General features: G+C 32.1%; 1 protein-coding gene and 1 pseudogene across 2 annotated transcripts; both read left to right on the top strand.

Annotated features, from left to right (window-relative positions):
* Positions 1-70,545: 70,545 nt before the first annotated feature.
* On the top strand, positions 70,546-135,583 carry LOC139488885 (RYamide receptor-like). Of its 2 annotated transcripts, none has more exons than XM_071274843.1 (3): positions 70,546-70,827; positions 114,646-115,606; positions 135,110-135,583. In XM_071274843.1, exons 2-3 carry the CDS (start codon positions 114,842-114,844, stop codon positions 135,530-135,532), a joined length of 1,188 nt encoding a protein of 395 aa, XP_071130944.1. In that variant the 5' UTR covers positions 70,546-70,827; positions 114,646-114,841; the 3' UTR covers positions 135,533-135,583. The 2 variants fall into 2 exon arrangements, with proteins under 2 accessions (XP_071130944.1, XP_071130943.1); XM_071274842.1 differs by lacking the exon at positions 70,546-70,827 and adding an exon at positions 106,459-106,738.
* On the top strand, positions 82,053-83,124 carry LOC139488888 (arginine kinase-like; annotated as a pseudogene).
* Positions 135,584-141,404: the final 5,821 nt, after the last annotated feature.

The raw sequence follows: 141,404 nt of genomic DNA, 5'->3' as shown, positions 1-141,404 counted from the left end.
TTCAAGTCACAATGAAAGTGTATAAATGAAGACTTTCATGACTTTAGAAATGAAGTTAAGTCATCAAAATAAAACCATGTCTTCACAGAAATGCCTTCCATCTCAAATTGTTAGCGACAAGCATAGTTTTTAATTAACGCAAACGTTTTGGAAATTGATTTTGGAGTTACTTCCCCTGATTTAGCTTATTACAAATTTGTCCCCTCAAAATATTATCTAGTATCAAAAAATTAAATAAATAACCAATTGAATATATGATAACATAATAATGTTACCTAAGGATATAAACTGTCTTTGAACAAATAAAAAAAAAAATATTGCAATTTCTTTTTGATAATTATACTTTTACCAATCCATATTCTAAACATTGATAAATTAGTTATACACATGAAAGAATGAGACATTCCAGGTCGTTAAAAAGTTCCATTTGTAAGTTGGGACATGATGAATTAAAAAAAAAACCACAACATATACAGTAAAAAAAAATATTCATAACTCGTGATACACACAGAAACGGAGACAAAAAAATTAGCAGTGCCTTTTCTTATCATAAAAAGTGCCCTGCCCTCCACTGGCACCCTGCCCCTTTTGAATTCTAGCTAGAGCACTGGACTCATTTTCCAATATCCTGATCTCTGACTCCAACACCTCAGTCTCTTCTTTAATCTGAAGGATACTTAATTCTGCCTCTAGGGCAGCCTTTTGTCTTATAAGACTAGCCTGTTTTGCACTGTATTTAACCTTCGTCTCAATTGTGCTTTTTTTCTTGATATATCAGATTTACTTGATAAGTGACTGTGATTTGAAACTGAACGACTCGGTTTTATCTGAGTGAAGTCTATCTGTTCATGCTGTTTTAGTTCTCGGTAGGTTGCCATTGTCACAACTGGTCGAAGCTTTTTCACTGTTATGGATCACAAGAAAGACTAATAAGACTTCAAATTCTTTACTTGATAAACAAACCTCCGGAGAGGGTGAAAAACTGAAAAATACAAAATAAGCAATTCTTACTAACAATTAGCATTACAAAAATTTAGCATAACAGTACACAATAAGTATCAATGCTAAAAACACAATATTTGGTTTTAAATCATCTTTTTTTCTTTTTGTCAAATGAAATGTTCAATATTCAACTTGTGTTATACAATGATTGTCATTTATAGTCTAAGCAAATTCACAGTTCATAATAGATGTAATAAAATAATTCAGTTACAGTAAAAAACAGTAGCACATGTGCTTGTGGTTTACAGTAGAAAATAGTCGCCTTTTTTCACGAATCGAAGTGAGTAGTTTACAATAACAAAAATCGCAAATTAAATACTTCTCAAGAGAAAACATATTAATCAAAGCAATGGAAATACAAATCAGCACACTGGATTTAAGAATTAATGTAAACAAAAGGTATGATAAACAGTTCATGTAAAATGACAAAAAAGAATGTTTGTCAACTGTTTAAGACGACTTGAAATAATATACTTGTCAGAAAAGGTTTATACATATGTAAAGAAAAATATGCTACATTTTAACTTACGCTTTGGTGTCGTGAAGTTACAAATTTCATGAGAAATTGTACGAAATTTTGCGTGAACACATTTTCCAAACGTGCCGGATATAAAAATAAGTGTATATAACAAGAAGATAAAAAACAAAGACGTGAACTCCGTTTCATTTCCGGAAACACGACAATATTCTGCGTTTCCGTCCAGATTCTCGTGTATACCATGACGGTCCGGATTGGGGATATTGTTTATGTCTGTATTCTTTAAATTTTTATGTCATTTTTTTCTACATTTTATTTATCTTACTCATTATTCTTTCTTTATTTTTCATATTTTGTCATCCCAATATATTTTACTTGCTGATGTTTAGTTACATTACGACGTTTATCTCTGATTTATATACTGATTACCAATGTAGATGACTTTGTGTCATTCATATTCATGACAATTAAACAGAATCAACATGATATATGCCATCATTCTTGGATGAAATTAATATTACTTTAATATTACACTTTTTGAAACCATTTTTATCAATTTTCAATTTCATGTGTTGTTTCCGTATATGTTATATTATGTTTCATTGCTCATGTGTTGTTTTCGTATATTTTAGCCGCTCGTCGTGAGCCTGCTAATTTGATCCAATAACACCCCATATAGCAATAAAATTATACTTTTATTGCCATTCATAACTCTTAACAGACCAATTAACAGACTGGGTTTTATACATCCGACCCATTAACAGACCAGGTTTTAAATAAAGATTGATTTATGTCACCAAAATACAGATTTTCGTGTAGATTTTTCACACAATGATATCAATATGGTTAACAAACATAATGCCTTTCTTTTTTCGATGTTCAAAATATTGAATGCAAGTAAATTTAACCAATGCGTCTTTTTGTGTAGATTTTATGTGTGTAAAATGTGTATAAATTTATTGATGAGTAACCCGCCTTTTCATTTTATAGATTGTTCATCGAAGCTAGAAAAATAATAATTACACCACTGAAATCAGTACATTGAATTGTTTTTTTAGACATGAATACTTTTTATGATGAAAATATCTTTTGACATCAGACTCGGACTTCTCTTGAACTGAATTTTAATGTGCGTATTGTTATTCTTTTACTTTTCTACATTGGCTAGAGGTATAGGGGGAGGGTTGAGATCTCATAAACATGTTTAACCCCGCCGCAATTTTGCGCCTGTCCCAAGTCAGGAGCCTCTGGCCTTTGTTAGTCTTGTATGATTTTAAATTTTAGTTTCTTGTGTATAATTCGGAGTTTAGTATGACGTCCATTATCACTGTACTATTATGCATATTTTAGGGGCCAGCTGAAGGACACCTACGGGTGCGGGAATTCTCGCTACATTGAAGACCCATTGGTTGCCTTCGGCTGTTGTTTGCTCTATGGTCGGGTGGTTGTCGCTTTGACATATTCACCATTTCCTTTCTCAATTTCATTAGAAAGTTATGCAATGAAACATGCTGAACTTTCAATGATTTTCTCGATAACACCTGATTAACAGACTTTAGCCAACCCGATTAACAGACCAACCGCCGATATAGCCGCATACTCAATATAGATTAACCGACCAATCTCTCGGTTAGCCGAGTGTCGGCCGTGTAATAGTACTGTATTTACGTGTGTGCACGGGCATTTCGTTAAGCGGGTACTCGATGTACCGAATTTAAAAAGTATTCACAGTTAAATAACAATGCATGTATGATGATACACGAAAGCGAAGTTCAAGATTAATCATATATTACAAACTAAATTTAAACAAATTATCAACTCATATTTCAATTCCTTTTTGTATAAAATTTCAGGTTCACTATAATGAAAAAAATAAAATATTCGTAAATATTAAGAATAGTAATAATTAATATGTTCATACTTTTCATTTTCATTCTTATATTTTATACTTTTTAAACATTATTTAAAATAATATAAAAATAATGTTTACTTATGACAGTCATAAGAGCATCATAGCTATGACTCTCTTAAGACAGCTTTGATTTACATCCTATGACATATCATATGATAGTCATAAAATGATCATAAAATATGTCCTAAGATATATCTTATGACATATCTTATGATACTTTCGAAAACCAGGCCCTTGTATCCTAAGTTTGTTGATAGTTGAACCATCTGTCCACCGAGATCAATCATGACTCTTCTAATAAAAAACGATACTGTACATTTCTCAAGGTTATTTATTTTGTCTTCAAATATTTTCTATATTGTATTTTATTATGCTTATTATAGATTTAAATAGATGCTATCCTAACAAAGAAAAGAACGATGTTTAAAACTCGCACCTCATTTCATTTCTCATTTATCACAACTAAGAGTAATTGTAATGGCTTCCTATAATAAATCAGTTTTCTACACTACCACTGAGTTTCATTTGGTCAATACTTACCGTAATAGAAGACATTTGAAATAAGATATTTTTTTTAATAGGAAAGTGGAATCACATTGATATCACGTGGTTTGAAATTAGTGATATTCGTAAAAATCTTAATGGCTTCTAGAATTGAACCTTCTAGAAAAAAAAGTGGAACTGACTTTCAAAGAACACCAACAAAGTTATATTATAAAAGATGACTTTTTTTTTTATCTTGATCAAAGCCGATTTCTTCAATAATTACCCATTTGTTGGAAATCATAATTCTTGCAGAGTGAAGAGCATTAGGTTCTCTGCAAGGGTTAACTTATCCTTTAGACGTAAACGATCTATCTCATAGCTTTTACTAGTTAATAACGAATTTCATTAATCATCAGACATATCCCGGACAGGTAAGAACTCAAAATTAGACAATGTCTCATCGGTCAACTTGGCGAAATGGCGATACTTGGAAATACCAGTGGGTTATACTTTTGCACGACAAAGCGTGCTAACTTGTTTAAAATTGTTCTTCGAATTCAAATCTATTATTTAATTAAATTCAAAGCTCTGATTTTTTTATCTGTGATATGCTAATTTTGTCTCGTGGGACTCGAAGGGCCCTATGTGAGCTTATGTCATCACTTGGCGTCCGTCGTCGTCCGTCGTCTGTCGTTGGCGTCGTCAACAAACATGGCCGCCATGTCTGAAAATAAAACAGAGGGGTCAAAGGTGGGAGGGCAGTATATGCTTTTCTTTTTTAGGATTGTCTAATGGTTTTCAGCGGTTGCAATAATTTAATTACCAATACACCATTCTGTGATGCCGAATCAGATTGATACAATTATCAATGTATTGCATAGGAGTACCACGACTGGTGTTGCATATTGAGCAGGATCTGCTCGCCCTTTCGGAGCACATCAAATCAGCCGTGATGTTTGGTAGGGTTCGTGTTGCTCAGTCTTTAGTTATCAATGTTGTGTTTTGTATTCTGTTGTTTGTCTATAGATCATCCAAAGAAGTCAAATTTTTAAATGCCAGAAACAGTGAAACCACAATTACAGATATACTATTGAAATCTTGAGGTAGATAGTTTTGGGAAAGGATATAAACTTTCTCCAAACTGCTATACGAGGATATGCGAAACATTTCAGTATACTTTCTAGGAAAATGAAGAAAAATCAAAAGGCAAGTATTCATAAAATGTTGCAATTGACTATAGATATTAGGGACTGTAGACTGAAGGGTTAGGAGGATACTAAGGTCACACATTCACGATTTTTACTGCCGTCCTTGACAGGACCATTCCCGATTAAATTTTTTCAAAAGTCTGATCAAGATCCTGTGAATCGTGGATAGAAATTCAAACTTTAATTAAAATTTGTAAAACAAATAATTTAATCCCGACAACAATCAGATATTGTTCAGGAAGCGTCGATATTCAACCGTTTCCATGCGAATTTATCCCGATAATCCCGTTCTCAATCCGCTTATAATCCAATTTGTATCTTTTGCCTGGTAAAATTCGACCGAGTCTGTCACGACTGCGTCCCGATTCTACCGAATGTAATCCGACAGATATATATCAGACAGTAACCAGACAGTGAACCGACGCTGACGGAAGTTATCCGTTCGAAAACTGTCGGCAAACTCGGGATGATCAGGTACTGTCAGAACATAATCCTATCACGGTCCGCTCTATCGCATTGCAAACGGCTTAGTCTGGTCTCAGTCGTATTGTATTCTGTAATTGTCGCGAGACTGACGTGGTTATAATCATTGACCAATTTCGTATTAATTACGGGACTGTTCCGGTACGGTTTCGGAAAGAAACGGTTCGTAATCGACAAGATCTGGATGCAATCTGGACTCAATGGGCAGAAAAACAGCAATGAAAAAATTTCTCCAGATCATTCCCGTTCCACAGGACACCGTCCAGAATACACAGAAAATTGTTGGGATTTTGATCCGATACAGCAGAATCTGTCACGACATAGGCACGACTAGACAAAATCGGCTGAGTTTTCCCGAATTTTACGGGACGTACCTAATGCTTAACTGTCGGGGTGCTTCGCCTAACTATTCGGACCCTTCCCGACCCGTAGGAATCCGTCACGAACTTAAGCGACTGCGTTCAGACAATGATAGGACATTCCAGATAATTTAGGATAGTAATCCGACTTTTTCACTTTTCGTGTCGTATCGATGTATGATCTCAAACGGGAGCAATAATCGTCAATGTGTGAACCCCGCATTATCTATGTGTATATTGTGTTTAGATATAAAAACAAGTTGATTAGAAAAAAAAATGTATGCAATCTAATATTCTATGTTCAGGTATTAAACAAAGCATAGGCAGTGGAATAAAACATTCATTTCCCTAGACTTCGGGAGATATGAAGATTTGCTCACACTCGAAAAATCATATTTCCCTCGTGAAATATGAATATTCTTGGGTGAACAAATCTTCATATCTCCCTAAGACACGGGAAATAAATGTTTACTATGTTATTGTTCATTTAGTGTCGTATGAAGCCTTAAGGAAATCCGATTCTTGCCTTTTTTGCAATATCATTAATAAAAGTGAAATAGTGAAATAACGATATTCGCTTTTAGCCTCCAATATGGTTAACTTTTGTCTAAATGAGCTAAGAAACATCGATAATGAATTATTCACTTGCAAGTTAATAATTCGACCTCATTATAATGATTAAGTCCGTATTCATGTGACAGTCAATTTAACTCATAAGCTAGATATATGTGTTACGCATAAATAATGCATGTTAGTTATTAATGTCAGTTATTAAAAGGAAAAGAATGTCAACATTAAAAGTAAAACAACGATAAATCATTTGATTGACTGATTCGATTCACAAAAAGTCAATGTTGTACAGGTCAAAAAAATTGATTAACATATATCGTAAACCTATCCTATGATACTAAACAAACCTAGAAAAAGTCAATTGCACGAGTTCTTTATCTATTTATATCTATATTCACTTGTTATATCTAGGTATATTACCGTCGGCGATCTTCGGACACCAACTTGATAGTTAATTAGATAGGGTCTACACGAAAATACGCACGAAACGATGATACATATTAACTAGCATATGACATGAGTCATCTTGTGGACTTCTGTCTGGGCCTTCATTAAAGCTGCTAACTTGACAAAAGAATAATGGAAAATCTTCCAAATGTGCGTCATATGGCCCTCCATTTCCTTAATATACTGTAAATCTGCACACGTATCAATACATGCCAAAGCAAGACGGTGACAAATACAATGGATGGCAACAAGGGCAGGGTTGTCATCTTTCAATTTTTTAACAAGCCCTTCCTTTTTGCCAACCATTACTGATGCACCGTCTGTGCTAACACCAGATAACTTACTCATATCAAGGCCTAACGACTCAAGTTTAGATTTTACAACTGTGTACAAGTTTTCTGCATTTGCAAAAGATGCATTTTTTTAGAACATTTTCAATGAAAAGAAAGTTAATGTCACAAGCGTTTCCATTCCAAAAGTTAACATAACAAATCATCTGCTCTATGGTTGATACATCTGAAGAGTCATCTAGCAAGACAGAAAAACAATCTGCAGCCTTGACCTTTTCTACTAAATCATTTTCTGTTTGTAGGCCTAATGTAGTGAAGATGTCACGCAGAGAAGCTCTTGATCTATGCTGAAAGTATTTAATTTCAGACAAACCTATGTTTTCCAAAAGTTTAAGCAAAGTTGAAATTTTCTCGTTGGCAATGCCTTCTTTGGCCAACCAGTACATAGCAGAAAAGGCCATAAATAGGACATCGTTTTCTACCTTACTTTTGTCCGTCAATTCTTTCTGAAATATTGACACTCTACTAAGCATTTCAGCCTCAATGGCACCTTGGTGTTTTTTAAAAGCAAGGTGATCTATCAGTTCTGACTTCTTCATTCTTACCGATGGATTGTCTCCAAATGAGGTAGCTTTGTTTTGAGTATTAATGGTGTGGTGTTTTTTGCACAGGAGACAGTACATTCCACAACCTTCAAAATAAACTAACCACCAGTATGTGGTTTTTGTCCAGAATGAAATAGCTTTGTCTTGCAACCAATTATGCTGGAACTTGTCCTTCTGACCAGACACACATTTAATTTCATCATTAGAAAGTGATGTACAGATTTCCTGACAAAGTCTGTATGACCGTTCGTTTGATATACGACAAGCATACCTTCTGAAACTTTTCGCTTTTTATACTTAATGACCCCATCCGCCTACATGTTCGAGATCGGAAGTATGATAAATGTAGCGTAGACTTGATGATCTTTCATTTGATTTACAACAACACCATGTTCTCGAAAGTTTGATTTTTGCACTTAATAACCCCATTTGCATCCAGCTCATATTTTGAGGACAGGAATTTGATATTTGAAATGCACACGTTGTGACCTTTCATTTGATATACAACAACCTTAACTTAAAAGAAAATTTATTTTTTGCACTCAATGACCTTACCCAACCCATTTTTTGGGGACGTCAATTTGATATTTAAAATATACGCTTCATGGCCTTTCATTTGATATGCGACAACCTAACCAAAGTTTAATTTTTTTGCACTAAATGAACCCACCCTTCCCAGTTGGATGAAAAAGGGGTTTGAAATTTTCATTTTTGAGTAGAGCTCATAAGAACCTTCAATTTGATATATCAAATGACCCCATTCGGCAAAGAGCCCAAAATGACGCAATATCAATTATATAAATAGAACTTATGAAACTTACAAAGTCAATGCAAAACATGAAAATTTCAATGTAATTTTTTGGTGTTTTTTTTCATTAATGTTTTTGTTATTTGGTCAAACATATAACCATGATAAACTCTTCAATTTCAGAGAATATTATAGTGGTAACCTGTTGTTGCTTCAAAAATACATGCCTCCGCTCGCAAAACTTGAAACTAAATTATCTCTGAAACTACAGCAGATATCTCAAATCTGTTAAGTTATAAACTATCTGCAGTTGAAGGACAACATTGTAGAAAATTTGGACAATTCCGAAGTTCATCAAGGTCACAATGAATCATCAAATATATGATGCAACACAAAACTTGAGAACCGGAAGTCGTAGAGACATGGGACTACATTCAACTGAGCACCACCTGACTTTTTAAATGTGAAAAGGTCAAGGTCATTTTCAATTTGAAAAGGTCAAGGTTAAATTTCATCATGACCTGACATTGACCTCAAATTGAAGGTCTTCAAGTACTGATTTTTGCAATATATAGTAGGTTGATATCTGTTACCTTTTCAAAGATATACACACAATACTGTACTTTTAAGAATTATCTCGTTGTAACTTTTGAACAGACGGTCGGACATTTTTGGGCTTAACGTATAAAATGTAGAGATCGTCGAGAGAAACAATTTATACACAGTATGTATGCAGCAAACTCTTATCGTTTTCCTAATATGTAAGCTTGAAATTGCAGCATAATTTTTTTTTGCACTCGGTGACCTTTGACCCTGGGTGCAAATTGAAGGTCACATGAACTAAAGATTATTGGTGAAGGTCCTAAGTCTCTTCGACTTCCAGTTCTCAAAATAAAAATTTTCAAAAATTGTGTATAATTTTTCAAGGGAAATAAATCCTTATAAGGGTTTATAACAAAAATAATTGTTTATGTTTTCAACGTTGCCATCTGTTCCTGTACATGTTGCTGTTTTCAAAATCTTCAAAAACAACGAGAGGGGGCCATGTTGAAAAAACTAATAAAAGTTTCGTAGGGGAAAGACCTTAATCAAAAGTAGGCCTAACTTTTGAAAATATTTATATATAACTATGAAGTTTTTGTAAGATGATAAGAATTTCAGGTCATTAACTTTTATTATGCAATACAATACAAACAGTCAGTAGCTAAGTATACAGTACAAAGAAAGATAACTCTGTTCATATTAGATGACAGTATCAAATAGGCATAGGTCTTTTTGCGATTTCGATCAAGTAATATTATCAATAGTTATTGTCTGGCTGATTCTTTTTGTAGTTTAGAGTTCCTCTGAATCTAATAATAAGTTTCAAGATAATAGGCAAAAAATGTGAAATACTCTTAAACAAACAATCGGAATTCGAAGTTATCATCTTTCTGAACATTTCTACACCTGTAAAGTATACTCTATTTATAGCGGTTTTCATGATAATGGACAAAACTGGCATTTTACCCCTAATGTTCTATTCTAGCTATGTCAGCCATGTTAATAGGCAAATGTCAGCCATGTTAATAGGCAAGCGGGATCATCAAACGCTTTTTCAAAACTAGATGCCATTACGAATATTGTGTTAAGTTTTATTGAACAAAACTTTTATTTTAGTGTTAAAGCTACGTTTTCAATGTTAACATAAAAATGCTACGTTTAATGTATTTTTTGTCATTTTTAACGGTCAGTACGTTTTACTAGGTTATGCCACGTTTTAATACGTTTGTCTACTATAAAGTATTGTTACGTTTTTCGATAAATACACGGGACACCTACTAAGTTTTAATACGTTTTATTTCGTCTAAACTACGTTGTACTAAGTTTCCGTACGTATTACAAGGGGTCAGTACGTTTCATATACTGTTCACTACGGTTAAAGTACGGTTTTGTACGTTTATTCTACGCAGTATCACGTGGCACTGCGTTGTGATCATTGACATATGTCATAAAATAATAAAATTCAGAAAAAAACAGAGATGCAGAGAGGGAGCAAAGTAAGTCTAGAAGGTCAAGGAGAGGAGAAAACTTCGCTTTAAGAGATATACGAACGATCCAGTTGATTTGCAAATACAATAAGCGGTTTTTTTTCTGAACGCCTTATTGAAAGAAAAAATGAAATCCATATCTAACTGTATTACAGTCGATTCCCTTGGTACTAATATTCCCCACAGTGTTTGCAAGACAGAAAACACAAACAAAGAATAACATTTTAAAACACTCAGATATATTTAAAGATGACAAAAAGGGAAAAAAATGATAAAAAGACCTCATTTCGCTTTCCCTAGGCATAAAAATCTGAAAGACTCAGTATTATGGGCAATTCAGTTGCTGCAAACTATGAAAACATATTCTATAGTATACAGAAAGAAAAGTATAGAAAGTATTAGTCAAACAAATCAAGAGGTGTCGAGTCCCTTAAAAAATTTACAGTATTTTAAAAATAAGTGTCATCATACAATGGCTTGTGCTCCTGGTGATGGACAAGAACATGATCAATTAGTTTATTCTAATCGGTCTAGATAGGTGTTCGAAACAGCTTGTGATCTATGAAGTTGGGGTGCTGGGATAGATTTGACAACGATTTATTAAAATAACTGTGTAACAATAATCGACAATATATTCCATCCGTTGTCTGTCCATCTAGCTCTTAGACTGCGGAAATATTTTAGCAATTGACGTGAAATATGGGTACACCAGCTGGTTTGATTATACGTAGGAGAAGATAAACATGCGTAGTACTAAAATACGCATAGACACGTAATAACGTCTAGCAAAAGGTCGTGAAACCTAGTAATGCGTACCATGAAGCGTAATATACCGTACAACAACCTTATGAAACGTGGCGCAGATACGTACTTAACCGCAATAACACATAGTGACAAGAATCAAATACGTTTAGTGCGTATTTGTAGGTTCCTTCTAAGTTTTACAACAAATTTCTACGTTCCTACTAAGTTTATAATTGTTCAGACTACTACAAACGGGACCTTTTACGTATCAATCCACTCATATCTATGTACGTATATAATCCGATTCGCTAAGTATATTTTCGTTTCAATACGTTTTGAAAACGTAGCAAAACAGGATAGCCGAAACGTGACAGTAAGACTGGGACTTTAGTGATTTCGCTTAACCTTAACAATTTGGCTTTAAAACTGACAAAATGATTAATTTTGTTGTGTCTATCAGTTCATCTGATTTACAGCCGATTTCATTGAGTGTGTAGCCAACAATAATATATTTGGTTAGCTTGCTTGTTAGCTAAACCGTGAAGTCATTGTTATGTTAGGTAAACTACCCTCCTTTAAGAGTAGACTATTCCGACAGATATTCAAACGATCTATCTGTTGGACTAGGTTACTTCAAAAGGAGTATAGTATACATGACTTAATAATGACTTCACTGTTCAGAACCAAAGAAATTACATTTGCCCGCATACTCAATGAAATCGGCTGTAACCAATACTTTAAATTAGTTTATGTGTTTTAAAATCTTTCATAATATACACTGTTTATTCTGAAAGCATTCATTTTTTATGATATTATTTAATGAAAACTTACCATATTTGAGACACTTTACATATAAAATAAGATAGGAGCCTGTAATTCGGTTATTCTTTTGTTTATGTGTTTTATATTTGTTTTCGTTCATTCTTTGTACATGAATTAGGCCGTTAGTTTTTTCGTTTGCATTTGTCATTTCGGGACCTTTTATAGCTGACTGCGGTATGGATTTTTTTTCATTGTCAAAGGCCGTACGGTGACCTACAGGTGTTATTTTCTGTGTCATTGTCTCATTGGCATATACCACATCTTCTTAATATTTATGTAATACTCAAAGAATCCATACATATACATAGAACAAAATATCATATATACCACTATACTTGAAATCATGATCGACCAACTTTTAAGATCTTATCATTCAGTCAGTGGTTTTATCGTGTTGTTTGATTGCTGTCTCATTAACGTATACACTACATTTCCTTTCTTTAAAACTACTTAATCTATTCTCGCTCTGAAAATAAAAGATGCACATTTGCCAAAAGGGTGTCAAGCAAAACAAACCCACACCGTAACTTTTGAGTTAGTTCGATTGAAGATACATTTTACAAACTATTGCTGCGTCAATACCTGTACCTCTGATAGTAAACTTTTAGTCTCGAGGGTATCACAATCATAGTAACCAATACTGTGTTACTGTAATGATACCTTTTGGTCCTTTTTGGTATTTTGTATAATGTTTTGGATTTTAAATATTTGCACAAAACATGAAAATAATTATGAATTGTTCAACATTTTGATGCATGCGTAAACAAATTTTGGGTTATCCTTCTTACAACGTGTATTACAGGTTTTTTTTTTAATATATTGTTGCACTATTTTTTTTAATTATTAAACAAACTAAAGCTTTAAGCAGTTTCATATTCAACCCGTGATTAACATCAATAGACCAATGTCTAATGGAGGCAAAACAAGTTCCCTTTTGAAGGAACATAAGTCTGTACGTAAAGCATTGTTCAACGGGGGACCAGTTTTCGCATTGCTACACTTTAATATTGTATTTGTCATCTCCGAAAATAACGATCAGAAACGTGAAGTTCAGTTGCTTAGAAATGTAGTCCTATATTATAAGACTTCGATGGTTCGTATCATTTGCATTCAACGTTTTTTGTCGGATATTTTTTTTTATTGTCAATGTTGAACAATGATAGTAAAAAAGAATCTGATAAAAAACGCTGAATGCAAATAATTAGAACCTTCGTAGTCTTATATTATAGGACTACTTAGAAATGAACTCCGTAATTGACTTGCAACTCTAAGATTGTGAATGCTGCTGTTTAGACGTCCACGTTATGTTGACTTAATCAATCAAGTATACTGATAACATTAATTTTTCTAATAAGAAAATAAGATGTCTATACTTGTTAAAACTTTATGCCGTTTTCAACGAAAACCAACAAGCAATCATAACACATCTTCTTTTTGTATATATAGACAGTAACACTGTTTTGAAAAGGGGAATAAACATACCATTTTATAATTCTAAAGTGAATTCTGAATTAAAAAAAAATTTGCGGAAACATAATTGAAGAGACAATTGACCATTACGAATTGTAGAAAAAAAATATAATCAGTTATTCTCCATCCATTGTAATGATTGCTATTTGAATGGTTTGAAAACTTGGCCTGTCATCTAATAGGTATAATTGTTTTTCGTTTATGTTATAAGCTTCTATCAAGACTTTTATTTTCTGTATTGCATAATTTTCCTTTTTGTAATTCAGTAGCTATATAGCTTACGGGTTTTGCTCATGGTTGAAGGCCTTTATATGTTTACATCTTTGAGTTTTTAACATTTTTAGATGAGTTGTTTCATTGCCAATCACAACAACTATAATATTTTACGTTATAAAAAATGTTGAATAAGGTCAAATTAGCCATTACAGGGGATTCTGTGTTCATTTACGAATGGTGCACAGTGATGCCTTATATACATTTGTAGCGTATCCCGTGTTTACTTGTCATATCATAAAAAAGGTTCGGTATGTAGGGACGATTTTTTTTTTATTATACTTTTTTTTTACCTCGAGTCTATTCGAGGAGACGTGATTTTACTAATTCTTTAAATGATAAAGATATCAACAAAATATGATAGGGGTACAAAAATAACAAAGTTGTTGGTGACAACAATGAACCACGGGACTTTTTAATTTTGACCTCACATTCCGCACACTGCTTAAAACAGATAATGTCAAAAATAATTTATTTTGTCGAGGAAGTAATCAGTATGTTTCACACGTTGGTTGGTATTTCAAGGTGGAATTAAAACTTAAAACAAAATGAACGTTTTTACTTGCCCCCCCCCCCCCCCCCTAAATCCGCCTCTGATGTTACAATGTTTAAAACAGTTTAAAAAAGTAATGTGAAATAAATCTAAAAAAACGGATTTTGTGATCAAGTCTTTTCTATTAATGTTATAAAGGTAATGTAACTCTTGTGATCGCAGGCGACACATGTGAAACTATAACTTTAACTGCAAATTCAGTTTTATATGAACGTTACAAAGTTCACACTATTAAAAAAGAATAAAATGGAAAAAAAGAATAAAAATAACAAGTATGGGAGCAACCATTGAACTTCAAAATGGGGGTTATGTTTTTTTCTTTTCTTAGTTTTTCGACGATATCAATCAATTGGTTTTTTTTTCTCAAAATTTTAACACTATAAGGTACAGGGAAGATCTGGATTCAGACTTTTTTGTTTGTAATCAGCTAACTCTGGTGTATCATATAGACTCATTAACGGGGGGGGGGGGGGGGGGGGGGTAATGAATATTACCCAGGGAGAGGCAATGATTCACAAGTATTAAACGAGCACCAGCATATGGCATAGTATGAAGGTCATCTTTTTTTCTTCATTTTATTATTTTTGGCATTGTAAATTTTGAATCAAGGAGGTATTTGCTTTTTTAATTTTCTCTTATTTTTCTGTAAGGGAAGAGGACAATGTATTTTCTTTGATAATTTTTAGGTTAAACAATGCAACATTGTAATTTTGAAGAGTGACGGAGGGGGTTGGAGCACTTTTTTTAGTTTTTAGGGCATTTGTTTTTTCTGACTATCCTATATTTAGGGTACTTTGTCCTTCCACCTGGTGGTGTTATATTTTAACCTATCGTACGTCCCGAAAACCTATATACATGATATATATCTCAAGAAAAATATAATTTAATAAGTTGAATGAAGGGTAATCGTAATGGTCCAAAGTTCGATGGCTAATTTAGATATACCAAAATTAAGGATCCCTAAAACGAGTCTAACTTATGATTCGTCAAGCGTACGTAGCTTTCGTCAATTTGTAAGAAAGCTCTAATAAGACTTTAAACACACCACACTAACACATTTTAATGTAATGTCGGTATGTCACCTCCTCTATATAGTCTTTGTGTTGCAATCGTGATACTTTTAAACACAACACACTAACACGTATAATGTCGGCATGTCACTTACAACCTGGTGTTAAAAGAATACCATCCTTTTATGATTGAATACATTGCTGAAGACTTTTCGGAATATACAAAGGAATTATATATCCACCTGAATTTACTCCAACTAAATCAAACATTCATAGAAGACAATAAAATAATTGATTTTGGAATCTGATTTCTTCAGATCATCATAGACTTCACTTTAAGGTATTATACATTTGGAACCACATCTCTTTAGAATCGTTTTGATTTATTATGTAAATTCGAATGATACATCGATAACCTACAATCATAGCAAGAAGCAATACACGTTAAATGGTCAGTAATGGACTTGAATGAAAACCTAGAGCTTAAATTTAATCAAGTAATTATTCTCAGCTACACGTTTCTGCGTTATCTAAATCTGATGAATGAAAAGTAATATTGTCTCTGTCTGACATTATGGCGTAATGTTTTCCTGCGGGACAGTTGTCTGCACTAACGTAGACAAGATAACACCAGTGACAGGAAATACGGTGTTCCCTCGAATTACTTAGTATACTTTCCTTTGTATACCTAGGAGTCTTCTGCGTGTGTTTGATAGCTGTGGAAACAACTTTAAAAAATGCATCTGAGATTTACATTCCTTAATTCAATTTCTTCAAATGCAGTGACACTTGTGTGTAAACGAAATGAGCTAGTCAAATGAGCCAATTAGCTAACGACATAAAAAAGGCTTTTAATTTTAATGGTCAACATTGTACCATCTTTAGTAAAAGAAAATCTTTGTACCATATGTTTTAAACGTCATTGTGGTAAAAAAATAACAACTTTCTACCATGCATTTGAAGCAAATTCTCTGAACATTTAAAATAGACATTAAGGTGTAATAATAGACAACCAGTGACGAACTTGCTTATGCTGGACATGTACATGAATATTTGGTGAGGTCAGTCGACGGGATTGATTTTTTTTTTCATTTCTTGAACCTCCCTTTTGTCTTTTATTTTATGCTATTATTTTAGGTCCCTTTTGTGATTCTAACGTTCTTCATCCGCTTCAGTACTTGTACATCATTGGGTTTCTAATATTGAGTTTTGAGCGTTCCGGATAAAGGCAATCTAGAAAAATGCTTCAAACGCATACAATTTATAAAGTGTTATTTACATTAATTTCTAAGAAATATGAATAACTATAGAGTGTGTGTTACATATTTATAAACTCGTTATGACGGATTTGAAAATAGTAGCGACTGACAGCATTGCGATGCATTCGTCACAACTCGGCCGATTCCGTACCTCATCTAAGGAGAGTAGCGGAGTCACCTGAGGACTCGCCTGAGGATTGCCGATTGCATTGTAACTCGAATAATTCTGCGCCCTCTAGCGGCCTATAGCCTATGTTAATGTAGCAATCGGAGATTAGACGGAGATCAGCGGAATATAACGACTGACATTATTCGGGTTAATTGCATTGCGATGATGTTACATTGCAACCGTTAAACGCACTAAAGTATAAAAGTACATTTCCACAATTTCCACAATGAGTTGACACTTGTATACATTAAAGTCCTAGACATTTACATTGCATCTGATTGAATTTATATGTTCATGTCACAATAATCACGCAAAGGACAGAAATATTATTAATGACTAATTATAAAGGTGCGAAAGATTTCTTTGCACTTTATAGATATTATTTACGCGAGACTATTTAACGTTATCAGACAATATCTCGTGAGAAACAGTAAAGTTTATAAATGATTCAGAATTTATCAAACGTTAAGTATAACAAGTACCTTGTAGTCTTAAATAGATCCGCTGAATATAATTCGTGTCAAGAGTAATTTACAAAACAACTTTTCACTAAAATTGTAGTATCACAGCTGTGTGTCCATTGAAGTTCGATACACCCTCCTCATAAGGAGAGACAAGATAATAATGTCGACAGTTTACTAGGCTTCAGATTCATGATCGTCAGAAAAGAAGATAAACCAAAATAATGTATGTCAAATATTTTTACCTAATGTAACGAAAGACAAATTGTCTTATAATTGTATTTAAAGTACAAATTTCACAAAGCAAAATGGAAAAGAAAAATGTGCACGCTTTCTTTTTGGTTAATTAAGAGAAAAACGAAAAACCAAAAAGTAGGCTAATTGTTTTGCACCTGCATAAACAGCTTGTTTCTTGATTGCCTTCATTAGGAAATCTTACAGTTAAAGATTGAAAATAAGAAAAAGGTGAGTTACAAATAATATGTTCCCTAACCATTTGAAAATAAAATCGTGATTTGGTTGCCAATTAGACCCAACAAAAACGAAAGGACAACGTGGACAAGGGTGTGAACCAATGCAGGTCAACCACTGTTAAATTTAAGTTTTAATTCAACAATAAGTGAAACCCACACAATAGAGTAAGCTATAAAATTCTTCAGGAAAACAATATGTGAAACCCACACAATAGAGTAAGCTATAAAATTCTTCAGGATAACAATATGTGAAAAAAACCAGCGACCTGATCTAAGATGACAACATGAAAACAATAAATTTAAAATAATTACGTCAGATATAAACCAACAAGAACAACTGAATAACAGGATCCTTCGTTGTTATAGGCACACGTATATGAAACGTAACGGGATTAAAGATATGTATATGCTCAACTTTCCCCAACCTCGCCCATAGGACAACGGTGCAAAGGCACAACATTAGAATAAACTGTAACAACTAAAGCAAAAACACATAAGGAAAAAGCGTACGGTATATGTGAATAATTGGTGCCGGCACACAAACTTTTTATCAATGTTTGTGTAAATCTTAAAAAAAAAGAAGATGTGGTATGATTGCCAATGAGACAACTGTCCACAAGAGACCAAAATGACACAGAAATGAACAACTATTATAGGTCACCGTATGGCCTTCAACAATGAGCAAAGCCCATACCGCATAGTAAGCTATGAAAGGCCCCGAAATGACAATGTAAAACAATTCAAACGAGAAAACTAACTTATTTATGTACAAAAAATGAACGAAAAACATTTATGTTACACATAAACAAACGACACCAACTGAATTACAGGCTCCTGAACGGGATCATAACCCCTAACCTGGGACAGTGGTATAACAGTACAACATAAGAACGAACTATAAAAATCAGTTAAATCTGACCAGTCTACACTTCAATAACCTCCAGAAAAAATGTGTTTCAATCCTAAATCGTCCGTTTGGTTTTTTCTTTCTCGGGACAGTTACATTGCCATGGTATGGTCACTGCTCCATAACATTATGTGAAACGTGTTATTTGTATATCTACTACTGTTATTAGTTTGCTTGGTGCAATTATCGCAGCGTGTGGAGTAATTTTTCAACTTAGTTTTGGCTTCATTCAATGAATATATCAATTTATTTTGACGTTGTAATTGAATTCTTATCATCACGTACAATATGACTAATGATATGTATTAACCTATTACTGGATAGATGATGCTGAATTTAGAGACAGTTTGTTTTTCTTATTGTCGCTATAAATGTGATAAATGTCATGCTAACGGTCTATTTCGGTCATTTTTTTATAGCAATTCTCGGTTTCTCCAAGATTTGGCCTACTTTTTTAAGGACGAGTTCCTTCTTATGTTTCCTAGGATCAGCTAAAGCTATTTTAAAATGCATATTTGGAAGTTAGATAAAACATCAATTCTAATACAAAGTAATTGAATGGAACGATCTTCGTCTGATACTGTATATGAAATCACCTAGATTTTTTCAACGATCAGCTCTCTATAATGTTTAAGTTGCAAATAGATCAAAATTAAAAAAAATAGAAATACTTCAAAAAATAATCATAAAACCAAGCCTTACTGTATAACTTCTCAAGTATTTGAGTTAAAAATTTAAGGAAATTTCATTTGGAAAAGAGCCGAAAGTTTATTATGCCCCATTTATGGGCATTATGTTTTCTGGTCTGTGCATCCGTTCGTCCGTCCGTTCGTTGGTCTATTTGTTCGCCCGTCTGTCCCGCTTCAGGTTAAAGTTTTTGGTCGAGGTAGTTTTTGATGAAGTTGAAGTTCAATCAACTTGAAACTTAGTATTCAAAAAAAGTCATGATCCCTATGATATGATCTTTCTAATTTTAATGCCAAATTAGAGTTTTAACCCAAATTCATGGTCCACTGAACATAGAAAATGATAAAGTGCAAGTTTCAGGTTAAAGTATTTGGTCAAGGTAGTTTTTGATGAAGTTGAAGTCCAATCAACTTGAAACTTAATACACATGTTCCCTATGATAAGATATTTCTAATTTAAATGCAAAATTAGAGTTTTACTACATTTCCACGGTCCACTGAACATAGAAAATTATAGTGCGGATGGGGCATCCGTGTACTAGGGACACATTCTTGTTCATTTATATATTTGATTTTATACGCATTGGAGGTCATCGATTTGTTCCTTTATTCATATAAGAGACCCTTAAATTTTTTTCTACCTTTTACGTTACTGATATAACGTCTTTCCTGGCAAGCTTCCGGCAACTAAAATGATAAAACAAATTATTAAAAACCTAGACGTGAGTTTTTGTCACGGAAGCAACAAAATCTAATCTAACAAATAAGAAAAAATAGGAAAATAGATACAGACCAACATATTGTCGGAAATAATTGAAACGAGTCTAAGGAAGGGAGATGAAATATGCAAAAGGAATAGTCAAAGTATTAGGTCGAAAACGAACTAACAATGCCATGGCAAAAAGCAAAACGACGATATGATAAAAGAAAAACAGCAGTCTATACAACACTCCTTAGAGAAACCATAAACTGAGCAACAACAACCAGTCGACAATGAGTAAACACAATAAACATGTACCTTTAACTCCAATTTGTCATATACGTCATAACAACTGACAAGGTATGAGTGTATATATATACTACTACGGTAACCAATCTGATATTACAGGATTTATATTAAGCCTTATACGTATGAGTGAATAACAACAACTTTATAGAAAAAACTAATTTTGGCATCACATTCAGCCAAACATAATTATGATATTATGTTCGAAAAAATATATTAATAGTCAATTAGATAAACTATAGAAAAATAGAAAAACTAATTTTGGCGTCACTTTAAGACAAACATAATTATTTATTTATATTCGAAAAAAAATAAAAATATAGCCAATTAAATATAGTGTTCTCACGCCTCTTATAAAACAATTTTTCGCTGTTAATAAATCTCCGGCATCACAATTTAAGGATGTTCCGTAGGAAACCTGGATTCATTACGGAGGAAACAAATGTAATCAAACTGTCATAGTAATTTCCGTTTAGATTTTATATGTGTATAAATTAATTACATGTTCTAGATATTTTCTATGCATTTCTGACACTCGAAATTAAATTTATCTAAGACATCCGTAAAAAGCTAACATTATTATAGTATTTTCTCGGCATGGATCGGACAAAAGAGTTTTTATAACCCAGAACAGAAACTGCATGGTATCTTTGTGTATCATTATTTTCATAGCTAAAATATCATGAAATCCTTAAAATGCAAATGCTAATTGGATAAATTTCATACAAAGTTGAATAATTTATTACTTCTTGTCTATATATTTTTCATATTGTTACACAGTTTGAGTTCTTTGAGCTTTATTTGATACGATATAGTTGTTTTGTAAATTGAACTGGATTGAGCGACAGGCATAGTCTATGTAAGCCCTTATATATACCGTCATTATAGAGTGAAGTGATTTTTTCTTTCACTGAATGATCTCGTATGTTATCTATGCAGCATTTGTCAGTCCACTGAACGCGATTAGAAAGGAGGCACCGTTTATGTCTTAAAAATTGGTTTAACCCCGCCACACATCCATGTGCCAAGTCAGGAACATCGTCTGTTATTGTAGTTGTCTTTTTTCATATAATAGTATTGATGACGTAGTAATTTGGTGTTGTTGGTCAATCTTTCAGCTATATCATATTTTAAAGATAATTCGCAACGTATTTAGACTCGTGGCAATTTATTCTAATGGCTTGACATACTGAATTACCAACCTCTTTTTGTGTTTTTTTTTGTATTTGGGTTTCACTTATTAACCCCATACTTTTAACATATATAAGTCTTTGCTAATGAATGGCAATCACTCCCTCCTGCATGGTTTTAATTAAAGTGAAATATAGGGTTAGCGATTTTAATTAGAAATGTATGTACTACTATACTTGACAGACCTCTTTGTTACAAACACATATTTTAGTTTACATTGGAGTCTGTTTTCTCGTTTATACACTGTAAATACAATAAAAGACAAACACGTCTTTTAACATCGAACAAATGAAAGCTGTTTCTGCTCTTTATTTAATTTTCTTAGATCAATTGGATTTTAACTTATGATGTGAAACAACTGCTAAATTTGCATAATCCACTTATCATTGTCAAGACGTGTCTGTCGTTCAACATAAACAACTAACATTTATTGTAAATAAAAGACTTTTTGGCTGGAATTTTCGATAATATTAATGCCATGTGTGTAAGAAGGCATTTCTTTGTTTAAATATATCAACATGATCAACATGAGGTCAAATAATGACTGCATCATGTTCAATGCATGATCATCTAATTACATTATCTGATTGGTCAGTTCTTGAGATCGGTAATTAATATCAAATTTCTACATGTGCTTGGACATGCGGTCATTCGCCTTTGTTTTGGGAGAGAGAAAAGATCGTTTTTGAATTTTATCTGAAAATACAGAGTCCTCGGTTGGGGATCCCTCTTGGGATTTGTGGCTCTTTTTCAACCCACCTTTGCTTATTAAAGTCATTGCCATTTATGCAGTACTATTATAATTGTTAAGATGTAAGTTGCATTTTAAAATTAATTTCTGAATAAATGACATTTTACTCAACTTGTGTTTTATTAACAGCAAACATAGCTCAGACTCTTTGATCTAGGTCATTTATACAAGGTTTTCTCGTTGTTATCTGTGTTTAGGAACATTAGCTGACAAAAATAGTTTTCAAAGAAAAACTGTTTGCAAATCTTTTCATTTAATTTGGTTCGTTGTAAAAATTGTTTATCTTCAACCTAACATTCGATCTATCTGCAAAACATTAAAATAGTTGAGGCCATTTATCTCATGAGAGATCTAAAATAACAACAACAAACAAAGAACATAAAACAAACAGAGAATGATCATGTTGTTTACAAGAAAAATTGTTCTGAAGTTCTACAATATGGTTAACTGTTTCTGAATTGAATCTTGTTAAGATGGTTTTACCCCAATCTAGAAGATTGTCAATACTGAAATAGTTAGTTCATTTAACCTTTTCTAGACATGTTTGAAGATTGCAAGTCCTAAATTAAGTAAACTCAGTCTGGTGAACTAAATTATAATCCTGTCACCGTTGATAACTATTAACATTACGCAGGTTCATGAAATAATATATTCAAATAATATATTCACATATAACATCTAAGGTATTAATTTTGAAAATTCAAAACCTTATACAAAAGTTGAGGAGCTATATTATAACAAGCAGAAGCAACAATCAATGCAATGCTAGTAACAACATAACCGTCACTTATTTTACCGCACTAGATGCGCATTTTGACAAATAACGTTTCTTTACTTCTTCCTTTTTAGGGACAAAAATAGTTGAAAGTCCAAAACCTAGTACAAACGTTGAAATGCCAATTAAAGAACATTTAGTCTAGTCAACATTCGTACAGGGAACCAGAGCTCTACACGAGAGAGGAATAGGTCTAATTCAAAATATATCGTTTAGAATTAAAAGTAAAAAATGCCACATTAGTCAAAAATAATTTCATGTCTTTAAACTTCTGAAAAAAGGAACATACAATGGATAACAGTTTTGCCTGCATGCGCTAGTGGGCTTACATTTTACACCAAAAATCATACCTATGAAGCTGGAATTGAATTGCTGTGAGATTGGAAAGCTCTGAAGTTATGCTGCGCATGTAAGACAAACATTTAGAGCTTGAAAGATACATGATTCTATGACGTACTCTGCGCGGAAGAGACATTCACTCGATTGTGTATTTGATCACATCGATTAAGAATTGAACAAGGGTTCTTATCGGGGAACTGTTAGACAAAAAATTTCAGGTGCACCTCAAATGAAATCGATGATTAAAACATTTATATTTCTGTTCACATCATCTCAAAATAGGTAAAACTGCATGTATTTTAAGATTTACCACTCATTCTAAATTTTAAGCACTTGGTTCCTAGTCAGATGCTGATCTGGTTACAAAATTTAGAGAAAATAGATAGGTTTAACGATGGTGAATGGCCAATATTGATCTAACTTATCTGCCCGAGGCATTGTCGTACATGGAACTACCATACTAAAACAGCCTTCTGTGGATTCATTTATTTTCGTGGGTATCAATATTCGTGGATTAAGGAAAACTTGCATATTCGTGGACATTTAAATACGTGGTTTTAGCAAAGTCTGCATACATTCCTTTAGAAAATTTGTAATTCTTTGATCATTTAAATTCGTTGTCCCCCTGTACCCACGAAATCTACGAAAATTAGTATCCAACAAATGTAAATGAATCCAAAGTTTTTCATTCAGACAAAAAGGAGTATTCCCTAATGCCCGCGTCACACTGTCCCGATTTTTACGCCGATGACAACACGGTTATGGAAATGTTCAAAATCGGGACTGATCGTATCCAGATCGGGCTATTCGTAGTGCCATCTTTAACCATTGTAGAACCATCGGCCACTTTTTCTAGCCTTCAGGGACAACTTCGGGAAGGGTTCTAAATTTTTTAACATGTTAAAAAATCCCCGAAGGTGCTTCCGATTTTGAGGGTTCGTATTGAGTTCGTATCACCATCCTCACCATCGTAATGTCACCGGGAATGCATCTTTGAACATCGTATTGCATTCGTGTTTCCATCGTTTTCATCGGGCAGTTTTGACATTACGATGTCTACACGAATGAATCACGAAGTTACCCGAAGGTCTTACGATGGCAACACGACTTCGTGAAGACCTCGTAATCCCGTCGTGTTGCCATCGAATAAAAGTACGAAGGAGACAAGATGGAACTACGACGGCAATAAATCCAGCTAAATGTAAGTTAATTTTCGCGCTAAAATACATTTAAAGTGCTATGCGCGATAAGCACTGGTCAGTATAAAACGACAGTTAAGAAAGACGTTCACAAAACATGGAGCTTATATCATATGATTCTATTAGAACAAGAAAGGCGACAGCGTTGTTTCTATTAATTCAAATGGAACAAGAAGAGCAGCTATTACAGGCTCAGAATTTACTTTTACAAGTAAAATATTATTTTTTGTCAATTTTTCATATCAAGTAACATAATGAAAATCATAAACGCGCCTCGTACACCAAATTAACACTGCAGGCACACGTATATAGGGAAACCAACTTTTTCTTCATTATTCTGATTTTTTTATGTATCGTCTGGGTTGTTGTCCCACGAATGTTTACTCCATAAACATTTTGTTTTCTATATGTCATATTTTGCCGCATTTGTTGCTTTCCCCACATCTTTCCTTTTGTCTTATTATTATGATATTCTTCTGGAAAGAGCTCTTTTTGAATAAAAGGGATCAACGAACCCATTACCTTACCTTTAAGATAGATCAGTAAACATGGGCATACTTATGGGTGATTATTCAGACTAGTGCACACATTTTACAGTTCAAACAAGGCAATGACGAGCGTGGCACCCCTCGTATGTAACATATTGGGGACAAATATGGACACTATATTTGTATATGACACATGCAGAAAATGGTAAATTGAATATGCATATTTGATACATAAATTATTTTTTTTAGAAATCAACCAAAACAATCAGTAACTGGAAATACCTTTAATATTGTCTTTAGAACCAGCAGGTAAAAAAATGAGCAACTAATTTCCTGTGTATTATGCTATTTCAAGGAGAAAAAACAAGTCCATCTGCATGACCTTGACCTATGGCCTTGAACGTAAACAATGTCAGATCATTACAAGGAGGAACAATATACATGTACCAAATGTGGTTAAAATCTTTTGAAGCAAATTGGTTTTAGAGTGTCCACAAGGGTGATATTACCTTTTATCGGACCACAGATGAATTATCACGTTGTGATTGGTTTAACGCTGTCACGTGGTGACCCCATATGAGACCGTAGGGGGTTAGTAAGTTTCATAGGGGGTTCATGACGCGTTAATGGCGACGTCATCTATTAATGTTGTTGTGTTTCATTGTTTATTTTTCAACAAAACGCCGCAGAAAAAGTCCAGCGTCCGATAAATTCGTTATACGGTTAACTACGACCCCCTACGGATCCATAGAGGGTGAATAAAATTCATAGGGGACTCGGCCTCCGGCCTCACCCCCTATGGATTTTACTAACCCTCTATGGATCCGTATGGGGTCAGTAGCGAACCATATAACTTATAGTATTACAACTGCCACTGTGACCTTGACCTTTGAACTTTAAAGTCAATAGCGATATTCTTAACGAGTAACACCATACCAAGTTTTGAGCGTTTTGGTTCTAGAGTGTCCATAACAATTTTATCTACACGCAACGTACATGTAGTAGGCGAGGGGATAATAAACTAAGTTTTATAAGAATTAGACAAAAAGACCGATTTCCCGCCTATAATTTAAATGCATCGTAAGCTGTACACGACGTCTTTTAGACATCGTATGGCCATCGTGCCATCATCGTAATCTATCGTGTAGCCTTCGTAATCCATCGTGTAGCCTTCGGCTGAGATATGAAGCTTAAATACCCGTCTTCGGTTAACCTTCGTATGTCCATCTTTTGCTATCGCATATAATTTCGGCACCTTCGTATAGACTTCGTTATTCATCGTACTTGCTTCGGTCACTTTTTGGTATTTTAACGAGATCGGGACCAACTTCGTACGAACTTACAATTTTCGCATTCGGGTGTCCATCGTATATAAAAATCGGGACAGTGTGACGCGGGCAATACGCATTTATTATTTTTCTATTTGGATTTTTTTTTAATATGCTGCTTGCAAGCTTATTTAATAGATAATATTACGTCTTCTTTATACGTAAATTGAAGAACATGCACCCAATATGTTATAAGAAATTCCAAACAAACCTTATAAGTGCACTATTTATCAGTTTAACTGTTTAATAGGTCTCACCCAAAGACATGAAATAATTAACAGTGTGATCTTTAGTTTAGATAAAACTCCTATATATTTGACATTATTTACATTTCTTATCACAGCTCCGCAGACGGTTAAACCATCGCAAAAACACGAATTCTTAGGAATCATTAAGTACAAAAAAGAGATTCAATTCATTTCAAATTCCCTATTTAATATCATTAACCGATTTTTAATGTCTTTAAGCGCATATGATTGTTATTTCAGACATAACATCGTTAATCCTATTATATGTCGACAACAACAGAATAAATAATAAAAGAATAAAATTGAGAATGGAAATGGGGAATGTGTTTTGCTTATGGTGTACATAGGCAAAATCATACTCAAACTAGAACGGCTCAACAGCTTTCTACTTTATGTCTGACGTCAATCGATTGTTTCCAAGAAGGATCATACAGCTGTCTAACTTTTAATTTATTAAAAAATAGTTCTTTATTTGAAAAGGAATTTTTAATATATTTTATGCACGATTCTAATATGACGCGCTTCTTTCGCTTTATGAATAAACCCATGCTTTAAATCCAATATTTTTTTTTTTGCACATGTGTTTATTGACTACTGCAGAATAATGAATTTTATCAAATTGGCATGCGTTCAAGATATTTCAATAACTTAAAACACTTCAAAATTCTTATATAACGCACATGTTGTTACCAATTCATTTATCATAACTGTAATGTGTTGCATTCCGAAATTGACATATTTGACCTAGATACGACAACCGTTCATGCTGGCTGTTCAAAAACTCCTCCCTCTGAAAAATCACAGTGCCAGCTGTTTGCTTCTTTACAAATAAAAAAAGGGAGTCTCATGGAAGAAATTTAAGAAATAATTGATGCAAGCTATACTTTATTGTAGTTTTAACATGGGTATGTCCTTATTATGTATTGGTTTTTAAAACATTTACAGTAAGTTAAACTTCTTTTATTGTTTGTATAAAATGTTGAAATTATATATCCAGTACACACATACATGCATTGTATTCAGTGTAGACATGGTATTGTCTATTTATTTTGGATTTCATTTTGAATTATTCATCAATAAGACCTCAATGGATGGTACTACCTTTGATAACTATTTACACCACTGGGTCGATGCCACTGCTGGTGGACGTTTCGCCCTGGAGGGTATCACCAGCCCAGTAGTCAGCACTTCGCTGTTGACATGAATATCAATTATATGGTCATTTTTATAAATTTACTGTTACAAAACTTTGAATTTTTCGAAAAACTAAGGATTTTCTTATCCCAGGAATAGATTTCCTTAACCGTATTTGGCACAACATTTTGGAATTGTGGGTTTTCAATGCTCTTCAACTTTGTACTTGTTTGGCTTTAAAACTTTTGATCTGAGCGTCACGGATGAGTCTTATGTAGACGAAACGCGCATCTGGCGTATTAAATTATAATCCTGGTACCTTTGATAACAATATACTTAACTTTTGTATAAAATATATGATACACACTGTAGTTATCAAAACAACTTAAAAATACACTGTTCTAACTCCAATGGTATGACTATATCAAAGCTATATACAGTACGTAGCGAATCTAACTAAGTCTCAAACCAATCTGCTTTAACTGCCATTATATACTTATATTGAGTTATTTTGTTGCAGAACGATGGGTCATTCTTTCGAAGAATCAACCCGGACGATACCAAATGTCAAAGAAATATGCATCAAGGCATAGAATAATGACATGAAGGAGGTCATTATTTTCCGGGTTAATATGTAAATTATAATTTACTGAATCATTTAATTCGTTTGATAGTTATCGCGTGTTGTTGCAAATTGAGGATTTACTTTATTTTAATATTCCATCATTGAAAGGTTTAAGGCAGAAAAAATCCTTTCCTTTATTTATTTGACTGAAATACTAAAAATCGTAAAAAAAAAAAACAACTTTCGAAACAAATAACGCGATGTTTTGTTAGTTTATAGCTACAATAAAGAACCATTATGTGAGATGAATCTAATAAGCAAAACTTTTCATAACACTTAAAACAAGCCAGATATATTACACATTCGTGTGTAGGATTTTTAAAATCTTACTCATTCACACTGTATTTGAAATCTTACTTTGTCTTACATGTATGGATATTCTTTTTTCGTGTTACATATATAGGTGGTGTGTTATACGACAAGAAAAACCTTAAAATATGCATAATCTATAACATAAACTCCCTAAATGAAAAAAACAAAACAATAATGTTTAACAATAACCTTACTGCCCTCCCAAAATAAAAAATCCTTAACAAACAAAAGAGAGAAAAAACCCACTGAGATATGAATGACATATTGGTGTACACTGAGGTAATTATTTCAAAAGTTAGGTCAGAATGAGATATTAGAACATCATTTGTATTCATGAAATATAGTCCACGAGAGAGAAGACATTTGATATCATACATGTTATACAAAGATAAACATTCTGGTTTAATACTAAATTGGTTCTGCTTTATTCTTGCTTAATCGAGATTTAAAAAATAGGTTAAATGCATTTTCATAGAATATTCTCTTAAACTGGAATTCTGAGTTTAATTCTGAAACACGTAACAGTACTTAATTTTATATTGACCTCACCATAGGATGTATTAATCAAAATTGAGCACAGCAACAAAACAATAAGTATTGCTTTGACCACTATTCTAATCACGATCAAAAGTATTTAAAAAATCATAAGAAACCGAAAATAATTCTCAGAATTGAGTAGATGTCGTGAAAATGCAGATCAACAATTTTAAAAAGCGATTTCATATTTAGAAAACTGTCTTGATTAAGCCTTTCAAGTCTCTTTTTCTCAGGTACAAATATTTTGCATCTTATAAAACATTATTCAAACAAAACTAGCATAAACGGATGAAACAAGATATGCATCCTCAAACTTGCAAATATCAATTGTAACAGTAAACTCGTTTGTTATGCATAAGAGTGACTAGACGTTCTACTCATATCACAATAAAACATTTGATAAAAAATATTTGTTAGATGTGTGCAATATATAACGTTTCGTTATTAATCTATAGTTTGATCATTATTCGTTTTTTTTTATAGTTACAAGTTTTTAAGTCTGTAATGTAGTCATAGATGTTGCCAAAAAATAGCGTGAACAAAAAAGATTAATATTTATATTTCCGATCTTGCAGTATTGTTAACCAGTTGTGTTCAGTTTAGCATATAATTTGAAATCAAATCTAAATAACTTTAAAAACCACAAATGAAAGGAATAATCAATAAACATGGTTCCCACTCGACCTATGTGATGATTGAAGCTCTACAAGCGAATCAAAGTTAAGATGCAGCAATCATTCAGCGAACCAACGGTATATATTCGTCAACAAACGTTCAGCTCTTGATAAAATAAAACTACACAAAAAATAGGGAAATGTTACGTTATACCTAAATCTAAGAACAAATAATGAGTATGTTACCGAACTAATAACCTTTTTGTTCACGCTATATTTTGGCCATGCCTAAAACCACATAACAGATTGAAAAAACGATTAACCAAAAAATTACAATCGCTTGATATACCAGTCTTGATGTTCTGTATTTTTGTATACTCTTTTGATGAGATTCTTTTTACTCAGTTTTTGATTGTATGTATAATTAAATCTATTGGTTTCTATCCGTCGTTTTTTCAACGTTACATCTGTCTATCTTTGACTTACGAGTCTTGATTTCCCTTCTAAGTGCGGATCCAGGTTTTTGAAATGGGGTTCCTCTAGCACACGTTTGGATTGACGCTTGTTAAAATTATATGCATTTATCATGTACTAGTATCTAGCTCCATAAGAGGAAGGGGCGTTCCCGCTGCCCCCTAAATCCGCCCAGCCCTTATAGCTTCTTTACTCGTTATTTCTGTAAAGGTATAAAAAGTACTTTTGAGGTCATCTGTAATTAATAACGCATATATTTAACATGATTAATATGTTTGGAAAATAAATCTTCAATCAATTTGAGATTTTATTTGCTTTTAAATGGAAATTCAAAAAAACTTGACAACAATCCAAAACTTTCCATGTTATATAAAGTTCGTTTAATGGATGATTTATTGCCATAGCACTGGGGGTAAGGGGATGGTCTTAACTTAAAGTTACGACCATCCGAAAATGGGAGATCGGTTTTTCTTTTCCGATTTTCGCGCAGTAAAAAGTACATTTGAACTAAACCGCTTGTCTCATATACACTTATCTTGAGTGCATTGTTATTGTAACCAAATTTGATTCATAAAATCATTCCAATTTTCGTAAAATAGTCATTCAAAAATTCAAGCCTGATGGTCGTAATTTTAAATGTGTGATGGTCGTAACTTCAATTATAGTATTTTGAATGATGGTTGTTACCGACACAAGATGGGCGTAACTTGTTGAGATGACCGTTACTTTTTTTGTTTATCTGTTAAAACAAAAAAGTTATGTATATCTGTCGTAAATGAAACTGCGTCCACAAATCCGAAAGTTAAGCAAATATCCGAAATCTCGACCTCAATTTTCTCAAAAAGAAGCACATGAAAGTATATTTCTATAACATACTTAAATTTATCAATTATTAAATAGCCTGTATGCAAATTTTTCATCAAAATTTCAACATGGAATCAAAACTGTATCGTATATCCTAAAAGATGACTGATACTCGATTATTTAGGCGAACCTTTTCCGAAGTATTTTAAAGTACTGTGCACGTAAACATTTTAATAAACTCACTGAACAACGCTGAGTTGAAGGAAAAAGTTCCATCTTTATTATCCTGGCTACACGCTACTCATACATGTATTTGATTTTATTCTTAAGTTCAGTGTGTATAGTGGATAGCAGCGTCGATAAGGTATCAAGAACCTCCTACTTTCGAAGCTAACACAATGTTATTTGCGACCCCGTGGACTCAGAATTACAACCCATGTCAAGAAATACTCGCTCAAAACTCTTGTGGACCTTCTACAGCATCCATCAGTAGTACCGATTTGATTTCATTCAATAAATTAATTTATGACCTGCATATATGTGTCGCTTAGAAGACGGTTATGGTATAAATATAATTTTTATTGCAAAATTACACCCATAAGTGTAGAGCAATACAATGTAACACAATGTATAGAATAATAGAACATATTTTAAGAGTTCAATCATAAATTTATGTAAAAAACACCATCATAAGCTTGGCTGACATGCTTCGTACCCTTCAGTTCTATAGTAATAAAGACTCCAATATGACAAACTAGTTCAATGACGGGGTTTAAAATGAGTTTTAGTTAATTAAATGCATCAATATGTTGAAATAATGGTACTTAGTCTTTTAGATAAGCAAAATGATTAGAACGCAATGATATGCTATTGTCACGATGCAAAAAGAAATGAATTTCGTCATCTAGAACTCCACATTTTGTTCAAAATCTTTTTACTCTTGGAATATGTTTCTGTACTTTCCCAATTCAATGTCCAGGGAATAATCACTAAGCCTACATTTTTTGAGTAACTGCCTATGAATAAAAATATAGCAATTTAAATGTTCCTCAGACTGACAATAAGTTTTTAATTTCCAATAAAGACAAAGTTTGGAGGAATGAGGAATCCAATTTCAAAAGTTTATTCAAAGTGGTTTGTTCATATTCCTCTGAAACACACTTTTCAATATTGCATTTTAATACGTTTTTTAATTGTTTAAAATGTACATTAAAATTAGAGTAAATTTCCTGGGTTTATTTTCATATCTTTAAACATTATATCTGCAAATGAGTACCAAGAATAAATTCCTGGGGAATGTAAATTTATGTTTGTGTGTAGAGATTCTTTAACCAGATGATTAATATATCATTACAGTTTATTCTATAAAAAAACATGAGTGTTTGAGTTTTTATATAAGAGTTCAAAGTAAATCTACCTAATTCCGATCTAGCACCTTTGTTAGTGGCTGTCTTTGTAATCCTAATAGTGCTTTACACAATTTAGAATAAACCGTCTTAAAGTGATACTATTCTGCTAATGCAAGAGGATTACAAAAAGTATTTCAGCAGCTCTATTAGATACCCTAAAAGCTGACTGAAAATTATCCATAAATCAAATTTCAGAGTTGTATGATATAATAGGTTTTATAAGAGTATCAAATAATTTACATGACGAATTAGTGGGAACAAAATTTAGATTGGACGTTTGTTTTCTCAAAACAAAATAAAACTTTAATTTCCTTTTTTACACAGCTCATTAGTAGTTTTTGTAAAATTCCTCTATAGTTAAGAGCCAGTCTGCCATAAAACCATGCAAAATTGTCCAAATCCAAAATTATCCAATCAGACTGATATTTTGTATTTTAGATACCTTATATGTAATTACTATTTGTTCAAACTATTTTGAAAAAATATTCAGCCATTATTTGTGTATGCCGAACATTCGATAATTGTCTATATCTGTACTGACAAAAGGCCATTTTAAGCCTATTTTAGGGTATTTTGACCTGATTGTTTTAGTGTTATAGAAAAATTACAGCTTAATGATAACAAATATCTTAACAAACAACTTAATATGAAAGAAAATGAGGATAATTCAAAAATTTGTGACATTTCTCAATACCCCTACTGACAGGTTGAAATAATATTCCATAGAAATTTCCTTAACTTCCAGACGGTTGGAGATTGTTTATAAATATTCTGAAAAGCTAGAATTAAAGTCTTGTTTGTATATACACTCAACTGCCATTTGATGCAATAATTATTTAGTTTGTCTAACGCGTTTTGAAGTCCCTGGTGTGTCTCAGTAACACTAAACCATCTTCGTAACTGAGAGTTTGGATACTCGAAGTATCAGAAACTGGAGGGTAACAAGTTTTACCAAAAACTGAATGCAAATCAGTAATATAACAATTAAAACCCTGTGTCGCTCACCCGACTCTTCTTGGTTGATGGAAATAAAAAAAAAGAAGATAAAAATCATAACAGATTGTTATAATAATGTTTGAGACCAAATGTGATTTAATATTGCTGTCTTTGCCTTCATTCCATTCAATGGTTCTCTAAAAGAAGACATTTGTATATATTTCCAATAGGGTCATATGTTTAACTAACTCCCCCGCTGGCGGCCATCTTGAATGAAGAATCGGCTACAAAGTAACAAAACTTGATCAGTACCTCATAAGAAACATTCATGCCATATTTGGTTCTATTCCATTCAGGGGTTCTCTAGAAGAAGTTCAAAACGTAAAAAGTTAACGACGACGACGGGCGACGGACGACAGCGCCAAGTGATGAAAATAGCTCACTTGGTTCTTCGGGCCAGGTGAGCTAAAAAGTAGGACTTAAACTGTCCCCTTGTCTTACACTTCTAATAATTGTAAAAAAGAGTGTTCAGTACTCATCTTCAGTGCGGACTGTGATAAACATATTTTTCAAAATAGTATGAAATTTCACACAAACACCATCATTTATCAATTTATACAACAGGCCATTATGCTAAACAGAGTCAAAAGTACCACGCAAATCTACATAAGAAGCTTTGTCTTATGTTTTTCCAAGTATTTGGTGACAAGAGTTTTTAAAATAAATATGCTATCAGACGTTCTATGATTTGAACGAAATCCAAATTGATGACTGGAGAACCTATACTCATAATTCTTTATTAATTAGTCTTTTACTTTAAATAGAGCTATATAATGTTGATAGACAGTTTAAAATAGAAATACCTCTATAATTGCATATGTCTTCTTTATCTCCAGACTTATGGATTAAAACAATAAAAGCTTTCCTTCAGCTGGTGTGATAAATACCAGCTGATAAAATAAGATAATACAATTATCTTCCGTTTCGCACTTAACATTTACCCCCTCTCTTCACCCCTTTTACTTTTTATTATTTAGTGAAAACAACTTCACATATATCATATAATATATTCATATAATAAAGGACACGTTTAAAACTATTGACAAGCCTTAGTCGGTCCAATACATTTCAATACATTAAAACAAAATTTGAATTTTTATATTTTAAAACTTTTATCAAAATTAAAACAAAACAAAACTAATATTTGAAAATTCATAAAGTTTTACACTTACCAAAATTCTTTATTACACGATGTATGTAAAAATAAAAATAAAACTTCATAAATATATCATATTATATATTCATATAATGAAAGACACGTTTAAAACTCTTGACTTGCTTTATTCAGTCATATTAAATGAAAAGTTACGACCATAACAATTTTATGTTACGACCATCATCAACATTTTTGTTGTTTTAGTTAGGACCATCATGCTCGAATTTTTGAAAGACTATTTTTTCGAAAATTGTTTTTATGTATCAAATTTGGTTTCAATATCAACGCACTCACGATTAGTATATATGAGACAAGCGGTTTAACTCAAATTAACCTTTTACTGCACGAACAATTGGAAAAGAAAAACTGACCTCCAGAGTTGTCTCCCATTTTCGGATGGTCGTAACTTAAAGTTACGACCATCCGCTTACCACCAGTGCATAGGAATTTACTGAACAACTTGATAATATAAGTCGTATTAATGAATATTTACTACTTTCCTTTTCATGTTATGATTGATAAAACAATTTCGCATATATTCATAATTTGCAGATAAAATTGACGTTTGAGACTACTACTAATCGAAACAGATAAACTCCCCACAGAAAAGGGTATATGTCGGTTTTTCTCAAAAGCAATAATATCGGAATAAGACATACAAATACAGAACAAAAGAACAATTAAATGTCCAATATTACATCATAGTTGTTTTTTGTAATTAAGAAAGAATCGAAAAGGAAGTCTCAATGTGGTTGAGTTTTAAAAAAAATGCACTTTACATAAAAGTGCATTCGTAATTCTTTCGGGCAATGTTTACTTAAAAATAGTATTGGTAATTGTGTATAGATCGGTCGGAGCTGATGAACTACTTAAAGACAATTAGTAAAGTTAACTGTTCCTTTTAGGCTTATTTGATCGTGATTAAACAAAGAAATGATAGATACCAAGGGGACATTCAAAATTTATTAGTCGTAGACACACTAACCCGAACATAATAATACACGAAAGACGATTAAAGGACAAACAAATCAAAAGAACACTACATACTATCTAGACTACGCAACCCTATCAAAATCTGTTGGAGATCTTTGATGCATCAAAAGGTGAGCAGATCCCGGCTCTACAAGTTACACCCGTTATAAGTACAAACTACAAAAAATAATCTTAATTTTTGTTGCTTAATCTGGCCAAAGGCATATTTGCCTGGTGGTATTAAATCGTAGTGTTGCAAATGATATCAATGTGTTATCACCAGTGAATAAATGGTTAATAACAATATCAATGATATCTCATGTGTACCTGCCTGGTATGATTGAGTTTTTTTTTTTAATTCATATTAGGTACAGAAGCAGCGTTCTTCTTCTTCTGCAAAAAACCCACACGTGCCGATCAGATTAAAATCAATAAGATAAAAGTTTCATATAGATGTACAAATGTTTCGGTTCTTTTACAGATTATTATGATAAAAAAAACCTAAGCGATCCTTTTTATGTACACTTTCCCGTATCATTGTTTAATCATTACCAAGTTTTACCAAGGTAATTGACTAAACTAAGATTAATAGATTTAACAGATATATATTAGTTTGTCGTCTGTAGCAAGTTCTTTTGGCAGCAGTCCTTTTGCGCCAATTACTGTTTTTCAGGGGTATCATTTGCGCCAAATTTTATTTTCCAAATGTATCATTTACGCCAATAATCGGAACTCATTTGCGCCAATTTATCTGTACACATATCTATAATAATTATTAATGATTAATATTTATTCTTATTTTTGGCTTTAAACGTATCATATGGTTGGAGATATTTCACCATGAAGATGAGCATCTGGAGAGAAATGACTTTAAATGCAGTAGGCAGTCCATGTACACAGAGAGCATAAAACTATTGTTATGCTGAATATTTAATACAAGATAATGCCAAAAGAGAGAAAATGCTTTTGCTGATTATTTTTTAGCCACATATGTTGATGACGCCCTGCTTTGTTCCCCCCATCCGTATGTTCTGAAACTCTATCTACCGCAAGATGTACAAGTAATGGAGCAAAAGCATTCCACGGAGAATTATTATGAACTGTCTTATGCATTTCATTCTTCATTTTGACAATAAAGTGAAGTTACAAGCTACTACATACATTAAATTAGGAAGTATCCATGTAGCAGCAGTAAGAAGAACGTATGTTTCAGAAAAGGAAACATTTGCCGTGTAAACTGCCGGTTCTAAGTCCGAATAAAGGAGGGGGTGAGTCATGTTTCTTCTAATTGGCGGAATCGTATATTTGTTTTTGGCGCAAATGATACCATATAATTTTAAAACAGGTGGCGCAAACGTAGCATTGGAGAAAAAAAGTTGTTGCACATAAGGATGCATTTTTTGCGCAAACGGATCCCTCCCGTTCTTTTTCGTAACGTGTTTGCATATTCATTGTTAAAAAAATCTTCAAGATGATTGCAATCTTTATAAGAGTGTACATTCACTGAATGGAGTGATACATGTTCATTTGTTCCTTACAAACGCACAAATGACCAAATGCTAAACTTGGCTGCGTTTTAGTTTTATACGAAAATACTGTAAATCATTCAACACTTCATCAGATTGAGATTCCACGATATAAAAAAGTAAATATTAACATACAGCTGCAGTTTCTGTTACCAAAATACACGTAGGTTTCCGCGATAAGGTATTAAGTTTTATTCATCATTCTAATATGACGTGCTTCTTTCGCTTTGTAAATAAACCCATGCTCTAAATCCAATAATATTTTGCACATGCGTATTTTGACTATGTAGACTAATGAATTCTATCAAATTTGCAAGCATTCAATAACTTTCATTAACCTAAAAGACTTGCAAACTCTTAAATGATGCACATGTTGTTACCAATTCATCTATTATGACTGCAATGTGTTGTACTTCGAAATTGATGTATTTGACCTCGATACAACAACAGTTCATGCTGGCTGTTCAAAACTCCTCCATCTGAAAAATCACATTGCCGTCCGTTTGCTTGTTTACCAACAAAAAAGTGAGGTTCATGGAAGAGCCTATACAAACTCTCTACACTTATACAGATCAGACAAAGAAATAACATTAATTGACCTAATCAGAATCAAACTAATTGACGCAAGCTATACTTTATGGTGGTTTTAACATGGATAGGCATTATATTCGTGTTATTTTAGCCCTCCCTATCGCTCGGGCAAAAGTAATCACAAATATAATGCCTACCCATGTTAAAACTACAATAAAGTATAGCTTGCATCAATTATTTCTTAAACAAACTAGCAATTTGCAGGTCTTGAATTTAAGTTTTACGACACATGGCTCGACAGAAAACGGTTGGGTAGGGGATGTGTACACGAAAAATTCATTTCACTAAATCACATTAAATGCTTTTAAGCCAATTCATATACAATCATAATCAGGAGTTTTTGTTTTTGTATTTTTTTGTTTCGGAAGAGTCGGAAGATAGGTTTTGATGTGGTTTGCACTGCAAAGCTTTTTCGCAGTTCCTGGTTTTCCCTTTTATATATTACAGATAATCCCTTGTGCATAGGTTTTTAAATATTATGCAACAATATCAGGAATCAAAACACAAATGAAATACAAAATCGTTAATCGGTGGATATTTGTCAGTATTTTAGATGCCTTATACATTATGTTTACATCAACATTAGAAACAGTTATAAAATCAACAATCAAATTATTTGTGAGTGACTCACTTAAATAAGTTTCCACCTAGGAAAGTAAAGAAAATAAACTTTCAATAAAACTGTTACAGACTTTGAAAATATTTATCTACTGAAATGTTCTGTAAGAAACAAATACTAGATGGTTTTATGATATTTAAATAAAAGACGGATTATACCAAGAGGACTATTAAAAAGTTAGGAGGAACTAATAACTCCAATACAAAAGCAAGACAAACAAGTTCAAAGAACACTCCATGGAAAACTACAGACTGAGCAATACAAACCCACCAAACTGGTGTTGATTTCAGTTGCCTTGGATGGGTAAGTAAATTTTGCTCCACTAGTGGCATTTGTCGTGTTACTCATGGTTGATCTGTGACACAGGTATTTCATAACATTCAACCAACTTATGATTGCATCCGTAAAACAGTCGTATGAATGACTTTAATGTTACTACTTGAAAGGCATGGTTCAATAGCTTCAAAGAAGAAAGTTTACTGATGAAATTGTCAGAACATCCGAGAAATTAGTCCTCGACAGAATAATCACATAATGATCGTATTTGTACTAACATTAGCTACACGAAGAATTAGGTTCTGTATATATTTCCGAAGCCTTTGATATCACTGTAGGGTTTCGGCGAAGTTCGTGTTGCTGATTTTTTAGTTTTCCATGTTGTGTTTGTATATGGACATATTTTTAAATTCTTTTTTGGCTTTTGTCTTTTTCATTAAACAAAACTGTTAACCTATCGCAAAACGACAATTACAAGTCCTGTAGGTTCACTTGGATGTCCTGTTACATTGGTGTGTCATTTTGTGAGTCAATAGGAAACAAACATCAGAGTTTTAAAATAAAAATAGAGCAAAAAGACACAGCCTACCAAACTCTTCATAGAAAACTAAAATATGAGCACGTGCCGTTTTAAAAATTGCAAATAAAAATTGACAATAAGTCGTATTCGATGATAGTCACTATCAAGGAAAAGGAACCTACTTTAGGTTAACAAGATATTTTTAAACGTATAGCAATAAGTGAAATAGTTGCTTAGTAGCATTTGTATATATATATATATATATATATAGATTGAAAGGGGTGTCTAGATAAAGTGTAAGTGTACTTATATTGTTAACATTTGTATTCTAATTGTTCACCCTCATGATGTACTGAATTTGTAAAATACACTGTCAACAAAAAGCTTTAAGAAAATAAGATTTACTAGTATTTGACTGTAAATTTGTTATTGAATTTATTGGAATAAAGAAACACAAGGGCCTTCCAGAAGACAGAAAGTTTTTTTAGGAGCCACTGGGTAATCCATATCAGCATAAATAGATATTTGCCAAGTCCATTCACAGTACATGAAAGCACCAAGCTCAGTCTGTTATATATATTACATGATGCTCGTTTAATAATCATCTATACTATTAAATTTGTTATCCTCACATATAATTATTCAGTTTGGGTTATTTTTGGAGAAAAACGAAAATTAAGGCGTCCGGATATTGTTTCCGTCATCAGACAAAGTTATAAGTCAAAGACAAGACTTCCGTTTAGGACAGTCTTAATATTTCACATACTTGTCACAAGAACTTGGGGTCATGGGGACATTCAACTATTTTCGCGTTTTTTCTGTTAATCATGATCATGCATATACATAAAATAAAATGTATTTGATATTTACTATATATCAATTTCAAGTTTACTAGCCACGGCGGGTACTGATATATTATGTAAACACTTTCAAGTATTCAAAGTTTACTTTCCATAGCGGTCACTGTTATATTATATGGATACTATTAATTCTCAGTTTACTATCCACGGCGATCACTGATCTATATATAGAAAGACTCTTTAAATATTATATACAAATAAATCAGAGATCATGATCGTCCACCGTGGATAGTAAATAGCACATACACTTTATTTGTAGTATATGTTTGTCCACATGTATATAAAAAATACGCGAAAATAATTGAAAATAAACAGTAATCATAAGAATAAAGAACTTTGGAAAAAAAGGGGAGGGCTAAAAAAATTTGTCCCGTTCCGAAGTACAAATGTTTCTATGACCAAGCTCTAAATGCCCGCGATTTCATGGGCATGTTCTTGTTCTTTCTGAAATGAAACGATAAATGAAAAGCAGTTCAAAATATTCATCATGGGAAAAACTTGAGGGCTGGTAAATTCAAGCCGTGTAAGGTTTGAACATAAAAGACAATCAACATTAGGTTGAATGCATGGACTGAAATTTCGCGGGCTAAACTAATTAACGTATGACAATGACCAGTAAAAAATGAATCAAACAGTCCGTCAATTAAATCCTACCAAGTTTTATAATTACAGTAACTGACTGTTAAATTTTTTTCTAAATCAAATTCCATTATCTATAAATAATAAACTGAGAGGTAATAAACTGAGAGGCCGCTCAGTTTTAAGTCATCACAAATAACTTCGAAAGTACTTTGCTCAAGAGCTTTGGTGTCATCTAAAGTCGTCGACTTTAAAAAACAATATTAACCAACAAATTCATAAAAACATAGGGGAAGTCGTACACATTGTAATATAAATGTTTCTTATCATACCACAAAAGACAATTAAGCAACTCTGAAACATGAATTCTTAGCAAAGAAAAGAAAGATTGCATGACATTAAGTTGATTTACTTCTAATGACCATTTTTGATAGCATTAACCAATTTTAAATGCCTTGAAGTGCAGAAGATTGTTATTTTAAACGTTTAAAGTACAATGAATAATGTAGCTTATTAAGTTGATAACTGTAGAATAAAACGATAATAAAAAACAGCTTCTTATGCGTGCATTTTTGTCAACAATATAAATTTGAAAAATGAAAATTGACTTTATAAGATACTTGTGTTAAGGTTTCTTCATAATATTGAGATATTTTCGTTAATTATACTTGAAAAATCCTGAAAATAGGAAGTAGACAGAATTTTTTTCTCAGTTTGATTCCATTTAACGTTTTGATTTTGATATTATGGGATTATTCACATATAAATAAAACAGCTAATCTTGTTTTCGTACTTATTATTTCAGCAAACTCTCTTTACCAAGATCATTTGTGGCCTATGGAACTAAAATATTCACCAGCGGAAATGCTTTCGATATTGGTAATACGGTTTACAGTGCATTTTTTCTAATGCTGAACAAAGAATGAATTTACCAAACCAATGATTAAAGTACTTAAATAAAAGGGACGTGAACAATACATGAACTAGACATATTAGCTAAATATAACATATATAACGGAATGTATAATGTGTAAAAAAACCCTTATGTTAGTCAACGTACAATCCCCCATGATGGGATGAGAAATAAACACGATTCTATACATGTTATAAATCAATAAAATCAACTTCCAAAACCCGATCAACGCAAAATTCCTCATGACTAAATGATAACACGAAAGGAAAATCCAACCACACTTCAACTCTTTTTAAAAAGAATTCCGAGGTAATAACATCTTTTGATATACAAGAGTCAGTAGTAATATTTGTGCATAGCTATCATTACATTAGCGATACCAATCGATAATTGATAATTACATGTAAAGAAAAAATATTTTGAATCTTCGAATCCACATCCTAAGGTCAATGCAAAAACCATATATTAATGGGATAACAATACCTTTGTTTGTTAAACGTTCGTGATAGCTCTTTACATAATCAAAAAATATACATGGCAAATGCATTTAGTCTTTTTGTTTTCATTGTTGTGAGTATAACATCGTCGATTTGACCGATTCAGGAGTGTTTACCTCTGCAGGTATAGACTATTGGGAAGTCAGTGTTTGAGACAATAATAACGAATGGTTAGAAAAATGAACTGAAAGACACACATTTCAGATTAGAACCCCTGAAAACTTCGATTTGGACTTTTTGGAAGTTTTTAAAGGCTACGAATCTGCTCTATCAACGTTTCAGCTATATATGTGTCATTTATATATTGTCTGAAGTAACCTTACATAACAATATGAAATATTAGAAGTCGTGATACACGCATGCATTATTATTTGGATTTGTCATCATTAAGAAGATGGTAGCCATTGCTTGACATTGAATGACTAAATCCTTTTGATGTTAATGGTTAGCTTAACATTGTTTTATTCTGGACTGGTAAGTTGTCTCAATTGCAATCATAACACATCTCCATAATTGTAAAAAAGATATTAGAGCTCTAGAGCAATCATATTATATAAGAAAAACAAACATTTAAGTATTGACCATAGTCAGCTAAAACTTCCACCGAAACGCTCCTTAATTTCATCAGATTTTTTGTTATCGTATTTGTCAATTAGCATGATATGAATGGCATATACTTGTGAGTGTTTTTTCAAACTGATAATTATCTTTACGTCTAAAACATTGATTATCAGTTGCCATTTATGCTTTTGTTTGATACCCAAATATGTATTTCTTTGAGAAAATAAGATGTATAATTCATGTCAAACTAATTACTTCCTCTTTTAGACAAACCTCGTCGCGGTATTTTAGTATTCAAGGGGATTTTTACCTCGACGACATACTTTTTTTTTCTTACCTTTATATATTTCACATTTTACAGTTTGTATGCGTAAAAAATCTCGTAGATATAAATGATATCAGCCGCACAATATCTATCGATCGAACGGTAAAAAAAATCGATTGAAATTAATATTTGACTGTATCTATATAAAAATCATGTACTTTATGATATATCTGCACGTTTATCAAAGTGACAGCTAGACATTGATAATCCATAGAAAAAAGACAAGCCAGAGGTAACTTTAATCTGGTCACGAGAGCCACAAACAACATTGTAACCAACAAATTCCGCTGTTTTATGCAATTAATTATTGTCTTTGTTCAAGATGTCCGCAATGAATTGTGCGATCACGTTTCTGATTTAATCTAATTTCCCTTTTGTATGGTAAGCTGACCTTTGATAAATTTGCTTTTACACTTTAGGCCTCGATTGGTCATATAGATTAGAAGATTGCTACGTACAAAGATATTTCTGGCATTAATATTCAAGCGCTAAGATTTTTCTACTACCAGTTTAATATTTTCGTAGATGTATTGGGAACAGTATGCAGACTTTTCGGTTTTAACTTCGAATTTTACAAGTTTTATTCAATTTGGCTTTGCAGTTGTTTTTATTAATTGGACGTTCTTGATTAAGAAAAAAGACGTACATAATTTTATTTTAATTTAATGGCACTGGGTCGATACTATCTTGGAAGCAAGATATTTAAAGTGATATAAATTAAACTAACGTTACCTGTTCATTTCAACTATTTGGATTTTTTGAATACATATACTAAAGGTGCAGTCAATATACTACCGATATACATATAGTAATAGCAGCCAATTATCAATTATCTGCATTATAAAATACTTGTAGAAACTTATCAAAGATACCTGGCTCATAGCCAAGTAGTACAAAAGGGACACATTAATCTGATCATGCACTTAAATAAATAGGTACCAGCAGGTAAATACATGTGCTGCATACGTATTTTATAAACTCATACTCCGACGACAAACTGACAAAAACTTTTAAAAACGGAAAATCGACTAACAGAAATATGAAATGCAACATATAAAAACTAAAGACACGAATCACATCAGAATTCGCGATGGAGTGGGGTTGCTTTGATGCACCGGGGAAGGATAAAATATCATGCTCTATATGTGGAATTCGTCGTGTTACTGGTGTACTTTCAAGACAATAAAATTCTTGGTTTATAAGCCTATTCCTGTACGGATATTACAAAAAACTGTAGCTGCCTTCTGATAAGAATTGTTTTTTGGGTTGCAAAATTAAAAAAAATTTGGGGAGAAAAGAAAGTAAGTTATGTTGGGAAAAAATGGTTCTCTAATCACTAATCATAATTAATATTACCTTCCTAATATCCATTTTACATTAAAAAGAATAGTATAATTACAGTAAACTGAAAAAGATATATTTACCACCTTGTTTTTATGGAAGTAAACTCATCAAAGCTACCAGGATTGAAATTTAAATTTTGTATTTCCGCCAGACGCGTGTTTCATCTACAAAAGACTCGTCAGTGGCGCTCGAATAAAATAAAGTTGAAAAGGACGCATAAAGTACGAAGTTGAAGTTGAAGACAAAGAGTATTGAATATCAAAATTAATGAGGAAAAATATTAAGTTATGAAAAGCCAGATGCGTTATTGAAATGATTAAGATAAATGAATGTACAGAATCTATCATATTTGATCTGTGAATTACTTGAGATTAATTTGTTGATTTTATCCTTATCTTTCGTCATAAAATAGATTTACAAACTATATTCCTGGTTAAATAAGCTGACCGAAATTCATTTTGACTTAGTGGAAGCAGGGATAACGAATACGAAACCTAACAATGATAACTGAATTTATTCGTCAGGGAAATTTGAAGGAAACCAACAATCTCATTATTTGATAAAAGAAAAAATGCATTTCCTTAAAAAAGGGATAGAGTGTTATATTATCTATGTCCATTATATTTTCGTTTGAAATTAAATAGAATGTACCAGATCAACAGTAATATCCGGATGTCTCAGCTGTCCCCAATGAAATTAAGCTTTTAGCTAGAATATCTTAACATACTATATTGATATAGAAGATAATAAAACCTATCGAAACTAAGTAAAATTATAAACATATAAATTCAAAAACGGTTTAATCGTTTGGAGAAAAACACCCTACGTACCATAATAATATATTATGTTAAATGTTAATGTATTCTACGCTTGTATTATTATCATAAGATCCAAGTGCTTTTTTCTACATTTCACCTCAGTCTACCTTGTAAAATAATATGGAAGAGCCTCAATTCTTCGGAGTGTAATTTTGCTACAAAATTAAATGCTTGAAATGTTTAATGACTTTTAAAGTGACTTGAAAAAGCTTGTAAACATTATAATCATAATCAGCGAACATCGATGCTGAAATTTTCGTTAACTTCCAGTCGCAAATTTACATCCATATATTTTGAAGACCGTACTTTTACCAATAAGGTTTTGTGACTTGGCACTTATACCACATCTTCTTATATCTATCTAAGGACGGAAACACGGTTATGTGATATGCATATAAGTCCCATTTTGTAATTGACCAAACATTGATACGCTAGGAGCGATGTGAATCAGATGTGAATACTTAAAATTCTTTGATCAGATGAGTACATACAATCTAATCTTAATGTTTCCTTTTTTCAAAGCAGAGGCGAATGATACCAAAGGAATATTAAAAAAACTCACACACAAGTCACAAATAAACTGACAACGCTATGGCGAAACAAGTAAAAATCATAAAGAAAAACAGCATACAATAGAAAGATAGAACACTACAGTAAAGTCTGCACAACACGAAACTCACCAAAATCCGCAGATTATCTCAGGTGTTATGGAAGAGTAAGTAGGTCCTACTCCAAATATGTGACTTGTCGTGTTGTTTATGTAAGAAAAAAACTCCGGTAATAAGTCAATTGTATATAATAAATCACCTTTCTACCCTTAACATCAGTATAAGTTGCTAATCCAAAGTCAAATTGATAGAAATGTTCTTTTATTGTTTCATTACAATAAAAAAATGGAAAAAAATAACAGCAACACAAATACAAATACTTGATAAGGTAAAGGACACATCTTTAAAAAAAATATAGTCTGAATCAAATTAAGGATGTATTCTTCTGACTTTTAAGTCTCGTTCAGTCTCGTTGAAATCTCGTGCTTGAATTATTTCCATAACATGTGATAAAAGTCGAAAATATCAATGAATTTAAAAAATATTATAATCAAACATGACTCTGTGGAAAAAACTGTGTATTTACAATAAATGGTCTTTGAGTAATCCAGTTTTTAAATTTTACGACCAATCAAGAAAATGGGTTAGGGATACAAAAAATGATTTTACAAGAATCCTGTACATCCCATATCATTTTGGTCTTTTCAGATTTCTTAGATATATATTATTTCAATAATTTATAACAAAAAAGTTGAAATAATCTGCATTTTGTTCTTAAAACTGAGAGAAATTACAAAAATACAAAGTTGACAGCATGGTAAATTTTACACATAAAAGCGTCAAAATATGATAAAACTTTCTAACACCTACCTGTAGTTTTTTTAAGTAAAATTTATTCAGATTGGTCTACTTCATCTTTATAGAAAGTATGAAAAAAGTTTAATTGTAGAAATGTGATTTTTTTTCACGATAATAGCCCAAAAATAGGTAAAAATCGATGAAAAATGGGAAAATCATCAAAATTGGGCATTTTCAAAGGGTGCACCACCATATGATTTTTTTCTTCACCAATTATTTTGTTACAGTTAACCCAAAAATCAGGTTAAGAAAAAAAGTTTAATTCTAGAAATATGATGCTCCTCAGAGGTGTACATCCTTAAATATAAATACTAAAAAAATAACATTTTCACACAACATATTTGTGATATGAGGAATGAAAAGACGCTAGCAATATCCTTTAACTTCATGTTTCACTATACAGATGGTATTATCCTACTAAATAGTTTAAAGTTACTGTTGAAAGCTTCTATACCATTGATTTTGAAAAAAAGTACAACAGTTTCAGTTCAAGTCTGTTTCATATCTTGAATAATATCTAGAAATTGAAAATGAAAGTTGGTTTAGAACAAAAAATTACGATAGCAGAAATAAAAAAAAAATCAGCCTTTTAAATGTAAACTTTCCATTTCTATGTAGCAACATATTAGGAGAACCTACATATGGAGTATATATTTTTTCAGTTTAAACGATACGAAAAACTTGAGTTTTTATTATGACTTCCTAGAGTATTTTTAGTTACAATGACTCTACATTAAAAAGGCATAACACTACAAAATCGATGAAAATAATGCCAAACGAAGCTGAGTCAAGGGCTCATTTCAAATATAGAAACTCATTAATTAATTTGGGATTAAATAGTACACATGTTAAACTAATATCAGATCAAACTGACATAGCGGTTTTTGTTGATCCATTTTCCTTATCTTTAGATTAAAAGATTGATTATATATATTTGACATACTAGATCAAGACACTTTCATTTAATAAGATGCGTCTTCAGAACCCACATAACTCGCAAATAAATTCCCTACGTTATTAATCTCAATTTATATCAGAAAGTCGAGATCAGTGACATTAGTTAATGAAACGGACGTAACTACAATCATTCATGCTGACTTACTATCCTATATGGTATCTATCACTTGTTTTCATTGAATTTAACTCCCCAATAAAAGTTTGCTTAGAAGTGTTTATCCGATAGATAGCTGTATGTAATGAAATAAATAGTTGTGTTTTGGTGTTTAAAACTGATGATGCAGAAAGTAAACCAGCAGCTGAGACTGTCTATACAACATCAAGGTAAGTTATTCTTAATTATTCATTGACTTTTGACCAACTGAAAGTGCGAAGTTTTATAATCAAAACGAATTTCTAAATTTCCAATGCTTCTTTTTTCGTTCTTTTTTTTTTTTAAATTTCAGAACTTAAACTAGTAAATGTATGTTTTCCTTTGACGTGTTTATCCTAATCTATAATTTATGCTTTTACAATTTAATCAAGTAATGTCAATAAAATTGATTTATAAGTTCGAATATTTATATGGTACCTTTCGCCTTTCTTTGCCAAATTGAATTCAATTAACAGGAAACAACGTCACTCTTATCACACACATTATTCTGAACCCAGTCATTCTAATATTATCATAATGGCAATTGTAGGATACCTCTTCTTTACATATATATGGTATTTATTCAATTTTCCAATTTTTTGCGACCTCAATTTTCTAAAATATGTCCATCTTAGCGCCAACCTTATAATTTTCATATGTTAACTTTTCAGCTATAAATGATAACTAAACTAAGATAAAGTTGACGATGTGCTAGAAGAGAAATATCCCTAATGATTTTATGTCATTAGATCAAACGTAAAAGTCAAAGCAGACAGACTGAAATGTAGGAAACATGTATGTCTGTAAATGACATGCATTGATCATATGATTGTTACAAAACTAGAAGGGATATCCCTGAGAAATTGAAACATTTTCATAAATCTTATCTTATAAGACTTGACCCAACAATAGCTTATACATGTATATATTTACTTTACTAATGACATGAATATGCTTGTAAATCTGCTTCAATTTAAAAAGTGTGTCATATGAGTTATCATGTTAACCATTTGTTAATCTTTAAGTTAATTTAAAGGTTTTGCAAAATACATTCATACTACCCTCAAGACAATATTTTTTCTAGATTTCTTTCACTAAATGACTGTTTTCCACATGTATATGATTTTACAGCACTTAATATGCCGGACAACCGAAGTCTCGCTGTTTAATTTGTATATTAATAAACCTTCAAAATAATTTTCGGGAATTAAGTTCGTTTTCGTTGAGACTTGTTCACTATCAAAAGATAAATATCACACAGTATCTAAAATAAAGGATGAAACCCAATTGTACACTACATTCTGACCATATTTTCATCAATCCATTTGACCTTCTGACATTTGGTTTTTTATCCGTATGACATAATTTGCATCCATTAGTTAAAGATCAAATTTAAGTCGTAGTCATGAATAACTATTGGTTGATCGTTAAAGTGTTTTAGTTTCCTTAACATTTTAAAGTATTTTTTACTATTAGCGTAGATGGCCATAGTTGTAATTGTTGGACATTTGAGGTTGATGATCTACGACACAACAGAAACACAACACTAAAATGTAACACACACAGAAATGAACTTTAATATAACAATGGCCACTTTCCTCACTTGGTACAGGACATTTTGAAAAACTTGTTAACAACAAAAAACAAAAACAAAAACATAGACAATATAGTATATTATCAGATAACACAAATCTCAAAAATACTCCCCTACGTCACAATTAAAAAAAATCAAGTGATTAAAACCCCAGATATCACAATGTTAAACTAAAAGAAAAAATGAATTCTGTCAAAATTTGTTTCCTTGTGATCTTTCGAAATAAATTAAAAAAACAGATTTTTCTGCCCTCAAGTATGAGTAGAACATGCAAATTGACAGCGAATCTCATTCTTTTGTATTTTTGGATACAGCACAATTTAATTGATAAGCCGAACATTTGGTATATTTCTTCGACGTATTATTCAGAAAGATGCCATTGAACATTAAAATATCAGTTGCGTACCCTTTCTTTTGAAGTTGTTGCTTTGATCGTTTTAACAATCAAAAGGGATTTTATAAAACATATGAAACTAGCCTAATCATCGAAGACTACTAGTATTGTTTTTTTGCTTCGATGTATATTACAATTTCACTTTTGTATTGCATCTATTCATTTCTAACTTACAACTTAATGTAATTGATACTTCATCGTACATTATAGTACCGATCTATCTGATACGATAGCCGAATTCAAAATCTGCCTGTCTTTATTGATTTCATGATATAGGTTAAGAGTCTTTTCCGATGAAGACGTTTGTATATTCACAACCTTTTTTTCATAGTTTCTTATTGATCATGAGTAAAACATAACCTTGTTTTTCATTCAGAAAACTAAGTTCTAAAACACAGAACCCCACCAACTACCAGGGTGTGATTTAATATTCGATGATAAAACACATTTGGGGATATCTGAGTCGGGAAACTGTTCGATCAATTAATATCGATTGATCGATTGTTGTTTGCTTGAATATGCATTTCAACATGACGGGTGCCACATGTGGAGCAGGATTGGCTTACCCTTCCGGGGCACATGAGATCCCCCCTAGTTGTTGGTGGGATTCGTATTGCTTATTTTCAATTCTATGTTGTGGTTTGTGTACTAAAGTTTTTCTGTTTGTCTTTTTGCCATGGTGTTTTTATGATTTCAATTTATGAGCTTGAATGTCCCTCTGGTATCTTTCGCCATTGCGAATGTGTCAATATTTCGCGGTTAAACAAACCGGGTGTTATAGTATTAATTAATGGTAATTTAATTTGGATTAACCTATTTCCGTGAGATTAGAACAAGTATATACCATAGATTCCCGTTGTTACAGGACTAAGTAATACTCACTCTTCACTTACTCGTTTATATTGACTGTCAAAAGACAATAATATACTTAAATATCTAGCTAATGCTCAAGTATACACTAGGTAGTGTTTAATTAGTTATCAAAGGTACCAGGATTATAATTTAGTACGCCAGACGCGCGTTTCGTCTACATTAGACTCATCAGTGACGCTCATATCAAAATATTCATAAAGCCAAACAAGTACAAAGTTGAAGAGCATTGAGGATCCAAAATTCCAAAAATTAATTAATGTTATCTTAATTATATAATACAAATGACTTTTTTTATGACAAAGAGATGAACCGATTTTTCGATTATCGTTTATTTCTGGTATTTCCAGCTCCCCTTAGAGAGTTTTGCGCTTGATGATTTACGTTTGCCAAAAGTTAGTCTGATAAACTCAACCAACACATTGTGAAATTACTGATATATCCTGAAAAATTCTGCTAAAGTCTCAAAGCCATGCTACGAAAATTACAGAGCGATTGATAAGGATATTATAGACAGAGGGGAGGACGACAAATTTGAATAGATTACTTCTAAACATCAACTAAAAACAAAACTTGAAAATGTTTTCATACATTTTTTAAGAAATTCTAAACCCCTTTTATCACCAGCGTAAATATTTATTGCAATTGTATGTATAACAAATACATCTTTATGATTATTTGAAATACAAACCAAAAATATAAAAAAGTATGGAATGGCAAAGTATTTCATTCGTGATTCAAAATTACTACATCCTAGTAACATGACGTCGTACAAATGAAGACTTCCGATATTTATTTCCTGACATGTACGATTCATATTTGGTAACCATTGCATTGAAACAGATTTTCCGAGGTAGGCTATGTTTTTATTTGATTATATTGTATTTAATTTGATGAAGATTGTGTTAGCATTATGTATTGAACCAGACAGATCCGGTTTAATATCACAGAATTATAAATTATATGTCGAAATCACATTTTGTTCAGTCAATATAAGGAAATATCAAGTTTGAAATTTAGACGAAAGGAAAATTTACATAAGAAGTCTCATTTTACTCAAATTTACCACGGTGTTTTTTAATCAATGAAAACAAAGTAAACAGAAGAAACAATAAAAGACGTTAAGGGATATTTTTTTAATATCAGTTTGAGATCAAACTGTTGTACAAAATAGAAATAAAAACCTTACAACGATGTCGGTATTACTGGAATAAGGTAGTTCTTTATATTTGAATTTATTTAGTTTTTCGTTTAAATTATTTTTCAATCGTCTTTTATTGCTTGCTTTGTGATTAGATTTTTGCTCATTGTTTAGGTGTAATACCACAAGATCATAGTATGTCACATCCGGTTGCATACGAAATTAGGTCGAAAAAAAATTTCCTTAAATTTGACAGTTGTATGTTATTAATACTACATTTTATTGTAGTAAAACCTTTCTGGATCATAAACATATGTCTTGGGTATTTCAAAGCACCATTATTTTTTTGTTTTGTTTGGGGTTTCTATAGAATATTTTGGAAACTTGAGGTTACCTGGTTACTAAAGTTTGAACACAGGTTGAATAAGGGGGGAAGTGTGATTGGTTAACTCCCAGTGATGGTTATTTTCTTATATGCAATGAAATGTTATGTGAAATTTTTCCGTTAGTTCTGGACAGGATAACACTTTACTTATGCCAAGTATTGTTTTTTTTTAAATAAAGATGAATTCTGCACACATTTTTGAAAAGTGCAAATTAAAAAAAGACTAATAGGAGAAAATCAATGGTAGTATTACACCTTTAAGGAAGTAAGGTGACATATAGTTGCTAACCTTCACGGAGTGGTGTCTAATTGGCAATCATATCACATCATGTTTTATTTATAAATAGCGTCTGTATCTGGTTTGTATGATCACGGACAACATAAATACATAAGTGATATCAAAACGGCAATTTTATTACATTTTTATTATTAATAAATAATCCCAATCTACTTCATAACACTTGGTATCTCTAATATCTTCTTACGTTTAAAATAATATTACATGATATTACAAGCCAACGTTTTAAGAGAACTTCTGTTGGTTTTATCACGAAAATTGAGCAATATAAAAAAATGTAATGAAAATGTAATGAACCTTATCGCACGCTATCTAAATTAAAAACGCCAGCGCAAGGATGATTAATTCGAAAATATATCAGCTATAATATAGACAAATATTATTGATGTACAAAGATGCGGAAATTATTATACAGTAAATAAATCAGTCGTTAAACCGTTCAATTACCGGTGCGCTTGCAACAATCTGCAAAAATAATCCTGATTTGTTGCAGGTTTTGTCATAATAACATATTGATTACTATTCAAGCATTTCTTTTTACTTGTAATAATGCACATGTTGTCATGCTAGTTATAAGCATGAGTTTCTTTAAGTTATAAGATGTTGTAGTAGAAAATATAATCTGAGATTAAGATCTAATATTTTTATGTTTGAATTTTCGTATTTCGGTAAACAAATTGAGCTTCATTTTAAAACAATTTTTATTAATCTTTGATGTTTGAAATCATATTATATGACAGTTGTAATTATTTGTGTGATGTGTTTCAGCTTTTGATTTTGCCATTCGATTAGGGGCTTGCCGTTTTGAATTTTCCTTGATGTTCAATATTTTTTTTTATTTTACTCTTTTGTTACATTTGCCACCAACTAATTAATTACTGTATTTCGCGAAACCTTTCAGAATTTTGGGTTCTCTACTTCAACTGCATACTTTACCTTTTCTCCTGTCTTATTGAATTATTCGAAATAGTAGACTATTAATTTTGAATCATAAAATTGAGAATGGAAATGGGGAATGTGTCAAAGGGACAACAACCCGACCATAGAACAGCAGAAGGTCACCAACAGGTCTTCGATCAATGCAGTGAGACATTTCCGCACCCGGAGGCGTCCTATAGCTGGCATCTAAACAAATATATATACTAATTCAGTGATAATGAACTCCATACTAAACTTCAAATTGTACACAATAAACTAAAATTAAAAATAATTCAAGACTTACAAAAGCCAGAGGCTCCGGACTTGGGACAGGTGCAAAAATGCGACGGGGTTTAACATGTTTATGAGATCACAACCCTCCCCCTACACCTCTAGCCAATGTAGAAAAGTAAAAGCATAACAACACGCACATTAAAATTCAGTTCAAGAGAAGTCCGATTCTGATGTCAGAAGATGTAACCAAAGAATATAAACAAAATGACAATAATACATAAATAACAACAGACTACTAGCAGTTAACTGACATGCCAGCTCCAGGCTTCAATTAAACTGATTGAAAGATTATGTCTTCGTCATATGAATATCAGGCACAATCCTTCCCGTTAGGGGTTTAGTATTATACCATCTTAACATATATGAGAAGAACATAATCCGTGACATGCCAACAACTGGTTTTTTAAATAATTCCGATGCAAATACCCTATAAGTGAATCAATATTAACGCCAAAATATGCAATCTTTAATGACCTGACAACAGTATCGTAACTGTATCTCTTCTTAATAAGTATTTTTAAAGGTTTTGTTAGCTTTTGAGGTGAATAATGACATTTGTAAATCAGTTTCTTTTCAGTTATTTTTATTTTGTTTGACCGTGAGAAAAGTTGGAATGCTTCATTTAAGTTATTAACTTTGCATAGTATAAACAAAATTATAGACAGTATCCTCGGACAATGACCTAAATAGATCTTAACAGCTGAAGATTTCGAGTTTGATATATGGTTCCTACAAAACAACTGTTCTCCATAACTTGGCCAAAATACGTTGCTTTGCTCACCTTAATGTCTATTTTGCGTTTACTAGATAGAAGTTCACATGAAGGCATGCCACAGTACCATGAAACATTTATCTTATTTTGTGCTTACAGTATTTGTTTTAATCAAAGAACGCCGCATGCATTGTAGAGGAGCAGCAATAACTCATTTCATAAGCGACAACTCACAAGCGGTTATTTCAATTTAAGTTTTTAGTGAATCACTGTGAATCGAATAACCAAGCTAAATCGATGTTTGTCCACACCCTAATTATTAGCAGTTTTATCATATGATATTTACGCATTTCAATTGATACGTTTTTCTGAGTGCAAGAATTAGGGTGACATTGAGCATAGTTATATTACATGTATATAGGTTTCATAATAGTATGTTATTTTGATTGGCTAACAACAATTTTGCGTCATTGTGAAATTGACCTTCATTTTTTAAATGAAAAAAACAAGACACAGGTAAATAAAAGAAAAACTTGATAGACGTTGTGCTTTAGTGATCCTAGGAAAAAATATTGAAATTTTTCGTTTAGTTATTTAAGAGGTTGTAAAATCGTTGAATATGCACACTTCTTTTTATAAAGCACTTCCGCTTCATACAAAATTTGGTCAACGCTTTTACACCAAAATATTTAAAATAAAATCATTCAATTCTTACATGGATTTGTCCCACTTGTGATGCAAGAGATGCTTGTGTCCTTTATGTCATATAGTGTCCCTCAAAAGGACATTATTTGTTCATTTTTATCAAATTACTAGATTTGAACATCAGTAAACAAACGACTGTTGCCTAAGTGTGTATGTTATGTATGTTAGTGTGTATGTTATGTATGCTAGTGTGTATGTTACGTATGTTAGAGTGTATGTTATGTATGTGGCTCGTGTTGCTTATTCCTTAGTTTTCTATGTTGTGTCTTGTGTACTATTATTTGTCTGTTTGTCTTAAAAAGTTTTTCCTTTTTAGTTATGGCGTTGTCAGATTATTTTCGATTTCTGAGTGACTATCCTTCTGGTATCTTTCGTCCCTCTTTTAGGCCTGAATGTAAACTATTTTGCATTATGGTCTGCTCCCACTAGAAAAAGTTATCGCTTAGAGTTATTATTTTTCTGATAAACTCGTAAAAGTTATTAGGTCTTTCCACTTTTATTGGATTTCTTCTGATTATTATTTTGTTTTTTTTTCTTCCGCCTAATTTTTTTCCTTCGCTGTTTCTTTGTTTCGCAAGATGTCGCTTTGATATTTGGAATATGATATCGAACAGGTAATACGCTTTTGAAACCAACTCTGCTTAACTAAATACTTTCCCATATAAGAGTTATCTCCCCGAACACTGTTTTTCTTGTGGCCACTTCTCCTTCGCAACCGTAAAAGATTACGACAAATTTATTTTACCAAATTGCTCGTTATATCCTCAGGATGTTCTGTTTCATTTTGACTGAAGCCGTATAGAGATTCCATATGAGAGTTAGTTCCCCTTTTGTATTTGAAATTTTGAAATGTATTTTAAACTGGAAAACCATAAGTGATAGAGACCTAGGATCTTTTATTTGAGATCCTTGGTCCAAAAAAAATGAAAATTAGGTCAAGGTCAAAGGTCAAGGTCATATCTAAATTTTGATTTTGGCTTATTTTCACTCATTTTCATTAACCTTATAAGATATCAACAAATTATTTTTACTAAATTGTTAGTTGCGTCATGTCGTAACATAATAATTTTGGTTGAAAGGGTGCGTAGACAATAAATGGGAGTTTTAGCCCGTATCACATCTAAAATTATGCGTAAAGTGATATAACTTATTTACCATACATATTAGAGACCTAGGGTCTTTTGATTTGAGATCCTCAGTTTGTGACCTTGAAATTGAGGTCAAGGTCAGAGGTAAATTTGACGTTCTAGATTATGACCTTTGCTTAAAATTCATATCTATACATCATAAAGCCATAGGAACTGACATTTTAGACTGATTTTTAATATTTTAATATCAAAATAGATATTTACTGGTGGAAAGACCTTCAATTGTTCTCTGAACAATTGGTTTTTAATTTATATTACATTTTTTTTTAACTACATACATTGAGTAAGTTAATACAATCAGTACTAGCAGTTATATCAATAAAACTACAAAAAATAATTATATATGCAATACTGTTATTTTATTCAGAAACTACAGTATAATATAAAATGTCTGTATCAATTGAACGTATCAATATCCGATGATTTAGGATCTTGATAGAAACTGATACTATTTTCCGGAATATTACAGATTAATTTTATGTTCAATCACAGCTGTCACCTACGTCATAAACTGGGCTATTAACCTTGGTTGTGACTTTGGTTTGAAGGATAATTACAGATCATACAATAATTTGCAAAACTATTTTATTGAAATGCCTTTCTGTACCAATAGCATTGCTTTATGTATAGAACTACTTTATTTCATTCATAACGAAATATTAACGTAAGTGTAGTATCTGTGCAAGTGTAAAAGTACTTAACGTGTTCAAAATAACTATATACTATATAGATGAGCAATAGAATTTTAAATTACATGAGACTGAATTTTCAAATATGAAACGCTCTTGTCATAATCATATAGTATTATTTTTCAAAATTATTACCATTAAATCATTAATAGAAACATAACTGTCCTCATAAACAATTTTAAATATTTTTGATGACTTAAAAATATAGGTGTTTTGAATTACAATTATCATTGCTGTCTCGTTATTATATAACAGAAGTATCATAATCTAATTTGATTAACAGTTCCAGACGCTGAGTTTATCAAGATATCATTAATATGCTTCTGGCATTTAGTGTTTGGATTCATTAAGTTGGTGTAGAAATAACTGTTTGTTTTCATTCATGGAAGATTGGAATTTGCATCTCTCGTCATATTTGTTTTATTTAGATTTCTGTAAGGTTTTTGGAGCATTTATGTTCCGTTACCTGCCGAATTGAAAATCAATTATATGCAGGTATATTTTTTCTGACCATACATATTAATTTATAACATCGTGAGTTATTATATATATATGGATTCTGAGCGCGTTGAGAAGTGTCATTAGTTTTACCATGATAATAGATAATTGTAGTTATTCCATATTATTCTTAACTTAAAAAGTTTCTCTATTTGAATAAAATAGTGTACTCACCTGGAGAAAGGCGTTATTTCCGCGCTAAATGTCACGCGCTTTTACATGCAACGTTATGGTAAAATATTAAATGTATAGTTTGTTTGGGTGAATATTTGTTATTGAAAAATTGTCTTCTTTCGGATAATAAAATGAAAAAGTTATTGTCTTTAGTGATTTAGTTTATAAAACAATGTTGACTGCTCTACCCCTATTTTTGACATTTTTACCTGTTATGTCTGTTTGCATTGTTCACACATTGTGTCAATATAATAGAATTTGATGCATCTGTCATACAATTGAGAGGTTTAGCTAACTTTCAATCCAGTATTAATCCACCATTTTCTACATTAAAAATATCTGCTCCAAGTCAAGAATATGACAGTTGGTATCAATTGGTTTGAAGTGTTTGAGCTTATGATTATGTCATTTGATTAGGGACTTTCCTTTTTAAGTTTTCCTCGGAGTTCAGTATATTTTATTTTACTCTTTTGTTTATACTCACTGCGGCCATCGACTTTAGTGATAATAAGTTTTCTAGAGTCAATAAAACCGCATATTTACCTCATTAAAAGACAGTAACTGTATAATATCTCTTGAATTTAAAACACTACTAAACTTATGAGATCACCCCTAGTTTTTGGTGGGGTTCGTGTTGTTTATTCTTTAGTTTTCTATGTTGTGTCATGTGTACTATTGTTTGTCTGTTTGTCTTTTTTTAGTTTTAGTCATGGCGTTGTCAGTTTATTTTAGATTTATGAGTTTGACTGCCCCTTTGGTATCTTTCGTCCCTCTTTTAATTGTATACTAAGATTTTCTGTATTTTGATACGGTAGATTATCCGCTGCAAGTCAAGATATGATTTTGTAGAGTAGGTAAAATTAAACAGGTTAAATGGATGTGGTTTATAAAGTGATTATACGTATATTTACGTGATAAATAGATAAAATAACATCTATATTAAGAAATATGAAATTAAACATTTTTAAAGACATGTTATATTTCCGCCGAATGTCTGCTTCATTCAAGGGGGATCTTCAAGGAGAGGTGAAAAAGTTTAAGATTTTGAATGGTACTGTAACATCTTAACTGCAAAACAATGATGTTTTGTGTTTGATGTTAAAGGTAATGATAAGGCGTATTCATTCATGGCAAAAGAGCTTAAACGCAATTGTGTAAACCACATATGTGCAATATTTCAACTTATGGGTCTTTCCTAGCTTTATTAGTACTACTCTGATTAGCTCTTCATAAATTTGCACATCACGGATTAGTGATGTCAAATGTGCCTGATCCAACCTTTTTAAGATAAATTTGACCATGAAGATCCAGAATTTATTTTTCATTTCAAAATGTTTTAAACGACATTAATAAATTTGACCCGAACTTATAAAGTTCTCTTCTGCTTTACTTGTATATCACCATAAAAACATTGTTTCTAGCGTGAAAACAAATAAATTGAGGTCCCATGACATGACATGGAGTCGTAGTTTTGCTGGTTAAAGTAAATTATCTTGGATACCTATACTGTGAATCTCTTTTTAATTTCACTATTTTTTTTGTACTCTGTGACATTTATTAGAATCCTATCCCTTATAGTTTTCTTTTCATTCTGTTTCTGACCAATCAGTTTCCTTAAATTAAATATTTGTTGGAATATAACATGAAACAGACATGTCAATTTATTTGAAGCTTAAAATTGCTTATTGGAGAGTAATTTCAATTGCATTAAACAAATGTATGAATGTAAGCTCAAGTGCACAAACATGTCTTAATAAATGAATTTGTATCAATAAAGTGCATTCTACATGTTCTAAGTATGTAAATATGTAAAAAATGTACTGATAACATGCTATTGATAGAAAAGATAAATAATAATTAACAAGTTTATTCTAACATTTAGAAACACATTTCGTGGCTTGTTTATTGGGATTTTCCACTTTTCTGTGGAAACCTATTGTATTCCTTCTGATTAATTGTTTTTCTTCCGCCTAATTTTGTTCTTGCCATACATATTTGTTTCGCAATATGTCGCTTAGATATTTGGTACATGATATCGAACAGCTTATGCGCCATTGAAATTTACCCTGTGTAACCAAATCCTTTTCTTTGTAGGAGTTATCTCCCCAAACACTGTTTTCCGTGTGTCCACTTCTCCTTCGCAACCGTAAAAGATTACGACAAATTTATAAAATTGCTTGTTATATCTTTCGCATGATTTGTTCAATTTTGACGGAAGCGATATAAACACTCCATATGAGAGTTATTTCCCCTCATGCATTTGATATAAGTGATATGGATTTCTATCTTGTAAACCATAAGTGATAAAGACCAAGGATCTTTTGATTTGAGGTCCTTGGTCCAAAAAAAAAAGAAGAAAATTAGATCAAGGTCAAAGGTCAAGGTCATATTCTAAATTTAGAATTTAGCTTATTTTCACTATTTCCAAAAACCGTATAAGATATCGACAAATTATTTTTACTAAATTGTTCGTTGCGACATGTGGTAACACTCAAATTTTGATTGCAAGGATACGTTTCAAGTAAAAGGGAGTTTTCTCCCCTCTTGTATTTAAAAATACGCGTATGGTGATGTAATTCATTGACCAAATATAAATCAGACCTATGGTCTTTTGATTTGTGGTCCGTTGTTTATGACCTTGAAATTGATCTCAATGTCATAGCTTAATTTGACGTTCTAGATTTTAACCTTTGCTTTTACCTCATATGTATACATGATAAAGTCATGAGACTTTTGGCAATAGGTATCAAACCATTTAACCTTGAAAAAAACAATTGGAAGTGATCTTGTGTAAACCGGACGTAGCTATTTTTTTACTTTAATAATATTAAAGTATATAGAAACAGATATTTTTGGAATAAGTGTCAAGTAAATATTCAAATACTATCGGAAGTAACATTTTTCAAACCGGAAGTAACAAATTTATCTCCCTTTTAAAAAAAATATTGTATAGAAACCATATATTTTTGGAATCAGCGTACAATAAGCTATCATTTGACGTTTGTAATGACATTTTAAACCTAATTTTACTACTTTCATGTTAAAATACATGTTTTTTTGGTGGAAAGACCTTCAATTGTTCTCTGAACAATTGGTTTTTAATTTTTCTATGAATTGCTATTTTAAAGCTGTTTTTGTTTTATTATCTTTTCAAAATTATTGCTGTAACCAACGTCAACAGGGTTCAATCCGTCGAAATGATACACTCCGTTGGAGGGATGTATTGTACGATACAAATAGTAATCTCAACACAGGCACTTGTCTCAGAATTTTCCTCCCTATATACCTTAATATAACACAATGTACTTAACTTGCATTTTAGAAAAATGGCAGGTGGTGATGAAGTTCCGTTATATGCCGCTTTATAGGCTGTCAACCTCACTAAAACTAGTTATATCGTAAATCTAAATTGATTTATCTTTACAATGGTGTATAACATGCCTACATTTGCTGTCGGAACCATCCATAGCAATCCTACCAAAGTATGTCAATTGTAATAATTTTGCAAACCGCTGAAGAATTGGCAATAAACGCGTCACGTCTCCTTGTATATCTTGGTTTCGGATTGGTCAATTCTATGGGAAAGTCTAAATGATTCTCGGAGTTATCTGATCTTGTTTCATTTCATGCGTAAAGTCAAGAGAGAGTCTGCATGACATTGACGTCATGGGAAAATTTGTGACTTATTAGACATACCACAAACAACACATGTTAGATTTTTTTCACGGTATATTATACAATTTTAATAACTGTATGATAAGTTCTATTCATACGAAAACTAACAGATTTTCTGAAACAATTTTTATAAATTTTTATAATTAATCAGTTACTGCGAGACGTGTATTGCTAATTTTGTGTAGGTTGACGAAATAATTACGATTGACATACTTGGGTAGGATTGCTTCGGATGATTCCGACAACAACGGTAGGCGCGTTATACACCACTGTGAAGATAAATCAATTTAGATTTACGGCATAACAAGTTTTAGTGGGGTTGACAGCCGAGACACGACATTTTTAATGGAATTTCGTCACCGTATGACATTTTTCAAAATCGCGAGTTAAGTACCTTGTGTTATATTAAGGTATATAGGTTTTTTTCTGAGACAAGTGCCTGTGAATCTCAAATTTACCTGTTTAAAGTGCATACTGCTGTATGAACTGAAACACTTGAAACATATTGAAATATTGTTGGTGTCTTGTATTGTTGAAGTTACCAGATTTTAGATTTTAGGGATTTCCTTTAATTGTTTAAAATACTCTCTGATCAGTCTTTTGTAGAAAAAGCTCGTTCCTAGCATCCAAAATTTAAGCCCGCTATCTTTGATAAATTTTATGTTATGCCGGATCTGCCGAACCAAATAAAAAATCACATTCACACACACATTAACCTAGTTCATCCCTCTGATTAAGACTTCTTTTCATCCAGCAGTGACTACAAAACAAAAGAGATTCATTATCAACTGTCCTTATTTTGTCATTAATAACTCATTGCATATTTGTATAAAAAGTAAAATCACAAAAATAATGAGCGCCGAGGAAAATAAAAAACGGAAATCCTTAATCAAATGGCAAAACTAAATAATAAAACACATCTAACGAATGGACAACAACTATCATATTCTTGACTTGCATTTTCAAATGTAGAAAATGGTTGCAGCTAGATAGTAAACGAGTTACTGCTTACCTTTTCGGAATACACAATTTTACATTTGTTGTTGGCATCTTACTTAATCTATTATATACTGCAGCAGGGGCGTAGCTAGAAAGAAACAATGTGAAAACACCTGTAATGAAGAAATTTTGGGACCCTTTTATGCAGAAAAATGTTTTCTTTTCCGGTTTTCGGTCATAGGACGGTTAAAAGAGGAGCTCTATGTAGATAGGACTTATAAACATTTATGAATGTAAAACTATTAATAAATCTTCTGAATAGAGTAATACATAAACAACACATATTTGTGTGATACAGAATTTACTCAAAATTGTCCAAAATCTGCTCTTCGGGTCTAGACAGAAACAAACTTCTCTATTACTTTAATTGTCAATATTCACACTGAAATGCCGATGAATATGCAGTAATGCTAGTAACTGTCGTCGTTCATTGTTGATCGTACATTTGTTTTCAACATACGCCAAAAAATAATGAGATATCGAAGGGTTCTGATAATTCTAATGCCGATTGGTACATCTCATTCCAAACTGATGAACCGTACACTGTAAAATGTGCTCCAAAACTACATGTCTTAGACTGAGTATTACAAATTCAAATCCTGTAAAAGGTACAAGTTACTGTCCGATGATGTCATAATCTCCAATAAAATTGAGAATGGAAATGGGGAATATGCCAAAGAGACCCGACCATCGAAAAAATCAACAGCAGAAGGTCACCAACAGGTCTTCAATGTAGCGAGAAATTCCCGCACCCGGAGGCGTCCTTCAGCTGGTCCCTAAACAAATATATGCTAGTTCAGTGATAATGAACGCCATACTAATTTCCAAATTGTACACAAGAAACTAAAATTAAAATAATACAAGACTAACAAAGGCCAGAGGCTCCTGACTTGGGACAGGCGCAAAAAAAAGCGGCGGGGTTAAACATGTTTGTGAGATCTCAACCCTCCTCCTATACCTCTAGCCAATGTAGAAAAGTAAATACATAACAATACGCACATTAAAATTCAGTCCAAGAGAAGTCCGAGTCTGATGTCAGAAGATGTAACCAAAGAAAATAAACACTTTTATTTTGAAACCAAATGCCGTTATTTAATGATATTTCATCAATTAAAAAAGTGACAACATAGGTGTTTCCTTTAACATTCAATCTATAAATTTTTATTCTGCCATTTTTATTTTGCATACCGAATCGATGTGAACGCAACTGTGTGTTAGCGTATAGGGAGCTACGCGCCTGTGCAGTATTCTCATTATCTTGTTTGAATAGAAGGCTTATATATAATAACGTCAAAAAGACATCAATCCAATGATCCAAACACCAAAAAACAGTATGCGGTCTTTATTTATCATTAAAGACAAGTGTCAATACAATGTTTAAATTTCAAGTCATAAAATTGTGAAGAACACTACAAAGATCAATTAAAATTTCTGTATTTTTTTTTCACTAAAAAATCACTGAGGAGTGTGGTATGGAGTCGAATGGTTTGTAGAGGGTCTTTTTTCGTTTTCTTCTTCTTTGTCTGTTTTTTTTTCTTCATTATTATTAATTTAAACTATAATTTTACTAGGAATTTCTCTAGGAGTTACAAAAATAATTTTCTTAAACATAAGAATTTTAGTGAATAGTTAAGATTGTCTAATAATAGTAAAGACTTTCACTTGTTCTTAAATGAGCAGTTGCTAATAAATTTTGTTTACAAGTTCAATATTTGCTGGGGCCAAAGTTAGATTTTACATACACAAAATCTTTGAAAGAATCCACGGGTACCTTTTTTTATTATTATTAAATGTGACAGAATATCGTACTTTACATGCAAATGTAGTGTTTTAATTGGGTTTTTTAAGGGTCAAGTAATATTGTATTCTAGGCTAAGTATTCAACATAAAACGTGTTTTCTTGATAGAGCACAGAAAAAACTCTACTTATTTCGCCCTCATTAAAATGAATATATATATCAAGTGTGTTTCCTTACGCTTCAAATTAACTTGACATTCTTCAATTATATCAATTGTTGGCAATATTGAAAAAAAAAAGAAAATCATTAATTTCAAGTTCACTTATGCGACGTTTAATTTATTGCTAACATTGAAACCTGTCAATGAAGCTGTTCATGCTGTCCGTGTTATAAAAAGAAAGCTCCTTATATAACTGTCACTTGTGTTAGAATAACGACAGACTAATTAAATTGATTAAAACATAGACGTTTTTATTAATAGTTTGTATCTGTACTTTTTTGTTGTATTTTACGTAAACTACGAAACATGACTTTTTGTGTACCTGTATTTTTCTGACATAACAATTAAACATTTTATGTTTGAATAATGTATAATATAAAATACTTTCCTGAGTCACACATTTTAATGAGTCACTATTTTAGTTCAATCTTGATAACCTTTAATTCAAAATAAAATTAGAATTTCTCTACTGGTTCATTTACATGGCCTTGGGCCAAAAAGTATTTTTGTGATTTAAAATTGATTCTTACAAATATTGTGACTTTATACAATCAGACTACCAATAACACATCAGAGAGTGCATATTTTGTACAGGTTATGGAAAAAAAAAAAATCTAAAAAATACTGAACTCCGATGAAAATTCATAAAGGAAAGTCCTTAATCATATGTCAAAATCAAAAGCTCAAATACATCAAACGATATATAACAACTGTCATATTCCTGACTTAGTACAAGTTCTGAACTTCGAGGAAAATTCAAAAAGGAAATTTCCAAATCAAATGGCAAAATCAAAAGTCCAAACACATCAAACGAATGGATAACAACTGTTATATTCCTGGCTTGGTACAGGTACTGAACTCCGAGGAAAATTCAAAAAGGAAAGTCCCTAATCAAATGGCAAAATCAAAAGCTCAAACATCAACGAAAGGATAACAACTGTCATATACTTGACTTGCTACAGATATTTTCTTATGTACAAATGGTGGGTTAAGCCTGGGTTTAAAGCTAGCTAAACCTTTCACTTGAATGACAATCGTATCAAATGTCATTATATTGGAAACGATTTGTGAACAAAATAAACAGACATAAAAGTATAATGTTCAACTTTTTGAAACACAAATAGTACAATACGACCGAACGATAGCAATATATAAAGCCCGAACATCCATATTGAGAATTCAAACATTAGGAAAGCTTCAAATTGAACAATCAAAACAAATTAGTTAAATAAAACTGAAAACAAATTCAATAAATGAAATATATTGCTTTAAATAATTGAATTTATGTTAATTGTTTTCTTTACCCCTGAAAGCTTACTCATTTTGTTAATTTTTATTTATAAAGCATATTAAAATGACACGTACAATTACATTTAATAATTGATATATAAAAGAACATTTATATATTAAATTTTATAATTGACTGTGTGAAAGTGTTTTTGTCTAAAGTTATAACTTGAGGAAATTGGAGTATCAAAGAAGTACAATGAATTATGAAAAAATGATATGTTTATTATATCGATCATTTAAAAAAACGTGACACAACTTTAAATATTATTGTATTATCGCTTGTCCGGAAAAATTAAACAAACTGATTTTTAAATTCAAATATAAATAATTCAGGTCAATAGTTCAAAATTTTGATTGGAAGCATAACCTTGGTGCTTCAATTACCTTATATATGTTTGTAGAAAAATGGATAAACATTATAAAGCAGTTTAAGAGAAGAATTATGAAAAAATAAAACGTTCACCTGAACTGTATTTGTGAATAGGAAATAAGTGTACGAAATTTACAAATGTATTACAATTTTGTTACTGTCATATAGCAATATTAAGTTTTTTACAGAACAAAACAATACATTAAATATAGCAAAGAAATAAAATGATATTATGAAAGAACAAATGGAAATATAATACTAGATTTGCCATTGCAAGCAATAGCGGATGGCACCCTTTCCCTATTGCCAGGCCAGCGGCAGCCATTTAGAAAAAAATTTGCTGTTTCCATGGCAACGGCGGCCATTTTGAAAATTTGAAACTCAAAAGTTAAGTCTACATAAGCTAGGCAAAATTTGTTATAAGTTTCATTAAATTTAAAGCATTTTGAAGTTTTTCATAATTTTGCTGTTCCCATGGTAACGGCGGCCATTTTGAATATTCCAAAGTCAAACCCCCGCTGCAATTTTTTCCCTCTATAATCATATATACCATCATATACCATTTAATGCCTCTAGTATAAATTTATCGTATAGACACCTATTGTTGAAGATTGTGTGTTGTCTTTGATATTTATTTTTGTCATTTGTTGCGTTCAGTTATTGACACATTTTTGTAGAAACTGCATATTCCTTTTGATAGCTGTTAGGGAAAAGTAAAATACCAAAAATACTGAACTTCAAGGAAAAAGGAAAACGGAAACTCAAAGTCCCTAATCAAATGGCAAAATCAAAAGCTCAAACACAACAAATGAATTAATAACAACGGTCACATTCCTGACTTTGTACAGGCATTTTCTATGTATATGTAGAAAATGATGAATAAACCTGGTTTTATAGTTAGCTAAACCTCTCACCTGCATGAAAATCGCGTACAAATTTTATTGTTTTGACAACAATGTGTGAACTAAACAAATAGACATAAAAGGTATAAATGTCAAAATAAGGGATACAGAAGTCAAAGTTGTAATACAATCTTAATCAGTTTAAAAACACACAAAATGTCAAAAATGGGGCGCAAAAATGTGTCCCTTCGCATGAGTAACAATAAAAAATGTAAGAGTCTTGGTTTTGGCTGTCGAAGATACCCTAAGACTAATGCTGTCTTGCTTTAAAAACATTTTAAGATAAAACTATTCGGATAATTAGAAAACATGTACATGTGTTGTGTATGTAGAGTTTAGTGTTAACCATCAAGTTTCAATAGATGCTTAGTAGCTCTATAGGGCTTTTATGGTTTGTCACACATTTTGAGGCTTTCTTACAATACATGACTGTATAACAAGATTTCATGTGATCTTTAGTATAAATTCAAAATATCTAAATCGAATTGTTGTCATTAGAAAATACTATTATTATATCTTACGTGTTTATACAATTCAAACACGCGCGCGTTAGATTAACATTCTTCGATAACTATGCTGCGTTTATTTACAATTATCTTTATTGAAAAGCACTTTACGCCCATATGGACCAATGGCTTAAAACATTATACATAATATACAGTTTACATAAAACAATGAAAATAAACAATGGACACACTTTGAACTATAATTTGTCTTTTTTTTTTAAAATCAAGATATATATATATATATAAGAGATTCAAATTATATCAAGGACTCCCTGCCCTCAGTCTTAGTGACTTTTTTAAAAAGGAGCCTAATTTGCAAGTGTCCTGTTTTGTTTCAGGATTGAGAATATGTTTTAATTTATCTATATCATTTAAGTTATTATATTTATTTTCATTTAAAAATTCTTTTCTTAATTGTTCATTTATTTTACATTTAAAAAAGAAATGAAACTCATCATCTAGTACATCACAATGTGTACATAGTCTTAAATCTCTGGGAATTTTCCTGTATCTTCCAGTTTCTATTAATAAGCAGTGGTCACTTATTCGAAATTTAGAAATTAGTTGTCTATATTCAAAGTTTTGAGAAAGTAGGTATGGTTCAAAGTTATAGCTTTTCTTTATTTTTTTAAAAAGTTGGAGTTTGCTATTCTCTTGTAAATTTAAAATTTTATCATTATATAAATTTTCATAGGAGTTTTCTAGATTTTGTTTGTATATTAGCCTATTATTTTTATCCTTATTTTGGTTAACAATTTCTAAATCATTTTGACTTCTGACATGATTTACATAGGAGTACCAAGAATAAATACCTGCATTATGTAAAGTTTTTGCCAAATTTAGTGTCTCTTTTAGTAAGGGACTAGTTTCTTCCCTTAATAGTCTATCATGAAAAAGAAGAGTTTGTCTTTTTATAAAGCAATCAATAGGGTAGCTGCCTAATTCAGATCGAGCAGCTATATTGCAAGAGCATTTTTTTACTCCTAAAGTTAACTTATTAAATTTATTTAGTACTTTATCAGGTGGACTTTTGTCAATGAAATTTAGAGTATCTACTTTTTTGTTATTTTTATCTCCTTTAATTGAAGCTTTATAAAAGGATGAGTATGCATCCATATACCATATTTCACTGTTATAAGTTAATATTGGTCTGACGAGAGAGTTAAATAAATGGTTTGACAAATTAACAGGAGTCTGATGAATCGAATTACAATATGTTTTTATAGAATACATTACTTTCATAGATTTTTTGGCTAATTCTTGTGCTGAATGAATAAGATTTCCATTCTGACTAATGATATTACCAAGAAATTTAAACTTTTCCATTTGCTCTAATTTATCACCATTATAATTAAAAGAATGGTTAAGATTTTTCCTATTGTTACTTGTGCTTAAAATCATAGTTTTAGTTTTTTTACAATTTACAGTTAACTGCCATTTATCACAGTATTGAGACAAATGGTTTAAACTTGACTGAAGACCCTCTTTAGTTTCAGACATTATCAAAATATCATCAGCAAATAGGAGGCTTCCAATATTTGTCTGTTCTGAATTCTGACTGCTTGAAATAATGCATTGTATCATATATAAGATGGCATTCGTAATTTGATTCGATAAATAAAAAAAAAAATGATTTTTTTTTCTAGAACATGATATGGCACAGACTTTCTGCCAATTAACTTGCAGTATCATTTTGCTTAGTGATTACTTTTACAGACACATCAAAATTAATTGTATTTTCATGTCTTCAGCATTTTCATAAAACAATCAATTAAAAACAATGAGACATTTCTAAGTAAATCATTTTACAGCCAACGATGTAATGATTGATTGTTGTTTCCCTCAAGCTGCATCAGCGAAAAAGGTTTATTTTCAGCCAATGCAATTGTTATACAATTATATGTACTACGTAAACTGAACTAATAGCTATGTTGAATGGTTCAACATGGACATGATTATATGAAATGAAGAGTCGAACAAATAAGTAGGCAACACAATGTATCAAACGAAATTCTTTTTAGTACATGTATTCAATATTGCACAAGTCCTTATTTCACATTTGTTTCCATTATGTGAGCTTTTTTCATCACTTGGAGTTTGTCGTTCGTCTGTTAACGTTGTACACAAATCTCATCTGAAACGACTAGACCAATTGGAACCCACATTGGTTTTACTAGAACACAAGGGTAAAATGTTAGTTTTGTCTATTATCCATCTTTAAACCAGCTAAAGATTGATAAACTCTGACAGTGGCAGAATTGTTCAGAATGGCGATATGATATCCACCACTGTCCATTTACATCTAAACTGTCATACGTGATATTGGTCATAAATGAAGATTTTTTCCGTTCAAAAATAACATTTGGAATTTATTTTAATAGATATAATAAATACAGAGAAACTTTAAAAGCAATAATGACCATAATGAGAAGACTACAAAGAAATCACCACTGTCAAAATAGTCAGTTACTGTAGACTCTTTATTGGTGTTATTGTCCTTACAATACGATTTCTAACATTTTTTGCGATATTCCTATGATTGAAAAGTATTTCAACAGATAATGAGAAAATTTCGAAAGCAAAAATGATGAACAAGATCTACAAATAAGTCTATATGTCTTGGAGTTATTGCCCCTAAATGAAATTTTATGCGTTAAAGTTTATAGTCATAAAAACTTTAATATATAGTAAAAAATTCAAACAGCAAAACTAATTAGTAAGACAAGATCTACTAAATTATCATGACCCGAATATCGCCAGTCAACTATGGAATAGAAAGATGACCCTTAAATAACGTTTTTAACAATTTTTTGCATGTTTTGCCTTTTATTTTGAAACCAAAATAAATAAATAAATAGAAACTAGAAAAAAAGACAAGCATGACAATTATCAGCAAGAAATTATCAACAAAAATAAAAGACTCTTGCATGCAATGTTTGATGATGGCCATGGTTGAAGATGTACATGTAAATCCATATGAACGACACAGGGTCTTTAGATCATGAAGCTGCATGTAACAGTTTTTATCATAAAAAAACAATTTGTGTGAATTTATTTTATTTGACAACATTAAGAAAGATATAAGTTTTATTAGACTGCTTAAAAAGTAAACGTCTAGAATATGTAGCATTTCATGGTCAGAATTAAGCTCATTATGACCGATGGTCAACTTGTTCTTTGTAAATAAATATTATTGTTTATACAAGGTATTTATTGGCAATTGTATCATTAAAAATATGCTTATGTATGATAGGTTAGCTTGCTCCACTGAATAGAACACGTGTCTTTTTATTGTTACTAGAAGATAAAACGTAAAACTAATCACATCAATAAACTTCTTATTCTGCTGGTTTTTCATGTCGAGTATCTTTATTCAAAAGCAGAGGATACTAAAAATTCGTAAACCAATACAAAACAAATATTTTCTTTAACTATCTGTTATTGAATGCAGAAAGTAGGTGATATTGACTTAAAAGTAATCTGTTTATTTGTTTCCGAGATTATTACTACTTGTAAATATCCGGGAATTAAGTGATCAGTAGTATTTTTATACAGAAATAGACTTAAACTATCATACGGTAAGGTCATTTATTATTATTTTATAACTCAGATTATTGTTTTCCAAGTTTTATTGTCCATCACATTAAATATCCATATTGATGTATCTATCACCTTATATTAATAACAGACATATAAGTACAATACCATTTAGTTAAACTAAATATATGCCAGTCTGAATGTAAAATTTAGTTCGTCTACCAATTATGTCTGCCATTTTTAAGTTGCATTCGAAACTATCAGCCCGTACTCGTGGTACCATTTACGAATTTAAGGGGTGTTTATTTATCATTTTTTTAAAATTTTTCTTACAAATACATGCTAAACGGTATAATTGCCTACAGTTACTTATATCCACTTCATTTAAACACTGGTGGACAGTTGTCTCATTCGCATATACAACTGTCGTTTCGGAACAGAGGGAGTCCTAATTAAAAGTTAATTTCTTGAAATCTTGTATGGGGAAATATTTTAGGATTGTGCGGGTTTATTTATCTATCTTTTGTAATGAATTACAAATATACATAGTTTGAAGTGTTTACGATGACGGAGATTTACAATTATTTCTTTTAAAAAAATATTTAATCATTCTTATTTTATGACAAATAACACTTTTTTTCGACTAGTACATGATGTTATAAAAGAAATAATTAAAGAACCTATCTAAAACTATCCATGCAGCTTAGAGCACAGATACATCCAGAGCATCCAATCGATCACATTATTTCTATCCTTAGTACACACAATGCTGGTACTTTTCATTTCCCATAAAACCTGCGGTTCACAGTATGTTGATTTGGATAGCCCAATATGTTTATAGATATAGGAAGATGTGTATGAGTGCCGATGAGAAAACTCCCCATCCAAGTCACAATGTATAAAAGTAAACCATTATAGGTCAAGGTACGGGTTTCAACACTGAGTCTATGTTTGTTTTGTTTCGTGTTTTTTTAGAATGTTTTTAATTTATAATATTCAGTTATGTTTGATTCATGTTTTTATGATGTGCTAGTTTTTAATTTATAATATTCAGTTATGTTTTGATTCATGTTTTTATGATGTGATACTTGCCACTGGTTGTAATGATCGTAATCAATCAGTCAATGAGTAAATCGTTTGATATTAAGTATAATATTATGTCGAAAGAGGTAACCGAAATTTATATTTTATTTCCAACAAACTCAAACTAGATAACCATTATACATAAGGTAGCACACATCAGTGCGCTTGCTACCATTATGCCAAAGATTTATATTGATAAATGCTATCCTAGAGTTGGAGAAGCAGCTAACTCACTTAAGTCCATTTATGACGCTTTATAGACAGATACCTTCAATTTAATGGACATTAAAATTTTAAAGATAACTATCTGTAAATCTATTCGCATTTCTATGTTATAAAACCTTGATTAAAATTGTATAAAACAATATTAGTTTAACAATTGATTGATATTGCTAAAGATTATTCGTAAACGAAAACACTTCTACAAATCATTGAAACCCCCAAAGACGCTTATTACGCCAGAAGTGATTTTCTTGTATTTATTTGAGTTTAGTCCGGATCCTCTTTGGTGTCTTCGTGTTTATATAAAATCATTTGATATTTAGGTCAATATTGGACATTAATCTTCAAAATGACCGACGTTTCTGCAGACATAAAAATTTATTTTTGAACATATTTTTTGCTACTTTTATAATATCATATATTATACTAGAAAACGATATATTATACAAAATGCTTCTATATTTTCTTAAAATTAATTATACAATAACACCAAAATAGGATTGAACCAAATGAATACCTTATCAACAAGGAAATAAATCAAGAACTCAACCTTATCATCCCAAAAATGTATGTAAACTTTTGCATCTGTCTCTAGACTATAATATCATTATTTTAGGAACAATTGTGTTTTGTTCTGTCTATGAAGATACATTGTCTAACACCAAAAATGTGATGACCGCTGCACGGGTTATGTAAAAGTGTCCACCTTATGTTTGAGGTTATTCCGAAAATATTAGTCATTCTTTATAGTTGGACTCTAAATTTTATTTTAAAGAGTAAATCATGAAAAAACGTCCGTCAAAATTACACCTGTAAGCTAATAGGCAAAAAGCACCTAGCCAATCAGAAGACGTGTTACATCCATTGCACATTTGAACCATCATACCTGAAAGTCTTTTGTATATATTTTTTTAATTTTGAAGCATTACTATTTAAAAACAGACTGGCACAATTTGATACAGTCATGTACATTTCTTATAACACATGTCATCTATTATACAAAAACAATGCTCATACTCAAAAAGGAAGAAAAACATACAATTTGGCAAATATGACCGGCTGTAATTCTTATTTCATCTATTTACACACTTTTTGCTTGTTCGAGTATTATAGTACTATATTTATTGATGGAATTATACCATTTTTAAAAATCGTATGGGAATAATTCCCCATTTAAAGTAATTAATCGTCAGCAACCTCCAACGATAATGTATATACAGTCATGCTTTCAATGACACACGTGTTGAGGAAAAAGACTTGTCTGAGCTTATCTAAGATGTGTTGGTTATATTTCACTAGAACATAGTCTTTACCTAGCAGGGCAATTGTGCTTTACGACCAAATTTAATGTCTCTCAGACGAAATCTAATAAAAGTACGGACGCCCATATTCAAGCGAAGGACGATTTAATGTCATAGCAGGTTAGGTTCTTACAGGCTGTTTTCAGTAACTGCGATCATTTAATGTGATACCACATTGATTTGTTGGTTTTTGTATTCGTGTATTGTGTTATACAAGTATTATAATTAAGTGTTTTTATTTTCTTAGATGTACCTTTTGATATACAATAATTGTTTATGATTGAGATTTACCATGGGACAGTCGAGATTAAACAGCTATAGTATACTCGAAATAGTTCTTTAGTTTTTTTGTATGCTGATTGCGAAACTTGCTCTAGATAAATTTCTTCTTTCGAAACAAACTAGACTTATTATAATATATTTAACTTACCAATAGCCAAAATGATATCTAAGAAGAGCTGCTACCCATCGATTACAAGTTAAAAGTGCATGATACCTGTAAATTATCTTTAATCTTAATAACACAGAGTTTTTTTAAATGTCTTTCTTTAAATCAAATTAAATCATAATTCAATAAATATGACGTTGAATATCTATTGTGATTAGAGACTCCCTCCGTACTAATCGAAAGCATATGTGACATAATTAGGACCGAAATGATAAGGTAATAAATAAATATTGGTTTGAAATACCAACTTGTTTATAGTACAAAAGTCCTGTAAAAAAGCTGCGTCAAATGTAAACTAACTGAAGTAGCTGTTGATTCGGGTTTTTACCCCTCCAAATTACTAGACATTTTCCTCTCAAAATACCAAATTGAATGTAAACAGCTTTTTATACAATACGTTTATAGAACAATATTAATCACACTGTCATGCATTTATAGATGCAAATGGATTGATTGTACATAAGAATAGTTTGAAATTAAAGCAAACAAAATAATTAAATGAAATCCGACTTTTCTAAAATATTTTCTCCAACGTCTCTGCATAATAGATAAATTATTACTACGCAAGACTACAAGGAACACTTTATTTCAAACATTTCTCGGTTTCAAGTTCATATTTGTCACTTCCAATTTCACGGTTTTTTTATGTGTAGTTCCTGTATGCTTTTTCAACTTGATATTTTTCACTTTCAACAAGTATGTGAAGTGTATGGAGGAATGTTATTTGGGACTTGAAATTAGAAATTAGACATTTCAACTACAGAATGACTTTACCAGTCTTTTGGATATAACCGATGTAGTTTTTGCTTATTGGTATAGAAGACGTCGACGAGTTTTTATAAAAAAATATTTGATTTATCTTAATTACTCGATATGCTTACTTTAGTCTATTCGAACTGCATACTAGAATAAAAGATAGGCGAAAGATACTTGAGGGACATGCAAATAAATCTTCCTTGATGATTTCTTTATGTCTGGGAATATGTCGCTTCTTTCACAATTTATAAAACCGATATCTTTCGTGTATTAAAAAATAGCAGACAAAATGAAATATATCATTGATCATGATATAAGATCTAAATGAAAGCTAAACCACGCTTATAGCAAAAACAACAGGAAACGTATCGTCGAAAGTAATTATTTTAAAACTAACAAGGAAGTGATATTGTGTGTTATGTAGTACGGTTGAATTCGGTGCGAGGTCCGGCTATTTCAGGTTATTAGGTTGAGCGATCGGACCCGTAATACGTTTTTTTGTTTAGTTGTTGTAAGATGCAAGATTAATAATGTGCAGTTTATGTTGTAATGACTTGTCTTATTTAGTCCTCGTCAATCAAGATTATATATAGTTATGAAGCCTAAAGAAATTCTTATAACAAGGTCTCAAGAAGACTGCCGATAATACTACGTATATAATTATCTAGATTAATGTGTCCGGTATCATTAATAATATATTTAAGTTTTGACTGTGGAATTTCTTTAAGCTATTAGACTTCTTGCTATCAAAGACAAAAAAAGAAAGAAAAACAAGTTGACTCTTGCTGATCTTTATATCAATACTCTATATAAATATTCATATAATACATGTAACCAAAAGTTTTGTAGAAAACTAATTTCGCATGACGTTTTATACAAATCGTTGCTGTTATACAGGCGTCTTTGCGTTTGAGTGAAACACTTTTTAACGTTTAGATGTACAAGCATGTAGACGTCGAAGTCGTATCTTTGCCATGATCGTCCTTCCCTACGCCGACCGACACAATGTGAAGCTTTTTAACTCGTTCGCTCTGCTCACTCGCCACAAAGGTTAACATAGTGGCTCGCGGCTGATATTTTACGATATCAATGTGAAAAAACACGATAATCTATACTTCCATAACTGCTTAGATATGACCATCAATTGAACCATTGTGGCCCGATCCATTGGCTGGATCAGTTAAGGTTAAGCCTCGGTTATAATTTACCGGATAGCTCGAACGGACGACTAACGGATAACTTTTTTTCAATCCGTTTATGTCCGTTAGACGTCCGTTCTTATCCGTTAGACGTCCGTCCATGTCCGTTAAGCATACGTTTTATCCGTCGACGTTCGTTCTGTCCGGTGGAAAATTTGGAGAATGTTCAAAACTTTGAACGGACGTCCAAAGGATAAAATGTCCGTTGAACGTCCGTTAGGCGTCCGTTTTGTACGGTACTCGTCCGTTTCGTTTCCGTTTTGTATCCGTTACGTGTCCGTTATACATCCGTTGCGTTGGAGGTCTGGAATATAAGTTCACCAACGAACTTCTACCGGACGTTTAACGGATAAAACGGATGTTGAACGGACGAGAAACGGACTTCTACCGGACGTATATCGGATAAAACGGATGATGAACGGATCTGAAACGGATAAATGCCAATTTAGAAATGCCAATTATTGGTATGTCAGATTTCTTAAGGTTCATGATTTCTTATTATTCATAATCGATCTTAGAGTATAGGCACGCTTTCACAATCAAGCAGTTCTTATTCAGGCCAGACACTGCCCTTTGGCGGAATTTTTGAAGAACAAACTAAAACCAGTTACACAGAAACATTTTGAATATTTAGTCGATTTACATGTATTAATATTGTCGCCTTTGATTTTTCCGTATATCTTGTTCATCCGTTTTATCCGGTACTCTTCCGTTAGGTGTCCGTTTTATGCGCGGTACTCGTCCGTTGGATGTACGTTCGACATCCGTTCTGTCCGGTACGTGTCCGTTTCTCGTACGTTGCATATACGGTGTGTGTCCGTTATGCATCCGTTAAACGTCCGTTTTATTCGGTCAGTACATCAACGGACTTCCAACGAATAACAATTTTGTCAACGGACAACTTTTACTTTTCATCTGTTAGGCGTCCGTTCGTGCTATCCGGTAAGGTGTGACCGAGGCTTAAATGTCCGTTTGTTTACGTCAACGTTCAATATAATGTTTTTTTTTTTAAAACAATGATCATTTAAACACACGGATTGTCAAAGGTATGCCTAAAACAATTAACACTAAAAACACTACAGGAATGAAAATTGTGTTTTGATTAACATTTTTAAAATATACATGACGTTTAAGTTAAGTGTTGATATACAATTAAAGTTGTGTTTTAATGAAATAATTGTTATCGAAAGCCGAAGACAAACAATGTCAAGGTAAATGGTTCAGTATTATAAGAAAAATACTGGTTAATTTTTCAGAACATGTTACGGTTTTTGGGATACTGTAAACTTATACCATTGACTCAGGGCCATGCCCTCAGGTCAACCGTTTTATTCTAAACATCAAGGAACATCTCAGATTATGGAGATTGTCTAAATTTAAATCGTATAAAAAACAAAAGGATTGAATTTAAACAACAAATACTGTCCTATAAAGTTCTTCTCAAAATCTTCATGTTTCGATATTTCCCTCGACTTGTATGCGCGTTTTTAACAACATGGAAAACCAGAATTAAGCAGTATTAATATTTAGTGTTTTTATAAATTTAGAAACACGTCAGAGGGAATTCCCCAGTTTTGATAACATGCGAGAGTTCTCTGAATTCTGATCGATAAAACTATTTCTGTCATATAAGAAATGAAGTGGAGTTTTCTTATATGTCACCGTTATGAAACTGATATTTAATATTGTACTTCCAGAATGAAATGGAGGTCGTTTAATTAACATTTAATATACGTCCTTGCTACAAATCACAAGTCTAGGGTTTGTTTAGATAATTATGCGCATGCGTATAGTTTTCTTGACTTGAAGGGGTATCATATTGAATGGTTGCTCTGGATTCCGCACTTCATTGATTAATTTGAAACTCACGAGATCCTTTCTACGTCTATCTGCTATTGAGGGTTATTGTTGTTGCATAATTTTAGATAATATGCATCAATTAAATTTAAATAAATGTAGTCCACAACGTAAAGGTGTAACTAGAACACCCCTTCAGCCAAAATGGAGTCTTCCATATTATCGCTTCGAGTTGTCTCCCTTCCGTAAGCAAATTCCATCAAACGACGACACGTCGAGATAAATTAACTCGGATTGTCGATAGACGTCATATTATATTAAAACCGATCGTAATTTAAACAGAGGGATGTGTACGGAAAGGAGTCATGCCCACTGACCCAAAGTAAATATTTAAAGAGTTAGAAATGGGGATCCACCTAGAATTCACGTAGGAAAATAGGTGATAAGGTACTTCTTCTTCTTCTGTTTGTACTATCCTTCCATTAAGGAACACTAAGAAATTCTTGTAACACTTTAAATATATATACACTATATATATACAGGTTCTCCATAGGTCCTCTAAAGGAAATATGTACATGTATAATACACGACCTATACTATTCTTTAAAGTATAAAGCTGGTCTCAACACTATAAGTAAAGTTTATAGAATAAAAGGAGCAGACTACCTTGCCATCACCTCAATCACTGATATATATATACATGTATATATATATTAAGACAAATAATATATATTTTTTTATAAAGTTACTGATCACTTAGAAATACTACACATTAGATGAACTTGTCCCTTTGGTAATTGTGGACGTTATATTCTGATTCCTTCCAACAGTTTTAATCTTTCAATATATAGCTGATGACACAATTCAGTAGATATTTTTGTAATGGCTGTTATTTGTTCGGTATCAAAATTTTCACTAAAGTTTGAGCAGTCCAAAATCAGAAGCAAAATAGAAAGTTCAAGCCATTTCTTTTCACCAATTAGACGAAAAACTTCTACTTTCAAAACGGCTGTAGTATAATTGTCTAACATTATGAAGAGCTGGACATTCTAACAAAATATGTTAGAATGTACGAAGTGAAATACCTTCTCTCACTCTCAGTGACTGCTGTGGAAAGTAAACTTGGAATTGATAGTACAAAAATAAAACACAATAAGTACATTGTTCATACACTTGTATCGAAGATTGGCTAATTTTAAAGTTGAATAACTGTTCAGATTACGTAAATTACATTTTACGAGTATTTTACACGTGCAGTTGAAGTATTTTTGAAAATAATACTAATGCCTGTATCAATAAAAACAATGGCAATCGTAACCCTTAGAGCAATCTGCTCTTTGATTAGTGTTTATGGCTTGTTCAGGGGCGGCACATTGATAACAAACATATCAAATATAAAACATATAATAACAAATAGCTAATTAAATAAAGAGAAAATATCAGAAAACAAACACAAAAAAGAAAATATCGCCCCGAAATCAAGAGGAAGGATAACCCCGAATCATCACGTTTTAATTCTCGGGACTAGGTAGTTGTACCTACACAAAAAAAAGAAGTCACAAGGAAAACTGAAATGACCAGACTTGCTTTTAAATTTATATATCATTCTCACACAATTTAACTTGTATATTGTAAGTTCAAATTGACAAACGCATACTGCAGGTGTTTTCTCATTCTCCCTACATATCATGTCGTTGTATTTGAACGGCAATAGATATTCATATGGATATTTCTGAGGGGATTGAAAGTTAATTCTCATAGGTCCGCTTTAAACCAGTTTACCTCTCGATTGTGCTACCGTCCTATTGGAATCTAATTTGAATGCATATATCAGCTATGTTTCTTACGTGTAGACTTGATGGACTACTCACGTTGTTGCTTAGGCTTTTGATTTGAGTACTGAACGACTTGTTTTAAGAATGAGTGCCGTTGTGTTAATATAATTCTTATATGATTTTGATAATCGAAAATACGTTCTATGATTGGTCGAGAGGACTTCCGGAAGTACTTTTTGACTTCGTTTATTTTTCGATAGACGACGTTGACCGAACTTCTTTTCGTAACCAATGTAAACAAGATGGCGGCGATAATAAAACGAACCGGATCGACGTTATTTACACCTCGCGTGTTTTTTAGTTTATATTTTATCAGATAGCAAATTTCGGACTTTTATTTGTTTGTGAGTGAATTGGTCAAGTTTATACACCAATAAATTCCTTTCAAAAGGCGTTTAATCCTATAATAAATGACCAAGAGACGACCGCTTTACTAGATGGGGAACCGATAATCGGATAATCGATTTCCGTAAATACAGACTCTTTTTCAGACCTGTAACATTCAAAATTTGTCACTATAAACTAGTGGCCCACCGAATCCCACTAAGGCTAACAAAAAAGGATATCGCTGTGTGAAAATACGCCCACGAACCGGAATTCAGGTAATAAAACTTCAAATACCAGTACACAACCATTTTTAATAAGTTTATAACTCATAAATATAACTACCCACTGATGACACTATTCACAAAATTAATATCAGTCTATCGATCCTATAACTTCAAATATAGTTCAGACCACGGAAATATTTGACTTGCCCACAAAAGAATCAAATATTTTCTATAATTATACACTTTTGTTCGACAAATGTCATCATTGTTCATGCTGGGGATTTTTCCATAAGAGCGAGTAATGTATGAAACAGAAATCTGTTTAGAGTAGAAAACTGGCTAGAGCTTCCGCTGTAATTTTTTTTAATACAAGTTGACATTCGCAAACGAACTTAGATTTCGTAGAAAAAGTCATATGTCTTAAGCTTAAACGATAACTGTCATTCAATAAAAAACACTTCAAACAATTCTTTTTCTTTTTAAATAGACTTGTATTGATAATAGAAAATGTACGACACGATGAAAACTGTAGGTATGACATAAGCTACTTAGTCAAAAAGGTTTCATCAATCAAATTGTGAAGTGACGTTTGATATGAATTCAGAAGACATGCTGTGTGGATAATAGAACAAGTTGAAGCACTAAGTACAAATTAATCCCCATCTTTAGGATTTTTGTCACACTTTCTGCATTTAAGCATAGCTTACCTTTTACCATGTCTACGAATTAACGAATCAATATACAAAACATATGATATTACAAGTTGTGCGCACAGCCCGTTTTTCTAGAATAATCTTCACCAGGTTGTGAACAAAACGTTTTTAAAGCTAAAAGTATAAATGTTAGAGTATACAATCCAAAAGGTCCTACCAGTACATTTTTTGTTTGCAAATAGAAAAATACAAATTATCCCGAGTTGAGTTAATTTTTGCCACAGGGAGTGTATAATTTAAAAGAGAGACAAAAGATACCAGAGGGACACGCAAACTCATAAATCGAAAATAAACTGACAATGCCATGGCTAAAAATGAAAAAAGACAACCAGACAAATAATAGTACACAAAAAAAACCATAGAAAACTAAAAATTAAGCAACACGAACACCACCAAAAACTGGGGGTGATCTCAGGTACTCTTGAATGGTAAGCATATCGTGCTCCACATGTGGTACCCGTGGTATTGCTTATGTTTTTACAAATTCGGTAAATATATATAGTCTAATTCGTAGGCCACATTCGAGAAAAGGGAAGGGTATTGTAGTTACGACGTAAGGAAATATCCGATATCATTTGTGAAACGGTTATTCAATAACAGTCAACCAACTAGTGATGTGCGTAAAATTTACGAAGGGATTCTATCAACTGCTATATTACGCTCATGCATAAACCGAATTTCTGAAATACTAGATAACTTTTTTTCCTACCTACCAAAATTAATTTAAAATGTTTTATTTTCCAATAGTTCGCATGCATTAGAGCTGAAAAGGAAAAAACGGAAAATACCATATTGAATACTATAATAAGTATTTAACATTTTATATAATAAACATATGAGGTACAATTTCTACAGTAGGTAATAATATTTGAATGTCACTTTATATTTTGTTGTAAATATGTTATAAATATAAAGGTTAACTAAAATAACTTATTTATAAAAAATGCGTTCTATTTTTTTAATTTTTTCAATTTAAGCTGTAAGTGCTGAGTTGAACCTGTGTTTCTGTTCTTTATTTCTGTATTTTGAGTCGTTTTCCTCATCAAAGTCATACCACCTTAGAAGCTTCTAATTGTTATTTAATTTACAACTTATATATCAATTGGAATTATAGCAGTTTTTAAACACGTTTTAAATCTTCTATAAGTTAGATTACAGGTGCAAAAGAATGCATTCACTAACATGACTGAGTATATTTATAGCGTGTAAATTTATATTTAGCATGGAAAGGATATTGAGTACTCCATGGAATTTAAAAATTGCAACGATTAACTGCTGTTCAACTTTGCTTATTGATTGTTTGGCTGTTTTTTGCTGTTAAGTTTCGTTCAATTTTTATTTTTTTTAATTTTTAGTTTACTTGATTTTTTGTAACCATGGAATCACTTGACGAGCTGTACAACAAGTTGAAAAACGGAGACAGCCATTCTCTGTTGAAACCTCACGCAAGATGTTTACGACAAATTGAAAGGACTCAAAAGCAAACTTGGTGGGACTTTAGCAGACAGCATCAGATCAGGTTGTGAAAACAGTCACTGTGGTGTTTGTACCTGTGACCCAGAGGGACACGACACTTTCGCTGATCTTCTCCACCCAGTCATCAAAGACTACCACAAAGCTCCAGAAGTCAAACATCCTTAGCCAGACTTTAGGGATCTCAGCAACCTAGGATTTGGCGATCTTGATCCAAAAAACGAGTACATCTTGTCTTCACGTGTGGAAGAAGTCATGCTGCTTTTACCTTTCCACCAGTCAGTTCAAAAGAGGACAAAGTTGAAATGGAAAAAAACAATTCGTCGCAGCACTGAACAGCCTGACCGGAGAGCTGGTTGGAAAATACTTCCCACTTGAAGGAATGACCAAGGAAGTTCAAACCCAGCCGACAGCTGACCATTTCTTGTTTAAGGATCACGATTCATGTTTGAGATCTGCTGGTGGATACAATGAATGGCCAACTGGAGGAGGAATATTTTTCAACAAAAACAAAACTTTCCTTGTCTGGGTCAATGACAGACAGGAGGAAATCTCAAAGGAATTTATACCAGATTGGTCACAGCTATCAAAAAAATTGAGAAGAAATTCACATTTGCTCATCACGAAAAACTTGGATACCGTACCTTCTGTCCAACAAACTTAGGAACCACTCTTAGAGCCAGTGTACACATCAAAATTCCTAAACTCTCAGCTACTCCAGACTTCCAAGATATCTGTGAAGAACTTAATTTACAACCAAGAGGTACTGATGGAGAAAACACAGAAAACAAGGAAGGAGTCTATGATATTTCCGACAAACGTCGTCTAGGTCTAACTGAAATCGAGGCTATCAAGGAAATGAGGAAAGGAGTAGAAGAAATTATCAGATTAGAAAGACAACTCGATGGATACAACTAAACCCAACGATAGAACTGTACAATTGCTGTTTATTTATTTGGTTGATATTTATGCTCACTCTTGTTAAAAAGTAACCTATAAAAATGTAACTAATGAAGATTTTGTGTGAAAAAAATATTTTCTATTAATTATATCATATATCAGCCTTTTTTCCGAATACTTAATTTTTGGTTGCCAAGGGAAACAGCATTTGGATAGGCAAAACTGTACGGCACTTTTAAAGAACTTATCGAAGGAGCATGTTTATAAAGTTTTGATGCACGTCTACTCAGATTTAATGAATGTTCATAGCGACATCCACTATATACGACATATTTATATTTAAATACCACAAAATACTTCATGTTTATTCCACTAGTTTTACATAGGCATGATACAGTTTGTCCTACCTAGGTGATGTTTCAATTTGCAAACTGTCTCAAATTAAGTTTGAAGATCTGGGTAATAAATTCGCCCACATAAAAACGTAAGTTGAAATTGTTTTTAATTTTATTTATATAAAATAACAGAATTAACCTACTTCTCGCGATTGCACTTAGTCTATATTGTTGTAATACTATTCTTCGATCCTGAAATATAAATTTTATTAAACCCCTCTAATGGTCATTTCGGCACAATGGACATGTTATATCTATAAATATTAGATGAAGAACAGCAAAGGTAACGTGAAAATAAAAACAAGAAAACGTTGAGTATTTTAACATCATATATATGTTTTGGTATTCAGGTCGTCCATACATTGAACCAAGGAATTTCTGTTAAAAATCGTTAGGGAAATTCGAAACTAAATAAATGCATGAATTAAGAAAAAAATTTAAAGGGTGCTTTTAATTGTTTTTTCAGATATTGATTATTTCTATCGAGATGTCGATATATTTAACCGAGATAACGATTTAATAATACGAGATCTCGATATAACAGTTTCGTTTTATCGAGATAACGATATAATAAATCGAGATAACGATATAATAATCCGAGATCTCAATATATTAAATCTAGATAACGATATAATAATCCGAGATCTCGATATAACAGTTTCGTTTTATCGAAATAACGATATAATAAATCGAGACAACGATATAATAATCCGAGATGTCGATATATTAAATAGAGATAACGATATCTTAATCCGAGATCTCGATATAACAATTTCGTTTTATTGAGATAACGATATATTTTTTATTGAGATATCGGTAAAACGGTAATGTTTAATCGTGATATCGAATTAAAAAAAATATTTTCTATTTTTTTTTTTGTGTCCCCTTACGGCTTCCTAGCATTACAGTATAGTTTAAAATTATATGTTGTTTTGTTTTGTTCAAGAATGTTCTTAGAATGTATGCCTGCTTAGTTTTTATGACGAGACTTCAAAAATACTGAGCTGTGTTGGTCTTTAGATTTGTAATTTTTTTTTAAATGTGTCTCATATTGACTTATCGGTTCAATAAATTGTTAGTATTATGAGGACGGATGGAAATCAATGCATCAATTATAATATTTATACTAAGTCATGTATACAGAAAGAAATTAATTGGTGTATTATCATAAATCTGATGTTCATCAAATGTCGTTAGAAATTAACATTATTTTTGGATGAGTTGGGTATTTTTTTAATTTCGGGTTTTATTTGTATGTACATCTTTGGAATTCCTAGTTAGTTTAGACTTGTACGTTGCTTATCTATACTATTAAACGAGAAGACCTCATTTTGTGTGTCGCTTCTCTTCTTTCCACAATAAATTAATCAACACGCCTCTGTGTCCTAAAGGTACAGTGCATAGTTGTATTTGTCATCCATTCATATGATTATTCAGATTGAGTTATTTGGGGAGAAAAACGAGAAAAAAGGCATCCGGATATTGTCCCGTCATTGGACAAAATTTTAAGTCAGATTAGACTTCCGGTTTGCGTTTTTCTTTTAACATACATAAAGTGTATTTTAATTCTATCTGCTATCATTTTCAAGTTTACTATCCACGGCGGTCACAGAGTTAAATAGAGGGTCTGTATGCTATATCAATGACCACCATGGATCGATTAGTAAACTTAGAATTGAAAGTAAATTCACTTTATAAAATACAGATAAGCGCTAAAATAATTCATGTGAATTTGATACCTTTCTGAAATTCTCCAGTCATTAAATCTTTTACAAAATTCATTGATTACAAAAAAAAGAAGATGTGGTATGATTGCCATGTTGAGACAACTCTCCACAAGAGACCAAAAATGACACAGCAATTAACAACTATCGGTCACCGTACGGCGGCCTTCAACAACGAACAAAGCCCATACCGCATAATCAGCTTTAAAAGGCCCCGACATGACGATGTAAAACAATTCAAACGAGAAAACTAGCGGCCTTATTTATGTAAAAAGTGGGTCTCATTGGGGTCTAAGCGTGACGCGGGATTGTCGATTGTTTTGTAAGCGTGACACGTGAAAGTCAAATTATTGTGCCGTGAAAACAGGAAATGAAGTCTAGCGGGACACTGGAAATTACAAAAAAATAAGAATTGCTTTCGTACGTAGTGTAAGCGGGATACGGGAATCTGACAAACAGTAAGCGGGATCCGGGATCAGCGGAACCCCAGAATGAGACCCCCTACAAAAAATGAACGAAAAACAAATATGTAACACATAAACAAACGACAACCACTGAATTACAGGCTCCTTACTTGAATGTTCATAAAATTGAGAATGGAAATGGGGAATGTGCCAAAGAGACAACAACCCGACCATAGAAAAAAAAACAACAACAGAAGGTCACCAACAGGTCTTCAATGTAGCGAGAAATTCCCGCACCCGGAAGCGTCCTTCAACTGGCCCCTAAACAAATATATACTAGTTCAGTGATAATGAACGCCATACTAAATTCCAAATTGTACACAAGAAACTAAAATTAAAAAAATACAAGACTAACAAAGGCTAGAGGCTCCTGACTTGGGACAGGCGCAAAAATGCGGCGGGGTTAAACAAACAGTAAGCGGGATCCGGGATCAGCGGAACCCCCAAATGAGACCCCCTACAAAAAATGAACGAAAAACAAATATGTAACACATAAACAAATGACAACCACTGAATTACAGGCTCCTTACTTAAATGTTCATAAAATTGAGAATGGAAATGGGGAATGTGCCAAAGAGACAACAACCAGACCATAGAAAAAAACAACAACAGAAGGTCACCAACAGGTCTTCAATGTAGCGAGAAATTCCCGCACCCGGAGGCGTCCTTCAACTGGCCCCTAAACAAATATATACTAGTTCAGTGATAATGAACGCCATACTAATTTCCAAGTTGTACACAAGAAACTGAAATTAAAAACATAATACAAGACTAACAAAGGCCAGAGGCTCCTGACTTGGGACAGGCGCAAAAATGCGGCGGGGTTAAACATGTTTGTGAGATCTCAACCCTCCCCCTATACCTCTAGCCAATGTAGAAAAGTAAACGCATAACAATACGCACATTAAAATTCAGTTCAAGAGAAGTCCGAGTCTGATGTCAGAAGATGTAACCAAAGAAAATAAACAAAATAACATACTAAAGGTATGTTCATATTGAAATTGATAGAAAACCAAAAATTGGGAATTTTGGAAATAAAGGAGGAGGGATAAAAAAAAAACATTTTACTGTCCCCAATAACCTATGACTAACGATACTTTTGCTGAAATTCTCCAGTCATTCAATATTTTACAAAATTCTTCCAACAACACTTTACATACTTTAAACTACGCTCTGAATGCCCGCGATTTCGCGGGTGTCTTCTAGTATTAAATTAATCAAAGAAACCAGAATCGAAACTTAATCATATAATTACAAACAAACCACACACATGTACGTCGAACTGATCCATAAAAGTGGGAAGGTGGGGAAGACTAGAAAAAAAAGTTTCCAGCTCCACATGACATGTTCAGTGCTTTGATAATGTTTATTTGCGTACTATATTCCATTTGGGTACAAAGAAAATATTCGCTAAGGGTTTGTTTTCAAGAGACTTAAAATAATCAAATACCCTTCAATGCTAGGAAAAGTGACTGTCAACAGAAAGTAATAAACTAATTATAGTAAATAAGATGCTTATATTTAGAATACATACAAACAGAATCAGTAAAGAGTGATAAATCGAATCTAGAAATAGCAAGAAAACTAACAAACAAGATGTTGATTCGAAAAATAGACAGTAAGCAACTTGAAGTTAAATAAATTGTTAACTAACAAATTTAAATAAGTTTTTGCAAACTGATTACTAGATTACTAGTTTTAAAAAAAATGCGTGCAAAATTGTTCACTTTGAAAACACAAAGTACTCAATGACAGCAATTTTACGTTCATTGTGTTCTGAAAATTTCAGAGAAATAGTTTAACAAGACACATTGTTGGGCTTCTTTTCCATCATATATTAATTACAGAGGATGTCTAGGTTATCACGACCTTTTCGTATGATTTTAATAGCAACTATTCTAAATAAGATCTTCAGTTAGGTCTTCTGTAACTGTAAATTTCTGTGGTATTGTAAACATATGACTAATTAAACTACAATTTAATTCCCGTCTGTTTGTTGAATAACATCAAAGGATGCTATAAACCAGTGATTAAAATGTACAAAGACTGCGGGCTAGTCGTCAAACTAAAAAGGTTGATGAATAATATAAATCATCTTAAAAACCTTCTAATCAGATATTTTGTAAAATAAGTAATTAGTATATGTTGCTATTTAATTACCAGACTTTTTTTTATGTCATGCAATATCAATTGATTACGATAGTATTTGGGTTTATTTTCGGTATTGACTGGTATCACTTAACAGTTTTTTCCTGGTTATGCGTTTTGTTTTTATGAAATGTGTGTTATTTACTACATATTTTTAAGTTTGTCTTCTTTGTGGTTTTATAACTAAAGCATTTCTAAGATGGCTTAACACTCCCATACTACGTGTACCTTAAACATCTTACAATAACAGATGGCACGAAGCCGATTACGCGTGTCTCCTGGGGAAAAGCGTTGATGTCCGTACCAACTTTGAATGTTTTACGCCTTCAAAGTTAACAAACCATTTAAGCATACTGTTCATTTTGAACAGTCAATTTACCATCAAATCAATCGGCCGATTCAAATTCCAAATTTTGGATTCCGACCAGTATCATTATTGTCATAAGAAGCCTACTATGGAATAATAAATCAGATCATATCAAATGTTTCACTACGGATTTTTGGAAAATTCATGTACCACTACAGGATTTCATTTCAAAATGTCGTTCAAAAGAAAAAGAAGTAGTGAGACAACTCACTAAGAGACCAAATGACACAAACATTATTTCCTACTTATTCCTCGACCGAACAATTCATTTATATGTATATTGAGATACAACATATAAAAACAGAATACAACGGAATTTCGAGAATTGTTTTTTATAAAAAAAAATTAGCAATTCCATACTCAGTTCTATTTTTAATGATTTATTTAAAGTTTCCTATATAGAGGCATGGTGTTGCTTAATTTTCATGTCAAATTACATTACGTATCAACGTCAGTCGGTGTATTACATAATGGAATGGATTTTTGTTTACTATAGCATTGTGTTTCCAAGAATGAAGACTTGTGTATTTTGTTTATTATGCATACTACTAGTTTGTATCACTTCAATAGACTGTATAAATATTGCATTCAATATAAGAAGAATCTTAATTAAGGAAAATCTCATCGAATGACACATTCAATCTCGTAAATTTAAATTGTTAATAAATCTCATTTGCATGTATACGTTTTATTAATATTGTTGTATTACTACAAATAAATCATACATATTTTAACCTATTTCTTATCGCACAGCACTCAATAACCATTATATTTTCCATATTGAAAATATAGAGTAACGAAAGCCAGAATTGTGTAAATGGGGGAAACATTTTTGTATTTATCTTAATCATTTGAAAATTTTCAATTGTTTATATCGCCTTTTGTATTAGGGTCATTTTTTATACATTGATCAGATTTAAAACTTGGCAGTTGTCATTCTTTTTTTGTTTTAAATAAAATAATTAACAGAAGTAGCATTTGAGCTGCGTTGAATAAAAATCGACCTTATGTAAATCATCATCATCATACGTTATTTCCTACTATATAGGAGTTTGACGTAAGACAAAATGAATATATTATGTACAATTATAAAGTTTTGAAATCGCAAAATAAGAAATGTCATATTTTGGAGTGAAACGTGTTTACAGTCTTCAGTATTTTTGGAAGGAAAATTCTTCGTTAAGGACTTTCAAACGATGCTCTGGTGTTAAAATGTCACAGAGATTTTCCTGATGGTCAGACAGAAGATCTTAGAAGCTCTCATTCCGATTTTAAAACCTTTTTGTACACGAAATTGTCACTATTCAATTATGTTAATCTGTTATATAGCGAAAGTCTCTGTGATTGAAGTTCTGTGCACATACATTTTTGGTGGTTCAGTATATCTTGAACAAAATGTCCACACAATTTGCAATTTCCGCTAGTAGGGGAAGTAATCAATAGTTCTGCAATATATTTCGCGGTTAAAAGTCTGCCATTAATTACATATTGCCACAGGAAATCATAACTATTGTTTTCAGACAATCTTAGAAATCTGAAAAAATCGTTGTCACTTCGCATTCGCTCTTCCTTTTGAAGTCTTTCAATTGGGTTAATAGCACTATTTACAATGTTTTCTCACTGAAACTTTGTCGGAAATGTGCCTGTAAACATATAGTTAATTTGTCAAAAAGGTCCAAAGGGAGTATTTTGATAACATGTTAATTACATCTGTGATGAATCCATATTGTTTCCTAAAGGTATCTTCGAAAAACTGGTAAAGACTGTAAATGAACATTTATTTTGTAAGAGATTACTGTAAACCTATTTCGGGTTGGAAAAAATATATATTCAAAGTATGTATTCGTTTTAAAATAGAGTTGATATTAGAGCTCTAGAAAACAGACCACATTCATCTTTTATATCGACGTTACGCGCGATGTTCGTTCATACAAGTGTAACACGACGTCGCGACCTTTTCAGTAAACAAGCTTATCTTTTAAAAAAGTTAAACTCTTCTTACGTTTACGTTATTGACAAATGATTAATGCGTGTTTGTTTATTTGTTTGTGATCAATACATTCCATTTTATTGGTGTGTACATGGAACAATAACTAAATAATTCTTTTAACTCCTTCACTGTTTATTTGCGTTATAGTATAATGTGGGGTTCACACATTGCCGATTATTGCTCCCGTTTGAGATCAGACAGCGATACGAAACGAAAAGTGAAAAAGTCGGATTAGTATCCTCAATTATCTGGAATGGCCTATTATTGTCTGAACGCAGTCGTTTTAGTTCGTAACAGATTCCTACTGGTCGGGAAGGGTCCGAATAGTTCGGCAAAGCACCCCGACAGTTAGGTGCGTTCCGTAACATTCGGGGAAACTCAGCCGATTTTGTCTAGTCGGATTACAATCGTGCCTATGTCGTGACAGATTCTGCTGTATCGGATCGAATTCCTAACAATGTTCTGTGTATTCGGGGCGGTGTCCCGTGGAACGGGAATGATCTGGAGAAATTTTTCATTGCTGTTTTTCTGCCGATTGAGTTAAGAGTGCATCCAGATCTTGTCGATTGCGAACCGTTTTTGCCGAAACCGTTCCGAAACAGTCCCGTTATTAATTCTAAATTCGTCAATGATACCCACGTCAGAGTCCCGACATTTACAGAATACAATACGACTGAGACCAGACAAAGCCGTTTGCAATGCGATAGAGTGGACCGTGATAGGATTACGTTCCGACAGTACCTGATCATCCCGAGTATGCCGACAGTTTTCGAACGGATACTTCCGTCAGCGTCGGTTCACTGTCTTGTCACTATCTGATCTCTGTCGGATTACATTCGGTAGAATCGGGACGCAGTCGTGCCAGACTCGGTCGATTTTTAAGCTGGGGTCACACATTCACGATTTTTACTGCCGTCCTTGACAGGACCATTCCCGATTAACATTTGTCAAAAGTCTGATCAAGATCCTGTGAATCGTGGATGGAAATCCGATTTGTATCTTTCGCCAGGTAAAATTCGACCGAGTCTGTCACGACTGCGTCCCGATTCTACCGAATGTAATCCGACAGAGATCAGAAAGTGACAAGACAGTAAACCGATGCTGACGGAAGTTATCCGTTCGAAAACTGTCGGCATACTCGGGATGATCAGGTACTGTCGGAACGTAATCCTATCACGGTCCGCTCTATCGCATTGCAAACGGCTTTGTTTGGTCTCAGTCGTATTGTATTCTGTTATTGTCAGGACTTCTCCAGATCATTCCCGTTCCACAGGACACCGTCCCGAATACACAGAACATTGTTAGAAATTCGATCCGATACAGCAGAATCTGTCACGACATAGGCACGATTGTAATCCGACTAGACAAAATCGGCTGAGTTTCCCCGAATGTTACGGAACGCACCTAACTGTCGGGGTGCTTTGCCGAACTATTCGGACCCTTCCCGACCAGTAGGAATCTGTTACGAACTAAAACGACTGCGTTCAGACAATAATAGGACATTCCAGATAATTGAGGATACTAATCCGACTTTTACACTTTTCGTGTCGTATCGCTGTCTGATCTCAAACGTGAGCAATAATCGGCAATGTGTGAACCCCGCATTACCTGGCGAAAGATACAAATCGGATTAGAAGCGGATTTAGAACGGGATATTCGGGATAAATTCGCTTGGAAACGGTTGAATATCGACGCTTCCTGAACAATTTCTGATTGCTGTCGTGATTAAAGTATTTTTTTGCAAATTTTAATTAAAGTTTGAATTTCCATCCACGATTCATAGGATCCTGATCAGACTTTTAATAAATTTTAATCGGGAATGGTCCTGTGAAGGACGGCAGTAAAATCATGAATGTGTGATCCAAGCTTAATGCGGGGTTCACACATTGCCGATTATTGCTCCCGTTTGAGATCAGACAGCGATACGACACGAAAAGTGAAAAAGTCGGATTAGTATCCTCAATTATCTGGAATGTCCTATTATTGTCTGAACGCAGTCGTTTTAGTTCGTAACAGATTCCTACTGGTCGGGAAGGGTCCGAATAGTTCGGCAAAGCACCCCGACAGTTAGGTGCGTCCCGTAACATTCGGGGAAACTCAGCCGAGTTTGTCTAGTCGGATTACAATCGTGCCTATGTCGTGACAGATTCTGCTGTATCGGATCGAATTCCTAACAATGTTCTGTGTATTCGGGACGGTGTCCTGTGGAACGGGAATGATCTGGAGAAGTCCCGACAATAACAGAATACAATACGACTGAGACCAGACAAAGCCGTTTGCAATGCGATAGAGCGGACCGTGATAGGATTACGTTCCGACAGTACCTGATCATCCCGATTATGCCGACAGTTTTCGAACGGCTAACTTCCGTCAGCGTCGGTTCACTGTCTTGTCACTATCTGATCTCTGTCGGATTGCATTCGGTAGAATCGGGACGCAGTCGTGACAGACTCGGTCGAATTTTACCTGGCGAAAGATCCAAATCGAATTTCCATCCACGATTCACAGGATCTTGATCAGACTTTTGACAAATTTTAATCGGGAATGGTCCTGTCAAGGACGGCAGTAAAAATCGTGAATGTGTGACCCCAGCTTAACAAAAACGATATCAAGAATCTGGAGCTTGGTTGATAAATGCATGCATCTTAATTTGTTAGAACGTATTGCTTTATATCGCATATGTATTTTCAATCTCTATTTCACCTTTGAGACAATGACATTTCTAAAGATATATTTTAGAAACTATAAGTCTATGTTAATCTTGATGTTTTTTAAATGTCTGTATTGATCATAAACCATATTTTGTCATAGCAACAGCATAATCTACCTTGAATTTCAAACTTTTCTAGTACGAGAGTCCAAACGGACGGCTTCGGGACAAGGTTAAAATCGGGAATTAACTCTTAACTGGACTAACTGCTGTGATAGCATGATAACGACTATTTCGTGTAGTATCGTGCTGTTAGGTTTTTGTCTAATCATTTAAAACGACAATTTTATTTGGTTCTATTCAAATATGCTTCGAAATACAAGAATGATTTTTTTTCTGTAAAAGAAACGCCCCGCGAAATCGTCATCTTCAATTTTTCTTACAGTTTCAGGGCAAGTAAATGCGCAAAATAAATAGTACTTTGCATTTTCTTCATCTGTTTATAGGGACAGTAGAGTTCTTTCTGCAAAAGAGTCAGTAATAATTATTGCATATTCAGTGTCAGTTTTTTCGTCTTCATCAGTATGTTTTTCATCAGGTCAAATATCAATATATAAAGGCACGACCTCATTGCTACCATGCAATTGTGTTTTTAACTAGTACACATGTCATAATTCTTAATTATACATTCGTCGCACGACTGAATAACATTAAATATATATTAGCTTGTCCGGTTGTGAGTAAAAACTTAATGTGAAGTTTGTATCCACGAGTCGGTTTAAAATTTTGAACCGAATCAAGAATTGTTGTGTCTACAAACCTGATATTCGCTTCCTTCAATAATGAGACTTCGTACCGTTTAGGTTAAAATATGCCAGAGTATCGGTCTAAACTATAATATATTCTAAATACAACGGCATGTGGTAGAATATAAAAAAAGTCATATATGTTAACCGTTTTCAAAATCTTTTGAATAATCAGAAAAATGGTTTGTAACGTTCACGTCAAAATTTAGTCTAAAACGTCGTTTTTACGCAAGTGCGACATTCTTGTAAGACTCCGAAAAATCGATGGTGATTTTAAATTACTTATAGGAAATTGATGTATTTTAGATTTTTGGAAAATTGAGAAAAATAACATTTCGAAAAATCATGAAATTCGATTTTATCAGAGCACGGATAAGCAAAAAATTGCCATAAATTTGAGTTAAGTTCGTTTTTATGCCAAAAAATGGAAGTGCGACAACATTGTAAGCCTTTGAAAAATCGCCCATAAATCATCATTTTATATTTTTCAGGATATTTGTCAAGAAATTTTAAAAATTAAGCAAAATAACATTGACGTAGAAATAAAAATTTCGAACTTTTTAGATTATTTTTATGAACTCTCAAAACTGTAACCTAAAATTCCCAGTGGGACAGAAATGCCTTAGTTGTATGAAACGCATTTTTTTTTTATGGAATTATAAAAACATCATAAAATATTGCGTAAATGACTGAAGAATCATTTCCGTTAGACAGTAGAAAAATCCGTTTTTTTAAATATTTAATGGTTAGCCCGATAGGGTAAAATTCACGGCTCAGTTGTTACAATAGACGAATAAAATTGAGAATGGAAATGGGGAATGTGTCAAAGAGACAACAACCCGACCAAATAAAAAACAACAGCAGAAGGTCACCAACAGGTCTTCAATGTAGCGAGAAATTCCCGCACCCGGAGGTGTCCTTCAGCTGGCCCCTAAACAAATATATACTAGTCCAGTGATAATGAACGCCATACTAATTTCCAAATTGTACACAAGAAACTAAAATTAAAATAATACAAGACTAACAAAGGCCAGAGGCTCCTGACTTGGGACAGGCGCAAAAATGCGGCGGGGTTAAACATGTTTGTGAGATCTCAACCCTCCCCCTATACCTCTAACCAATGTAGAAAAGTAAACGTATAACAATACGCAATTAAAATTCAGTTCAAGAGAAGTCCGAGTCTGATGTCAGAAGATGTAACCAAAGAAAATAAACAAAATGACAATAATACATAAATAACAACAGACTTCTGGCAGTTAACTGACATGCCAGCTCCAGACTTTAATTAAACTGACTGAAAGATTATGATTTCGTCATATGAACATCAGGCACAATCCTTCCCGTTAGGGGTTTAGTATCATACCATCATAACATATATGCGAAGAACATAACCCGTGTCATGCCAACAACTGTTTTTAGAATAAATGTGTTTAGTTCCGATGCAAAGACCTTATCAGTGACTCAATATTAACGCCAACATATGCAATCTTTAATGACTTGACAACAGTATCGTAATTATATCCCTTCTTAATAAGTCTATTCAAAGGTTTTGTAAGTTTCTGAGGTGAATATGTTACGCACACACCCTAACAAATCCCGTTTATTAAAATTGAAGCTTGTCACATATAACATAAAACATAGTTTATTCAATTATTTTCTTCGTTTTTCTTTGGAATTTTAAAATGCGTACAACAGAAATTTATTTCAAATAACAAAATTGCAATTTTGAGACCTGCATCTTGCCGAACACGTCAATTTTTTCAATGAGGTACGAACATCGCGCGTAACGTCATCGTATTTGAATGTTATAAAACCAATCAAAGTCTCCTACATGTGAATGTGTATGTGAACTTGCATTAAGAATATAGATTTCTAACCGTTGTAGCTCATATAAATTATAAACAATAGTTTAATCCATAACTATCGTTCCTGAAACAATACAGCACTGCATATATCAATAATTCCAAGATAAAGTATCATGGATCCATTGATTCTCTTATATTCTGTGAAATTCCTTGATATTACCAATAACCTTGCTATTGAAAACTATGTTGATTTCTTTAGTTTTTCAAACAAAACAAAAGACAAACTTAAATGTGTACATGTCCTTGGAATTTCTTTAAATTCAGGAAAAATTTAATGCAGTCTCTGTTTATGAAATAGGTGATTAAAAGTTTGACGTTATTCATGGTTACTGAAATATATGTTTACTTTGACTAATGTTTCATCATACAGATCCTTGCTTTAACGGTCGTCATCTTTATCGTTGCGATTTGTTGGTCTTATAAAATAGTCCAATTATAGACAGGACAAATTAGTTTGAACATTAAGCCTATGTTTTCCTGATTAATTGGTGTCAAATAAAGGCCGAATGTTAAAATAATGTGTTTAATGTGGGTCATGAATTCTCTTAATACGACAAGCTACATTTAACAACTTGACAAGAATTGTATACAATCTGTTGAATCTTTATATTTGGCTGATGGGAGCTTGTTTTTTCGTGCGTCAAAGCACTAAACTTTAAGATAAATGTGAAGGACAAGTAAGAAATTATCTAGCATATTCATATTCACAATCATGTAAGCCAGGTTTTTTTCGTGGCTAGTAAAATAAACATTAGAATTAACACTTTATATTTACTCGGTTCGTTATGAACTCAATGGTTCTAATTAGCTGTTCCTACTTTTTTACAACTATAAATCATATGCACGTATTTTTTTCAATTGTATACAGCTTATTTTGAAGATTTTTGACCCCTACAACACTATACTTATGTCACTAATCTTTCCCGCTAAATTTGAAAAGGTCAAGGTTGGATACACGTCTCACAAGCAAACCCAAATGCTCTGAGCCCAAATGATTGATATTATGGATTGATTTTAATCTCGGTTTCAATGTATAATTATATTATGTTATTGTATATAATGTTCAATCAATAGTAACATATTCAAATTATCAAATCATTATGTCATGGTAGTAAATTAAAGTTTTAATTAACAGTACATTTAGCTGTCGTACACATATTTGTAATTAACTGTATAATGGTTGTGTTGACTTATTTTATCGAGTAGATTTGTTTCCTGGAAGACAAACGATATAAATCTGATTTACGTGAGTACATTCCCAGGAGTGTTTACTTTCCAAATTAAGAAAACAAGACATAGACATATAGTTTGTATAACTTAACAAATTATAATGACCCTCGACAGTTCAATGTATAATTTTGTCATTAAATAGACAGACTAATACAAATGTAATCAAAAGATATCTAGAATGAACATCCTTATCTTTATAATTATCTTAACTGACCACTAGATTCAAGACAATATTAATATAATGATAGAGACCTTTAGTGTAAACATATTTTATTAATTATATTCAGGTACATACATAGGCATTTACATAATAATACAAGTAAAATAATTAATAGGATCCAGAAACAAGCTCTTAGCTTATATTAATCCGTTTCCTAATAAGAACATTTCATATTTTAATACTCAAAGGGTAAAATGTTATAAAAAATAACAATGTTACACTAGATGGAAAGAAGAAAAAACATATAATAAGGTTTGTGACACACAAGAAAGAAGAAAAAAATATATACATCGGAATAATAAAATGTATGTTTCTGAACGGACACAATTATAGATATAAGTATTACTTGTTGAACAAGATGTGTGCTATCATATGACAAATCTTTTGCTACTGAGTATAAATGTTTGAACTGCCAAGAATATTTTGATGTTTTGTTCGTAGCTGAAGTCTGTTGTACCGTGTAGCAAGATTTCTTCCGACAAAAAATGTATTATATTGATATTATAAAAATGCTGTTCACGCATAATGTGAAAACGGGGGCAGTGCAACAAGTAGTGCGCTGTAGTTTCTATAGCACCACATAAACAAAGTGGCGAATCCACTATATTTTTAACAAAAAGATGATGATTTAGAGAACTGCATTGCATACGAAGTCTTGAGTGATAAATTTGACCTAATCGCTTACCAATGTAATAATAATTTGGAGGTTTAATCGCCCGAGACTGGACACAATTCCTGAATGCCCCCACCGAAGTACTGGTCTTAGAATTCTCAGGGAGGAGATTCCATGAACGTACAGTTGCCGGTAAAAAATAATTAGAATACAGGGCTGTTCTTGTTCGAACAGGGGGGATTAGGGACGAGTTTCTCGTATTATGATAATGTATGGCTGCATGGGACTCTGGAACTAAGGTTGATAAATATTCCGGAGTAATGTTATTTTTCATCTTGTAAAAATAAATTAACCTGTGGGCCTCCCTTCGATCTTTAAGCTTTTCCCAACCCGTTTCGAGATATAATCTCTCTAGGGACACCAACCTAGTACCCCCAGTTACGATCCTGGCAGCCTCTGTTTGCACTTTTTCAATCTTATCAATCAAAAGATGTGTGTTGTTGTCCCAGATGACATCAGCATATTCTAATAATGGTCTTATATATGTTAGGTATATTGTCTCGAGTGTCCGTCTGTCAAGGATAAATTTAAATTTTCGAAGAACATTCAGTCGTTTGTATGCCTTTTCGGTTATTACATCAATATGTTTGTGCCAAGTGCCATCGTTTGAAATATGTAATCCAAGGTGTTTATGGGTTGATACCTCAGTTACAGTTACGTTGTCCATGTTAAGTTTTGGATGATCAGGTTTGTTAAGTTTCCGTGAAATTGTCATAGTCTCGGTTTTCTGAGGGTTAAAGGTTACTAGCCAGTCTGAAGACCATCTATGGATTTTTGCGAGATCACTATTCAAGTTGTTTGCTGATTCTTGGGGGTCATCTACTATCAAATATAAACTTGTATCATCAGCAAACAACTTAATAGAAGACTGTATATCAGATATGATATCGTTAATAAATATCAAAAATAAAAGAGGACCCAGGATCGACCCCTGGGGTACCCCAGCCATTATATTACCCCACTCGGATGATACACTATTAATTACAACCCTTTGCTTTCTATCAGATAGATAATTTTGTACCCATGCCAAAACAGAACCTTTAATGCCAATAGCTTCTAATTTCCGTAACAACCCCTTATGCCAAACTCTGTCAAATGCCTTACTTATATCACAAAAAATTACTCTAATTTCTTTCCCGTCATCTAATGCCTTCCCAAACTCATTTGTAATATTCAGCAATTGATTAATGGCTGAGTCCCCTTGGGTGAATCCTGATTGGTTGGGTGTGATTATCTGGTTAGCTATTAGATAGTTATGAATATGCTTAAAAACACATCTTTCCATGACTTTTCCGATAACGCTTATCAATGATATCGGTCTATAGTTTCTATAGTCGCTTGGAGAGTCCTTCTTAAATACAGGGGTAACATTAGCACATTTCCAGTCGGAAGGAAATTTGCCGACTGATAAAGATAGGTTAAATAACCTGCACAAAGGATATTTCATAATTCCATATGCTTCTTTTAGAAGTCGTGGGCTTATACGATCTGGTCCCGATGCTTTTGATACATCCAAAATCTTCAAAATGTCTACTACCTCGTTCTCAGATATTATCATATCACCGAGTCCGTCTGTTCGTGTGTCGGGTATGTCTGGAAGGTGTGTATTAGAGTCATCAAGATTTGATTGACCACAAAAATAATCATTAAATATTTTTGCCTTTTTTGTATCTTCACAGATCAGATCATCATCTATCTGTAAAGGGGGAATGCTGCGACTGTCGCTGGAGTCACATTTCATCAAAGATTTAATAAGACTCCAATATTGTTTGCCACCATGAGTTTCAGATATAATTTTGGTTGACAATTTTGAAAAATAATCAGTTTTAGAGTTTAAAACTAGTTTATTACACTTATTCCTAACTAATCGAAATTTTGTCCAGTCCGGAGCAGAATTTGTTTTTTTGGCTCTTTTATGGATACGATTTTTTTTACGAATCATCCTTTTGATATCAGCGGTAAGCCATGGTGGTTTATCTTTTCTGACTGTAATAATTCGGTTAGGAATGTTTTTATCTGCCTTGTCAATAATTTCGTCCGTTATGGCACGTGCTATGACATCAACGTCATTGGAAATAAATAAAGCATCCCAATCAACAAGTGATAGCTGGTGTCTATATGAGTCATAATCACCTCTATCATACATGTATACTTTACGCTTAAAAACTTGATGTAACTTGCATGGCTGGGTAAGGATACCTATTACAGGTAAATGATATCGTATTTGATCAAGTAACGGGGCCCCAACATCAGAAAATAGGAGGTTAACAGGGTCATTTACTAAAATAAGGTCTAGAAGTGATGAACTGTGTTCTGTAATATAAGTTGGATCGGAGATAACTTGATGTAGACTGAATTGTGCTTTAATCATGCTAATTCTATCATTAGTGGTGTTCCTTAACTGGTTGGTGTTAAAATCACCTGTAACTATGATATCTAAATTGCATGATAAGGCAAGGTCGATAGACTGTTCTATGTTGTCCCATACCTGTGGGCTACTGTTAGGTGGGACGTAAAAGGTCCCATAAAGATATTTTTTGGTCTTGAATCTTACTTCGAGCCATATACACTCAGTACCACAGACCACTAAGTCTCGCCTTTCGGAGCAATTCAAGTTATCTTTAACATATACTATAACACCTCCCCCTGCCTTCCCCACCCGATCTCTTCGGAATGGTGTTTTATAACCCGGTAATAAAATGGCTTCATTGCTTACTTGCGATGAAAGCCAACTTTCGGTAAACGAGAGTAATTCATGGCAAGAATATTCAGCGGCAATCAACTCAAGCTTCGGAACAATACTCTGAATATTAAGATGCATAAATGAAACAGCATTTTTAAAAACATCATCTTGGCTACTATTACTACTAAAGCTTGACTCTGTAGTCAACGGACCTGGATTTAGAGACCTTTGGCTAGATAGTATCTAGTATACATGTATATTGTTAGACAATTAGTTTCGTTCTGTGTTTTCTTATACTCGTCATCATGGTCATATCACGGCCTTTTAATTTCGGCCTATGGTCTGAATGGTATAATATAAATGGGTGCTCGATCGTTTGATACGCTTTCGTTCGTCTTTTCGTCTCCATTTCTCGACTCTTCCATTTGATAAATGAGCCTTCGATAGTTTTTCGTATATTTCAAAGTCTAATCTGAAAAGGGTATAAATTTGGCTACATACATTCGGAAACTTATACAAATAAGGACTTCCGTTTGGCTGTGCAGAATGTTGTCAAGTCCGCCTATAAAGATGATATTTAAACTGTTGCCCTACTTTAAGAAAGCATATTGGTATATGATGCTTAAGATACATTTATTTATAAGAAGTCCTTATTGGTTGTATTTTCTGTTCCCATCATACATAAGGTAGGATCCTTTTCTCGAGTTTGAGTTCTCTTAGAACACGGTGATTATCAGCTTGTACATCTTATACACAAACATGAATGCTACATGTATGAATTAGGATTCTTCCTGGAGAGACAAAACGTAATAACCATAATAAATTTGTATCTTAGCTTCTATGTGGTCTTTTATTTGTTAAAAATAAGTACCAACAGAGTAGTTTAAAATAAACGTTGTTATCATATAGTAATACATACGTGCTATGTGTATCTAAATTGATTTAAGATAAATAACCACAATACTACTATACAAAAGTGTTTTCTACATATTATTATTAATAGGCATATATTGTTACACCTTGAAAACTTAAGAATTGTGAAATATTTTGCGCAGTTACAATACCTCTAAGCTATGTAAGAATAAAGTGTTTAGGAGTCTTAATTAAAAATTATGTGTCAAATAACAATAACAACAGAAAAGAAGAAAACTTATAATGATATTTTGTCTGCCATTATCATCATTACTGCCATAGTTTGCCATTTCTAAGGTTTAATAGACAAAAAGTGAAGCCTGGTATCTGACGAGTTTAACTAGTATACACATGTTCAATATACGTATTATTTCTTGCTGTGATGTCCTTAAGTTCTTGACAGTCGGCTTGCATTTCTTCTATAGATTCTAGTTGAACTATTCAACAACAATTAGCAGGGCTGTGAAAGCGAACTTGAATCACAGCGGAGGCTCGCTTAATCTGTATTGCCGAATATTGAAAATGTCTTCCATAACTCTATAAGATTTAATCATTTTGAGGACAAAATCAAAAGTATTTCGACTTTTCCAATCAAACGACTGTTTAAAAAATTAAAGAAGGTAATTTAGATTCCAGAAAGATAACCTTGAAACTGCTGAATAGTCTTGATCATAAAGCCTGCTATTATACTAGCAGAAAGAAAAATCTTAATGAAGCTTCTGTTAGCAATTCAAAATCAAAATAATAATTATAAAAGTATTTTACCAAACAACCGGTTACAACCAAGCCATTTGTCGATAAATTATATTCTATTCAAATGTTTGTAACAATAATTAATCCTCTTCTTTGACCTGGTCGGTATCAAATAAGAGAAATACAAAAACAAAGTTCAATTAAATATAATACTATTGAGATAGATACCCGATGGTAAATATTGACCGTTTCGTTACGACTGAAGCTTTGACGCAAGAATTTCTTGATACTTGAAACAATAGAGTAAATAAATGAACGATTCATATGTTACACGTTCCCAGGAAAAAAAAGAAATAATTCAGCAAATGTTTAATTTGCACTCTAAGAATTGATTTGTTAATTATTTACAGCTTGCGTGTATAGCATTTGCCATTTAGCATCCGATGTTATTTTTGAAAGGTAACCATACTGAGTTCTCACGATCCCGTACTAGGAACGTTTCCGGAAACTCCGATTATAAATTCAATTTCCTGGATTTTTAACTACCAAAACTAGAGTTAACTATCGTCCAATTATGTCTGTTTATGGTTGCTCACCCACGTTTGTCAATATAACGAAACTATAAACAACTGTCATACAAGTGGGAGGTTGAGCTAGCAATAAAACTATGTGTAACCTCCATGTAACTTTGGAAATGCAAGTAAGTCAAGGACACAACATGTACATTTTTGTGTAGTTAAGTCCCACTTGTTATGTTGGTTGTAATGTTTGATGTAGTAATTTTATTTACATCCCCCGTTTTTGAATTTACATTGAAGTTGTTAAATTATGCTAAAAAACAGGGATCGAAGGTCGTACGCTGACCTTTAGTTACTTTCTTTCGTCATTTGGTCTCTGGTGCGCTGCTGTCTCATTGGCAGTCCTACCAGATATCCGTTTTTTATATGCGTGCATTGTATTCAAACATTTTTGTACTTTAGAAAAAGTAAATACACGTGTAGCTATCCTCAGAATACTAAAAAAAAAAATGCATATTGTTATCATATAACAGTCCCAGAACTAACCTAAACACAAATAAGTATGCAACCAATAGATCTAGTTTATACAAAAATTTAAAAAACAAAACCTCTGCAAAATATCTAACCATTTATTAGATGAATTTAAACCAGCAGCCTAATTAGCGAAATTATAAATGTATTGAATTTTAAAAATTAAAATGATCGAATACACGGTAGGTATAGTGTCCGGCTAGGATCGTGGTTTTTCGAGTGATTTGGTTCATATTTTTCGAGTTTAGTTCGGGCTTTTTCGAGTGATAAAACATGCGATAAGTTCAATTAAGAGATATTTCGTAATTATAACAGTTTTTAACATTACTACCAATCTTATATTAAATACTGTATATGTTTTGATCAACAAAGACGATCAATTTCCTTGTATTTAGTAATAATAATAGAAAATCAGTGTTTGTTATTGTCCGGGTTTTTTCGAGAGCAACTGTGAAATCGTCCGGGTTTTTTTAAAGAAAATCTGAAGGTATTCTCGACTTTAAAAAAAGGACTTTTTTCTAGTTTATAACTGTAATTAAGTGGACAATATCATACATTCCCAATTAGTCATCAACAAATCTTTTTTCAACTTAATGCAAATATTCTGTTTGAAGAGCGTTATACAACTACTTTCCAGTGTTCACTTTAGAAATAACTTGATCCTTTACAAAAATGTGTCTTATGTTCTTCTCATATATTTTATGATAGTATGATACTAAACCCCTAACGGGAGGGATTGTACCTGATATTCATATGATGAAGACATAATCTTTCAATCAGTTTAATTGAGGTCTGGAGCTGGCATGTCAGTTAACTGCTAGTAGTCTGTTGTTATTTATGTATTATTGTCATTTTATTTATTTTCTTTTGTTACATCTTTTGACATCAGACTCGGACTTCTCTTGAACTGAATTTTAATGTGCGTATTGTTATTCTTTTACTTTTCTACATTGGCTAGAGGTATAGGGGGAGGGTTGAGATCTCATAAACATGTTTAACCCCGCCGCAATTTTGCGCCTGTCCCAAGTCAGGAGCCTCTGGCCTTTGTTAGTCTTGTATGATTTTAATTTTTAGTTTCTTGTGTATAATTCGGAGTTTAGTATGACGTCCATTATCACTGTACTATTATGCATATTTTAGGGGCCAGCTGAAGGACACCTACGGGTGCGGGAATTCTCGCTACATTGAAGACCCATTGGTTGCCTTCGGCTGTTGTTTGCTCTATGGTCGGGTGGTTGTCGCTTTGACATATTCACCATTTCCTTTCTCAATTTTATTACTAGAATATCATGCAGGGAACTCATATTCATTTTAACTTCATTTCATGCGACTTTTGATTTTACAGTTAATAATATGTCTTGTGGTAAACTCCGGAGATTAATAAAAGAAATCTATTAATAAAAAAACATTAAAAAAAAACACACACACTTAATCCACCCCATTTTCATTGCCATTGAACACAAAATTTGAATTAAATGTCAGATAAAATCAACAATGAAATGAATAGTTCATTAGCCTAAATATGATCCTTTAGCAACGATAGACAAATGCAAAATGTGTATATTATATGCTATCACCAGCTAGATTGTCAAATGTTTTGAACGACACCAGGAACAACATTGTAATGTCTAACTTGATTAATATTCATATTTTCCACTTTTTAGACACTTTTTTTGATTGAAAGGAAGTTATCATGGTGTTTAGTTGCTGTATGACCAATTATTATATTTGCATAATTAGACACCTCCTCACAGTTGTAGCATTTAGTTTTTTTCGGTTTCCAATTCTAAAACAAAACATAAATAACACAAGATACAAGACATATATATAATGAAATATCTAAGATGTAGACTCTTTTAAGAACAAGCATACATCTCATCTTATACAATATATGTACATTGTATGTACGTCTCAATTCGAATGATCTATGCTTATGTTCCGGACCATATGATTATTAGGACCATACGCGTATGGACACGATTATACGCGTATACTCATATGGTCAAACTGTACGCGTATGGTCGGACCATATGATAGATATAGGAAGATGTGTTATAACGAGACAACAAATAACAATTTATAAAAATAAACCATTATAGGCCAAGATACGGCCTTCAAAACAGGGCCTTGGCTCACACCGAACAACAAGCTATAAAGGGCCCCCAAATAACTAGTTCAAAACCATTTAAACGGGAAAACTAACGGGGTAGGGGTGGGACGGGGTAGAAAAAAAGGAAAATTTTAAACGAAAGATATATTTATGTTACTTGGAATAAAGTGGAAAAACATATATTGATTTGGCGAAAGAGGTGGCGAAAAAAATAATTGCCAAAGGGGAAACTCAATTTGGGAGCATATAGGTATACATTAGAAACGATTCAATAATACAATAAACTTATCTATAACAAAGACGGTTACATGAAATGTATTAATTTTATAGTTCAAAGGCTACTCAAAATAGCACAAGTTACAAATTGAAACCCATTGTCTTTCAATTTATTGTCTTAATCTGGGTATATCTGTTTTCTGTCCGTCTCTAGTATCAATTATTAGACTCTTTATCATATCGACTTTTTTTGTCAGTTAGTAAAACAGTTGAACTCTAGTTTAATAGTTCATTAAGGCATTTTTGAAAGTTATCATCCAAGTCGACATTTTGCTGTTCAGTAATAGTTATCCCATGAGGTCCAAATACTTACATGTATATGGTCCGGAACACTCACATTAGATTGTTGACATCACGGATATATACTGTACAAAAAAAAGAAAAAGAATATATACAAATGAACGATACTTGTTTCAAGATGTGCCTTGAAAGTACTTAATTTGAGAGCTTTTATTTCATAGTTTTTAAACGTAAACACATAACATTTTAGCTATAAGAAATGTGTATAATCACTCGACAAAAAAAAAAGACACACTCGAAAAATCCCGGACTGCTCTCGAAAAAGCCCGGACATGAAAAACTGAATTTAGTCTCAAAATGTCGTTTTCAATGCAATAACACTAGTTTTTGTAAAGTGTCTGTATATCTAAGGATATATAGATTAAATTTTGCAATTCCTTCGACATTTGCATTGGTATGTGAAATAAAATGGCTTTATTCGGTATTTTGGAATAAAAGCAGTTTAAGGATAAATTCAACTTTTTAAACGAAAAGCAATATCAGAATGATACTGTCTTTATATTTCAAATACTAACATATCATGTATAACCTTGTATATCAAACACCAGCGTTTATATCACGTCTTGTTAGAAAAGAAGTCTGTTTATTTACATTTTTTTATCATATTCACTCGAAAAAAGTGGTCACTCGAAAAAGCCCGATCAAATCACTCGAAAAACCATGATCCTAGCCGGACACTATACCTACCGTAGAATATATTATATCAAATTGATTAAGAGACGTACTTTTAACTTTAGTATTTAAAAGTCAACATTCGTGAATGTATTGAACTTTTTAATTAATATTTGTTACGCATGTTGACTCATGTTACAATTATTATCAATGTTGTTCATCTAACACAAGAAGATTTATTATGTCAAATCGGAATATTATTTTAGCGATAATTGAATTGGACATACCCGTTGGCTTATTGAACGTTATAAAAAGTCTTAAATGGACAGTGACCTGAAGATTTTAAAAGTTTACCGGTTCTTATATATATTTATCCTATTGAAACATAAAACTGGATACCAATCTGTACGAGCTCGTGACTAACTTCTTTATTATTTTAAGATTTTGTCGATAATTGTATTGAGATTGTGATAATGAATAGGGCGACGTTGTAACTTTTAACAGTTGGTAAGCATTTTTTTGTTTCTAATGGTGGTTATGGATTAATTATATAATTATTTAATAAAACATATTTATTTTATGACAATTTTCATATGCGATGTTGTGTTTGAATTCAATGGTCATTACGGAATTTTAAAACGTAACATTTGAAGGTATCTGATTACTTATTTTGTAAGTCAATATTAATTCTTGTATGTAATAAGATAACAGATTTTTTTTTTCGTGAAAAAAGTATTTAGATTACAATTTTCTTTTTTGCGTCATATGACACAAAGCTAATGTAGCGATCTTCACTGAAGATGTAACTACGCAATACTTGATTTCTAACAAAAGATTATTTTGTTTATTTCCAAAATATATTAACGATTGTATTGTTCAATAGTGTTAGGACCAGAAGTACATTATAGAGCCTATATCATTTAAATTGATGACTCTAAAAGAAAATTTCATAATATGTATATACTTATTGCTTGCTTTACATATGTACAGTGCAACCAGTCATTGCTTACTCAGGATGAAATAAATGAACAAATAATATGTAATGATAAATAAGTACAGCAAAGTTGCTGAAATGCCACTAAAAGGGGGGTGAACTTTATATTAAGCTATTTTACGATATGTTATTCTATGACGATACTAAGATTACTGATTTAGATATTATAACGTAGTCTAATTATCTTACTTCATGCATTTTACTTTTTTTTAAATTTAATTTAGAACGTTCAATAATTTGCGACGATTTCAATTTGCAAGTGTAATGGAATAAAAATGAATTCTTTTCTGGCGAACGCAAAGCTATTCTGTGTCTTAATATACAATAGCATAAAGATACACCCAATGAAACAAATTTCAAAACATTAGGAAATTAATAGCAACATATTATGTCATTACAGATTGTTATTTCAGCATCAATAAATCCATTGAGAACTGCAATTTTAACAAGAAGTTGAGACAAAATAAAGTAACAGCTAATTTGATATTAATGTTGGTGCCAACTAGTAAATAAATAGTTCAAATTGCATCTTACAGTGCATTTATTTTTAGAAATAATTTGGAAAACTAGGAAGTTGCTAAACTGGTTTACAAATAAACTAAATAAATATTTGTATAGTCTTGAGTTAAGATCTTCTGCCAATTGTTTGTTTATGAACATACTTCTGTCATAGAACTTACAGTGTTAGGTTTTCTATACATCCAATTAGTTGGATATGTAGAAACAGTTGCTTGAACAAAAATCGCCAGTCGGTCAATACATCTCGGGCTACATAAATCAGTAAACTTGGTTCTTCAACATGTTACCCAAAAACATGATTTATGGATTGTTTTCCATCTAATTCGCTGAATACAAACAATAATTGTTAAATATTAATGGCAGTCATTCTTTTTCATCCGTAACATTCATCTTTTTTTTAATGTAACTTCAAAAAGTTGTCATAGGATAGCAAAGGCACATCCAAAAAAGAATACAGGAAAGAAGTTTCTGCTTGCAATGCAAAACCCATCGTATTTGTCATCACAGAAGAGCTCAGATGCTCATACTCATCGGCGATGTCACAATCGATATAAATTGGACGGGAATGTGGTTACGACTTACGGAACACAATCCAAAAATTTGGACTTATATTCATATTGTTCGCTTAGATCTAATTTGTTTTCAAAAAGCTAGTTTGTTCGGTTCCTGTCGTTCAGACGATAATATACTAAATGTAGAATGAATGTCCCCGCATCGTTGGTTTCGTGCTTGACTCGAGTGCTGGAGGTAGTGGACTCGATTCAAAAATAAACTTGAACATTATTACTATTTTTTACATGACAAAGACCGCTGTATTCGGAATAAGAATGGTAGGTCAGGATGAAGGGACATGCATTTTGTGGAATGTGATTTTGCGAACAAGAAAGTTGAAATCTACTCAGCCTAACTTTCTATTAAATATTATGGTTCATTATGATATCACATAAACAGTTTCTCGTCCTGATATGCACTAATATTTGCCACTGAACGTCAAAACACAAACCCATCATCCACATCCACATCATCGGTAAATAACTTTATTTGATTTTGATTTTTTAAACAGTATCACCTTTCCATAGGCCGATTGATTGGTCGTTGGTGTTATACGCCACGTTCAGTAATATTAGTTAAATCGTAGTGATCAGTTTTAATTGGTGACGGACGCCAATGTACCTGGATAGAACCACCGACCTTCGACCTTCTGTAGGCTATTCTTGTCAATAAAATTCGGTGTAGGACCAAGCAATATCGGTGTCGACAGGCCAATGATACGACAAGCCAGTGATACGTACTGTATATAGAATGAAATTCAAAACAGTGTGGCTGTGGCCATTGATTGACACATTAAATTCATCCATTGACTGGGACAATTTACGTGAACGTTTGTCTGTAACGACCACTGTTCACGACGTACCTACGATAGACATTTAAACTGTGGGGTCACCAAAGGTTTCTTAACGCCTTTAATTATAAAATAATTCGAAAAATTAATCAGGAATAACCTTTATGTTTTGATTTATATAATTGATATAAATCAAAACATCGTGTTATTTCTGATTAATTTTTCGAATTACTTTATTAAGGTGTTGAGAACCTTTGGTGACCCCATAGTTTAAGTGTCTTTAAAATGTACATAATGAGCAGCGGTCGTTACATACAAACGTTCACCTAAATTGTCCCAGTCAATGGATGAATTTAATGTGTCAATCAATGGCCACAGCCACACTGTTTTGAATTTCATTCTATAAACTGTTTAGACTACTCAGCCACACAACACTAAACCCCTACCCCAACCGTACATGGAAAACATCAAATATAGAAAACGTAAATTCTGAAAACTCGGATGCTTTACCATGTAGATTTGTGAATAACATTTTTTGCAAGACCAGCATTCCAAACCAAATTAGAATGATTTTTTTTAATAATATGCTGTTTTTTAAAGACCTATATTTTTTTCGAATTACACTAATCACATTTATCATATATTTATTACAAAATACAGCTTTTTTCTATATTTAATAAAGGTTATTTTTCCCAGTCTGTATCACCTACCCTGTATCGCATACCCCGTATCGCATGGCTAAACCCGTATCGCATACCCCGTATCGCATACCTAGCGTTACGTCATAATTCGAATGACGTCATCGTTTGACCTATGACGTCCAGTTACTCTATTTGCAATCCTTGCATAGGAAAAAAATGAGTTCCCACTAAAACAAATGTCCTATCATTTCAACTTAAATCGATATTTTCCCAAAAATTATTTCCCAGTAACTTTATGAGTCACTTTTATATATGTATAATATATATACAACTCGTCTAAACATCAACCCAACAATGTTAGATCTGTAAATTATATATATATATATAAAAGACACATTAAGATGTAGAAATGTCTGAAGTTTTATTTTTTGTTTGGTCATAATTTTCGTGAATTTTCAGTACCTGATGGATTAAACACAAATGCAAATTTTATTTTTATTTGGTTAGAATAGATAGCAAACTTTTCAAGGAATATTTTTCTCGTCAAATAAACAATAAAACTTTAAACATTTCTACATCTTTGAAAAATATTAATTTTAGTTGAAATAATAGGACAGTATTGTTAGAGGATGCATTTTAATACAGATGTATGGTTTTAAACGTATATTGAAAATGTAATAGGTTAAAGAGGACATTACGATGTGGATATTAAGCAAACAAGGAAGTCAATAAAAATAAAGTCAGCTGGAAAAATACAAGAAAATCATAATGTTCTTTTCTAGCTTATAATTTCAGACTATATCCCATGAATCTGATTCTATTAGAATACATGATAAACAGAATAATACATGGCAACATCCGTATCGCATGCTGTATCACCAGTATTGAAACATCATGTAAAATCAACAGGGATATTTCACACTCATCAAAAGCATGCATGTCTTATCATGTCAATATTGTAAACAAAACAAAGCAATATTCTGTTTAGAAAAGCTACTAACGCCTTGTAAATCACTAAATATGATAGTTTTATCTGTAATATGTGATATGGCTAGTTTAAACTAAAATTAAATGATTGCAGACGGCACGCGTGCAAATCAATGCAATAATTATTAAGATATTTCAAATAAACATCTGTTACAATTCAAAACTGTTATGTTGAAATATGAAAATTGAGTAAATTAGGCAAAAAACTTGTGGTTGGGAAAATTACGTCTATCAATTTGTAGGGCGGAACAAACTTTTCGACATTTTCTTATATTATTAATTCGTATATTTGAACACATTTGATTCGTTTAGGGATAGTCACATGTTAAACTATATTTTCGAAGGTAGAGAGAAAACGGCGGATAGCAAAAAGCATATTGACCGGCAAAAAGCATATTGCACGGTTATTTTTAGAATATCTAAAAACCGATATACTTCGTGACGTCATGTTATGAATTTCAGGATATTGTTTAACGTTTTGAAACAAATGATATCCGTGATCCATTATTTGACGAAAAAAATCTTCAAATACATAAGATGTCAAAAAAAAAGTAAATGAAATAACAACTAATATGTTGTTATTGTCAAAGAGACAATGTAATAATTTATCACATATTTAATTTCTGCAGAAAAGAGAAAAAAAGTCAATTATAACAATTTAATGAAAGATAAAAGGTAAAATCTTAAACATTTTATCACAATCGTGTCGTTAAGGACGCAGTGACGTCACGTCATTTAGAATCAGGGCACAATATCAATATGCTCTTTTTTGCCCCGGGCAATTTTGAGGTTATTGCATATGCAAAACCAGACGTATTCGTAACAAATATGTGATAAAATAAAGTTTCAACAAACCTAAATGACGATTTTGATACAAACATGGTCGGAAATTAATAATATAACAAATATAGACTTTGTATGAGGTCAATACAGGATATATCGACCCAAAGAAGTATATCGACCTCGGACTTCGTCCTCAGTCAATATACTTCTTTCAGGTCAATATATCCTTGTATCGACCTCATACAAAGGCTATATTTGTATAATATTGTAATTGTCATCTCTGAGTTTTGATATTTAAAAGAGGTACAGAAGATACAAAAACGACAATAGGCCTCGGTGAAGCCGCTACTCTCCTATGAAGGTATGGAATCGGCCGAGTACTGACGAATGACCAAAAGGAAATCCCATTTCATAAGTTGAAAGAATGCACAATAAATTTTAGAAAACTAAATATTGAGAAACACCGACCGCGCGCGGGTGTTCTCTGATGCTCCGAAAATGGTAAGCAGCTCATGCTTTTTGATAACACCGCCGTGTTGCTCATATTAAGAACAAGTTCGGTGATTGATGTTAGAATGAAAAAGACATATACGATACACCTAATCCAAGTAACTAACACCGATGGTCAGTTCTCATTTGACAAACTAACACAAATGTAGCAAAATGTCGACTATGAAAATATCATACAGTGTCAATAATTTTATTGCAATTATTCGTTATTTTCTTTGTGGAAATATTATTTATACCCACCAATATAAACATGAATCGATCAAACAAATTATCAATCGTAATAAATCCAAATATTAATAAATCTAATTGATTTTAACAGATTATATATTACAACGACACTTTTTTAAATCAAAGACATCACAGTTATGGCGGTATTTCACGCGAGGTGAATGAAATAATCACATAAAACAAGACTTGGTGTTATTTCAATTTTGTAATAACTGTATTAATACCTTTAATTCGATTTTAAAAGACCTGCATACCAGAAGATACCTTTTGGGTAATACGTGTTAATTTGTTTCGTCCTTAATTTGCACCAAACATTTGCCACTGGACGTATCCCAGGTATTAATCAATCTATGTCGCATCTTTAATTTCTTAAAACATCAGACATTATTATTTTTATTTGTAACATGCCTTATACGAAAATAGTTATAAAAGTTTAGCGTAGACATTTGTTAAATGCTATCAAGTATTCTTTTTCGCAACTAACGAATAATTACTAAGCATCATCATTACTAACATTATATGTATTATAAAAGACAACTTAAGGATTTTGCACGATTATGATGGTACATCAACGTCACCGGAAATTGGCCATACTGAAGTTTGTATGCGTGCATGGCTGTTTTTTTTCAGATCTTGTGCGGTATCATATATGACAATTGTTTCTGACATTTTATCTCCAGATACTATGGCATCGCTGTAAAAAAAAGATCTAAAGTATACAGAATAAAGCTTTGAAAAAAAGAACAATACATATCTTGTCTTCAACATATTGAACTCTGAAAAACAAGATATGTATCGTACTGTTTTTTTGGAGTTCAATATGTTAAACATAATTAGAATACGAGTTTATCAGTTGGATTGCCTTAATCTTACGGTGTATATATATCTCCTTATTTAGCACAACCACGTGACATTGGACATACCGGATACAATTGTTTACAGTCGATTATTTCAATTGGATTGAAGTTATCAGTTTGTCCTACCAACGTTTGTATTTTAATAGTTTTCGGCATCGATTATCAATGATTGAAGATACACCAACTGTCGAATTGCGCATCTGGTGCAGTTACATCGCTCTGTTAGTAAAAAATAAGGGAATATAATGCGACGGTGCTAATCAAAATCATTTCAATATGTTCTTTAAAAGCATTACATGATCTTTACACAGATGCATTTTTAATGTAGAAAAAATAAATAAGCACGATCTTTAATCTTCAGTTTTCTTTGATAAAAATAAACAACGTGTTAGATATAATAAACATTATTACGTTTGTTAATTTTGAAAATATCTTTATGCTACTTGATAAAACAGATAGCAAATGTATACTCAACCTCAATAACCAATTCCTACTACTGAAAGTTTTAAATTCTGTGTACACACATATATATTATGTACGTATTTAAAAACAATCGGATAAATGCTAATGCTATTTGACTGAAATTGAATATGTCCCTTTATTTTTACGACAGTTACTATATATCTGATACAATTTCCAAAAAGATATAATAAACCACTATATGATTAGTCAGAAAATGTCCCGCTTTGAGAATAATCATTGAGGCATTCAGAAAAGGGGAATAATTCAAATTAGAAAATGCCTATTAATTGCTTTACCTTAATTAGGCTTTACTCGTCATTTATCTTCATAATAACTAGAAATGATCAGACTATGATGTTTTAAATGGAGAAATGAATATTGCATACTTGTTTTGAACACACATTTTCTATAATCATTGAATTTAACAAAAGCACCAATTAACGCGATCTATAATGTCAATTAGACTAACGCTTCCGAAAGTCTCGCATTACTATCAAATAAGTTATCTTTACTATCACTAGGAAGTAAAAAGACATTAAACCATTTGTTTAACGGTTTTTGTCGTAATTGAAATAAACCACTTTCCATGCTTTCTTTGATATCATAGCATCCTTTTTGTTGTATTTGAAAGCACTATGAAGTAATGTCCAAGTTACAGGATGTCACTGAAGTTGTCATATCAGTCCTATATGGCAGAGCTCTCTGTAACTAATAGTGCAGGAAACCAGTAACCGTGCCTAACTTATACTCCTACATCAATATCTATTATATTATGAACAATTTGTTTATGAATGTAGATTGTATGATTGGAGATACCGATTTGATTAAGATATCAACATTAATTACTGTACCACTGACTGTATATTAAGTAGCTTAATCTTTTATTCTCGTAAGCCAAGATAGATGTTCAATCATTCTCTGTATTAGCTTCTATCACAAAAAGTCAGTTATGAAAATATATGATTTAGTGATGTTATGTATGAGAGGTAAAGAAAAGCATAATAGAATGAATGGATAAATTGTGCCTACGCGTGAAAACTAGCAATAAATCTAAAGGTTATAATTAATATATTTATTTTATTTTTTTACAGGAGTTTATATAAATCATGTAAAAGGAAACAAAGACTTTCAGTGAAACAGATAATGCTCAATCAACTTTATATTTTGTCTGCTTCTGTGCTCATATCAGTATTGGAAAAAGCACGAGGGATTGGTGTTTTACAAAAAAAGTTATAAATACTGGAATAATTCTAAATCAAGTTTATTGGAACAGCAAGTTCTAAAAGTATGAGTGCCGATTCCTTTGATACGTCTCTAATGCCACTGGCAACAGACAACGGCACATTCCCGACTGAGTTGCCACCAGGACACAGTCCTCTGAAGTCACCAACATACTTAAAGGCTATAACAATATCTATGTATTCTGTTATCATTATTCTTGCTGTTGGTGGAAATAGTATCGTCTGCTACATTGTATTCCGAGCGCGAAGGATGAGAACAGTGATGAACTTCTTCATTGTTAGTTTAGCACTAAGTGATATTTTGATGGCAATATTTTGTATTCCGTTTACATTTCTTGCCAATCTTGTATTCAACTATTGGCCATTCGGAAAAATATTGTGCCCAGTTGTGACTTATTTACAAGTAGTTTCGGTGTTTTTGAGCTCATTTACTCTTGTTGCAATAAGCTTAGATAGATATATTGCGATTATATACCCACTTCGAAGGAAACTTACGAAAAAGCAAGCATTCATAGTTATTGCTAGTATTTGGGTTGTATCATTTTTAATTCCCATTCCGACAGCTGTGACGTCACGTTCACAAAAATATGTAAATACATCAACAGCTCCTTCATTTTGTGAGGAAATCCTTTGGGAAACTGAAGGTGCAAAACTGACATACAATGGAGTACTCTTCTTTTTGCAATATATAAATCCGTTGGTAATTCTGATCGTTACCTACGGGCGGATAAGCTATGTGATGTGGGCTATCAAGACTCCTGGCGAAGCCATGTCATCAAGGGATCAGCGTATGTCAGAATCTAAACGAAAGGTAAGATATCAGCAGTCATATACATAAATAAGTCTGTTAGTTTTCTCGTTTGAATTGTTTTACATTGTCATTTCGAGGCCTTTTATAGCTGACTATGGGTTTGGGCTTTGTTCATTGTTGAAGGCCGTACGGTAACCTATAGATGTTAATTTCTGTGTCATTTTGGTCACTTGTGAAGAGTTGTCTCATTGACAATCATACCACATCTTCTTTTATTTATATATAATAATTATTTTGTCGTTAAAAGCAGTCTGTTAAACACTTATTTTCCCCAAAAAACAAGAAACCTCGAAGTTTCTAATAGTACATTTATTGACGACAGCATGTAATTGCGATCTTATATACCTTTACGCATATACATTATTATCTTGGAATGGTGATTTGTAAATGCAATAGGTCAAAAGTATAACATTAGATATGTACGATTAACTAAATATCAAGAAACAATTCTGTCTAATAGTTTTTAGATAAGATTTACAATAACTAAAATATCAATAAACAATTCTGCCTAATAGTTTTTAGATAAGATTTACACACTCAGATGATACTGAAAACATATTCGATAAGCAAATGTATTTTGAAGTATAATGTACCGAAAAAAGTTAATTATATATAGAATTTTCGGAAAGAAAACGAATTCTGCTATTTTTTTTCCTATGTATGAACTGAATACAACAGCCGATTAGGAGATCAAGTGTAGGCTTATTGTTTCTTGAAATTCTTCTACTTATACCGATAAGATGTGTATAAAAAGGGAGATGTGGTATGGTTGTCAATGAGACAACTCTCCGAAAAGAGACCAATTAACGGAGAAAAAATCAATACCATATAGAGATGCAAATTTTATTTTGCCAAATGTATAAGTACACAACCACGTCCGACTCGAATTGAGATTTTGAAATAGAGTCATTGTTTATGGATGTTGTCAGAATGCTGCACTGTAAAGAAAACTTGTAAAATCTCTTTTAAGGTTTTTACATGTAGGTGGCCCTGTCCTCATGTTGCAGAGTAGTTCTCAACCACATACACCCTTCATATCGATCGAACTGGAATGATGTTATATTAAATCTGTTTTTAGTTTGCTCTCCTCGCCCTGAATATGCATGACATGATTTTCCTCTGATTATTAAGCAAGCAACCAAGGCTGTTGAAGGCCGTACCTTGATCTATAATGATTTACTTTTATAAATTGTTACTTAGTTGGAAGGTTGTCTCATTGTCAATCATACCAAATCTTCCTATATCTATTAACAATGGACCAGCAAGTTAAAATGTTAGTTAGCGAAACGTTGCTATTGTATTTGATAGAAATGTATATTCATCATAATCCCAATGATAAATTGTTTAAAAGCATAGTCCCGTTCCACCCGTCTCTCCAGTAAAATCTTTGCTAAAGTGGATGACCGTTATGGCTGTGTAGTGTGCCTAAAGCAGCCACGTGTACGTCCGGTTGGAATCCGATGCACCTTTAGGCAGTTGTCGCACTCGATTCATTGTTGTGAACGTATTTTTAAAATATTCATTGCAATAAGTCGGGGGTGTCTGAAGTTGGCCTTATCATATTCGTTTATCAAGAGACTTTCGTCTTTAGTGGAGTTCGTGTTGTTTCTTATTTTTTATTTATAACTGTTGATGTAAATGTCCTTTGGTATTTTGAGTATTTGTTAACTCCTTGGTTTTGATTGTTATTGTCCTTAACTCGGTCGACGATCTTGCAGAACGTACACATTAAGTTGATCGCTGGGCGTTTAAAAAATATCAACCAATAAATAAACAAAGATATTGAAGATTTCAGCACATAAACGATAACCTTTTAATACATACATGTATAATTCTGAAACACTGGCTTTTGTTAACTTGGTCAAAAAAGATATTTCCCAAAATTTCAGATTTTTTTAACAACAATTGCGCATATTTACATCAAGCCTCGTTACAATTAACCTTCGAATGCCTAGTACTAATGCACGCTGACAAACTAACGTTGTCCTGTTACTTAATCCAGCACAGAGATTTAAAGCCATATATATGTAATTTTGTAATGAAATGTTAATTAAACTGTTTGTTATCACAGAGTTTTGTGAAAATGTATACAAAAAGTCTCATAAAATCAATACCTTGTTCAGCTTCAATATTTTTTTAAAGAAATACAATTTAGTTTAAGTATTTTATTCTCTTCAAGAAAAAATACGTAACACGAACTGACAAATATTTCCACCACCAGGAAGGGAACAAACAAAAACCCACAGTTGGTGGAAATGCGCTTAATGTGGTCTGAATAAAAAAGCATCAGCTTCATTCTTGAATTTAGTCACTTATTCGATGTATGTAATTTTTGTCTGAGTTTCTGCAGTCGGTTCTCTACCACTTATATCCCGGTTAAGTCTGCCCCCTCATAAACATTGTTTGTTAACAGCTATGTATGATAAATGGGACAACTTACTGAAACATTAATTGAATGCGCAGTTTTCATTTGTAATATTCAACAGTACTCGAGTCAGTAATCGAAAGAAAAAGATTGTTTTAAATTAACGAAAACAAAATTAGAAGACAGTAATTTATTTGAAGCTATAATCAATGTTAAATACTAAATCATAGTTTATTTTAAATCAAAACATATTTGGAATGTTTTAACGACGATAAAATTCCAAAACCTTAAATTCAATGCATCTCTGTTTGGTATTAGTTTGTTTTGTTTTTATTTCATTCGCCAATTGTGCCAGCATTATCGTTTTTTTTTTATTAAACAGATTATTTTTCATACTTGCATTTCTTTCTAACACAAACGAAGCAAACGGCTTAGCGAGCACATGTTTTGATCATTTGTTTCTAACATGCGTTTGCAAAGTTTATATTAACTTTGACAAACTATGCACTCGCTAAAAATGTGTCTACAGTTTGTCGTTCATCGTTTGTTAGTACGAACGCTACATTAGTTTCTTAATTTTGAACTTTAGTAAAATTATAAGAAAACATTTGCACAATCTGCAAAAGGACAAACAATGCAGTGAAATCTTTGCCCTAGTGCCTATTATAGCGTATCAAGGTAACAAAAACATAAAAATGTATCACTTACTAAATCAAGGCAATAGTTGGACTTTTGAAAAGGGACCCATGCTTTAAAAAAAACCCCGAAAAATTGTTAGTAATAAGCTTAATTTTAGGCAACAAACTTTCAAACATGTGAAATAGAAAAAAAACGGTGTAAAATCTTGAGTTTTATTACGTATGATGGTTGAAGGAACTTCATTTAATTATTATTGAAAGTTCAAACAGGGTAAAAACTGATTAAACGATGCATTTGTTTCTACTTTTGTAGCGTTTAGCAAACGATAACAAACGCCGCATACCATTTATAAAATTGAGGTTAGAAAGAAATGCACTCAGAGTTATCACTCAAGTTTGTTTCCCCACGGTACAATAGCAGATCAGAAATTGTATTCAATAATGTTATACCACGATATTCTCTATATGACATAGTTTTAAGATAATCAAAATCTTTTAGTTCGCTGAACACGAGTATAACTTGTTCAATTTTAAATGATGGTTCTATTATGAAATTGAGAAAGAAGGTGGAAACTTTCTACTTTTATTATTTTCTTGTTTTAGTTAATATTTTATTAATATTTTATTAACTAATCAATAGTAAGAGTAAATGCAAAATCATCAGTTAATAAGTATAAGAGACTAACGATAAAAACGCTACAATGCATAATTTGTAAGCGTCGTATTTTTATTCTATTGCAGTTACACCAATGTTCATTGTAATGTTTTGATATGGTTAAATTCACAATACGCATGGTTTTGAAATTAAAACTGTTAAACCGGCTGTCACTAGTGCAAATGCTATATGTAACACAGATTTAAATATGCTGTTCTAGATTGCAAAATCCATTGTATTGCAATGGTTATTGAAAACGCAGAATAAAATCAGATGTACACAATAGCAAAACAATTGTTTTGAATGTCAATCGGGAATACAGAACATATATCTGATGTAATGATTGCTGGTAATTGGGTGTGTTAAATTAAAACATTAAAAAAAGAAAGGTATCAGACCACTTTGTTTCTAAAATAGTCTCTCCGAGAGCGACACGAACCTCTGTTTGGAGTCAATTGTACCCTACAGTATACATATTTTGGGTAACATAACGATGTTCGCTACTTTGTTTTTTTCAAAATAACAATTCTTTTTAAAGACTTAAATTGAGAGTATTATCATTATACTTAACGGAACTATTGTGGAAAGAAAAAGTGACACCACAGGGATAAAACAAGCGGATTTTGAATACTAGTATTTGATAACATATCAAAAACAAGACTAGCGAGCAATCTTAAAACCCTTACATGTATGTGTGGCCTAAGTCCACTTTTTCATATAAAAGTCTCTTGTGCATACAATCCAAATATATATTGGTGTTAACGTTTATACTGAAGGTTACTTTAGAAAAGCGGTATTGATGCACGAAATTCATACAGTGGCATTTTCATATATATATTAAAGTTTTATTTATGAATATAAACGTTTTCTTTATCCGCATTTCTAGTTTGAATTCATGCCGACCATGGCAAAAGTTTGTATGTGATACTATCAGTCACACAATCATTAAAACTGATTAAGGTAAAATATAACACCAATGATTGCAAAATATTATCAAATTGATGAAAACAGTTTGTGGTTCTTAAGAGTTTTTGATAACACTGTTAGCAATCAACGTTTGTTCTTGTTTCACTTCAGTGTTTCTGTTGTTCGTTGTTTCCTTTTATATATGATGTGTTTCCCTCGATTGATGACTTATTAAACAGCGGTATACTACTGATGACTTTATTTTTTATATGGATTTCCTTTTCAAAATTGAATAAGAAAGTCCGTATCCCTTTAGTTTAATGTAAGAATACTTTAAATCGACCAGCTGCACAATTTATTACCCTCGGTAGACACCATAAGTCATAGCCAGAGAAAACTGTTTAATAGTTTGTTTAAACTGGCTGTAAATTGATACGCTCCTTTTTTGGTGTTTATGACATTGAACATGTTTGTGCATCATTCAACCTATGCCCACAATATTTTATGATCTGCTGGTGAATGTTTCGTACCCGAGGGTATCACAAGCTCAGTAGTCAGCACTTCGCTGTGTTCAAGTATATGGTCATTTTTATCAATTTCCTGTTTACAAAAGTATGAATTTTTCGAAATACTAAGGATTTTCGTATCCCAGGCATAAATTAACTTAGCCGTATTTGGCACACCTTTTTGGAATTTCGGGTCGATCCTCAATACTCTTCAATTTGTACTTGTTTGGCTTAACAACTCTTTTGATCTGAGCGTCATTGTTGGGGCTTAGGTAGACGAAACGCGCGTCTGGTGTATTACATTATAAGCCTGGTACCTTTGATAACTATTTACACCACTGAGTCGATGCCACTGCTGGTGGATGTTTCGTCCCCGAGTGTTTCACCAGCCCAGTATAGTCAGCATTTCGGTGATGAAATTAATATCAATTATATGGTCATTTTTATAAATTTCCTGTTTACAAAAGTATGAACTTTTCGAAATACTAATGATTAAATTTTTCTTATCCCAGTCATAGATTACCTTAGACGTATTTGGCACAAGTTTTGTTTTTGACTTTTGGTGCCTCAATGCTCTTCAACTTTGTACCTGTTTGGCTTTAAAACTATTTTGATCTGATCGTCACTGATGAGTCTTATGTAGACGAAACGCACGTCTGGCGTATTAAATTATAAGCGTGGTACCTTTGATAACTGTTATGCATTTTAAACATCAAATTTAAAATGCTTGCTCAGGATGAAATACTATCTTGAATAAGCATAATAGATATGCCACTGGGCGTGTAATAAACGATAATCAATCCACTGGGATCATTTTCAAGAAAACAATTTGAATAAATGAAATCAACAAGGCTTAGCGCAACTAAAAAACATAAAACCAACAAATCGATATAACAATTGTATTGACAGGAATTTCTTATCTACAATGTAACCATTTCAACATTTTAATAATTTTTTTATTATCACCTGCTTGAATAATGACAATATTGGCACCAAAAAAATTTCAGGCCTTTTCTGAAAAACCGTTATATGTTCGATATGTTTTGAAAACAGCAATAACACTTATAATTGTAAGCGATATTTTTGATACACTTTTTTTAAATGTACATGTATCAGGCAATTGATACTGACTTTAAGGGAATCTTATCTAGAATTTAGCTTTTCTTTTTCATTTATAAGAAAAATATGATAGCTTGAATAAATGCACAGAATTTACTTTATATACATGTTTGCTCATATCACCTTGACCTCACTAAGATGATCTTCTTGATAGACTGTGGTGAACGGTAAATCGGTGTTATGCATTGAAAGCTGCCTATAATGATAAACATTATCCTAAAATGATGTAAGAAATAAATTCCTGACATGAATACATGCACTTGTGTCTGATTTCATTACTACGGAATGCTTGGTCAGAATTGATTAATGATCTGATGTATGGTTTTAGACCACGACAAATGCAAGTTTATACAATACCTACACAAATGCATGTGATTTCAATTGAACTGTACTTTCTTGAAAAGCTATTTTTCTGATTAAAGCACGGGTCCCTTTAAGCAAAATAACTGATACATGTATATTAAATGAAAATCAAAGAAAACAGGTAGAAAAGTTAAACGTCAATCATATGACCATTGTACCCTACAGTATATACATAGTTTCGGTACCATAACGATGTTCGCTACTTTATTTTTTCCAATAACAATCCTTTTAAAAGACTTTTATAATTATGAGAGTAATATTATACTTAACAGAACTATTTAGCAGAGAAAAGGTGACACCACATGAATAAAACAAGCTGATTCTGAATACAAGTATTTCACAACATATAAAAAATAGGACAAGCGAGCATTCGTAAAGCCTTTATGTGTGGTCCGAGTTGATAAGTTTCAGTTAAATAAGTTTAATTTCCATAAGTTTGAGTAAAATAATTTTAATTTAAAAAGTTTCGACTGATGTAGGTGAAAGATGACATCTTCCTTTGATTTGCGATTATTCTGATAATTACAATAAATTAAAAACAACTGTATACATCTTCCTATATCTATGTATACAAAATTCAGTACTTTTTAGTTTTCAGTAGTTTTTTTTCCAATTTTGCGACTAGAAAGTAAATTTGCAGCAAATTGCAGTAAAAATTCTATACTGCCCATTTCAATGATGCGACCTGCATGTGCAGCAACTTGCTGTAAAATATTATTCAACTTCTTATTAATGACGGTTTAAAAAAATTTATAGGTCGAATTTGTAAAGTGAACACATATATGTTTGAGTGGCAAAAGTTTAAGTCATATTCAGACAAGAGAAAAATAAATAAAACGGTAATGCAAATGCACTTAAATTACCTAAGGCATTGGATTGCACATTTTATATCCGACCTGTCGTACGTAACTGAATGCTAATTTATCCCGGATAGCCAATCGGATGCCTGCCTTTCAGCATAGGTTCTATTTTCTGACAGAAGTCGAGATACCATGTTTCTATACCCATAGTCAACCCTATGCATGTAATTAAATTTAAATTATGTACTAAATGAGAAAACGACAAAAAAGGACGGAAATCCTAGTTAAGACAAATTGTGATTAATCCTTTTTTTTCTGAGCGTCACTGGTGAGTCTTATGTAGACAAAACGCGCGTATGGCGTATTGAATTATAAGCTTGGTACATTTGATAACTGATTTCATACTGTCCATTTTAAAAAATTTTTGTATGTCAATATCTGTCTGTTTTAAAGGTTGACCTCGATATTTGTTATTAACATCCACGAACCTAATCGACGTAATTAAATGATAAACGACCACGAATAATTGTACAGATAACTACAAACGGTCAGTCAATATAACCATAACATTTATCTTTATGTCAGCTTACCGAGGGATATTGAATTTTGTGGACCGACCTGTTGCACAGATTAATACGGCATTCAATAGCAATTACTTTTTTGGCAAATAAATAAAAGTGTGTATTCCTAATTTTGTCTAGGTGCATATCAAATTGGAATAATTGGCATTTATTAAATTGTTTACAGGAAGAAAGCGTCAGTTTGGATGAAAATAAATATATATCCTACAGACTGAATAATTGAGACAATACTGGCTCATGAATAGTCGGTCAGCAATACAATGGAAAACAAAAGCATGATGTATACATGCATGCTTTCCGGTTGTTTCATTCGTCTAAACAGGTTATTATCATCAATGGTGATTATAATAAATACACAGATACACTCATGTCTTCATATAAGCTGACATGAATATTATTTGTGATTTTATCGATATCTACACAAATGTACTTTACAGAGACAAAAGCATTCAAAAAAGTTAAAGTAAACCTAGTGAAAGATGATTCCTACGAATTTGTTGAATTTCAATGTTGTGTTATTTTTTCATTCATTCATGTTACAGCCCTATATACATATATTACAGACATTGAAGGAAAAGTGTCAGAAATATATACAAATCATTTATTGTGATAAGAAATATATATACTTTTGATGAGTACTCATGAGTTATGAATGTAAAAATCATGTCCTGCCTGTCTCTGCGATGTTGCCCGTGATTAGAACTATGATAGATATAGGAAGATGTTTTGTGAGTGCCAATGAGACAACTCTCCATCCAAATAACAATTTATAAAAGTAAACCATTAAAGGTCAATGTACGGCCTTCAACACGGAGCCTTAACTCACACCGAACAAAAAGCTATAAAGGGCCCCTTAATATGTTGACTGTATTAAGACTGAATCGAGAAAGTTATAATTCATTCATAAGTATATCACTAAGATAACACTTACATACAACTATAAAAATATCTTTAAACGCCTTATCTTGTCTGAAACAGTATCTTTGCAGATTTGTTCATTCATAGCACACCTGGCATCTTTGTTCATTAATCAACTGTTGTTATTTTAAACATTTGTAACGCCTAGTGGCCAATATTTTATGGATTTATTTTAAAACGAAAAAACATTAACACCAGTATCTTATTTACATAGAAGTGTTATCATTCACCAGGCCGAAGCTCATAATTTCGAAATTTAACCAGAAGAAGACGAGATAGCGATTCATATTGCCATACAAAAGCAGTCATAAGGTATCAATTACATGACATAAAAATATACGCAATTATGATTTCATTCCAAATCATATAAAAGATATGGTATGAGTGTCAATGAGACAACTCTCCATCCAAGTCACAAGTTGTACATGATGTAAAAGAAAAACCATTATAGGTCAAAGTACGGTCTTCAACACGGATCCTTGGCTCCCACCGAACAGTAAGCTATAAAGAATATATTAAACATATTTTCTGAAAGTGTTACTGGATCTGAAAAAAAAATGAGATAATGATTTTTTATGCCCCAACTACGATAGTAGAGGGGCATTATGTTTTCTGGTCTGTGCGTCCATCCGTCCGTCCGTTCGTTCAGGTTAAATTTTTGGTCAAGGTAGTTTTTGATATAGTTGAAGTCCAATCAACTTCAAACTTAGTACACATGTTTCCCATGATATGATCTTTCGAATTTAATTGCCAAATGAGATTTTTGACCCCAATTTTACGGTCCACTGAACATAGAAAAGGGTAGTGCAAGTTTCAGGTTAAAGTTTTCGGTCAAGGTAGTTTTTGATGAAGTTGAAGTCCAATCAACTTCAAACTTAGTACACATGTTCCCTATGATATGATCTTTCTAATTTAAGTACAAACTTAGACTTTTGACCCCAATTTCACGGTCCACTGAACATAGCAAAGGGTAGTGCAAGTTTCAGGTTAAAGTTTTTGTTCAAGGTAGTTTTTGATGAAGTTGAAGTCCAATCAACTTGAAACTTTGTACACATGTTCCTTAGGTTATGATCTTTCTAATTTAAATGCCAAATTATATTTTTTATCCCAATTTCACGGTCCACTGTCACTGAACAAAGAAAATTATATTGGAAGTGGGGCATCCGTGTACTATGGACACATTCTTGTTTTTTCTTTTAATAAAACTAATTTCCCTTTTAAGAACAAGAGAAATAATAAAATATGTATTTATGACTTCTATGCAAAACAGATGTAATCGTCTCCTGTCTGCGGGGCTGTCGTAATGCCCTTCAGATATGAGAAGCTTACATCCAATACATGGAAATGCAAGTGACTTATTGACATTTACTTTTCGTCCGTCACTTGAATAAACTTGTTACATCTGCAGTTCTGTTACAAGTAATCTAATTTTAGCACACATTTCGGAAGAACTGATGAACAACAGGTCTGTTAAGAACTCCCTTTGTTTAATTTCGATTGGATAGGGAAAACATGACCGCTAGATAGATATAGGAAGATGTGGTGTGAGTGCCAATGAGACAACTCTCCATCCAAATAACAATTTATAAAAGTAAACCATTATAGGTCAATGTACGGCCTTCAACACGGAGCTTTGGCTCACACCGAACGTCAAGCTATAAAGGGCCCCAAAATGACTAGTGTAAAACCATTCAAACGGGAAAACCAACGGTCTAATATATATAAAAACGAGAAACACGTATAAATTACATAAACAAACGACAACTACTGTACATCAGATTCTTGAATTAGGAGGTCATATTTTATTGTGATTGGCCAGTAAAAAAATCATTTACTCCTTAATGACAAAGCAAGCTGTGTTGATAATTTAGAAGATAATTGATTTGATGACTTTTGCAATACCTTCCAGATTAAAATTTAATATAGTTTGGGTGGCAACCATGGCGTCATTCGTAGGGCATAGTTTCCATAAATGCTCTATGGGGAATTACACTTCCATATCCTACTATCCAAAAACCAATTCTTAGGTAATTCTTTGTAAGGATAATTTTCATTGGACATTAACACATAATTTAAAGTGTTGGATTTCAGGTTCTTTTAGTCCATAATTCAGGAAGCTTCCATTTTAAATTCAGATTTTTTGGGGTATGTTATTTCTTAAAAAATAAACAAGAATGTCACATTTTGAGCCTCAATAATGGAAATCTTTCTGAAGCATACGAATAGTATAAATAGTCTCGTGTTTATGTTTGGCATCCAGAGTATAAATAAAACTTTAAATTGTTTTTGCGGACTTTTGTCATGTATGGTTTTTTTTTAAGCCAAGAAAAAATATCAAATGGAATTTATCTTAATATGTGGCATCAGAAAGGAGATCAATGTATTGTATTTTAAGCTTGAACTTCGTAAAATCTGATTTAACTGTTGCCAATATCCGCTCAATTTGCGACAGTTAAATCCTTATTTGCAGAAATAATATTAATGTGTCAGTGAGCTAGGTCTTCGACAAAAACATCATGACCACTGGATTGTTTCAATTTGATTCTGCATGATTGGTCAATAAAACAGTCTGAAGTTACAATTAATTAGTAATTTCGTTATTTATGAACATGGAATTTTTAAAAGGGGAAACAATATGTCATTAATCCTGTCAGCATACCGAATCACTGATGACTGAACTGATGCTACCAATTGGGACTATATTAGTCCACCAGTAGTTGTATGGATATAAAGCTAGTTAAAGAAAATAACACCTTTTCGTGCAACTAAAGATTATTAATGCTTGATTAACCCCAACCCAAAAATGTATAATAGAAGTAGGGTAAAACATAACCAATTCTTTTGGCATATAAAAGAGCTTACATCTGTTAAATGTTTATGACTTTCAACTACTATATATAATTGTACAATGCTCTGTCGTGTCGTAACAGCGGGTATATATCGTCCAAAAAAAAAAACCCCCATAAAGTATAAATTGCTGCTCACGAATGGTGACTTGAAAATCTAAAAACAAGAATATGACAGTTGATTTTCAGTCGTTTTGTTGTAGGATTCAGTCGAGCGTTTGATTTTGTTAATATGTTTATGAACTGTCCCTTATCAATTTACTTTTGAGTTAGGTATTTTGTTTATACATTTTTCATCATCGATTCAAGTCATAAGTGGTAAATCAGAGTCGATCTGAAAACACAGATTAATGTAAATGATGAATACCTTTTCATATCGCATGTTACAATGACTATTTTATTAATTGACGTAATCAAATACACACGAATCCTTAAAAAAACACGGTATTTGATTGCTTGTCAATATTCGTTTAAAACATAACTTTCACCTCAACCTATCTTGAAATGCAACAGAGTATATCGCTTGTTACTTTTCCAATGAATGTTCTGTTCCAAGTCAGGTAGTTGTGATCAAATAATCCATTTCTATGTTTGTTGGTTTTCGTTTTTGTATCAGGTCAGTGTTTCTGTTGTTTCGTTGTTTTCCTCTTATAAATGTAAAGTTGATGTGATTCCAGGTTTGGTTTGTGACCCGGCTTTGTTTTCGCTTAATCGATTTATGACTATTGAACAGCAGTATACTACTGTTGCCTTTATTTACGTTGTCGAGCATATAACGTCATAATAATCTATTCTTTTATCCAAAAATATAAAATAAAATAATGACAAAACAGGCAGTATGATTAACAATGTTTTTACCGTCTAAGTTATGTTTTATGTATGATAGTTATCAAAGGTACCAGGATTATAATTGAGTACGCCAGACGCGCGTTTCGTCTACATAAGACTGATCAGTGACGCTCAGTGTTGAAAGTGTCGTACTAGCACACTTAACGAACAGTGTTGAAACAATGTGTCTAGTAACCATTAAATGAAAGTTGCAAAATATACCTCTTTAATGTTCACCACCAAACTTACTAAAAAGAACAGACGACACTTTTCATATCTGACCTTTTAAATGATAAAAGTGTCGTCATTCGACGGGATCTTAGAAACATGATATATTTAGATAAATAGTTTTCGTCTATCGAATGTCAACATTGGAGCACACAATTTCAGTGTAAAATCTTTGAACCGGACAAAAATGAAGATTTCTACTTAAATGTTTGATGGAGAAAATAGTTCTGGCATGTGACATGAATAATTGTCTGCTTGAAGTGCAAAATGCTTTTAGGATGAATTAAGTCTTTAATTGATACAACATCAATCGGCACTCATCAATATTTTAACAAATATGTTTGTCCATTTTAGGAATTCATGATTTAATCAATTAGTTTTGTTACAGTCACTATTAAGCAGGAAATATTTTTTTACAAAAAACGAGTTAAACCAATATTCACCCTATAAGAAGATTCGTAATTATATCGTTATGTCTATAATTTATCTATTGTTCCTCGTACATCAATATGATTGTCCATTTAGCCAGTCACTTTTTATAGAGAATTATACGAATATTTCATAAAGTGTTTTGTTTTCAATCTCCAGTGAAAATTGAATTAAAAATCAATAAAATTATAAAAGATATCTATTAGTAAAAACATTACAATTATACAAATAATACGTTTATTATCATCTCAAACGTCACTACCGACATGGATAAAGCGAAAGAGTTGGAAACTATATACATATAGAATAACCATAAATTGTCTCGAAACATAAAATCTATTTGTACTTGGTACAGGACATTTTATGGAAAAAATGGTGGATTGAGCCTGGTTATGTGGAATGCCAAACCTCCCGCTTTAATGACAGTGTTAATTATAACATTAAATTGACAACACTACACGACAGAGTAACAATAAATAAACAGATAAATGGGAGAAAATATAGGACAGAGAAAGCAAGGCTTTGCTGCGCAATTCTATCCTGTTTTGAGCCGAGTATAATCAAGAGAACTGTATTGTATTTTTAGGTTGGCCTTTCAAAAATTTGTTTTCGTAAATGTCCGTTTACCTAGTTTCGCAACGGCCCGAGGAAACTCAATTTGCAACAGTATAACAGTATACGTTTTACAAAGACCAAGCTTAAAATAGAATACAGTTATCTCGACAAAATTTGATTAAATAAGAACAAAAATTTGCAAGTAATTTGTTAAAGCGTATCGAATTGAAAGAACCATCAAAACAAGTTATCTACTTAAAATCATTCAAAGAGTTTTTACACTTTAAAAAAATCATGACATCCAAAATACGCCTGTACCATTTTTCTCTGTTTTTCTTATGGCAGCGTTTATAGAGACAACTGCTAAACTTTTTATTGTTTTAAATATCAACGTTAACTTTCTTTCGTTTAAATGTCTGAGAATGCGAAAGAATCATCAATATTCATTCCCATCGTTTCCTTTATTTTTAGAAAAGGCAATACTAAAGGTTTTACGGTGAATGTCATTATTTTGCATTTATGGTGTTGTTTGCCACTTTGGGATCATATATGACAAGAAAATAATAAAACTGACGAGAACATTATACACATAACTTCCCTTTAGTATATATTATATGAATCTTTTATTCCATGTGAAATTAGTTTGTCAACTTCTGTATTGAATACTGTCCAAGTAATCACTATCATTATTGTAGAAAAGAACCGAGGATAACAAATGATACAAACATGTCATTTCTAATAAAGACCTATGATTATTATTAAAGAACCGGAACAACTAGTATCATGAGTATTTTGTACAAACAACCACTCGAGTATAATTTTACCTTGAATTGTATATGCGTTTCTGAACTTAGTAGTAACATTTATTAAAAACACTCAAGCACATATATATATATACAACTAATTCCATTTGATGCTTGTTGCAGCAGAACGGTGACGCCATTCGTTAAATGCTTCAAAGATAACAACAAGTTAAGACTACATTAACGACGAACTAGCTGCCAAATTCATGTCCACTAAGTATAATCATATTTATAACATATAAAAACGTATATCAAAACGTATATAAATTTTTTTTTAAAGCAAACTTCATATGATCGTATCAACATTTTTTGGGACTGGGCGCCATCTAATTGAGCATCGACTTGGCTCCCGAAGATTGCTTATAGACATGAGAATCTGATATAAATATCACGTGCTATGAAATATATTTTCTATGCAATTTCATATCACAGAGAAAATTTTACCTGTAATCTGATTAATTTTTGGAGCAAAATGAGCCGGGTTCAGTCCTTTTATCAGCTGACATTTTATATAAACCATAAAGATACTGAGCATATATAAAATTATTGTCGTAAAGTTTATTTCTCTATAGACCGCCTTTGTCAATTTCATGATCGGTGTCGATATTTTAATATTTGTTGTTATAGATAAAATATAATTTATATAACAGCGCGTAAATCTCTGCATTGGGTGTAAAAAAGTAAATAGACAAGAAAAGGAGCACACTTTGCTCCCCTGATAATGGTAGCAGTATGTTGAACACTATGTACATTCAACGTAACAAATATGTTGATTGTAAACAATTAAACATCACAGAACTTTTTGTTTCATTTAACAATGCATGATTTACGGTCCCTCTCTGAAATAAAATGAAAATGAAATTTGCTGTTAGTTTGTAAAACGATATTTCAAACTTATGCATGTTATTATATATGTTATCTCTTGCAAAATTTACAAATTTCAAGACACTTTCAAAAGTACTACACAATTTATTAAATTATCGATTATGTTTCCCATTTCTTTTGAAAATTTAAATCTTATCTTGTAACTATTTGTCTGGATTGTTTCTTAATGAAGCATATGTTAAGGCATTACATAAAATAACATTATTAGATTTTGAGCTGCTACATTCAATTATCGCTATTCAAAGATAGAGTAAAGATATATCAAAACTTTACGTAGGCCATTATTTTATTTATGAAAAAAAAAAATCTGTTCTGAAGTTTAGAATGAATAATACTTGCGTTACAGAACTTATATAGTTGGTATTAACACCCATTGTCATTGTTATATTATCTATAAAAGTAAAAGGTTGCAAAATTGTTCTTTAAATCGTTAATTCATGCTAAGTTGGACTTGGGGGTAACTGATATACGAACACTCATCAAAGATATTAGATTACATTTGTGTACGCCAGACGCACATTTCGTCTACAAAAGACTCAGTAACTAATCTTGAACGAAAAAAAAGGTTAAAAGTCCTAATGGAAGAAGTTGAAGTCAACAAAATCATTATAGATACCAGGATTGAAATTTTGTACTGTGTGTGTGTTTAAATCTTTGATTTATTTTGTTGTTATCTATGTCAATTTTCTTGTTTGTATATATTTTCTGCAAAAAATGAAATGATTTATATTTTGTTTTAAAATATTATTTGTCTATTTTAAACTGATATCTTAAGCAATGATCGAATCAAATATTGTATTTGAACCTGTGGATCCTTTGAAATTTATTTTGCAACGCTGAGTTGGTTAGATACAATGAGGCGACTACCAATCATATATTACATATCATAGATGTTCTATGGAATTGAAATTCGGCAATTTTAAAGGCCATTACAAAGCCCAAATGTTATACTGATTTAGGAAATCCATACTTACTATAATATTAATGTATGGGGCCGGACATTGTCCTGCTGAAACATCTCCCTCTGTCGGTCAATTATATATTGATTTTGAGGATATTTGACTGCATAACACGAACTCTTTAACGTCACAGAATAGGTTTGTTCTGAGCTTGTAGAATATTGCTGCTCATATAACTTTCATGGCCAAAAATACCAATTGCCTGTACGCTCATATATACAGGTGTTTGTCCATCACATCTGCGGGGAAAATGTAACTCATCGCTGAACAAAAGTCACATCATGATTCACAGTCAAAACCATTTAATTGGCCCCAAAAATGAAATAACAAAATTACCAAACCGAAAGTTAAATGAAAACTGACACAGCAAAAGGTTCGACTATATCAACCAATAAAACGATTATAAAACAACTGTCATACTCACTTAATACAAGCCCTTCCCAACGAAGATGGTTTGTGGTCGACTTTGTTGTATGGCTACATATCTGTTTCAGTGTATTGGCAACATTGTGTGACAACTCAAACTCATAATAAAAGTAATCAATATTAGTTTTACTTTTGTGCTGGCAAAGTAAGTTATGGACTATCTTGGTTGAAATTTCTCGTCAATCTAAGAATTCTGCGTCAGTGACTGTTCGATAATGCAGATGAAAAACCAGGATTTTGTGCTGGAGTAGCGATATCAGGTCTATCAACTTTATGGATATTTTGTGCTGATCGAGCTCGATTAAATGTCAGTCATAGGTGTAAAATTGGGATCTGGTGATTGCTGAAATGTCGATGGACCTTAATTGATACTTTAGATAAGTCAGACCTTGATAAAAACACTTGACAAGTTACAAAAATGCTCAAATCTGTATTTTATATTTTGAATACATTTTTATTAATTAATTACATTTTTAATTAATAAATATTCTTTTGTTTTTTTGTCTATTTTATTACAAAAACGAATCGGACTTTTGTGTCAAGTATTTTGCAGACTATAGTTTGATAAATTTCAGAAAAGGTTTCTCTCAGGTTCTCTGAATTTTATAATGTATACTTTTTCGATGGCATTGAACTAAAACGCATGACATCGCACATCTTCGTATCACTGTTGAATTGAAAACAAATCTGTGCAATGGTTGACCGTAGTTGAATCGTAATAAATGTTCTCCTTTTTTCCATTATAAATATTCACTACTATCATAAAGTTATTTATCGTGTATACAACTCTATGATTTTCAAATATTTTTGCCTCGAGAATAAGTAAGAGACAATTATTATCGAAATGATACGGATAAATTGGTGCTGTTAATTTTAATTACATGTCACTATAATTTTATAATGATTGATATATCAGTAAAGATGTTGATAGTATAATTGGTAAGAACAATAGGAAAATTAAGTGAGCACCAAAGAAGAAAACTTATTTTGGTTAATTTGTGATTATAAATCTTACCATTTCTCTCAATTAATTTTATTGGTACGTTATTACGCATGTTGTTTCTTCAAAGAAAACGTTGTTGAAAAGCTGCATAAATATCATTAATTATTGTTGTGAAAATGTGAAAATGGCACATAACATGACGTCATAACATTCAAAATATTTAATAAGACATCATTGTTAGAATGCTATGTACCTATCACAACATTGTTAAAGATAGAACCAAGACTGATTAGTCTTAATTGATAAAGTCTTATTACATCAATTTATAATACAAGTCTTAAAGTAATACTTTTGAATTTCTTTTTCGTGTATCTGTCTGATGATACATTTTTAATGTGACAATTCTACGATATATGTTTCTTGTATTAGATAACAAAGGTAACGCTACACGTGTGACGTTTACATCTAAAATTCACCAAATAAATTGAGGAATTATCTTTAGTAAAAATCTCATTGAAAAATTGTTTACCTCTTATGATTGTATATGTCTTACCCAATAACAAAATATAAAAGAAATGCTAACCCCCTCACTAATGAAACATAAATAGTCATTATGAACATGAAGAAATGAAGGCAGAAGTCCTCTATCTTTTTCTATGTATTCATTTCTTATTTTATAGAATTGTTATGTCTTTGCTATATTATGTTTGTTTTTTAGTGTTTTTTTGTCAAACACTAATTATGTTTTATGACAATAAAGATACCATTAAAATTCATTTTGCTCCATTTATGTTAACATTCCTTTAATAAACCGACACGGAAAGTTGTAGCGAGAGCTTGACACATTGTAGACAGTATTTTTGGTCATGTCTCATGCAAGAACGTAGTTCTAGCATGTTAAGGATACATATTAGACATTAAGAATATTCTTTTTATTAATTTATTTAGTGTTACTCTTAGGCATTATGGTACCTTAATATAAATAATGAACTATAAATTTCAGACTCTTACATTTCATGTTCTGATCTATCATGCATTTGTATGTTTGTCACTCTAAGCTCTTTAAAAGGCATTACAAATCTTAACAAATCCCAAACAATTTATCTTATCTAAAACATTAAGTTTGTATTTTGTTTTATTACTTCGAGCACTTAGACGTTCTCTATCTTATATAGTTTTGAGCAAAATAACCCCATCTGTCCTATTTTAGCAACACTGTTACATAAGGAAGCAGAAATCATGTTTGATTAAATGGAAAGCATTAAGGATAAATGAGATTCAACAACTAAATTTGCTCTGCGAATAAAAAACTCAGTTAGGATTGGATTGAAAGCTTAAAGCTACCATTTACTAAATAATAAATCAAGCTATTGGTTTATAGTGTTTGCATCCGATTAAGATTGTTGAATAAGCGATTAGCATCCTGTTTGATATTCGTGATCTATCATTTTCAATTATAAATACATCTTGCATAACTGTTATAAAAAAGTATGTCAGAATCTAAAATTCTGCTGAAGGATTGTTTTGCCACAGACTTCAAATAATATTGTATTTATGGATATTGCTTTATTGTAGCTGCTTGCCAATTACAGTAATCTCAAATGTTTGTATTCGTTCCTTTATTAGCTTATATGATCGTGTTTGCTAGAAATTGAACGACGTTACATTTATAGCTGAATAATTTATTTTCCCAATCCTACAATATATTGTTTGATTTGCATTTTGTAAGAAATTCATAATATATTTTCAGATTATAAAGATGATGATTACTGTTGTTGTGATTTATGCCATTTGTTGGCTTCCCTTGAACATTATCAACTTTGTTGGAGCCATAGACATTAGAATATATAATATTCGAGGTATGAATTATATTTGGATGGCAAGCCATTGGCTTGCAATGAGTAACTGTATGTATAACCCTTTCATTTATTGCTGGATGAACGCCAAATTCCGGAATGGCTTTTTGAGAGTTTTCAGTTGTTTTACATGCGGAGTGATAGACTGTCAAGATAGACTCGAACTTGAACGACTGCGACGCCAAGATACAATGCTTACATCTATGAATGGAAATAGTAATTCCTCCAGAAGATTTAATTCATCAAAACGTTCATCTTCAAATTCCAAAAGATCATACTGTGACTATTCTGCAATAAAAGAAAAGGGCATCCAATAATAACTACTTTTGTAGCGCTTATGTATGTAAATAAAAGATATATGATGTTTATATATTGTACATTCATAGCGATACCGTCCTGTTCTTATTGAAAGAATTGAACTACCAGTTCTTATAATGATAGTATAGGGAAACATTTAAACATACAAAAAATGATTAATTCGTTCAATCGTCACACAGTGTGACAATTATTAAATATATGCTGTTATAACGTAAATCCATCTCGTATTCCTTAAATTTCAATTTTTCATGTTTGATCGTCTTATGTTGACGCAGTAGACTGGTCATATATGTACGCTTTAATGTAATCCGATTTCAATACAAGTCGTAATAAGGATGAAACATTAGGCCTAATAAAAAAAATCCGACGATACAGATTTCATAGAAAGAAGTACGTTGCTTACAGCAACATTATTTAGTTCATCCGTATTCAACTCTAGACAATTTGAATAGCTTTTTTGTTGCTAATCTGTTTTACAATAAATGTAATTGTCAATTGTGGCTCTTTTTTTTTAAAGGGAAATTATTTTTTATCGTTTATATCGTTAATACAAAATAAATACTTTCATTGCATTTTCATATCAATTTCAATGTTAATCAAATTGGTTGGGTTAACTAAAGAAAAGCGAAATATACCAAAGGAATATTCAAACTTTTTACCGAAAAAACAAACAAACTGACAATGCCATGGAAAAAATGAATATAGTAATCAGGATTATAATTAAGTACGACAGACGCGCGTTTTGTCTACACGAGACTCATCAGTGACGTTCATATCAAAATATTTATAAAGCCAAACAAGTACAAAGTTGAAGAGCATTCAAAATTCCAAAAAGTTGTGCCAAATACGGCTAAGGTAATCTATGCCTGGGATAAGAAAATGTTTAGTTTTTTTTAACCATTCAAAGTTTTGTAAACAGGAAATTTATAAAAATGACCACATTATTGATATTCATGTCAACACCGACGTGTTGACTACTGGGCTGGTGATACCCTCGGGGACGAAACGTCCACCAGCATAGGCATCGACCCAGTGGTGTAAATAGTTATCAATTGACAAAGAATAGTAAATCTACACATGACTCAACATAGAAAAAAAAATGAGCAACACGAATATACCAAAACCAGAGATGGTCTCTGGTGACCAACATAAGACACCCATCATATAACTTCTTGGTCTTCTAAGTCATTGGGCGTGTATTACAATGTAACTCTTATCACAGCATAATACATCGTAAAATCATTAAACCATCGGTAAAGTTAAAAGACTTGTACAGGTTGAGAGTTGTCGCATCGGCATTCATACCACCTCTTTTAATCTATATTACAATTCAAACTTTACAAAAAAGAACTAAAAAAGAACTACACTTAATTAAAAGAAGTGATTGGTGAAAAATAATGTTTATCCGATTCTTAAACCATTGCATGTAAATATCATAAAAGAGGGACGAAAGATACCAAAGGGACAGTCAAACTCATAAATCTAAAACAAACTGACAACGCCATGGCTAAAAATGAAAAAGACAAACAGAAAAATAATAGTACACATGACACAACATAGAAAACTAAAGAATAAACAACACGAACCCCACCAAAAACTAGGGGTGATCTCAGGTACTCCGGAAGGGTAAGCAGATCCTGCTCCACATGTGGCACCCGTCGTGTTGCTTATGTGATTACAAATCCGGTAAATAGTCTAATTCGGTAGGTCACATTCATGAAAGGGAAGGGGATTGTAGTTACGACGTAAGGAACATATCCGATATCATTTGTGAAACGGTTATTCCATAACGGTCAACCAACTCGAAATGGCGTCCGCAAAATTTACGAAGGGATGATTTCAACTTCACCATTTGGAACTCTTGGTTTAATAGCTTCCTTGTGAGCAGTAACCCTCTATCAAGAAAATCATGATAGGAAATGCAAGCGCGGGAATATCGTATCAATTGGGAGATATATACCCCGTATGCAGGTGCTGCTGGAATGTTGCTACTTAGAAATGGAAAGTTCAACTTAGTCTTCTCTGTGCACGATTTTATCAATTTTTACACAAACATATTGTATAATCGTCATTTTTTCTCTCTGTCTATTATGATGTGAAAATATGGCAGCTCATTAATTTTCGTGCTTGGAAGTCGTAGTTTACCGAGTGTCACCTTATAGTAATCAATCAACAAAGAAGCATGTATATTGAGCACGTGTATAATATGTACAATCAGATAAAAGTTTTTCAGTGACAGATCCATGCGTAGGTCACTTTGCATACGTCGGCGATTGCTTCCTGGAAGTTGCTTACGACTTTAAGGTTCCTTAAGTTTCAATAGAATATTATCTTTAACCCTTTGACAAAAATATGAAACAAGTTAAAAAAAACTTGAACCGCACACTTTATCTGTATCCCTATTTTTGACATTTTTATCTATTGTGTCTGTTTTGTTCACACATCGTTGTCGATATAACGAAATTGAATACGACTTTCATACAAGTAAGAGGTTAAGCTAGCCATAACACCAGGTTGAATCCACCATTTTCTACATCTGTAAAAGCCTGTACCAAATCAGGATTATGGCAGTCCATTCGTTTGATGTATTTGAGCTTTTGCTTGTGCCATTTGATTAGGGACTTTCCGTTTTGAATTTTCATCGGAGTTCATTATTTTTGTGATTTTGCTTTTTATTTCATTTATTTCAAATAATTTGATAATTGTTATTTAAATCAATATAATAACTTTATACTAATACAGACAACGGACAAAACAATGCACCGGTTAGTCAATATAACAAATACGTGGACAATAGAAATGACCATCGAAGTTCCCTCAATCTTATATGTTCTGGGGGTAAAAGTATGCCAGAACTTTAATTGTCTTAATTCGGATTTTGTGATTTTAAGAGTGATGGGTTTGTATTTGCATTGTTATCAACACTAATATCTCCTTGGAGAAAACATTTTTCTATCATTTGCAAAATTTTTTCGTCGATTATTTCAAGGCAATTTGTTTTAAAACTTCATAATTGAAATGCTTCGACTGTGTTATGTGGGGGTCTTTCTTCTGAAGAGGATTATTTTTTTTTTTTTTTTTTTTTTTTTTTTTTATAATTCTTTATTTGGTATATCTTCATCTCATACAATATCTATATGCATTTTTTTTTTATAAAGAAGAATACAATACAAGTTTATTCATTTTGACCTGTCAGTGTCAGTGCTTATAAACATCCCCTTCCCTATACCAAATAAACCCCCCCCCCCAAAAAAAAAAAACAAAAAAAAACTAAAAACTAAACTAAAAAAAAAAAAAAAAAAAAAAGAACAATACAAAAACAAAAAGTACAAAAAACAAGCAAACAAAAAATAAATAAAATAAAATAAATATAAAAAATCATTGACTTATATTCATAAATGATTAAATTGGTATTAAACGTTTATAATTATTATTTATGCAATCTAATTATTCTATTCATACATGTACTCATATCATAATATATATAGTGGCATACTCTAACAATATCTGGAAATCACATAACAAAAAACAAAAACCAACCAGTATTTCAACTCCTATTATCATAACATAGTAACACATATTTAATTCTTCCATACATACATATATATAATATCTATTTGATGCACACTAACCACTGTCCAATTGTGATGTGCATCAAGTTGTGTTACACATTTATTTTCAGTTAAGTATGAGTTATCTTTCTTGTATCATAAAATTAGTTGTTGAAATGGTTCCCATTTTTTTTCTATTTTTTCACCTATTGCAGGAGAACTGTGAAAAGTGGAAGATAGTTTTTCAACAATGTAATAATTTTTCAATTTCTTTAGTGCAATCTTAACACAAGGTAACAGTGAGTTCAATCTACAAGAATAAATATAGTACTTCATGAGAACAGTGAAAAAATTTCCTGAGATATCTATAATATCTGATCCCAAGAGAATGTTTTGTTTTGATATCAGAAGCTCATAATTGCAATTTGAATGTAGTGTATCAACTAGTTGAAACCAAAAGTTTTTGACAATGTAACATTCCCAAAAAATATGTTCTATTGTTTCTTTTGTCTCATTGCAAAAACTGCATAGTTGTGTTTCTTTAAGTTTACACTTATATAGCAGATTATTTGTGCTTAAAGTTCTTTGCAGAATTTTGTATTGAAAAATGATCATTTTATTACTCAAAGAACACTTGAAAGGATGCATATAGAAAAGATCCCAGTGAGCTATTTCCATATGCAAAATTTCTTTCCATTTATTTTGTGATTTTGTGGGGTTTTTATGATAAGTAGCCAAAAATAATTTATAAAAATATGGGCATGATTTCTGATTTGTTTTCAAAAAGTCTAAATTATCGCAAGTAATGTTGATTTTCTTTTCAACGTTTTTGATCTGGTCCTTCCAACTACTTGGGATCATATGATATATACCATAGAATTGAAGAAAATTTGTATCGATATCATATGTTTCTTTAAAATGATTAAAAGAGAGAAATTCATTGTTCTCATTCAGTAAATCATTGACAAAAAATATTCCTGCCTCACACCATTTTTCATAAAAAATAGTTTTATTATCAATTTTTAAAAGTTTATTAAACCAAATAGGTTGGCCCATTAAATCATTATGGTCATGGGAAGCATTCCTCAGTTTAGCCCAATTTAGAAGGATGTCCTTCCAAAATCTATTAAAATATATTGAAATTTGTTCAATACTAGTATCCTTATTCATCATCCATATTTTATCTGCCCCATATTTTCTATACTTATCATTAAAAAAAAATTTCCAAGGAGAAAGATTGAAAGGGTCTAATAATTTATAGATCCATGTCATTTTTAATGAATAACAGAAGGATTCAATATGAGGCATCTTTAGTCCTCCAGTATCATATGATCCAATTAGTACATTTCTTTTGATTTTGTCTGGTTTGCCATTCCATAGAAACTTAAAAAAAATATTTTCAATTTTCTTAAAATTTTCAAAAGAGGGATTTGGCAATATTGTTAATGACTGAATGAGAATTGGCAATGCTAAAGACTTTATGACTGTTATTTTTCCTAGGTATGTAAGATCTTGGTAAATCCAGGTATTTAATAATGAGTTTATCTTTTCAATTTTCTCTTTGAAATTATAGGCAGTCTTGTCGACAGCAAATAGATCATATACCTAAGAGTTTAAATTTCCCTGTCTGATTCCAGTTTAATCTTTCTCCTTGGTGAAATATTTCTTTTGAATGCGCTTTTGACCCAATCCAAATGGCTTCAGTTTTTTCTAAGTTTGCTCGTAAACCAGAACACTCAGAGAATTTTTCTAAAATATATAGAGATTGTTCTAACGATTTTTCATCATCATCCAAAGTTAAGGTTGAGTCATCTGCATACTGACTAAGCAAATATTCAGAGTTATCTATCTTAATACCATTAATATCTGGGTTATTTTTCATTGCTGCACTCATAAGTTCCAAAGCCAGTATAAAAAGATAAGGGGATAAAGGATCCCCTTGACGAACCCCTCTTTCTATATTAAAGAAACTCGAGCAATGACCATTATTTATGATACAACTTTCGATATTAAAATATAAAGATTTTACCCAATTACAGAAATCAGGACCAAAACCTAAGAATTCAAGTGCTTTATTTATGAATGACCATTCAAGAGTATCAAATGCTTTTTCAAAGTCTAAAAGAAGTAGAAGTCCAGGTATATTTTCTTCTTCAGTTCTTTCTATTAAGTCAAAAATAAGTCTTGTACATTCCCCGATGTATCTACCTTTAATAAATCCTAACTGTGTTTCACTAATAATATGTTTGAGCAAAGGTTTAATTCTATTTGCGATGGATGCAGAACATATTTTCATATCAACATTTAAAAGGGTGATAGG

This window comes from Mytilus edulis, chromosome 9 (assembly GCF_963676685.1).
Source record: "Mytilus edulis chromosome 9, xbMytEdul2.2, whole genome shotgun sequence".
In the NCBI taxonomy this organism is placed as follows: domain Eukaryota; kingdom Metazoa; phylum Mollusca; class Bivalvia; order Mytilida; family Mytilidae; genus Mytilus; species Mytilus edulis.
The sequence above is the reverse complement of the archived record's forward strand: the minus strand, read 5'-3'. Positions and strand labels throughout refer to the sequence as shown.

Bases quoted from the DNA above. Each gene is read 5' to 3' on its own strand.
- LOC139488885 (XM_071274843.1), top strand. From the start codon at position 114,842: ATGAGTGCCGATTCCTTTGATACGTCTCTAATGCCACTGGCAACAGAC. The intron at 115,607-135,109 runs GTAAGATATCAG...ATATATTTTCAG, and splicing joins TGTCAGAATCTAAACGAAAG to ATTATAAAGATGATGATTAC.